Source organism: Carassius carassius, chromosome 27 (genome assembly GCF_963082965.1).
Source record: "Carassius carassius chromosome 27, fCarCar2.1, whole genome shotgun sequence".
In the NCBI taxonomy this organism is placed as follows: Eukaryota; Metazoa; Chordata; class Actinopteri; order Cypriniformes; family Cyprinidae; genus Carassius; species Carassius carassius.
In genome coordinates, this window is record NC_081781.1 from 8322045 (window position 1) to 8463673 (window position 141629).

General features: G+C 36.5%; 3 protein-coding genes across 8 annotated transcripts; 1 reads left to right on the forward strand and 2 right to left on the reverse strand.

The window, feature by feature from the left end:
* Positions 1 to 3409: 3409 nt before the first annotated feature.
* LOC132106609 (opsin-5-like) lies at positions 3410 to 17914 on the reverse strand. Of its 2 annotated transcripts, XM_059512442.1 has the most exons (8): positions 17547 to 17914; positions 15117 to 15188; positions 14843 to 14994; positions 12057 to 12176; positions 9655 to 9825; positions 8826 to 9160; positions 8502 to 8746; positions 3410 to 5867 (listed from the first exon to the last, which is right to left on the reverse strand). In XM_059512442.1, exons 3-8 carry the CDS (start codon positions 14961 to 14963, stop codon positions 5804 to 5806), a joined length of 1056 nt encoding a protein of 351 aa, XP_059368425.1. In that variant the 5' UTR covers positions 14964 to 14994; positions 15117 to 15188; positions 17547 to 17914; the 3' UTR covers positions 3410 to 5803. The 2 variants fall into 2 exon arrangements, with proteins under 2 accessions (XP_059368425.1, XP_059368426.1); XM_059512443.1 differs by lacking the exon at positions 15117 to 15188.
* Positions 17915 to 27099: 9185 nt separating this feature from the next.
* cd2ap (CD2-associated protein) lies at positions 27100 to 87480 on the reverse strand. 5 transcript variants are annotated; one of them, XM_059512458.1, is made up of 19 exons: positions 87209 to 87480; positions 66930 to 67090; positions 60809 to 61004; positions 54769 to 54869; positions 53830 to 53950; positions 51775 to 51944; positions 49521 to 49614; positions 49108 to 49202; positions 44566 to 44664; positions 44285 to 44338; positions 36724 to 36760; positions 35581 to 35643; positions 33397 to 33556; positions 32862 to 32965; positions 31519 to 31631; positions 31009 to 31095; positions 29874 to 30052; positions 29600 to 29663; positions 27100 to 28385 (listed from the first exon to the last, which is right to left on the reverse strand). In XM_059512458.1, exons 1-19 carry the CDS (start codon positions 87210 to 87212, stop codon positions 28344 to 28346), a joined length of 1944 nt encoding a protein of 647 aa, XP_059368441.1. In that variant the 5' UTR covers positions 87213 to 87480; the 3' UTR covers positions 27100 to 28343. The 5 variants fall into 5 exon arrangements, with proteins under 5 accessions (XP_059368441.1, XP_059368440.1, XP_059368437.1 ...); XM_059512457.1 differs by having other exon boundaries at positions 29874 to 30055; XM_059512454.1 differs by having other exon boundaries at positions 49096 to 49202.
* Positions 87481 to 91243: 3763 nt separating this feature from the next.
* LOC132106612 (tumor necrosis factor receptor superfamily member 21-like) lies at positions 91244 to 114384 on the forward strand. Its single transcript, XM_059512460.1, has 6 exons — positions 91244 to 91704; positions 96254 to 96896; positions 98081 to 98608; positions 106813 to 107078; positions 112371 to 112584; positions 113067 to 114384. Exons 1-6 carry the CDS (start codon positions 91621 to 91623, stop codon positions 113294 to 113296), a joined length of 1965 nt encoding a protein of 654 aa, XP_059368443.1. The 5' UTR covers positions 91244 to 91620; the 3' UTR covers positions 113297 to 114384.
* The last annotated feature ends 27245 nt before the right edge of the window (positions 114385 to 141629 follow it).

A 141629-nucleotide genomic window follows, 5' to 3' on the forward strand; every position in this document is an offset into this window, starting at 1 on the left:
TAACAAGATTTATAATAACAGAGAGTGACACCACGAGGTCCGTTTGCATGCTTGTCAGCTACAGTATTTTACCTAGGGAGGTCTATGAGACATTTCTCCAGGTCTCCAATTCTCCTATTCATCTCATTTGCTCACATGGTGAAGGATCCTTGAAAACTGAAAACATGTTTAGCTTAATTACTCTAAATTTCTATATATACTGACTGACTTGCGTATTAAGTCAGCATATTAGAATGATTTCCGAATGATCATGTGACACTGAAACCTGGGGTAAACTGCTGCTGAAAACTCAGCTTTACTTTATTTTTGAATAAATTACAATTTCAAATATATTTAAATAGAAAACTGAATTAATACTTCACATTATTACAGTTTTTACGTTTTTTTTATTTATTTTTTTTATTTTTTTTTATCAAATAAATATAGGCTTTGGTGACCATAAGAGACATCTCTGAAAAATCTTACCATCCACAAAATTTTCAACATTAGTATATACAGTATATATAAATAAATAAATAAATACAACAGTTAGGCAGTGGTAAAGCATCTATAATATAACTAAATATTTAAATTGGCTAATGCTAACCATCCAAACTTTAACCTCTTAATTTGAACCTAAATTCATCTTTCAATTCAATTTTGTCCCTTACTTAATATATTTCAATAAAATTTCACCCATGTGACCATTTGGACATTGTGTTATATTCAAATTGTGGTGAGTTTCTACATTTTGCCTAACTGTGTGACATTTGACAGATGCTGACGTACCAGTAGAGAACATTATTATCCTGGGATACCATCAGAGCTGCCTTGCCTGCAACTCCCTTTTATGATGTGGGTTTGATTGAGAGGGTAAGTCCAGAGATAAACTCAAACACGCGCTAAAAGACATGAAAGTGCAGACAGACAGGTAGATCTTCTCTCTCCGTCCCTGAGGGACTTGTCCACAGAGACATGTCTCCAAGCCTCTCTGCTATGTTCGCACATGCCTCACTTAAGGGAGGTATATTTCGTGTTTACTGTTTCTGTCTGAACTGGGATTTAGAAAGTTAAAAGTACACTTTTATGCTATTTTTATTTTCTAAAAAAATATGTATACAATGACTGATACAGTTAGTAACAAAAACAGAAAAAGCGAGGCGCAGTGCTTGAAATCACTTTAGCCGTGATTAAACAGTACTGTGGCCTCAAGGACCATATAGAAGTTTTCTCTCTCTCTCTCTCTCTCTCTCTCTCTCTCTCTCTCTCTCTCTCTCTCTCTCTCTCTCTCTCTAAATATGTAAATTCATGTCCCAGTCACATTGTCTTGGTTAAATAATAATTATCATTTTACTATCAGAAAAAGAAAGCAAAAACAATTCTTTTTTATATTTTTACATTAACAATATTATATTAATTAAAGCCTATTTATTCATCATGCTAGTGTTTTTAAGCATTTATATTTATTCCAAAATAATAACTCAAGGCAGTAACAATTTAAACAATATATAGGGTTAGAGTACCACGGCGCATGCTCGTGATTTCTTCTACTCATCAACAAGTCACAGCACATGCGTGTTCTGTGTCAGCAGCATCACACGCATGGGTCGTGATACTCTCATTAATGGTGCCTATCAAGCGCAAGGTTGGGTGTTTGATTCCCCGGGAACACATGATAGGTAAAAATTGAATGCACTGTAAGTCGCTTTGTATAAAAGCGTCTGCTAAATGCATAAATTAAATTTTTTATTTTTTACATTTAATTTAAAAGTTTTTACGCATTTGTTGAGTAAATTCCTCCATGCACATCATTAAAGTCAGGTAATGGCAAAACCTGACTAATCTTAAATGTTCTTCAGCATCTTAAATGTTATGGTCATTTTGAAATGCCCCGAGCAAAGTCTGTCATCAGAGTATTTCTGTATAATTGCCTCCCAGAACTGTTACACAACTGCGTTCCCAAACATCCACCTCCGAAAGCAATGAGGCACAAGTAATTTATTATATATGAAAATATATAATCACTTTTCTAAGTGATATATAGTGCCAGTTCTACCAGGAAGTGACGATTTTGTTCTCTTTGACTCGTTGGGTGGAAACGGTGCTTATTCGCAAATGTTTTATTCAATATTTCAGTTTTGCGCATAAGTTAAATTCGCAACTTTGGATGGGAACCCAGCTTCAGACACCACTTGTGTACTTGTAGTCTTTCTAATGCTTCCATGTAGGCTACTTAATAAAATAATTTCAACAGTGACATGATTTTTAAAATAGCAAAGCTTATGCTAAGAAATATACTTAGACTATAAACATGCTTCGCTACTTGTATCGAATCTATTGTATTATTGCATTGTACAAATGAACTGCCATGCAAAAAGTTTAATGTCTAAATGCTTTAGGAAGGGACATGCCATTGTACCAAGACCAAGAGTGAGTAAAAAATGACTGCAACTGTATAGGAGTTTTAGGCTAATTGTGTTTCCCATCAGGTCGTGAGAATGGTCCATTTGACTGTCACAGGGAGGTGAATATGTGCTCGTTCATGAGTAAGCAGCTGTGAGCACATCATCTCAGCGTGTTTGTTGTGTTGAGCTCATTCTCCCAGTTCTCAGCCCATTCTCTGCCTCCTCTAGAATCACAAATTCCACACATTCAAGGTGTGTGTGGAGTATCCCACACACATCATATTGCGGCCCCCGCTGAGGTCATGGTCCTATCAACGGAATTGACGAATGAAACAAAAAATTTAACCATAAATGCCCTAAAATGTATGTATTTGTTTTATTTAAACTGATTGATGTTATTTGCCATTCTAATATTGTGGAATCCTAACTAGCTAGAATACCAATGAGTTAATTTAAATATGTATATATATATATTCTAATTTCAGTTACTGGCGACTACTGTTTGCTTAAGAATAAGCTAATTTCTACTGATCAAGTAACATGCAATAATCAACTGATAAAAACATTTTCGGGTTTACAGTTAAATGTAAAATCAACACTGTAACAAAGAAATGTTCCAGCCTTTGGAATTTAAACATTAAAACCCTGTTTACCATATTTCTAATGACCTTAGAAGTAAAACTCTACCTTAGTGAGGTTAAAAAAATAATGGTAATGAGAACATGATGATAATGGATCAGCCAGTATGATTTCTGCACTTGCACAGAAGATAGCAAATACTGAATGTCTACTGTATATTGTCATATTCTGTAATATAGATTTAACTATTTCAGTCTACACTGAATGTTGTCATGTAATCAAGGTCCTGTATTAAATTTAACTTAATGTAACTATGATGAAGAAATTACTATTTATGCCAAGACATCTGCTGGAGACAAAAATGCTGATGTCCTCAGATCCGGATACAGTGTATATCAACTGACTAATGCAATGGCATTTTAAAGTTGAATGCACCAGAACAATGATTTGTTACTTGTGACAGGCTTTATTGCAGTAGCAGAATTCTAAAAATAGTATAGAAGATGCATTGTGCCTCTCGTTTGCAAAATATGCAAATCATTGGTATTCTTCAATCTGCCAGCTTTATTGGCCTCCCAGATCACCACTTAGCTTTAGAACACTTAAGATGTCCTATTTAACATCAATTCACATGGCAATGCATTTTTCTGGTTGGTTCTAAGTGCTTCCCTTGATCATTAGTCAAAACCTACAGGTTTGATAATAAAGCAAAATATTATTTATAGTAGAATAGTCTATTCTTTCATTTAATGACGATTTCTTCTTCAAAAGCTTTTTTGTAAGGTTTATCAGTCTTATTCATTGACAAGCCTGTCAGATCTGATTGAGGAGGAACGTTTATCCTATCTACTTAAAGGACACATCATAGGTTTACCTTTGGATTCATTATATTTTTCACTTCAGGTTCAATTTGCTAATCATTCTATATACTGTACATAATTCATCAGGCTGATTAAAGCACAAGATACATGAAAAGGCATTCATTTCAAGTCACAGTTAAAGACAATGAGAGAGATGGCTTTTATAGCTTTCAGTGGAAATTGAAAGGTCTTTTGGCGTATTGTCTGGTTGTTATTCTGGCTCCTGCGTGCTGTAAACTGCATTATGGCAAGGACAGCAGAAGGCAGTCAGTGAGGCATCCAGTGCATTTTCTGCGTCCTGCAACTGGGGCATTGATTTGCAGGGGAAGTCACCCTCTCAGTCACAACGGCATGAAAGCAGCAGAGAAAAGATGTGGGCATTATACTGAACTGCTGAAAAACGGGATAAACTGCTGAGGGAAATCCAACACCATAAGGCTCAGCTACCAACAGACTGTGAGGATTTGAAGAAGTACCTTTGGGTAATACAGCTGTCAGAGGCTCAGGAGATAAGAATGGGGAATCTCCGGCCATTCAAACCGGAACCCAACAGGCTCAAACCATGCATTTGCAAATTAAACTTTATTCAAGCATTTATTGATGAGAGCAGACAAACAAAGCTGCTCATTTAAAACCTTTGTAAACAATTGTCTAAGATACATTACACAAAAATGTCATTTCTCTCACTGAAAAATATTTGTCATGGTTAAAAGCTTTTCAAATTGTTGTTAACCTTTTCAAAGGGCTAAAAAATTACTCTGGACTAAATACTTTGCCTTCCAAGAATAGATATTTTTGCTTTTGTTTATTTAGTTTTTATCACTAAACAGGGTATTTTACAGTGTATTTGAGTGTTTTTTAAATACATAAACGTTAATGGAGTGCACTTTGCTAAATTTAAATAAAATAAATACAATTTAATTTTGATCATATGTCTACTGCATAACCAAACCTCCAGAAACAGAAATATTTCTGCTTGCCATTAAGGTAAAATAGTGATCTGCATAAAAATAAGTGTAAACTATTTCACATTTAATAACAATTAGCTATCATTGTGCTAACATTTTGTTTTGAGTATTTACAAGCTTCTATCTAATCCATCATCATTATACATTGAATGTTCATTTTAGGCTCTTTAAGTTTTTTGTAAACCAAGCTTGCTTCATTATTAACTGTTAGAACTTCTATTATTGTCCAACTTCCACAGAACGTTTATAATATTTGTGGAAAACATTTAACCACACTAGTACCTGTAAACAACTTATATTTACCAACTGTTCACTTTCTTTTAACCTTAGGGGCTTCCTGCAGCTTGATAACATGCAAAAGGTTACTATATAAAAAGAATGTTAAAATTAATTAAATGATTAAAAATAAAATGAAGAAAACACAGAAATTCTAAAGACCATGAACTGAATCTTTGGAGGACACCTTTCAATGTAAAATTTCTGATGTAATTATATAATCATTGCACATGCCCCAAAACTATCGTGCCACGTCTCTTATAATAATGTAAAAGAAATTCAGTGGTCTGAATCAGTGCATCAGTGTCCATTCAATCTGATAAAAATATATAATTATGCACAAATGTTGTCTGTATGGTATATATCTATATCTATATATTGTTGTTTATCTGTGACCATGCTCTTGTACAGACGTGAGTGTGACTGGTTTCAGTTAGCTTCAATAGACAGAACACAGACTTGTTGAAAAGCAAAGCCACTTTAGAGTTCAAGCAGATGATTTTAACATTGTGGTTCTGAGAAGGCTGGAATACAACACAAACAAATAAACATAAAAAACAAAACTGAATCCTATTTACCACTTAATTTTTTTATACACACAGATCAATTTAAGCGATGTGTTTGCAGATTATGTGACGTTGACGGCGGTAGGAAATGTACTGTTGATGTCTAAATTGCACAATAATAAATTGCCCAGTGTCCTATCACAGGCCCATTGTGAGTTCCTGTCATTTCCTCATATCTCAATTGGAACTTCATTGGCTGCTCTCTGTTTCAGGGAGGGAGAGATGGAGTAGAACCTGGGAAAAACAAGACAGCTACATTCAATAGTCTTCAGTCAATCGGTTGTTTTATGTTACGTTTATCCTAATCCAGTCATACTAGGTTTTATGTCAACAATCTTTCCAATAAGCATTAAAAAAAATAGACAATGCTACTTTACATTGTCCAGGCTTGTTAACGCAGAATGACAATGAAAATGTAAACGCATCACATTCTTGTTGCATACTAATAACTTTATAAGGACAGATGTTTATGCATTCAGAAAACAGAATTCCCATTGTTTAAAGAGCTCCGCAAACCAAATTTGTAAAACAACTTCTATAATATTAAAATATCAGCAATATGTTGCTTGAATGCAAAAAAACTGAATTTGCATTGAAAAAAAAAATCTCATAAGGCTAACGGGCCAAGCTAACCAGCTAAAACACAATGTATGCATCTCAACACAGGTATCTCTTTTTAAGTGAGTTAAAGGCAGTGTCTTATAACACTAATGGACAAGACAGAGAGCGAGATGCGGCATAGCTACAAAAAACATCCACCCACAGTAGTATACAGTCGTGGCCAAAAGTTTTGAGAATTACATAAATATTAGTTTTCAAAAAGTTTGCTGCTAACCTGCTTTTAGATCTTTGTTTCAGTTGTTTCTGTGATGTACTGAAATATAATTACAAGCACTTCATACGTTTCAAAGGCTTTTATCGACAATTACATGACATTTATGCAAAGAGTCAGTATTTGCAGTGTTGGCCCTTCTTTTTCAGGACCTCTGCAATTCGACTGGGCATGCTCTCAATCAACTTCTGGGCCAAATCCTGACTGATAGCAACCCATTCTTTCATAATCACTTCTTGTAGTTTGTCAGAATTTGTGGGTTTTTGTTTGTCCACCCACCTCTTGAGAATTGACCACAAGTTCTCAATGGGATTAAGATCTGGGGAGTTTCCAGGCCATGAACCCAAAATTTCAACATTCTGGTCCCCGAGCCACTTAGTTATCACTTTTGCCTTATGGCACGGTGCTCCATCATGCTGGAAAATGCATTGTTCTTCACCAAACTGTTGTTGGATTGTTGGAAGAAGTTGCTGTTTGAGGGTGTTTTGGTACCATTCTTTATTCATGGCTGTGTTTTTGGGCAGAATTGTGAGTGAGCCCACTCCCTTGGATGAGAAGCAACCCCACACATGAATGGTGTCAGGATGCTTTACTGTTGGCATGACACAGGACTGATGGTAGTGCTCACCTTTTCTTCTCCGGACAAGCCTTTTTCCAGATGCCCCAAACAATCGGAAAGGGGCTTCATCGGAGAATATGACTTTGCCCCAGTCCTCACCAGTCCATTCACTATACTTTCTGCAGAAGATCAATCTGTCCCTGAGGTTTTTTTGGAGAGAAGTGGCTTCTTTGCTGCCCTTCTTGACACCAGGCCATCTTCCAAAAGTCTTGTCCTCACTGTGCATGCAGATGCGCTCACACCTGCCTGCTGCCATTCCTGAGCAAGCTCTGCACTGGTGGCACTCCGATCCCGCAGCTGAATCCTCTTTAGGAGACGATCCTGGCGCTTGCTGGACTTTCTTGGACGCCCTGAAGCCTTCTTTACAAGAATTGAACCTCTTTCCTTGAAGTTCTTGATGATCCTATAAATTGTTGATTTAGGTGCAATCTTAGTAGCCACAATATCCTTGCCTGTAAAGCTATTTTTATGCAACGCAATGATGGCTGCACGTGTTTCTTTGCAGGTCACCATGGTTAACAATGGAAGAACAATGATTTCAAGCATCACCCTCCTTTTAACATGTCAAGTCTGCCATTCTAACCCAATCAGCCTGACATAATGATCTCCAGCCTTGTGCTCGTCAACATTCTCACCTGAGTTAACAAGACGATTACTGAAATGATCTCAGCAGGTCCTTTAATGACAGCAATGAAATGCAGTGGAAAGGTTTTTTTGGGATTAAGTTAATTTTCATGGCAAAGAAGGACTATGCAATTCATCTGATCACTTTTCATAACATTCTGGAGTATATGCAAATTGATATTATAAAAACTTAAGCAGCAACTTTTCCAATTTCCAATATTTATGTAATTCTCAAAACTTTTGGTCACGACTGTATACACTTGCATATTGCGCTTGATTCATAATATAATGACCTAGTACAGAGGAATAATTTATGAATATTACTATAGATTTACCAACCCAAATATATCATGTCCTAAATAAAAGTATTTTAAAGGAATATGATATAATACATGGTGAGCATGTGCTGTAATGTTACATTTCTCTCAATCTGTTCAGGTGAATAAACAAATCTTGGTTTTAGGATGTAGATATATAAAAATGTGATCAGAAGCCATTCATTCATCCCTCATTTCTCTAGAATTTGAGCAGTAAGTTAGGTTAAGTCGTGACATTTGGCAAGTATGTTAACCCATAATCGGAATTGGTGCTCTGCATTTAACCCATCCAAGTGCACAAACACAGCAGTGAGTAGGGAACACACACACTCACACACACCGTGAATACAAACCCGGAGCAGTGGGCAGCTATTTGCTCCAGCGCCCGGGGTGCAATTGGGGGTTTAGTGCCTTGCTCAAGGGCACTTCTTCAGCCATGGGTATTGAGCATGGAAGAGCGCTAACGTTGCACATACCTTGAAGTCCTGTAGTGTTTCTTTTTCCTCCAAGCTTGAAAGCAGGAAGCTTTTGCACAGTTCTTCTTACAGTCAATGACCTGATATATGATTGGATTGTACATAGCAGCGGACTTGGCCAGCAAAGTTGGCACAACAGAGACTGAGATAGGCACTGAATCAGGCTCTCCAAAAGCAGACACCACTGATACCACAGCATAAGGGATCCAAGCTATTAAAAACCCTGCGCAGATCAACATCGCCACCTGGAGGATGCAAAAGGAACCATGTAAAAAATGACATGGCATTTCCACATAGCATTTCTGCTTATTAAAATGCACAAACCTTAGTCAACTTCATCTCCAGGCTGTGGTTGTTCTTATTCCGTGTGTCGAAATGAGAGACTTCTTTGGCTGAGGATTTGACCTTGAAGATGATCATGACATAGGAAAAGACGATGATGCCAGTGGGGAAGATGAGACAGAAGAAGAGCATGCACATAACAAAGCTCTGGCCAGACACCGAGGCCTGGGCCAGCCACCAGTCCAGCGTGCAGGAGGTGCCAAACGGCTCAGGTGCGTAGTTGCCCCAACCCAATACTGGCATGGTGGCCCAGAAGGCAGCATAGATCCATGTAAAAACCAGACAGAGAAAGGCATGACGCCTTTTGAACCATGTACCTGATTGGCAGAGTGAACTGATGTTAGTAAAGCTAACTAGACAGCTATAACGATCGATAGAATGACAGACAGATAGAAATACAGAACAATAGATAGACAGAGATATAGATCAATAGACAGAAATACAGACGACAGAATAACAGAATAGATTTAACAAACAGAACAGATACAACAGAAAAGAACAAGAGGCAGATAGAATGATAAAAGGAACAACATACAGATTAACATACAGGAATATCAAACACTAGATATACAGATATTACAGAATAGAGAGAACAACAGACAGACAGATACAAAAACAGATATAACGACAGACAGACAAATAGAAACAGAATAAAAGACAGAAAAAATATAGATAGAATAAAAAACAGATAGAACGCCTGTAACATACAACAATAGATACAATGACAGATAGATGGATAGAATAACTGATAGAACGACAGAGAGATAGAAATGCAGAAACACAGAGAGACAGTTAGGCTCATTGTATTTACCATATTTTAAATGACAGATCTTCAAGTAGCGGTCAAAGCTGACAATGGTCATCGTAAATAGACTTCCGCATCCGAAGAAAAAGCCGGCCCAGCCGTAGTAGCAACAACCCTGCCAGCCAAACAGCCAGCGATGGGCAAAACTAGACACTATGAAGAATGGCTTTCCAGTGACTGACAAAACATACAAAAATAACTTGATGTTAAACAAGCCATGAAACCTTTCAGAAGCAGTTATTACTGACAAAAGGATACTTTTGACTGCAAAAGTATGAACTGCAAATTATGATGTTACGAATCAAAAAAATAAAAACAACATCTTTATCATTCCAAACGGCTCTTTTTCAGTAGATTTTATACCTTTTAATATAATGAATATCTTTGATTACTGTTTGTATCTAAAACTACCTAAATTTACATTTGTTTGAAATATGATGCAGATTCTCATTAATACTCTCTGTAAACATAGATTACATATATGTGGAAAAAACGAGGAAGAGTCCAGAGGCGGAAAGCACACCATGACCCCAAGTCTGTGGACTGTAAAAGTGACACACTAGAGTAGTCTTCCATGTGCATGACTCCTGGGAAACCTCATTATTTTTATATACGGTGATGCCACAGTTTAAAAAGTTTAAAAGTCTTCTTCAATGGCAATTGGGAAGTAACTATTGATTTGAATCCAAGCGCTTAAAATGATTTCTTGTCCCTCACACTCAAGCTAGCTGACAAGCACAACTTATCTTCTATGTAGCCTAATTTACTTTCTTCTCTCCCAAATAATATGCAATGGCAGCTAATAAGCTCTTTGTAAACTGATTCCCATGGAAAAAACATTATTACTCAGATTGTTTGATCAAATGCTGTGATTCTGGGGTAGGACTGTCGACTGACCAATTGCAGACAGAGAGAAACTTGTTTGGTAAACTTATTTGAAAACATTCATTATTTTTGTCAGATAATTACACTCCCCACCTTTAATTAACTGGAATGACTTTTATGAGCTACACGGTAGGTAGTTTGTTCTGCAAATCTCAGAAAGTGAGTGTTTAAAAATGATGGCAACTAAACAGATTATGCACTTTACAATAACAGTACATGATTAATCATGCACTAACACCTAAATGAAATATGATGTAATAATGAACTAATGATGAGTTAAGGCATATGCTAATCAAGAACTGACATTACCTACTACACCATGAGTCATATGAATCCATGTGTGTAATAAACATGTACTAACATGTATTCAAGGTGGTCATTAATCACACATGAATTCATGTAACTGTACTGTGATTAAAGTTAGTACATGCCATAATCATCATTAATTCATGTCTTGAATTTAGAAATTAGTACATGATTATACATGTAGTGTTATTGTAAAGTGTTACGAAAAATGAGCTATTTAAATGAAAACTGAAAACTTGTAATAAGCTTGCAATCCTTTAAGTTTAAGAAATGCTCGTTTATTATCAGGGATATGAGGATGAGGAAGCGACACTAAACATCCACTAGGTGGGGATAGAGTACAATTATGAATCAAAAAATTCACTTCATTCATTTTTACTGCGGTACAAGCCCCAGTGAAGTACCTCTATGCACCATTAAAATGTTCTTATAAATTTGTCTAATGATTGAGATTATATTTTATCAATTTGAAAATAATTTCCCCCGCCAATATTTCAGCAATCATGTCAAGTGTGTTTTTTATTAGCTGTTTAGAGCCATGTGAATAAAACATGCTATAATCAATAACCTTAACCACTTTAGGATTTTGTATTAAAACTAACACAGCCTTTACTTTATATTGTTACATGAAGGCAACAGTAAGCTCTTGGAAACTTTACATGCCCGCATCATCTTTCTTATGTTAAATATAGATATTATTGCTTTCATACTAATTGTATAATATTAAAAGCTATCATAAAATATGAACTGTTGCTTTAAAAATAAATTCAGATTCAATCAAAGAGTATTTAAAAATGATTTCCTGTTGGTATTTATGTGAAAATGTAATTACCAGAGTAAACTGAAGGAAAAGAGAGTCGTTATATTTTTCAGGTGTTAATCAAGGCATTAAATAGATCTTTTGTTAATTTGTGTAAACTTGTGTCTTAAAAATCTGTGCTTGATTTACAATAACAGGAAATAAATCAATAAGGACAGTGACAAGTATCATAAAAGAGGCAGCACTGAATAACCTTGGCAGATTTACTGTCACATTGTCCACTAGGAACATAATGCCCAAAGCCAAATACAAGCTTATGAAAGCTTTATTTATGTCAAACACACAAAGGCAGAAAATCCTATAAACAACAAAGAGATCCTTTCATTTATGTAATACGTTCAATTTTTGAAAAGCACTTCTGACGGATGAAAACAGTATTTCAGTCTTTCAATCTCACCCGATATGCCAAAGTCGAACACAGCAAGATTCAGTGTCATGAACTCTGGTGGCTTTAACTTGCCCTTCCGTTTGATGGTTGTGTATATGACATAACCATTTCCAGTGGATGACAAGATACCTGTAAAAACATAAGACAAACTGTAATACTGAGTGTTTGCTCACAAATATGTAACTGCACACACGATACATAACATCTGGGTGGAGGGGGAATCCAAAAAAATCATTACCTTTTTAAACAGTAAACACAGCTACAAATGATGTGCAGATTGATGGTATTATTAAAATGCCAGAAAAAAAGTAAGACTTGGACCTTAGAAAAGGCTTTTTTAAATTCTTTCTGTTATATTGAGTTCTTTGCATCAGTTTGAGAAGCAGGTGTTTAATGCTTGTGTATTTGTTGAAATACAATGACCAGTTTTTTTCAGAGAACTAATAAGAGTCAAAGCTTACTGGTTTTTCTGTTTCACAGTGAAAGGGCGAAAAAAGGTCACTATAATAAAAGAGAAGTGTGATAATTAGTCATTTCTGGTTACAGCCTCATACATTCAAATGAAACGATGCTCCCATTCATGTTAGTCGTCTTTTCTGAGTTTTTTTTTTAACTAGATGACCACATATGTGCCTGCAAAAATTTGTCCAAAAAAGAGCTTTCACAAAATTGTATTAAATAAAACATCTATCACTCAAAATCTTATGTTCAATCGATAATGTCCAAGGCCCCTTTTTTGAAAAAGACATTTCCAATGCAGAGGTCAGTGAGTGCCACATACAGTAATTTCACTTCTTGTCCTTTTGTGTCAGCTGACTGATGCAACATTGCAGAGAAGACAGTTTCCTTCATGTGACTATTCAATGAACTCTTTCAATGTCCTTTAGTCTGTCGTTCTCATATGATATTGAATCAATGTGCATGGATCACGCACATTAACATCCCTAAAAGATACATTGTTTCAACAGTTATTACTCTTAAAGGGACAGCCCATCCATAAATTAAAATACTATCATGTTGTCTAGAAAGTTACCTACCAAATGATCTGAACTGAAACCTGTTCATCACTGGCATTTGCCGAAGTGTATGCATTATTGAGAGTATATGTCTACTGCAACAGCTTCTGACCGATCTCATGTTTCAAATGGAGGAGAACAGACTGTGAAATACAACAAGGAAGAACTATTGATTCAGTCTTTCCCCTGAAATACACACATCTTTCAGGTCAAAGAATTACAATGAAATCTTGGCAAAGGAAAATACCTTAATTTAAAAAAAGGGATGCAACATCCTTCACAGAACAGCTTTAATACCATGGTTATTATGGATGACTGGGCTATAAATGATGTTGTACTGAACAAAAAAAAAAGGATTTTCAAATTACACTTTTCAAAAGCGTACTGCACAAAAGACAGACATGGCAAACATTATCAAATAAATATTTTCAATAGTGTATTTCGTAAAAGACATGCAGTGGCAAAACATCGGAATTATTTCGAATAACTATAAAGATTGGACATAGCAAGCATTCTCTTGGAGAGGTTATGTCAGTTTTAGAAATGTTTATTCTGGTTTAGAGAGAAATTCATGAAGAGAGAGAAAAAAAAAACAATACAAGGATTCCATAAAGCATTTTTTTAATTCACAAAGGATCAAAAAGTCCAAAAAGAATATGTCACCTTTTATCTTTTTTGCCATTTCATGAACTGTTAATTGCTTTATTATTACTACTATTTTATTTATTTATTTAAAATTATTATTTAAACATTTTTTTTTTCCTGAACAGCCAATAACAATACACCCCTACAATAATGTTCAATTATTTTTTTTTTGGCATAAAATACTTGTATATGTACCAACAGATTTAGAAGGAATCAAATACATGTTGGTTATTGTATCTGTAGGCATTCATTGTGTCAGTACAGTCACTGAAAAATCTCTGTAATGTGCTTATATAATTTATATGTACACAGGCTACTACTGTTGGTCAATACAAACATATTAAAATGCTAGACATGTGCTTTGATTTTTAATAACCTCAGAGCATGCTCACACTTGACAAACAAGACAAATAAGCTGAAAGAGGAATATATGGCATTTCCAAGATACATTTTTAAAATGCATAACAACATAAAACATACACTGTGAAATAAATATGTATGCTAGGTGTGCATTCTTCCGATAATGAATTCAGCAGACCAATATAATGGACTTCCTAGACAAAATTTGCCAATGATGAATATTTGAGAGTCAAAAAGATAACGTTTTCAATAAAATGACAAAAATAATTTGGTGTCTAACAGTCTAATGAAATCCATCAATTTATTAACAAAACATTGAGAATCTTGCAGAATCTTTTTTTCTTTTGCCAGTAGTACACGACATGCACATGATGGTGCACACATATTTATTCAAAACAAATGCATTTAATCCATATTCTGCTGTGTAACAGTTCTTGGTTGGGCTTTATTTACAATGACATTAAAAATAAGCCAAGGCTGTTATATGTTTAGGCAAGATTGAGTTTAGTCAAGAGAGTTTAGTTGAGATCTGATTTAGTCATTATTGGTGACTAAAATATAATAAAAATTTCAGTATGTTAAATTTACAAGACAAACTCCTTAAAATCAACAAGAAATAAGTACAATTCCTAAAATCCAGACATTCTGCTGTAACCTAAATTACATATTTGAATTCAAATTGTTATTAAATGATTATTTCTGATCTTATCCAAGACAGTTCACACGCTGCTTATAAAGATCTCTTTAACATGGACAACGACCTTGTGCGCTTACCGATGATAAGGATGTAGAACGCCGCCACTATGTCTGCCTCCTTGGACAGCTTGGAAGCAAAGGGATCTCCGTGAAGAAGGTAATGTGGGACATAGCCCGAAGAGATGGTCTCATTCTCCATTAGGGCCTTATTGAAGAGTGTGATTCCTTTCCTGCAGAATAAACAGGAAAAAAATTCAAAACAAAAACAAAAATAATATCGAATAATATTTGAACTCAGTTTGAGACATAAGCTGAAGGGGAGCCATATCCAACAGCTTTACAATTCAATAACCTTCTGCCAATCTTCTGAGGCTCCAGATTAAGCTCTTATCAGCTACTGTACATGAAGACACTCCCTTCATATCTGTAAACAATACATACTGAGTCATTAAGTGCATGCATTCCCATGAAAAATGTTCATATTAGCAGCATGAAGATACAAAATAAACATTTATCACTGCCCCTCATAAAACAGATGCATTTGAGACAGTGGTGAAAAATGGCATAGGAATAAGACATGAGTTAGAGCTGCTAGCCATGTAATTTCTCAGCAAATCCTCTCAGCAGAAGAGCAATTTCCAAGGTTTAATGATAGGTCTTCTATGTGCAATTTAGCACTATGTCAGGCAGATCTCTTGCTATCATCGATAAGATCTATATATATTTACGGAGATTTTACTGGCAATACTGTAACTGATGCTTGTCCGAAATGATTACCATTAGCGACTTAGCGAAATCTTCTCTTTCCATTTTGTCAGTCCTTTCAAGACATTAATTACACATAGTTCTGGAACAAATACGATGTGATTTTGTGTGATTTTTGCACCTACCGCTATCTGTCCTATTTATACCTTTCCAATGTCAATCACAGTAAATCACAAAAGGTTGCTAATTACTTTAACAGCAGGGGTTTTCTTTACACACACACACACACACATTCTTTCATTTGACAGTTCCAAATCAAATGATCAAAATGAAATAAATCACAAAACAGAAAGGTGATACTGCAGAAATCTGGGACCCTCAGGCAATATCAGATAAAACCACTTATCTATATGGACTTATCTATAAAGAGGATATTTAGATATCGGCATATCATTTGATTTGGTATCTTGAGGTTTGCAGGAAACTTGCAGTCTACTGTTAATCAGTACATTTATTTATTGATTTAATCATTTAGACTACGAATGTGCCTATAAACTGCTTATTGGCAGTCCTTGAGGATTATTGAATTTATGCATTTATTTATTTGACATTTAAAAAAATATTAAATCTGGGAATAAAGCAATTTAGTCAGTTTTAGTCTGAAGCACGTTCAGCAGAACAGATTACTAATAAAACAGACATACTTCACTATAATTGCTTCCCATTCAAGTAAAGTTACATTTGATTTCCTAGCCATGCCACAATGTTGTTTTGTAAGTACATTATTTGCCTCCACTATCACCCAAAAAAGTGAGGTCATGTCAAAAGGATGCTATTACTTGGCAGAATTATTACTTAGAACGTCCTGTCAAACACCTCAAAACAAACCTTTCTACAGCTGAAGACAATCATTTATCTAAAACCAATTGAAACTAGAGCTAAAATGGACACAGTATTGAGGTTCCTATCAGCACTGTTAGTCACTTAAAAGCTTATAGTGGATTTATGGAGAAAAAAAACAGTAAGCTTAACTTAATGAGCATTCACTACACTCTCTGGTGACATGCAGCTTTTGCAATCATCTTCCAGGAGATCAGAGATGATGTTGCATCCGTGCTTCAGTTAAAGCCCCTTGCCGCTGCAAACTCATGTTAGGAAATGTGTAAGGTTACTAAACAGTGAATCCCCTTCCTTCAAATACATTTCCTAAATACTGAAATCTCATCAAATAGACCCAAGTTCTAAGAGATGACCACTTGATGCATGCAATACTCATTTCAAAGCTGTCACATGAGAAGCCATTTTTTGAGTTAAATTATATATATTAAAAAATAATCTAATGTGCAATGGCCTCTTAGAGCTAACAAGAAAAATGTGACTTGCTATAAAAGCACTGAAGAATAATCATTCTTTTGTTGGAGGAATCAGAGTGGGTTGCTATAAAAGTGCACATCTGTCTGACGTATTTGTTGGATGTTCATTTATTCAATTCTGTTAAAACAAACATGCAGAATCACAAGTTGTTAAAAACCTAGAAGTCGATTACTGTACTGTATTAAATGTTATAACATTTCTGAATAATTATTAATATCCTCAGTAGATGATGGTAAATCCTGCCCTTACTTCTGGAATATTATGAAATAGAAACAATTTATTTCCCTATGGCAATGTTATTCTACTAAAACTTAAAAATAAACCAACAATTTTGCACTAACAAACGCAGACTAGCCCTGAAAAACTGTCAGTATCTGTCAGCTGCAATGATGTAGGTTACTGAGCATCTTGAAACAGAGTATAATTCATTTGAAAATGCAACGAACAAAAAACAATATTGAAGCAAGACATTGAACAGGACAGTATTCATTTGAATAAAAGAAAAATCATACAATCATTAAAGTTTAAACAACAATGCAATAAAGGCTTCATTTGAACACGGTTAATGTTAAGTATTCCGTTTATGATTGAGTTATCATAGACAAGGCTAACGTTTTATGATCGTAAAAAAAAGCACAAAAAAGGACGCAACAAGTGCACGCAACACAAAAATAACAATGTTTCCCGAAAATCAAACGCTTACCTTGCTATGAATCTTCAAACATCACGATGATTTGAGCACTTTTCTCTCGACTGGAAATTATCCTAAAATTGATTCGATAACTTATACTTCTCCATAATCCACCTTTGTAAATCACACGCTGTGTTGTTTTCTTCTGCTCCTGAACACCTCCGTTGAGGGGCTGACGGTCTGACTATTCTCTTTCTGAAGATAATGATAATGATAGTCGATGTTCAGCAAGGTCCTTCAGAGCTAAACTAGGAAAAGTAATAAGCGGTTATTTACAAGAAAGTAGAGCTCAGTTTATTACGAAAATGCCGCTGGTCACAGACAGTAAGCGGCGACAGAATTCCATTCAGTTCTCAGTTCAATCCACTATTGACAGTTCATATGTAGCACTGACAGCTCTATTTTGTAAAGCCCCGCCCCCCATTTGATAGACCTGTCAATCATGCAATCATGTGTTTACATAAGTATGTAATTCATACGGATGCACAGCAATGTCTTACACTTTTCATGTCAGGATAAATCATAATGTCACAATATGCAAACAATAGCTGCAAAAATAAAATAATTACATATTAAGTTGATTTTGAAAATAAAAAAATAGCACAAAATAATAATGTACATTGGATTTAAAGTTATTATGTATATATAATTACTTTAAATATATATGTACATTATTAATATATAATTACTTAAATTCAATGTACATTATTATTTTGTGCTATTTGTTCAACAAATTCATCATAATGCTAAAGCCTTAAACTATAAGCACAAGCCCCACTTTTCATAATGGTAATCTGTAAAACTCCAATGATGGGAACTCTTCTTATCCCCAAAGCAAAAAAAAAAAAGAAAAAAAAAAAGAAAAAAGCATAATACTAAACACAAAAATTTTCAAAACACATAGCAATTCTGACCTTTACTCTCCACATTCTTTCTAATGCAAAGCATGCTGGGAATCAAAAATCCCCTATATCAGGCCTGCGTTTAGAAACATGAAATTGGATTTTGATTTGAAGCAAGTGGATTAAAGGGATACTCCACCACAAAATGACAATTTTGTCATTAATCACTTACCTCCATATTGTTCCAAACCTGTAAAAGCTTTGTTCATCTTCGGAACTCATTTTAAGATATTTTGGATGAAAACCGGCTGGCTTGTGACTGTCCCATTGACTGCCAAGTAAAATAGATGAGTAATTGACAATGGCTGCATTTTCATTTTTAAAACATTAATTGTCATAAAGATTTCATGTCTGTCTAACTGCTGAAGAAATTGAACCTACAATTGGCTGCACACTATGATGCATTTTTCTACACTCAAGGGATGCAGGGCACAGATGCTGTCTCCCTGTTATTTACGCAAGCACTGGTCATTTGCCGTGTTTCCTATTTAGGTAAATTTAAAACAAATTCACACAACCTTTGCTCCTTGTCTTTGTTCAGCCAAAAATGATTTTAGAGCAAATCAAAACACTGTATTTTTCTTCCTTTTCCCTCAAGATTAACTGACATTTTCTATTTTTTATATTCCATGCACAATGCTTAGGGTACAAGTGTTAGGAAAGGACTGAATAGTTTCAAGGATAGCTTTTTTAAATAAGCAAGGAGAGTATTTTAAATAATGAAAAGCTAAAATCACAAATTTATGCTAATGCATGCACATGTATAATAAATTTAATAATATATAAATAAAAATGTAGTTCCATTTAGGTTTGTGGTAATAATGGCCTTACATCTGGTTATGTAAATTGATTCAGTAGCAGCAGGTTGAAACGATTTCTCTATGGCTTTGTTGGGCACGTGTGATTCATCAATAATAATCATATAGTGTTTGGTTTTGCAAGGGTGCCAGTATTAGATGACAAGAGCAATGAGAAGGAAAGGATAAAGAGGGCGAAGATTAGAAAGACAGGATGCATGCATTATCAGAGAAAGATGTTGATACTCCCCTCTGCAGAGGTCTAACAATCATATGACTGATGGTTTTGATGATATAGATGAAAATTCCTTGTCGCAGCTGGAATGCAAAAAACAGCTCAGTTCCTCTTATCAGTGTTCAAGTTCAACTTCAGAGAAATAACCTTCACTCTGTAGCAAAATGACACAATATTATGTCACGATATTTCCAGATGCTATAGGTGAAATCAAGTTTAGTTTAGATCAAATTTTACCATTTTGCATAATTTTCAAATGAGGGTTTTCCAAATGTTTTCAAAAGTCTGAACAATCAAAGTCTGAACACAAAGTTTCATTTGTATTTCTTATTGATTTAAGCATTTGTTTTAGCACATGTGTGCAAATTTGTCTAGAGTTTGCACAATACAGTACTAAATACTGTAATTAAATGGGCATGGCAGATGAGTTGATTCTCACTGAATTTGGCAAATTTCTGCTAAGTTGGTAAATGGCTTGCCATTATTGCAAAGAAAAAAAAAGTTTCTTATGGTCAAGAATTTTGGAAAAGTTTACAAAATTTGGTACATTTCTGAAAAATGTTGTATATTGGAAAGTTTTGGAAAGGTGTCAGAAATGGTCTGCCCCTAAGCAACCCTATTTGCCATTGTATTGAAATTGTTAATCAGTCAAGTTTGAAAGCATATAATGTATACTGTATGGAGTGTTTTTCCCAACACGATCGCTACAATTTTTGAACAAGAGGAATTTCACAACCATAAACAGTAGCAGCTACAACAGTAAACTGTATAAATACATTTATATTTGTACAGTACATTGCATGTTAACTGAACGATGGCTCACAAGATGACAAAAAGACTTTTTAATTTTGGTGAAACTGGCAAAATCACTGACACAATAAATTTTGCATGCATTTAAAGTTTTGTGTCAGTTACTACATTTTGCAGACACGCAATAGAGTTTTGATGTTCCAGCAAACAGCTGTGACATTTGAATTTACAGTTTAGAGATTGTAAAGGCTGTTTTGAAAAAAAAAATGTGATTAAGCATGTTTGGCTATCTTTTTGTAATCACTTCATAAATCTGAAAAAAAAAACTGAAAATAAACCCTAAAACAACAACAAAAACATAAGTTTGCGTTACACTTTATGTTCAACTATAAAAACACATTGTTTGAAAAAGTATGTTCGTAAAATGAAATTTTTAGTTTTGTGCAACTTGTGTGAAAATGTCACAGCCGGAGGACAAAGAGGACAGAGGACTGTATGAGGACCATTTGCACCTTTAATAGCAGCTTGAAGTGTTGGCAAAATATCAGAGAAATGCATTAGCAGGTTTACACATATAGTATTTGGATATATCTGTAGACAATGACAAATAAAAAGGCAGATTTAAGAGAGCCTAAATAGCATTTTCTGCTTCTACAAAAGGATGAAACTCACAATAATTTTTCTTTAAGACTATTCGCTCTTCAGTAAATATCTATATAAAAAAGGCAATATAAAAATAGGATTTACGTATATATGTACTGGAAATACCCACTGCTCCGGATATGTGTTCACAGTGTGTGTGTGTTCACTGCTGTGTGTGTGCACTTTTGATGGGTTAAATGCAAAGCACAAATTCTGAGTATGTGTCACCGTATTTGGCTGAATATCACGTCACTTCAAATTGTAAATGGTTAGAATGACACATTTAGATGCATGATTCCATTTACTAAGATAAACTGCTATTCAACAGTGTACCTTCTGTGACTATTATAAATGATTTATTAAGCTATGAATTTCCAAAATGACTCACATCTGGAGCTGAAGCACATTCATTGCAGTGGTATCCAAAAGTCTGAAATTAGCCTGAAATTCAAGAAGCTTTTTTTCCAAGTATCCTTGAAATAAACTGAAATGTTGGAATTATTTGCATATATCTATATTTCTATGGTATAAAAAAAAAAAAAAAAGATGGCTCACATGCTGAATTTTTTTTTTACATTTTGGTGACACTGGCAAAATCAGACACAAAAGATTCTGAAGCATGCATTTAAAGGTTTGGGTGTACCATATATTCTTCTTTCCTTTTTTTTTTTTTTGTGCTCCATCACGAGTTTACCAGAAACTGTTCCCATCTATGAGAAATTTTAAGTCTGCCTATTTAAATGGTGCATTACCACACACCCTAGATGTGAAAAAGGCCTCAAGAGAAACCGTCGCTATGATTATTGCCACAACCAAAGAAAGGGGTGCACATTACAGCACAAATTAATGGCCACCATTGATAGTCACAAGTTTGGTTCAAGAAAGGCTTTCTAGGAAACAGCACAAAGCAACTCTATGAGAGTGCCAAGACTCGAGTTAATGAGATGTCAGCTGACTTACTAAATGAAGCAATTCTTTCACCAAAGTTGTGGCTGCATCATTGCACTAAGATTTGACTCCTTAACACAAATTACTTTTTCTTAATTATGTGACATTTTCTAAAAACTAATAAATATATTTAGTAATTTGATGAAACTTTTTTTATTATCAGTAAGAAAGTGTCTGTAAGCAAGCAATAAGCACACACTTAAAATCAAATTCTGTTCGTTACTGAGTGTTATGACATTTACCAGATTTAACCTTAAGAATGTCTCAAATAATTCTGTTTTTTTTAAAGAGTAGACTAAATACAAATATTCTATTTCTGTTTTTATTCTCTACTTGTTTTCTTTTATTATATAAAAACTTGACCCTCTAACATTAACATAATATATTCTCTATAATCTACTTTTAATAATAAAAAAGAATAATTTGACCCTATCTACTTTATTTCTTTTCTATCCACTTTTGATTCCTTCTATATGTGATTTAAAAACAAAAACAAACCCTTGCTATGTGTACTAGGTTAGACTTGCCTGTTGCTTTTTGTCTGTGTTTAATGTCTGAGCTGTCAGAGTTTGTTTGCTTAATTGAATCACTGCTTTGAAACTATCTGTACTGTATAAAGCATTTTATAAATACTTGACTTGGTTGAATGGCTGCAGCTATTTCAGATAGGTCAACTATTGTTGACCTGACAAGACAATCCTGATAACTGTCTGGCTTTGTTACATAAGATCAGTGGTGGATTGGATTTATCTGTGGTAAAAACACAGCACTGAGTATAATCTGGAAGGGCATGCTCTCTCCTGGTGCTGCAGAGACTGACTGTTATGGAAATGTTAACTGGCTCTGATCAGCTCGACAGATGGAAATGTGTGTCTTTCACAGCATGACTCTCAGCATGTTGAGATCTGTTTGGAGAGTTACCAATAGTCTCCTGCCATTCGTGACCTGTGTAAATACATAATTATGAAATCTCTATAAATGTCCTTTCTGATCTAATTTAATATGTCAATCAGGGAGCTAAAAGGCTATTAAACATGACCTGCTAACATCAAGCTTAATGGATTTTGATTTGTACGTCTAGTCAAGGGAAACAATGAATTGGCACCGACTGAGAGGTGAATTCAGATATTTCAGGTTATTTTCAGTGTTTATTCAGTTAATTTAAGTTTAAAATAATAAAGTCATTTAAAAGTGAAACTCAGTTCAAGTCCCTATACCACTATTACAATTAATGAGGGCTACATCAAATATATTTTAACTAAATTGCACTTTGATTGATTGATTTCAAACATAAAATGTAATGCAGAAACCATCCTAAATTGATCTTACGATCATCTCTCAAATATAGGTATGGTATTTTATGTGATTCCTAAATGCAACACACATATACGCATCTTTCAGATGTTAAATCTATGTATACGAATAGCAAGTGATCTTGAACTTACAGTACATGCAAATGAATGGTTCCAGCTTTCTGCTGGTTAATGACATTATTAAGGTGTCGTTTACATGTAAAAGATCACCAGTCATCATCCAGATCCTTTAAATCTAGAACAGCGAGCTGCAAGAATAGCTTACATTCTCAAAAACCTGTAGTACTCAAACAAGAAAAAGTATGTACATTTGCTCAGACCCTGACAGGAGGCAAAGTACTTTTCCACGTCAAAGCCAGTTGAGCATTGGCATGGACTTAAGTGTATGCACACTCTAAAATCAAATCCATGCATGAATCCTTTTATAAATGATGCCCCAAGATTGGGGGAATTTTTACCATTCTTCTTTGCAAATCCTCTCAAGCTTGGTCAGGTTGAAAGGGGACCGTCAGTAGACAGCCATTTTTGGGTCTCTCTCGAGACGTTCGATAGGGTTCAAGTCAGGGCTCTGGCTGGGCCACTCTAGAACATTCACAGAGTTGTCCCTTAGCCACCCCTCTGTTGCCTTGGCTGTGTGCTTTGTGTCATTGTCATAAACTTTGGCCCAGTCTGATGTCCTGAGCCTTGTGGAACAGGTTTTCATTGAGGATATCTCTGTACTTTGCTCCATTCAGCTTCCCCTAACCATGACCAGTCTCCCAGTCCCTGCCACTGAATAAGGGTTCTACCAGCACACTTTACTTTTGGAATGGTACTCTACACGTGATGAGCAGAGCAATTCTGAGCGCTGCAGGCAGTTCCTTTGACCTCGTTTTGCTTTGATATGCATTGTCAGCTGTGAGGCCTTTTATAAAAAGGTGTGTGCCTTTCCAAATCATGTCCAATCAATTTAATTAACCACAAGTGGACTCCAATAGAAACATCTTCGCAACAGTCAAGAGAAATGGGAGGCACCGTATTGCTTGGCGGGAAAGTAACCTATCCTACAGAAAAGCATTAAAAACTGCTAGAGCCGATTACTTTTCTTCTCTTTTAGAAGAAAACAAACATAACCCCAGGTATTTATTCAATACAGTGGCTAAATTAACAAAAAATAAAGCATCAACAAGTGTTGACATTTCCCAACATCACAACAGTAATGACTTTTTCACTTCAAAAATCGATACTATTAGGGATAAAATTTTAACCATTCAGCCATCAGCTACAGTATTGCATCAGACAGTGCACTAAATATCCCCTGAGGAACAGTTCCACTCATTCTCTACTATAAGAGAGGAAGAGTTGTATAAACTTGTTAAATCATCTAAACCAACAACATGTATGTTAGACCCTATTCCATCTAAACTCCTAAAAGAAGTGCTTCCAGAAGACATAGATCCTCTTCTGACTATTATTAATTCCTCATTGTCATTAGGATATGTCCCCAAAACCTTCAAATTGGCTGTTATTAAGCCTCTCATAAAAAAAAAAACACAACTGGACCCCAAAGAACAAATTAATTATAGACCGATCTCGAAACTCCCTTTTCTGTCCAAGATACTAGAAAATGTAGTATCCTCACAATTATATTCCTTTTTAGAGAAAAATGGTATCTGTGAGGATTTCCAGTCAGGATTTAGGACATATCATAGTACTGAGACTGCTCTCCTTAGAGTTACAAATTACCTGCTCCTATCATTTGATCGTGGCTGTATCTCTCTATTAGTACACTATTGACCACAACATTCTTTTGCATAGACTAGAACACTTTGTTGGCATTAATGGAAAGTGCATTAGCATGGTTTTAAATTGTACTTATATGACCGCCATCAATTCGTAGCAGTGAATGAAGAGGTATCATATCGATCACAAGTGCAGTATGGAGTACCTCAAGGCTCAGTACTAGGGCAGTTACTCTTCACGCTTTACATGTTACCCTTGGGAGATATCATCATGAAAAATGGTGTTAGCTTTCACTATTATGCTGATGATATTCATAACTATATTTCTTCGCGGCCCGGGGAAACACACCAATTTGAAAAACTAATGGAATGGATAGTCGATATAAAAAACTGGATGACGAGTAATTTCTTGCTGATAAATGCAGAAAAAACAGAGGTGTTAATTATAGGACTTAAAAACTCTGTATGTAATAACCTAGAATACTGTCTAAGACTTGATGGCTGCTCTGTCAATTCTTCGTCATCAGTTAGGAGGTGTGCTATTTGATAGCAATCTTTCCTTAGAAAGCCACGGTTCTAGCATTTGTAAAACTGCATTTTTCCATCTCAAAAATATATCTAAATTATGGCCTATGCTCAAATGCAGAAATGTTAATCCATGCATTTATGACCTCAAGGTTAGATTATTGTAATGCTTTATTGGGTGGTTGTTCTGCACGCTTAGTAAATAAACTACAGTTAGTCCAAAATGCAGCAGCAAGAGTTCTTACTAGTACCAGGAAGTATGACCATATTAGCCCTGTCAACACTGCACTGGCTCCCTATCAAATATCGTATAGATTTTAAAATATTGCTTATTACTTATAAAGCCCTGAATGGTTTAGCACCTCAGTATTTGAACAAGCTCTTGTTACATTATAATCCTCCTCGTCTGCTGCATTCTTAAAACTCTGCATTCTTAAAACTCATTCTTAAAACTCAACTTTCGCAATTTGATAATACCTAGAATATCAAAATCAAATGCGGTTGGCAGATCCTTTTCCTATTTGGCGCCTAAACTATGGAATAACCTACCTAATATTGTTAGGGAGGCATACTCTTGCAGTTTAAATCTAGATTAAAGACCAATCTCTTTAACCTGGCTTGCACATAACACACTAATGTGCTTAAAGGATTTTTAGACTGCATTAATTAGGTAAACCAGAACCGGGAACACTTCCCATAACACCTGATGTACTTGCTACATCATTAGAAGAATGGCATCTACGCTAATATTAGTCTGTTTCTTTCTTATTCCGAGGTCACCGAAGTCACCAGATCCAGTCTGTATCCAGATCAGAGGGTCACTGCAGTCACCCGGATCCAGTACAGTTCCAGACCAGATGGTGGATCAGCACCTAGAGAGGACCTCTACAGCCCTAAAAGACAGCGGAGACCAGGACAACTAGAGCCCTAGATAAAGATCCCCTGTAAAGACCATGTCTCAGACGACCACCAGGACAAGACCACAGGAAACAGATGATTCTTCTGCACAATCTGACTTTGCTGCAGCCTGGAATTGAACTACTGGTTTCGTCTGGTCAGAGGAGAACTGGCCCCCAACTGAGCCTGGTTTCTCACAAGATTTTTTCTCCATTTTGTCACCGATGGAGTTTTGGTTCCTTGCCGCTGTCGCCTCTGGCTTGCTTAGTTGGGGTCACTTCATTTACAGGGATATCTTTGACAAATGATTGCACAGATACTATTTAAACTGAACTGACCTAACTGAATTTAATGATGAACTGCCTTTAACTGTCATTTTGCATTACTGACACACAGTTTTCCTAATTAATGTTGTTAATCTGCTTTGACGCAATTTATTTTGTTTAAAGCGCTATATAAATAAAAGTGTCTTTACTGGAGCTAAATTCCACGTGTTGTTGTAAAGGATCTGAATACTTATGTAAATGTGTTTTTGCTTTTTAGTAAATTTACAGACATTTCTAAAATTCTGTTTTCACTTTGTCATTATGAGGTATGGAGTGTAGATTAATGAGAAACAAAAATGAATTTTAATTTTGACGCCAACTATTTTACTGTAATTTTTAGCAAATAAATATAGCCTGGGTGAGCATGAGAGACCTCAAGAACATTAAAAAACATTGTGCCAACTCCAAAAAGTAAACTGTTTATGAATATCCAGGGAGGAAAAACATTATATACAAATTCTGAACAGCTAAACAAAAATATCACAAAAGACCAAAACACTATAAACATGTTTTAAATAAACATGATATTTATTTGATTTGGGGAAATAAATCTCAGCTCATGCAATTCACTTTGCAATCATGTAAACAAAATCATGATAAATGCTGAATGTGCATAACAGATCTTAAGACTATAAAATGGAATGCGTTCTACCAAATTTCAGACAACAGAGATGACTCATTTCCAATGTACTTTCACAGGAGATCCTTTAAAGTTGCTGCAAAGGAACATGAACATAATCATGTGACATTTGGAAACCAAACATGTCTTTTTATTGCTTTAGGGGTCAACCTGTCATACTACTGCATCAGCAACTCCACGTTCACACAGAGACAAACAAACAATACTTGGGCAGGAATGCTTTTAAAAATGGATTTCCAGCTTAAGGGTTAAGAGGCCTGAGGAATGGGCACACTACAATTTTGTATGTTCATGGGGCATAACTCCAGAACAAACCCACCAGCAATCAGAGCAGCTTAAATTGTGAAATGGATTTCTTGCCATTCATATGGTGAAATGGCACTGCTTGTTGAAGTGTGGATGTTTTAAATCAAACAAGGATACACAAATCCAATACATTTGTATGATGCCACAATCAATAGACCATAAAAATATATCACGCTGTAGATCTAAGTATTCACATATATATTTATATAACATGAGAGCTCCCAGTATTAACACTTGTAAAAAAAATCTTATCAGGCACAATAGTGTTACCCTGGATAGAAATAAGAAATGTTCTCCCTTTTCAACATCATCAGAATACATCACCAATATGGAAACAAGAGTATGTCATTCATTTGATAATCATCTAAAGAGGCTAATATAGACAGAATATTGCTGAGATCATAAGATCTTTTTTTTAAAAACTAACCCATGTCATAAAAAACAAGGAAACAACATAATCCCCCAACATTTATACAGACTCAGTAGTATTGAATGCATAATCCACTGCACTTCTCAAGTGCACAGACCACATATCCAGCACAGTAGTAAAGTAAGGCCTCAATCGTTTTTTGTAGGCAAAAAAAGAGGAGGAAGAGGAAGAGGAAAACAAACATATACATCTGTCATAATTACACTTTTCTAAACCCAGAAAAGACCTTATCATGTGCAAATATTTGAATCTTAAGATTTGTGGAGTGAGTTAGTGAGTGTGATGTGAATGATATCCATCCCTCCATCTGCAGGTCACTTTCCACTCGTGATGCGACAGCGGAGCCATTAGTCCAGTTCAGGACGCCAGATTTTATTTCATGTTGATTGTACAATCTTCTTTACTTTTTCTATCTCAATCTGAAAATAAGCAGACATAATTTTCTTTAACATGGTAAACTTTTGTTTGCACTATAAACCTGTTTTAAACTGATTAGTTCAGCCAAAATTGAATATTAGCTGAAAATGTATTTAAACTCATCTACATCTTGGATGGGCTGAAGGTATTTCTTCATCAGATCAGATTTGGAGAAACTTAATGTTACATAATTTGCATAACAAATGGATCCTCTGAATGGGCGATGTCAAAATGAGAGCGCTTCCTCAGTTGAAAAAGTCCATGCCCTATTGTTCTCTCACATCAAAATCCACAGACATATTTGTTTTGACTGTTTTTGCTTGTAAACAGTGCTTGATCTGTGCATAGATCTTGGGAACAACTTGCTCCACTGAAGAAAGCAATATTATAGATAGAGGAATCTGCTGTAAGCAATGGTTTTAAGTTAAAAATGTCTTTATGATGGATTTGTTTATTACAAACACAGCTTTTAGTTTTCCAAGACTGATTGTATTTTTCTGAATTACTTGTGGTTTATTGTGATATTTTTTATCAGCTGCTTGGTCTCGAATTCTGACGGCACCCATTCACTGCAGAGCATTGATCTCAAACTCAATTCTTGGAGGGCCACAGCTCTGCAGTTTAGCTCCAAATCATGCCAGTTTCAGTGCAGCTTCAAAGGGCTCTACACAATACCAGACGAGGAATAAGGGTCTTATCTTATCTTATGCTGTATAAACAAAAATGCATGCCTTGCACTACTCTGAGATGCACGTCTATGACTTCATGTAATACATATTTTTTTGGTAATTAAAAAAAAAAAAAAAAGGATACAAACGGTGTTGGTTAGGTGGTTTAGAAATGCCACTAATTAAAGTCAACATTTTTTTTTTTTTTGGTAAATAAATAATATGTTACGTGTTACATTTCAGATCACCTCAATCAACACAACTGATGCCTTGGCCTGGGTGACACCATATATCTTAGATGCTAGCAGGTGTGGACTTTAGGTAAAGTATTCTTAGTTTTTATGTTCAGTGAGTGTGAGAAACACGCAGCAGGAGACTCAGAGCTGAGTCAGACCCCTCGCGTTCACCCTGCTGAGTGTGGAAGCAAACCCAAGGTATCCCGCCTGCATTTCACTGTCCTCAGAAACAGCACTCTGACATCCGTTTACATCAAACTAACAGACTCTGACAAGCCGTAAAGACCAATTCTGATTTAAAGATCGATTTACCTGCAGGGTCACCCGTTTGAGTCGTTCATAATCCAGCTCTTTTCGGAGTTCATTGAGTTCTCTCCTACAAAGTTATGAAAGACGTTTCAGAATTACGGAAATCAACATGTTTTCAACCTATGTCACAAGTGATTTCTAAATACTTTATCTTCAATGAAATGAAATGTAAAATGTGGAAACATCTTTTGTGCATTATATTTGATATATTTTATACATAACTCGACCAGTACAGAATACCAAAAACCAAGCAGCATGCAACAAAACGGTCACTTACGACTGTTGTGTCTTCAGTAACTCTATAGAAAGCACTAGCTCCTTTATCTGAGCCTTCAGTTCCTCCAGTTCAGATGCTTTCTCCTCTTCCTTGTCAAGTTTTGGTTTGAGCTCAGGGGTGATATGGGTTGCTGAAATGGTTTTAGGCACCGTAGATGGTAAGGTTGATGAGACAGACGTCTGCTAGAAAAAACAAAATCCAGCATATCAATTAGTATGAAAAATACTCCATGCGATGAATTTAGCAAAGAATATAACTGTTAGGTTTTGGAAATCTCTTAAGTGTTTCCAGCTGAAAGACTGAGGTCATGTTTGTAATTGCTGAAAAAATTTAATAAAAAAAAAAAACAACAACTTCAAGAGTGATTCACTTATTATAGCATTTTGAAAGCATATTACTCTATAATATTTTTTTTTCATACATTTTGATTTGTATGACAATATTTAAAGTGAATAAAATAATTCATCAATATATTAATTATATACATAGTTTACTACATCTAAGAATAATATTAATATCAGTGTTACTATTAATATTTAGATATAATAGATGTACATTTAATCCAAAAACTACAAGACACCCAAACATAACTCCTATAATACTGTACAATCAATAGCATACAATCAATCCCTTTCTTCTCTTTATTTCTTAAAAGATTGACCTTGTGCTAGTCCAAATAGGAGTACCATCTGTTTGAAACCTGACTGTGTTTTCAGTCCATTTCACATAAACTTAATCTAAAAAAACACTACATAATAAAAGAAGTCCTCAGGACTGAAGCCTCATTTAAAAAGAAGAGCCAGACAGTCAGCCGTGATCATATCAGAGAGTCTGTTTTTCTCACAAACCCTTGAGAATATAATTTCATGGGATGTATTTTCAATGAGTCACAGTTAATCAGAGGGAACTGAACCTTTTACATATTCTTTCGGTTAGCCATTTAATTACTCATTTCAGATATTGCAGAAAGCCCACAAGATTCTTGCATTAGGGAATAGTTCACCCTAAAATTTTAATTCATCATTAAAAGTCATTCAAGTCATCATTTCTTTGCCCTTTTTTGTTTTTTATAAACTTGTATATAAAACAGTATCTTCTTTTTTGATGTGAATTGTGTGCTATATATTTGAGATACCTTAAAGGAATTTTGTGTGGAAGGTGCAACGTCAGCTTCATCCACTTTCTCGATTTTCTCAGCTTTCTCGCCAGTCTCCTTGCTCGGCTGCGAGACGTTACAGAGCATGTCATACAAAAACATGAGAAAAGCGCAAATAGCACTATACGTGACACACATCCCATCTGGGGTGTCAATGGTAAGGCCTTTTTTTATCCAGGCAAAAATACTACCTGATAGCCTTATTATGCACCCCTACACATAAAAAATATATATTTTCTGTCTTAATCAAAATGTATTTAATAGATTTATTAATTAATGAACATTTGTGCAATATGTTTTATCTTTAAGAAGAAGGATGGCACTTAATGAATGTGCAAAAGTAATGTTCTGATAAAATGTTATTTTGTTTACAAATAAATATCAATTTTTATGTTATGTTATTATCTCAGATATTTTCATTAGTCTTTCAGCATTAAACTGAGAGATCAGAGCCCAAGGCAACGGAGCATAAGTGCGTTTTATACTCACAGAATGGCCTCTGTGTCCAGGCGGTCTTTTGCCAGGCATCTTTGGTCGCTGTGCGGTAGGGTGGGATAACTTCTCCGAGGAAGAGGAGACATCGTCAAAACTTATGAGATTAACTACAGGAAGAAGACACGAAGAAGACTCAATCACAAGAACAGCCTTCAGTCAAACAGGACAAATCTCAGCTCAATTATAATTTAGTTCTAAGTTTTATATGAGCCAAAAAAATTAATTGGAGTTAAATAAGCCAATTTAATAGTCATATGTGGTAATAAAGTAAGTTTGTCTAGATAAAAACCCAACAGTTCAGGAAATTAGAAATCATTATTGAATAATGATGGTTATACAGAGATTGTGCCAAAGTTTGAAATATTTCCAATCAGTCATCCTGGTATGGTTGTCAGTTTGATACCTTAAAACTGTTACCTACCTAACAAGTTTAACCCATTAATCACCTTATGAATGATATCTTAGAGATTGGACACAAAACAAAACAAGAACCACATGCTCTTGTAAATACTATAAAAAGAAGTGACTATATACAAAAGATTTACATGAAGTGTAAAATGTCTCATGCTTTCCTGTATCCAGAAATGGCAAAACTGAACTTGTTTTTCTCCTTCTGATAGTGTCTAAAAGGAATCCAGATGCCTGCTGCAGTGACATGCTCATGACCTTTCGAGTCGATGTGATTGTAGCAGCTTTGGTGCCATTTTGTCAACCTTTGAGACTGAAGCAACATCCTGCTGTTTGTGTCCACAAACAGAGAATCTACTCAAACAACATACTTTTTTTTTTTTTTTTTATTCTGGTTTTCCGTTTTTCCTTTTCGTCACGTTAAGATTTTTTCCAAGCAAAATATGGTGCCTCCAAGGTGAACATCCTCCATTGTGCTTGTAAGTGCGTGTTTTTAACATGTAAACATGCTTTTAGCTGTCACAGTATTACCAAGTAATGCATAAGAACTAATTTAACATAATTTAAGCATCAAATGTCTAAAATATGTATAATAAAAAAACTGACATCCTATAACAGCCAAAAAAAAAAAAAAAGATTTCACACTTCCTTTAGCTTTCACAGGTAATTTTAACATAAAAAAAATATTGAGTTGTGAAAAACTGAGCATATAAGAACCAAAACCATTCCAAACACTAACATTATAGCCTCTGTGCCAGTGGTTCTCAACTCTCTGAGTTAAAATATTAATATAATTGCTAACATGTTTTGTTGTTGCATGTGTAAGAAGTGTGATCAGGGTCTAATTGTTTTCTGCTAAACAGTACTGAACTTTGTTATGGTTTGTTGCCATGTGATGGACAACACAAACCAAAATCAGAACAACTTACCTATATCTGAATTCTTCTCACTGCTCTCCACAATGGTTTTTGGCTTAATGGGTACAGGTTCGCTTTCTGGTTTTGTTCGTATGATGGGAACTTCTCCATTTTGTCTGTGGGATTTATGAGGAAAAGTTAGAACAATTGGCTGCAATGTCCACTGACACACTCTGAATGCAAATGCTGTTGCAGACAGCAGAAAGAATACTAATAAGAAAGCTATTTTTGATTAAAGCTGTAAGGTAACACATATACCCTGTCATTTGCAGAAACAAAAAATGTATTGAATGCATCTCATAATGCACTGCAACAAGCTCAGTGTAGCATTGCTATATTTTATCCATTATTGCAAAAAGAACAATCCACTGGGAAACACTTAACACTCAATACACATAAATATATTTCATTTAATTATTTAACAATATACACATATATGGTTTTAAATTAAATATTTCAATTTAATAAAATATTGTATTCAAAATTATAAATATGAAATAAACACCAAATATTTTAATTATGCTTCTAAAAACTAGAAATGTATTACGATAAAGCTTGCTTGGCAGCTGGTGATGGTGTGAGAGGCAAGTCAGGTCGTTTTGTGTGGATGGAAGGACGCAGCAGTCCCTTGTTTGGAGGCACGGGTTTTTTCGGGGGCACGATGGGACCGGCAGGTTTGGCGGGTTTCTCTGGCAAGGGCTTGACAACTTGAGAGAAACAAAGGACAAATATATGTATTTTTGAGGTATGAAACTTCTACCCAGACATAGCAAGAAACAAGATTTATGCAAAACATGCTCTCCTACAAAGTTATGGGAGTTAATTGTTTGGATGTAGGATATTGTAATAAGGTTAATGTAGAAATGGTATTAGTCCTGTTTATGGACATTCATACAACCATCAATTATTTGAAAATGATCTGTATTGACTGATGCCAGTATGTTTTAACTGATAGCCCACAATCTCATAAATCAGTGGAAAGTCAAGAGAATGGAAGCCAATGCATAGTGCATCTAAATGTACTGAACTGGTCCAAATGACATCAGAAACTTTCACAAGTGTTCACAATGACGTGACTCAAATTAGGTCGGGAGAGATTTTTGCAGGATGTTTGCACAGCATCGATCTGCTTCTATCTTCTCAATTCAATGTTGCAGTTTTTTTTTTGTCACATAAATCACTCTTTCTGATATTCACATCACAAGTCCTGTGCTCAATTTGTGACAGTTGCTCTAAATAAGAGAGACTTCGATCTGATAAACACAAAGTCCTGCTTTCAGACATTGCAAAGATTACCAGATATATGTTCCAGTAGAGTGACATTCATATGCGAAAATATTTGGCAGGAAGTCTTTGATGCACACATAAAAGCAGATACTCAGACAGACAGTTGGTCAGAGTGCATGACATTTTTCCTACAAAGTAGCTACAACATTATATGAAGTACATTATAAACAGTATTTAGAGTACACCCATCAGATGACCTTAATAGCCCCCACAAATGAACAACTTGCAATCAATACAGATTTCCTGCTTTCAATTTGATCCCATTTCATAAGCTCTTGATTTTATAAAATTCACTTTCAGTATATTGGTATATTTCAGTTATTATGTCTATTTTGTTTATATATGAAAGAATACAGTACGAAAAATATATTTTGAAAATTGACAACAGGGCCCAGACAATGCAGATCAAGTGCCATTTAACACAGGCAATACCATCTGAAGTAAATCACTATTTGTGTGTACAACGGTTATTACAACACTAATAACAGAAAAGCTTGTAACATTATTACACTGCTGTTCAAAAGTTTAGGGTTGGTACGATATTTTATAATTTTGAAAGAAGTCTCTTCTGCTCACCAAGACTGCATATATTTAATAAAAAATACAGTGAACACCGTAATACTGTGAAACAGTATTACAATTTAAATGAACTGATTTATATTTTAATGTTTTTTTAAATGTAATATTAATTCCTGTGAAAGTAAAACTGAATTTCCATCAGTCATTACTCCAGTCTTTAGTGTTACATCATACTTCAGAAATTATTGTAATAAGTCAATTTGATGCTTTAAGTAATTTGGGGGGGGGGGGGCGAATAGAAAGTTCAAAATAATTTGTTTTTATTTGAAACTTTTTGGAACATGAATTTGTCACTAAAGATGAATTTAATACATCCTTGCTGAAAATAAAAAATTAAATAACAATATAAAAATAAATATATAATTTTTTTTTATAAAAAAAAAAAAATCTACTTATAAAAATCAACAAAGCTGTCTACATTGTGAGGGTTATGAAGTCAAGCTGTTGCTGTGCACAAAGATTATGGTGTTAGCTATCTAGTTTCATTGTGACGCAGTGCCTATCTGTAGTGAAGATTGGGTATAAAAGTGAAATGACAGCATTGCAACAGTTCCTGATTGAAAGCATGGATAAATATACAAGAAAGGTTCTCTCTTATGAAGGCTCTTGAAAAGTGCTTAGAAAACTAATGAATGAATAAAAATAAATCCACAATAAATTAAACATTTTTAAAAGTGGACTCCATCCATAACTATTAACAGGTTGTTAACAGATACTATTTATTTCATATTATCCAATAAAGGACTACACTTGTACACATAAATGTATGCTTTTTCATTCTTTATGACATTCACTCTTTATGACTCCACAGCTGGCAAGAAGAATTTGTGGTATAGCAGGACCCGGGCAGCTGGCCCTTTCTTACCTTTATCTTCAGGCCGTGGCTGCGGTTGCTTCTTGTCCGCACTGGGGGCCTCTGGTTTCAGAACTGAGAAACGAAGCATATTGACTGAGTTGATGTTTTTTTTTTAGATACTAGACTGAAGATAGAGCAGCTTTAGACACACTAGAAAAAAGAACAATGTGACTCCTGAGACAGACGTATGAAGAGAATGAGACACATACAGTCAATGACTTGCATTTCCTGTGTGGGTTGGAGAGACATACCTAATCTTTGCACCACTCTATGCAAGCTTTATATAAAGCAATTGGGATGATGTGGTGCCCTTTGATGCATAACAACATCCGCCTTTTTTTTTGCATGTTTTGCAGACAAAGGCTGTGAGGGACTGACAACTTCAGCTGCATTGTCAGTCTTTACATCTGCACTGACAGACACTAAACTAACACTAGTTGTTGCATCAGTCTTAAAACCCATTTACAGTTAAACAAGTGATGTCTTGATCACCTGGGTTACTTTCCAATCAACTTTCTATTCATATCCCCTTAAATTATTTGATAATGTATGTTTGGATATCTTACTAACCTTAAAATTTTATTGATATATTTAGCGATTTATGAATGTAAATATGGCAAAATAAAAAAGCAATGTTACATAGCTGGTTAGCAAATTAACCAAAAAAAATAAAAATAATATTATATATATATATATATATATATAAAATATGCCAAATTAATGAATAAAACATTATCATTGCTGCAGTTTAAGCTAAAAATTGTTTAAGAACTATGAAAGAAGTGTCCAAATCCTTCAATATGCCACCACTGATGTGTGGGCAGACATGGGCTCTGTGTTCAGTGCATAATTGAATACGCCAGTTTAGCTGGCATCACCTCTAATGTTCTCAGCACACACCAGCAAGCTTCTCTGAAAACCACAGGGGAAGCAGCTCAAAACAATAGCACCAGCTATTATCAACTCACATACTGATACAGACATATTGGCATGTTCCCTTCAAATACTACTATAAAGGGCCATCAAATCATGTCAGTTGCCTGATAATAATAGCCTTTTTGCTGGTAGGCATAAACAAATGAAAGATATTTGATGACAATGAGTTTTAAAGCAATATTTCAGATGTGAAATGGTATGTTAAAGATATCATACCTGGGGTTTTGGATGGTGGTGGGGGCTTCTTTGGCTTCTGTGGAGAAACAACAAAAATAAATAAATAAATAAATAAACAAACCTGCCATTTAAAATAAAATGTAAACCTAGAAATAAATATTTTAGTTCTGTTAAAATTAGGGAAAAACTCTATATTGACATGAAAAAATATCTTTAACAATGTGCTGCATTATTTATAGGTTAAGCAAGCAAATTTGTGTCGGATCATTATCAAATCTTGCTGAAGAACACAATCGTCAGGTTTTACACAAACTTGTGTGCTACTGTCAGCATTAAATGAAAATTCACCCCATTTCTTAACAGAAAATTTTCTAAAATGATGATATAAACCTTAACAGACCTTATTTCAAATAATTCAATCGAAATCAACAACCGATTCATAGAACCCAAAATATTTTTATTGTTTCATAATCCGATACACTTAAAAAAATTTTTTTTTTTACTTGTTTTCAGATTGTTATTCTGAAAATAAATTGCAATTGTTAAAAAAAAAACACAACAACAACAACAACAAAAAAACACTTGTATGTGAAAAACAGCACATACAAGTTTATAAAGAGCTCAACATGAAAATGAACCAGAACTAAAACTGATGAAACGGCTGAGGTTGGAAATCCCCCAGCCTCCCCTTTGACGGCTCTAGAAGACTTGATGACTCTTGTAACATATCAATGAATCGCTGCACTGATTACCAGAATTAATCATTTGACATAGAATCACAGCAGGAGAGAGAGTTCAAACAATAATATAGGCCTAAATCAACATTTGCAGTCTTTCATGCACATAATTTCAGCATTCAATGAATTGCCCATTTTCCAAAAATATCCAGCCATAATGTTCCATCAGGTGTTTAAAATTAAACTAAAACAACCTTAAATTAAAACAAGCCCTACAATAAATATGACCACGGTTGTATTGGAATCCAAGAAAGCACACGTGCTTCTCAAGTTGTGAATAAATCACTCCATTAACTACTGGTTAGATTTTACAAAGGCTGCATTACCCACAACAGAAGCTAGATCAAGTTAACATACCTTGATGAAAGATTATGAATAAAAACTTTTATTTTTATGGGTTGCACAACATGTACTGAAGATTTGTTCACAACAAGACCAAGAACAAGTCTCAAATAAACAGAACTGAATTAGATTAAATGTTTTAGCTCACAAGTTCAGATTTTCCTTTCTAGTGTTGCTTATAACAGATGCTTAAGCCACCATGGACTTAAGTGTGAGTAAGTTTATGAATATCATCATGGGTGAAAAAGACCATCTTAATGGATATCTGTTTTATAAGTATATAGGAAGAGACTCCAGCAGCCACATTGTGGCTCATTTTCTTTTTAGTATAACTAAAAGTATTTCTTTCTAGTATAGTTGTTTGTGAAGGGCAAAAAGTGGCCATTCCAATTATTTTACATTTAGAGAGAAAATGAGCAAGAACTGTTAAACTTAACTACTGTTAACACAGTCCCTCTTATGCCTAATTTTAATAGTTTGAGAATAAATTGCATTTAAATTGAGTTGGAAAAAAACATTAAATGTGTTTTTAAACACACACACACACACACATACATACATACATACATACATACATACATACATACATATATACATATACAGTGGCATGAAAAAGTTTTTGCCCTCTTCCTGTTTTTTTTTCTTGCATATTAGTCACAGTTAAAAGATTCAGATCATCAAACTAATTCTAATATTACACAAAGATAATGCAAGTAAATACAAAATGCAGTTTTTAAATGATGAATTGCACCCTTCTATTAAATTATGAAAGAACTGTGATTAACCACATTATTTTAGAAAGCAGAGTTAAATTTAACTAGCCACACCCAGGCCTGATTACTGTCAGACCTGTTGAATCAAGAAATCACTTTACCTGTCTGACTAAGTGAAGCATGCTTAAAGAGCAACACATCATGCCACGATCTAAAGAAATTCCAAAACAGATGAGAAACAAAACAGTTGACGTATCAGTCTGGAAAGAGACATAAAGGCATTCCTAAGGCTTTGGACTCCAGCAAACTATGGTCAGAGCCATTATCCACTAGGACTGGGCCGATAGACGATGTCATCGGGATGTTAAGCTGACATCATAATATATATATATATATATATATTTATAATTTTTTTTTTATCTAGATTAATCTCACTGTGATCTTGAAATTAATCTAGATTAATATAGATTAAAATGGCTCATTCGAATTCTGCCAAAGGCATTCAGAATATGTGTGTTACCCAAATAAAATTGACAAACAGTAAGTCTTTGAGAAGGGGTTTATCAAGCTAGGTGGTGCATTAGAAAAGGGGCTCACCTCCTGTTTCCAAAATGCATCACCAACTGCTTGAAAAAGCTGTAAACTAATTCCACATTGCACGAGGTGCAAACAACCTTACGCCTGTTTCACACATACTCCGTCTGCAGTGCGTATGCGTTGCATATTTTTTTACGCACCCATGTTTTTTTTCAAGTTTGTAGGTGTCAAGGTACAGAAACCAAATAATTAACTGTAAAATAGCACTGGATAGTCTTCAATGTAAAAATTAAATATAAAATCAAACCTATATTTATTCAGACACCTTCAACATTTCTCACATTATTACAGTTTTGCTATATATATATATATATATCAAAAATTATATCTGGTGTCTGAATAATTTTTGGTTTGACTTAAAACTTCAAAGTAATTCAGTCAAGAGCAGTGAGTGATTTTCATTTTCATTTTCTTGGATTAACATTACAGCAGCTATAGCTAAATTAGGTGTGGTCACTTTAAGAGACGATGAATGCATCCAATATAATACACATCCCATTATTTTCCTCAACCGTTTACTTTCACTTAAGCAATAACTGACAGTTTTTTCGAGCATAATTTCCAAGGTGGATATTTTGACATATTTTGTATGTATTTGTCGGCACAAGAGCAAAAGGAAGCAGATTCGGTGTTAAAGTGTTTTGAGACGCCTTTCTCTGCGTGAGCCCTGAACACCAAAACACAGCGAGTACTGAATTGGGCTCTTTCACATCTTTTTGTTTGTTCAAACTGCGATTTGTATTTGTTCGTTCAGGTGCAGGAGGGACTTCGAGGAGAACTTCGCAGAAGGGAGCTCGGTTCAGTGTCTCTCTCTCTTGTGCGCACAGAACATAGCGTGCGAGTAACCAGCTACTCTGTTCAGCTTTTCCGCGTCTTGTGTTTGGATGCTTTAATGTTTAAATTGACAAGCGGTAAGGCTTAAAAACACGTGAAAAAGATAAGCTTGTGACGATGTGCAGCGGTGGCACATCAACTGTCCTGAGCATCTTTTTAGGCTGGCCTCAGCCAGTCGGTTATATAAAATATCAAGGGGAAAGTCATCATAGCTTGCTTAGTATAGACCCAGCTCCCAACCCAACTTTGAGAATAGATTAACGGCGATATTTTTTTTTAATCGCCCAATAAGAGTCTCACGTTAATGCAGCACGTTAAGGCCGATAACGGCCCATCACTAATATATATATATATATATATATATATATATATATGTATATGATCATGCACAACTATTACAAAAGGTAAAAACATGCACTGATGCTCAAGAAGGCTACTAAATGCATTAAGAGACAGTGGGTGTAAACTTTTTAAATTGGATAATCAGGGTAAATTGTACTTATTTTGTCTTCTGAGAAACATGTAAGTATTTATGTAGCTTCTGAAGTCAAGTACTAAATATAAAAATATAAAAATATGATCGTTAAACAAAATGAGAAGAATTTACACATCATCATCCTGTTCAAAAGTTTACATCCCCGGCTATTAATGCATTGTGTTTTCACCTTTTGTAATAGTTTTGTATGACTCCCTCAGTTGTCCTCAGTGTGAAAATATGGATCTCAAAATCATACAATGACTTTTGGAAAGGGGTCAAATATGCAGAAGATGCTGGAAAACCAAAGAATGTGCAGGAGCTGGAGGATTTTTCTGAAGAAGAACTGCTCAGAACAAACAAGGGACTCATGAACAACTATCAAAAAAATTGAAAAAACAGTCGTGGATCATCCAGGAAATTATCCAGTATTAAGATTCAAGGGTATGCAATCTTTTGAATGGGGTCATTTTTATAAATTTAGTTATTATTTTGTTTTGTGGAGTATGTAAACATCTCTTATGTGAAATAGCTTATTCAGGGCAGTGCTAAACAAAAAAATAACATGCAATTTTCATGATCACTCTTTTTTTCAACTATTAACATTTTGCACATTCTGCAATGGGTATGTAAACTTATGAGCACAACTGTATACACGCACACACGCACACGCACACACACGCACACACACACACATTTGTGAAGTGAGATCTTACAGTAATAACCATACATTTGGTTAAATTACTATTGCAGACAGCTCAAATAACTGCAATTTATAATTTAGAAGAAATCTGATTGAGACAGTCCATAACCAACCCTATCTATGAATAAATGTGTTTGGGGCCAAAGCGATGCAAAACTATTTTCCTCTCCAACATAAGAGACATACCTGGAAATCAAGGTCTGATGGGTTAATATTGGCACATTGACTCATGGCACACAGAGAAAGAAAAAAAAAATCAAACAGCAGACTGGATCTTTTTGATCAAATTTAAAATGTAAAAAATGTTAAGAAAAAAACAAGTTTTACAATGATTAAAAATAAACTTCCAGTTTAACACTGAGGCTGATGTGTGTTGTGCTATTTGATAATTTATATGTCATTTTGATCACCATATAATATATTAATAATATAAATAATAATAATGATAATAATGCATTCTGTAAATTCCCTCCATCCCCTTCACATACAGAGATCAATGCCTCATCATCTGACAGGACACTTCTTGGATAAAGGATTGATCATTGGCTCCTTGGATTCAGTTGGAGGAATGAACACTTAAAAATTTTCATGAACTGCTCGCTGACCTCCACAAGTCATCACATGAGCTTCAGCTCATCACATTCTCACTGCAGCAGCACAAAGACTAATTCACCAGTGAAGTTGAAAATGAACAGATTAAAGAAAAAAATATAAAAATAAAGAAAAAACACTTGTGCCCAAAGCATATCAACCCATGAACTGATTCAGTGTTGGGGTATGAGGCTTCACAGAATTTTCCTGGAAAAAAGATGTGCTGGGGCAACTTTTGCCTGCACAAGCCTTATGTTTGTTCTCTAGACATGCTAGCTGGTGCTTTGAACAAATAATCTGCTTCTCAAAATAAAAAGGGCCTGTTGTTTCAGAGTTTGCCAAAATGTGGTTAAACATGAACCCTCAGGGGAAACCTGAAGACCCCAAAGCTAGAATGAAGCCATGTTTGTTAAACATATGATGATAATAAGTGGCTTTTATTGATTTAAATGCTTCTTTCAAGCTCAAATTCCCAACAATGAACCACAAAAAAAATTGTTAACCTGATATTGTCTGTAGTGTTGTTGATTTTGGTCCTTAAAGTCTTTGATTAAAATGTTTAGTAAAGAGCTTTCGCTGAGAAGCAGGGCTGGGACACAGAGCTAAAACTAAACTAAACTTTTTTTGATGACACTCAATATACACTGAGACACAATTGACCATTTGTTTCTTATGATATTAAAATCCTTTTGATCTAGTTTTTGATGACTTTATTATAGAAAACACAAACAATGAGAAGGTATGCCCAACTTTTCAATGCTAGTGTATATGTTGTAATATATGCATTTATCTATAAAAAGCTCAAGTTCTCAAAATAATTAAAATGGAAAGAATTTAAAAATATATATATTTTTATGTGTGTGTGTACAGGGCTTGACATTAACTTTTTTGCTCACTAGCCAATGTGGCTAGTGGTTTTCCAAAGTTACTAGCCACACAACATTTTTACTAGCCACATTTTTGTTGTTGTGAAATTACCTGATAAAAGTTGACTATGGCGTGCTAATATTTACTTGAACTAGACTTACAACCCTTTTAAATGTAAAACCACTGTACACACCCAAATCAAGACTACATAAATGTATAACAATACAGGTCATTATCATTAACTCTGATAAGGTTGTGTGTAAAGCTCCTTTTTTAAATAAAACCATGTATTAAGATAAAGACATAAAAAAGTAGCTTCTAATTGCATAATAGTGGTGCATGGTTGTAGAAGTTATAATAAAAAATATATATAAAAAACTACAATGAAAAAAAAAACCTTTAGCATGCACTGTCTGTTTAAATATCAGAATCAGACTCAGAATTACTTTATTGAACCAAATTGGGAAATTCTTTGTTACAAGCTGCAATGGAAAGTAGGTCAGTCTTGAAACCTCACGAAAAATGCATGCCATGGTTCAGACAAAGTTGCTTTTATCTTCATTAAAATTTGATGGGAACGTTCCTATCATCATAAAGAACACATTTCAGTTTTTGTGCTCAGGCCCTAATAATGACTTACTGGTTAGGTTGCAACCTTCTACGGACATCTTGGCAATTGAATCGCCATTGGCTAGTAAATATTTTAGTTTACTCGCCAGACTGATATATATATATGTGTGTGTGTGTGTGTATGTTTAAAATGGCGCAGTTTTTTAAAATACACTTTTAACATCAGTCAGTCAAGCTTTATAATAATCAAGTATTATTTAATATTACTTAAGTAATTAGAAGTAAATTTGATAACCATGTTTGAATGCATATTAGTCATTTCAACTGAATATTTTAACTTGAGAGGTGGTTGTTTTTTCTGTCATTCAATGTTTCGGACCAAAAAAAAAAGTTGGGGAAAAAATAACTAAAATACTGATAGGATAATATTGATATGGATTCTAATAATAATAACTATAAAACACACTAAGGATTAATGAGTTGCTGGATTCATGAATATTAATCAGTTTTTGTGCGTTCGCTTGAACGGATTTGCTGAAATCAAAACAGGGACGTATCAATAGGTGAGCGCCAGCTAATGATACTGCCGTTTGCGCATTAACTCCACCCACTACCGGAAAACCCGGCTGTTCTTAAAAGCTGAAGACTTCCATAGGAACGCTGTTATTTTGACAGGAAAATACAACAAAGAATATTGTTTAAATGTAGCGAGTCAATTCACTCACTAACTTTCTCTCTTTCTTGGTCTCTGTGTGAGAGAGAAAGCGACGGCGATTTGTGTGCCTTCACACCAGAGTTTAATACAGGTGGCTGCGTATCCATTGAGATGAACTGAGAAATATCACAGATCGCTTGATGGAGAGAGAAACTCTGAAGCGCTCAGTCAGAGTCAGAGTGTTTGCGAATGAAAATATATCTGTGCTAAACTTATACTTAGCCTCCAACTCACACACTGGCAATTAACTGGCCAAAATGGCTAGTTGGAGTCACTGTGTTACCCACCACGAGCAAAATCCACCCGCATTTGGCGGGTTGGCGGTTGTTAATGTCAAGCCCTGTGTGTGTATATATAAACACACACACACACACACACACAGACACACACACACACACACACACACAACATATGAATTGGACCCACATTTTCTAATGAAAGGTTTAACATGCCTACCTCCTCTAATTCCTGTTTAGGAGACGCTTTAATGGAGCCTTTGGATATGAGTGTCTGTAAAGAGGGAAAAAAATAAGAACTTTTATTAAAGATTACCGTTTAGGAAGTTTTCTATTGTTGCAACTGAGAATTAGTTTTGAGAATAATAGCTCTCCAAAGTAGAGTAGATCATTCTGAATTTGTTTTCTTTTCACATTTGCACTGGTAGTTCAATTTCCTTTTCAGAAAAAGATGACTCCCAAGGTAGACATCAAAAGCAGCATTAATGAATGTAAATTGACCTCTTTGTCTGTCTCAGGAAGCAGTGCTACAAAGTTGTCTGGGAAAACTCCCTCCTTGCCGTTGATCTCTCCTCTCCACCAGCCTGGCTCTCCTGAGTCCTAAAACATCAAAACCATCAATCACTCAGAATAAAAATGGCTTATTTTAGAAAATCTACACCTTAAAAGGTTAAATACTCATTACTATGAATAAGAAATGCAGGCATATCCCTTGCCACTAGATGTTGAACAAGTAGAAAACATTTCCAAGGCCTTTGCCAAACATTAGCATTAGGTGGGAAAACAGTAGTCTCAGCCTCAGACATCATGCCCACGGATCTTTGACTAAACGTCTGATGCATATGGGACACAAAAGTGGAACACTTCAGGAGTGTCGCATTCTTTAACGTTCCACCTGGAAACAAAGATACCATGGCGCAAAATCCCCCTCACAAAAAAAGAAAGCCATTGTGTTTACAACTGTGACGACGAGTGCTTATCAGAATCAACTAAACGCTGGATATTCAAAAGTATGTAAAATATTTAAAGTTCGCGGCATAGAATATTTAAAATATGTCCGAGAGTTTTACACACCGGTCTGTTATTGTGGCGACATTTCCATGGCTCAAAACGTGATGATGAATGAAATGAACTGTGATTGGTTGTTTGACATGTTGGTCAAACGGCCTCATGGGTGGGCCTTGGCCAATGAAAGCAGCCATGAGTTCCAGACCTTCAGCTGTCATTCTGAAGGTCTGTCTACTCAAGACTAGGAAAACAGCGTCCATGTGTCTTAAATGAAGCAAACACATCCTCAGGTTGCTAACAGAACAGAATCCATTGGTAATAAGATTCAACAGCTACAGTATCATATATTCCAATGTGTCTGCAGATAGCATCAAACGCACACAGAAGAATAGCCCCCCCTCCCAACTCTCTTTAGCCGCGTTTCTACTATCGAGCTTAAACCGGGCGTGCTACTGCATGCCAGGGCCAGTCGCGTTTCTACTATCACTTCCGGGGCTTGATCGTGCCTCGCCGGGGTTTCCTCGAGGCCAACGGCCTGGGTTTTTTGGTCCGACGAAAACCTTGGGTCAAAGCGGGCCAGCTGGGGCTAGAGGAGGGGTTATGAACAAAGGAGGAGTTTCTCCGCGTCCAGAGAGCTCAGCGCTGCAGATCATTTCAGAGAGATAACAGCTTTAACACCGGTATTAAAAACTTTTTAAAATAAACTCACTCTTAGTTAGCAGCAAGTGTTTGAAATAACTTGATCCGATGTGGATTATAATCACTAAACAAGGCAGAAATATTTATAAGCGATGTAAAAGACTATGCACGCTAAACATTAACGTTACCATAGTAAACATGGTAAATATGACCGCTTGGATAAATCAGACGTCAGCTTCTTATTCTCTATCACACTTGTGTATTTATTAAGTAACATTTTATCTGTCGTCTCGTTTCAAGAGTTTAGCTCCACATTGCATATCATCAAAATATAATAATGATTTTTGTTCGGGAGCTTTTATTAAAATAGAGAGTCTGCGCTGTGGATCATTTCAGAAAGATAACAGCTTTCACAGCAGCATTAAACACTTTTTTTAAAATAAGTCAATCTCAAAACTCACTTTCAGTCAGCAGCGAGTGTTTGAAATAACTTGATCCGATGTGGATTATAATCACTAAACAAGGCAGAAATATTTATAAACGATGCAAAAGACTATGCACGCTGGGCATTAACATTACCATAGTAAACATGGTAAATATGACCACTTGAAGAAATCAGATGTCAGCTTCTTATTCTCTATCACAATCGTGTATTTATTTAGTAACTTATATTATCGGTCACAATCCTTGTCTCGAGAGTTTAGCTCACGTTGCCTATCATAAATAAATATAATAATTTTTGTTCGGGAGTTTTTATAAAAATAGAGATATTATCATTCATTCTAAATGTGACGTATTGGGTACTGTGGCTACAAATAAACAAAAACAGACTCGACTGAATAAGCAGGCTATTTTCATAAGCGTTAAAAATAAATAAGTGTATTTATGTGTGATTAATTTTGAGTCCTGATAAATTAATTCATTATGATCAATGTATCACTTATTCTATAGTAAAAAATTGATGCTTTTGAATGTAAATATTTAACAAAGCATGCAAACAAACGGCCGCATTTATCATGTTCGTTTTGTGATCGCGCATGTTCCAGTGACTTATTTCTTAGTTTTCTGATAACTTCTCTTTGTTGGTGAAATGATGAGGTTGCATGACGTTGTTCTGAGAGGCGTGTAAAGGGCGTGTTTTAGAGAAGCGCAGCAGAGCTTCAGGTTCCACTGTGGAAACCCTGCGCTATTCTGGCCTCGGTGCTACTGGCCCGAGGCTATGAGCCCCGCCCGGCCCGCTTTAAGCCCTGGGTCGCACTGGCCCGACAGTGGAAATGCGGCTTTTGTCCCTGAACACTTCAAACTAGTTTGACATCAGAATCACCTTCTGAGAGTTCTGTACTAGCAACAATTGCATTACAGGTTATACATGTTTTTGTAAATGAAGACAATGTTTTATCTTAGGGTGATTTTTCCCTTTAAACTTTGATTTAATCCATGCATCAAATGTTAATATTCTTCATGATTACAATCTAATATGAACCATATCTCTACCTCTTTGGCATAATTTAAAGAAATGTGGACTAACTGCCTAAGCTTGTTTGTATCATGTAGTATTTTCACACTCCAGACTAATCTACAGAGCAGGATATAGACTAACTAGTCTAAATGAAGAGAGTAAAAGTGATTGGTTCACAGGTTTTTAGATACCAAAATGATCTATACATCTCAAAGCTGAATAAATAAGAATAAATAAGCTTTCCATTGATGTAAGGTCTGTTAGTAAATATATATATTTGATCCCCTTCTGATTTCACTCACTCACTGAAATGCATATCAATTTCTAAACTTTATATAAAGTGCTTTTTTTATGGTTGGTATTCTGTCTCTAATTTTTATGGTAGGTTTATATTAATGTATACAGACCCTTCATTTCTTTGTAACTTACAAAATCAGCAGGGGATGAAATAAATATTTTCCCCACTGTATATTAAACATTGACAGTGACATGCAGTGACACATATTACAACTAATAAAAAAATAAAAATAAATAAGCAACATTTGTTTTATTTTTGTTAAACCACAAAGTTAACATAACGTTTCACTCCACTGTGTTGAGCGAGAGCAATTCTCTGCTTTCTTCACGTGCTATCGGAAACTTCCTATTTCCAACTTATAAAGTCATGATTACGAGCTCGTTGCATTTTTATCTGTTAAAAATAACAGTGGACGGTAGTTTGTATATGTTGATGCTTATAAATAATTAATTTGATCGGGAGCACCCCCTCCTGTGACCCATGATTTGTCTGTATGTGTATTCAAAGCCAATGAGCAACACTTTCATAATAGTAAAAAACTGTGCTAATGCGCGATTAAATATTTGTCGGCGTTAATCAATTAATGCATTTATGCGATAATAACGCGTTAACTTGCCCGGCCCTAATTTTTGTACAACTATTATATATGCAGTGTTATAACAATTTTCACAAATGAAAAAGACTTGCAAAAAAATCTAAAACTTGATTAAACACCCTCAAAAAAGTTGAATTAATCTGCTGACATTTGGCTATTTAGAAATGATCAACATTGTGATAACAGTGCCCACTTGGTTCATTAACAAAGATTGACATTTCACTTTTATTTTCAAAATCTATCCCAGAGACTTATAAATGAATAATACATGAATTTTAAATACTTTTAATTTTAATAATTCTAATTTTAACAAATACTTTGTTAAACAAACAAAAACAAAACATAACAGTGATTGGTGGTATGAGTTGTTATGAACGAACGAATGCAACGCATTTGTCCGTGTTTCACTTTGTCTCGAACCGTGGTTGCGGAAAGTGATTGAGAAACTAGTGTCTCTTCGCGGCATGATGCACTTTCAACTCGTTTTTTTACTTGCTCGTCTCGAGCAAGACTGTACCAAATTCACATAACATGATTTGATTGATTTTTAGGTAGAAAGGGAAACAGCGTACCGCATTAAAATAAATTATCATTCATTTTTTTAACACCACTGGGCAAACAAAAAAACTAAATTAAAATCAAATCATCTTTGAGAGCAAGGGGGCCCCCTGGTGTATCGGGGGCCCTAGACAGCTTGTGCATTTTGCGTAAAGGGACGATCAGCTCTGAACACAGCTCATTTCTCAGTCACTGTAAGTAACAGAAAACACATGAAAACACGTGACTGAAAACCATATTCTGCTGCTGTATGTGTGAGCGTGGCCTATGTCATTTACTCTTTTTGACAAATGACAAATTCATTGCTATATTTTAATAGACACAAACATGTTTTATTTGTTTTTTAGATGTTCAATGATTGTCATGGTAGATTATTATTTTTTCTCTTTTATAACTATACATTACATAATGTAACTTATTAAATAATAGATGTCTTATAAAATAATGTGTGTGGTTAGGAAGAAATCTGCTCACCCTTTTCCATACCTTGCTCAGTATGTGGATGATGTCACCCTCCTTTAAATCCAGCTCATCCTGGTTAGTTGCTTCAAAGGGGAATATGGCCTTGCAATATTCTTTTACTGTAGAGAGACAAGAAAAAAAGATGATATATGTACAGTATGCCACACTTTGATTTGTCTTATGTAGCTACTATTGACTCTGTACTAAAAACTTTAAGTTGTGGAGTGCAACTAGTAAAGCAAAAGGTGCAAGTACACTTTAAGTACTATAAGAAAGACATACTAATCTATAATTTGGGTTTAGCTAATAACCAAGTGGAAGAAAACCTATGTATAACCAGGGCAGTCCGTATCAGCTGTTCATGTCTGTTCTATAAATCTCCTGTCATTATTTTGGTTATCACGTACAAATTTATCTCAACCTCCCCATGAACTCACCTTTTCCTTTGCTCTCTGCCTCTTTCTCTCCTTTAGGGGGTTCAGGGGTGCTCAAAGGGGTGGGCTTTGTGGCTGATGGTAATGATGGAATTGGCTAAAATGAAGCAGAATCACAAATGGATTTACTGACACGGCAGCCAGACAAACACATGCAGTTGCACACTGGTAGGTAGAGACTTCGAGACAGGTCAGCCATGCCTGGATGAAAGGAATGCTGGGCAAACAATCACTACTCTTACATATGCACAGATTTAATAGGACTAGGAGCGCATGCCGCATTTAGACTTTTTTTTTATTTTATTTATCCAAAACAGAGTAAGAATCTAGTATTTAGTAAATGATCTGACATCACATGTTATATGATGACATGTTATAAATGACATCTGAGCTCTTGATAAGAGACATAGTGGGTGATTCAACTGAACTGAATGATATAACGGGATGCAAAATGTGACAAAAAGGGAGAAAGGAAGGTTAATGCATTGGTTAAATGTATTAATATTGTAAACGGAGCTAAATGGCTTAAAACATAACATGGAAGGTCATTTGTGGCAAATTGAACAACTATAACATGACGTACACCAACATTTAAAAGTTTGGGATCAGTTTTTACTTTTTATTTAACAAGGATGCATTCAAATAACCAAAACTGACAGTAAAGATTTATAACATCACAAAAGATTTCCATTTTAAATAGATGCTGCTCCTTTGACTGTTTTCGATATTGATCATAAAAAAGAATGCTTCTTGAACACCAAATCAGCATATAAGAATGCTTTCTAAAGGATCATGTGAGACTGCAGTATTGGCTGCTGAAATAAATGACATAAAAAAAAAAATAAAAAGAAACCTGCAATAACATTTCACAATTGTACTGTATTATATATATATATATATATATATATATATATATATATATATATATATATATATATATATATATATATATATATATATATATATACACACACACACACACATTTTTTATGAGTATGCAAATATGATATTATGAAGAAATCTTTGATATACACAAAAAAAAATGCATCCACAAAATTTAGCAATAAACATTAACAAATAATTGAACATATCAATAAAAATTATCTGGAAATACTTTGTTTTTTCTTTTTCTAAAAATAATAATAATAATAATAATAATAAAAATCTATAGCTCTTTTCACAATAAATAACATTGGAAAGCAGAAAAACCAGTGAGCAAGCTAACTATGACAGTAGCAATGAAACATGACCTAGAAATATACAAACTTTTCCTACGTACAATAAAAACTGTAATTCTAAGTGTTTCATTATGTAAAAGAAAAATGTTAAATCAAATTGAAACCCAGTTTGAATATCATTGTTGGTAAGGATATAATACTATATAAATCAGAGTATGGGTTATATCACCAAAAATGTCAAAGCAAACTATTATGTTCTGATGAGACATTTCTTTCACTAAAGTAATGCGCACTGAGGAATCAATCACACACAACCAGGGGAATTTATAGTGGTTGTAAAAGGGTTCATCTCGATTTGAAGCTGTCTTTAAGAAGGAAATTGTAGTTGCAAACAGCTGCCTATAAAACTAACAAAAAGTTGTAGCTTCTAGAAATGTTAACACAATGCACACATCATTGACATGACTAGTAACTAAAATGTGCACGTGTATATTTCTGCAGATATAACAAAAGCACAGACAGGGATATTCTGCCCTAAGTTTGAGCTGTGCGGAGGAAAAAACATTAACAAGAGAAGCAGTCCATACCAGAATGCTTTAAAAACAGCCATCCTAAATAATGAAGTCCCAAAATAGAAAGACATATTCCTAAAAAGGAAGGTCTCATCATGAGACTGTCTGTCTATGCGGTAAAGTCTTGAGCAATCGATGGTAAAACTTGTAGAGCAGTTAGACATGTAATTACCCTTCAATGCTCCATTGCTCTTGGCTATGGGTATAGGCGGCATGATTTCCATACATGCCATGGCAATGATATAATTTTATATGGATCTATTATGTGCTACACTGGTTGGCAGTGCAGTTCCGTCTTCATAAATAGAGAATTTCTTCAGAATAACTTGCATATACAACTACAGCCACACATTATTTTTGATTGTGACATCTACAATTCTGAAAGATTTCTGTTTAAAGTGAAGTGTATACTGCATTTTCTGGGACTGGTACTAGTCCTGCAGTATAGACATAGGAAAGACTTTGAGATTATAAATAAGACATTGTCATGTTCAGAACTACACTTACTTTTTCTTTCCTTTCCTCATTGTCAGACGGTAATCTCTGAGAGAGTCTGAGTTTTACAGAGCCCTCTCTGAATATGTCACCAAAGCCGATGCCCTTGATCTTCTTCGGTTGGGCCATGTCTCCATTGCCTTGGTGAGGGGATGTGGGGCTAGACGCTCCATCTTGGTTATCTGTTAACACACACTTTTGTATGAGTACCACCAAAACAGGCTGTACAAAATTTGGATAAAAAAAAATAAAAAAAGTAATGTGTCATGTGCAAAGTAGACTGTACAATAACTGATATTTTAATTTGAAGTTTAAATTCACCTAACAAACACAAAAGCATAATAAATGTTATCATAAAAGTGATCCATACAAGTTGTGCGCTACATGCTAGGTTTTCTAAAGTCATACAATACATCTGTGTGAGGAACAGAGAAAAATTTTAGTTGGAACTAAAAATCTTGACATCTGCGCTAGCTATATTGTATGAAAGTTCGATGTCCATTCATGAATGAATCGTTCTTATGAGCCTAATCTTATTAATCTGAATCATTTGTTTAATCAGACTGTTCAGTCTGTTCATAAGCTTTAATGAATTAGAAAAACTTGAAAAAAAACTTAGTTTTTTAATTAGTTTTAATTTTAATTAAAATTTTACTATGATGCTTATTTACACTTTAAATTGGAAAACCTTATGGTAAAAAGGTTATAGTGGACAGATTTTACTTAAATTACATAATTTTTGTATGCATGGGTCGCGGAAGCTGGGGGGCCGCCCGGGCCTGGTTCCAGGTTACTTTTAGGTCTGGTATATAACCTAGGCTACAAAAATACATAGGCTATAGGCTCATATGAATGCACGATTAATCTTTAAAATCTTTAAGACCTTGATTAAAACACATGCAATCATATTCCTAAATTACGATCCTGCTATGTCCATTTAACCTTTGAAATGAAAGTCACATCTGAATATTTAAACCTGTTGCGGTTCAAACACAGATTTTGTTACATCATTTCTGTAGGTGGCGACCAGTGACTGTTAAAATGTATGTGATGTCTGTATCATTCATTTAAGAGATTTGTTTAAAAAAAAAACTGGACCAAACAAGTCTTCATTCAATTTTGTCATAATGAATTCATTTAAAGTAGCCTAATAAATATTTTTAAACAGCCTCATTTATAACATTAAATATACTATATTGACGAAAACTTTTGTCAGTAAACTCGCCTACATATTATTTTGTTTGGTTGTCTAATGTTCGGTTTTCAGAATCAAGAGAACTGTGATCTATATTCTAAAAATCTATTATTCAGAATCATAACTTAAAAATACACAGGCCTCTGTGTTTAAAAATATATGTATTAAAATATGTATTAAAAATATATTTGGCCTCTAACTACTAGGCCTGTAGTTCTAATATTAAAATGTGCCCCCTTCTTTTGGTTCGTTCCGAAATGCATGTTTATATGTTCAGAAGTTCAGGGTTGGCAAGAATGTTTTTCAAAGTCTCTCATGCCCATCGAGATTGCTTTCATTTGATCAAATATACAGTGAAACCGTAATATTGTGAAATATTTTTACAATGTAAAATAACTGGTTTTAAATATATTTTTATTCCTGTGATAACAAAACTGAGTTTTTAGCCGATTTTTAGTTTTTAGTGACTTGGTGCTCGAGAATAATTTCTTCTTATTATCAATGCTGAAAACAGTTGTGATGCTTGATATTTTAATGGAAATCATGATAAAAAAAATTTCAGGCTACTTTGATCAAAAGAAAGTTCAGAAAAAAAAGTTTTTTTTTTTTTATTATCTTACTGACCCCAAACTTTTGAACAGAGGAGTACATTTGGTCTGCTTTTTAAGACTGCTTCAGTTGGCCTAATGCCTCAAATAAATAAATTAATTAATATTATGAACAAAACTGCAGATGATTATGAATTATGAACTGTCAACTGCAGATGCCCTGACTAGGCCTAACACCTCCAAAACACCACACACACACCCTTAAACATCTGTTGAGTGTTTCCGTGTAAGGACATGCCCTCACTGAGATAAGCTGAGCAGTACCTGTCTCATCTGTTATGACGCTGGTCTCGGTCTCTTCAGATGATTCTATTTCTTTGACGAAGTTGGAAGGAAAGAGCCCAGACTTCCCATTCATGCTTCCGCTCCACCAGCCCTCCTCAACCTAAAAAACACTTAGTCAGCACTGATACAGAAACTGTCCAGTGAAATGCTCATTTTCAAAGGCCATGGGTCTCAACTGGTTTCACTTCAGGATTCAGATATTACACTGGACATCAAGTGACAAACCAACACAATAGCAAAATGGTTTAAAGCATAAAGCAAAACCGCCCTAAAAATGCAAAGACTTAAATATATTAAATTCTGTAATATTTTAAAGGAGATGTCAAGCATGTTTGCCATATTGGTATGTGTCCATTTATCTGGTTAGCATCTACTAAACTAGAATAATCTGCACCACAATATTACAGTTTGATTAGAAACACTGTCTTTGACAAGCAACACATGATATATGAAAAATTCAGCCTACATATGACCACTTATTTTATTAATTAACTAACTATTCACAATTATATAATTACTTGAATTGTTTAATTAGTATTTTATATACGGTAGCTGTTTTCCTTACTGTCTGCAACTCTATATATAAACAGACTTGCGACTTTTTGGCCCACAAATCATCATTGGAGAATCACTGATCTCCATAAATAACATTATGGATGAATTCACAAAGAATGTTTGAGAGAGAGAGTATGTAAAATAAATAAATAAATAAACAACATTTTATTACTAGCCCATGAGAAACATGGGCAACTAAAATGACAAGGAAATTGCTGGTTTCGAAAAATGAAAATTAAAGAACAACTACTTCAACATCATATCTCACATTGCAGCATGCAAAAAGCCAAAAGAACATATGCTATATGTTCAGCACAATTTCAAAACATCGAGTAACATTAAATACAAAAGACAGAAGCTGACCTCCTCAGTGATGTCAATGATATCTCCAATCTTCAGTTCCAGCTCATCTTCATTATGAGGCAAATATTCAAACAGGACTTTGCACTGACGTTTCTTGGGCTCTGTAATGAAAACTCAACAAGTCACTCTGGATCTCTCCTGACACGTCACTCAGCCATCAACGTGTGTATGCAAGGGGAGCATTTCCTCCAGCTACCTAAAGAGGGCTCAATGAGTATACAGTTGTGACCAAAAGTTTTGAGAATTACATAAATATTGGAAATTGGAAAAGTTGCTGCTTAAGTTTTTATAATAGCAATTTGCATATACTCAAGAATGTTATGAAGAGTGATCAGATGAATTGCATAGTCCTTCTTTGCAATGAAAATTAACTTAATCCCAAAAAAACCTTTCCACTGCATTTCATTGCTGTCATTAAAGGACCTGCTGAGATCATTTCAGTAATCGTCTTGTTAACTCAGGTGAGAAGAGGTTCAATTCTTGTAAAGAAGGCTTCAGGGCGTCCAAGAAAGTCCAGCAAGTGCCAGGATCGTCTCCTTAAGAGGATTCAGCTGCAGGATCGGAGTGCCACCAGTGCAGAGCTTGCGCAGGAATGGCAGCAGGCAGGTGTGAGCGCATCTGCACGCACAGTGAGGCCAAGACTTTTGGAAGATGTCGAGAAGGGCAGCAAAGAAGCCACTTCTCTCCAAAAAAAAACATAAGGGACAGATCGATCTTCTGCAGAAAGTATAGTGAATGGACTGCTGAGGACTGGGGCAAAGTCATATTCTCCGATGAAGCCCCTTTCCGATTGTTTGGGGCATCTGGAAAAAGGCTTGTCCGGAGAAGAAAAGGTGAGCGCTACCATCAGGCCTGTGTCATGCCAACAGTAAAGCATCCTGACACCATTCATGTGTGGGGTTGCTTCTCATCCAAAGGAGGAATGGTACCAAAACACCCTCCAACAGCAACTTCTTCCAACAATCCAACAACAGTTTGGTGAAGAACAATGCATTTTCCAGCACAATGGAGCACCGTGCCATAAGGCAAAAGTGATAACTAAGTGGCTCGGGGAACAGAATGTTGAAATTTTGGGTCCATGGCCTGGAAACTCCCCAGATCTTAATCCCATTGAGAACTTGTGGTCAATCCTCAAGAGGCGGGTGGACAAACAAAAACCCACTAATTCTGACAAACTCCAAGAAGCGATTATGAAAGAATGGGTTGCTATCAGTCAGGATTTGGCCCAGAAGTTGATTGAGAGCATGCCCAGTCGAATTGCAGAGGTCCTGAAAAAGAAGGGCCAACACTGCAAATACTGACTCTTTGCATAAATGTCATGTAATTGTCGATAAAAGCTTTTGAAACGTATGAAGTGCTTGTAATTATTGGGGGTGCACCGAAATTTCGGCCGCCGAAAGTTTTCGGCCGAAATGGCATTATCGGTTTCGGGCCGAAATAAAAAAAAACAGCCAAAAACATAAACCGAAAATGAATGTCACCCGCCCCTCCCATCCGTGCACAAGCGCTTAGGTTTCACTCACGGTCGAGCTGTTATCACGCGTCTGCCTATCAAAGATTAAGCATGTCAAAGGGCTGTCACAATCAAAAAAAGCTTGTCACAAAAGCTGCACAATCGATCGGACCAACCAACACAAGTTTCGAAAACGAAAACAGGGAATCGATTTTAACGGCCTTCTCTCGGAGCGCGTCCAGCTCGTCACTATACGCTCGCAGCGAACGCGCGTCACACAGCAACTGCAGGTTCTGACACACACACACACACACACACACACACACACACAGAGCCTAATAGTGCATAATATCAATGTAGCCTTCAGTAATGTTTTTCATTGATGTTATGGCAGTCCACATTGCTGACTTGTGCGCGTCTCAAGCGCCCTCTTTACGTTCGCCCTAATGCCTGTTTAGTTGTCAGTGGATTTGCCTATATTTGTCGTTGAAAAACGGATCAACGCCAAATATAGGCAATTTACTAACGATTCAATGAACACTTTGCCTATGTCTCAAAAATCGAACAGGATTTTTTTTTTCACAAAAGTGACAGCCCTGAGAGGACACCAAAGTTGCAATATGTAACATTTGTTCTGCAAAAATCTCCAAAATTGTGGATTTTTTTGCACAATTTAAAAAAAAAAAACTACAACCCGAATTCCGGAAAAGTTGGGACGTTTTTTAAATTTTAATAAAATGAAAACTAAAGGAATTTCAAATCACATGAGCCAAAATTTTATTCACAATAGAACATAGATAACGTAGCAAATGTTTAAACTGAGAAATTTTACACTTTTATCCACTTAATTAGCTCATTTAAAATTTAATGCCTGCTACAGGTCTCAAAAAAGTTGGCACGGGGGCAACAAATGGCTAAAAAAGCAAGCAGTTTTGAAAAGATTCAGCTGGGAGAACATCTAGTGATTAAGTTAATTGATATCAGGTCTGTAACATGATTAGCTATAAAAGCTTTGTCTTAGAGAAGCAGAGTCTCTCAGAAGTAAAGATGGGCAGAGGCTCTCCAATCTGTGAAAGACTGCGTAAAAAAATTGTGGAAAACTTTAAAAACAATGTTCCTCAACGTCAAATTGCAAAGGCTTTGCAAATCTCATCATCTCAACATCATCAAAAGATTCAGAGAAACTGGAGAAATCTCTGTGCGTAAGAGACAAGGCCGGAGACCTTTATTGGATGCCCGTGGTCTTCGAGCTCTCAGACGACACTGCATCACTCATCGGCATGATTGTGTCAATGACATTACTAAATGGGCCCAGGAATACTTTCAGAAACCACTGTCGGTAAACACAATCCGCCGTGCCATCAGCAGATGCCAACTAAAGCTCTATCATGCAAAAAGGAAGCCATATGTGAACATGGTCCAGAAGCGCCGTCGTGTCCTGTGGGCCAAGGCTCATTTAAAATGGACTATTTCAAAGTGGAATAGTGTTTTATGGTCAGACGAGTCCAAATTTGACATTCTTGTTGGAAATCACGGACGCCGTGTCCTCCGGGCTAAAGAGGAGGGAGACCTTCCAGCATGTTATCAGCGTTCAGTTCAAAAGCCAGCATCTCTGATGGTATGGGGGTGCATAAGTGCATACGGTATGGGCAGCTTGCATGTTTTGGAAGGCTCTGTGAATGCTGAAAGGTATATAAAGGTTTTAGAGCAACATATGCTTCCCTCCAAACGTCGTCTATTTCAGTGAAGGCCTTGTTTATTTCAGCAGGACAATGCAAAACCACATACTGCAGCTATAACAACAGCATGGCTTCGTCGTAGAAGAGTCCAGGTGCTAACCTGGCCTGCCTGCAGTCCAGATCTTTCACCTATAGAGAACATTTGGCGCATCATTAAACGAAAAATACGTCAAAAGATGACCACGAACTCTTCAGCAGCTGGAAATCTTTATAAGGCAAGAATGGGACCAAATTCCAACAGCAAAACTCCAGTAACTCATAGCCTCAATGCCCAGACGTCTTCAAACTGTTTTGAAAAGAAAAGGAGATGCTACACCATGGTAAACATGCCCCGTCCCAACTATTTTGAGACCTGTAGCAGAAATCAAAATGAGCTCATTTTGTGCATAAAATTGTAAACTTTCTCAGTTTAAACATTTGCTATGTTATCTATGATCTATTGTGAATAAAATATTGGCTCATGTGATTTGAAAGTCTTTTAGTTTTCATTTTATTAAAATTTAAAAAACGTCCCAACTTTTCCGGAATTCGGGTTGTATTTTATTTGATGGAACATAAAACTTGAAGAATAATTATTATTTATATTTACTGTAAAAAATATTTTGTTTTGTTATGTAACTGTTAATAAAAGTTTGATTATTATATTGTGATTTTTCAATTCAGATCCATTAAATCCAAGCAATATATATATACGTTTTTAAAAGAAGCCATTTTCGGCTTCAGTTTCGGTTTTGGGCCAAGTGCATCCTAAATTTTCGGTTTCGGTTTCGGCGCAGAATTTTCATTTCGGTGCATCACTAGTAATTATATTTCAGTACATCACAGAAACAACAGAAACAAAGTTCTAAAAGCAGTTTAGCAGCAAACATTTTGAAAACTAATATTTATGTAATTCTCAAAACTTTTGGCCACGACTGTAGACTAGCACAATCAGGAAGGGTCTCAATTAAACTCTCAATTAAACCTGTATGCACATACACTCTCACACACAGATTCCACACCCTGTGCCCGAGATGATTTTGTTTGCTCCATATTACATTCCAACTTAAGACACGTTACCGGTCACCCAAAAACTAAACTGAAAAAAATCTTGTTCACTACTTAAGAAGCTTCTAATACTTGTGAACTGTGAGAAATTAGCAATTATTTAAAAATTACACTACAGTTGAAAAGTTTGGGATTTTTATTTTTATATATTACTTTTATTCCGTCATGATGCAATAAATTGATTCAAAGTGACAGTAAACATAAAATGTATTTAAAAAAGTTGTTTTTTCTTCACATTAAAATAATTCTGATAAAAACATACATCAATTATTTTAGCATACATAAACACTTTAATGCATCAATTATTTTGTTGCATGCTAATTAAGGCTGCATTCTTTGATCAAAAATAAAGTAAAAACATTAACAGTGTAAAACATTTTTTAAAGTAATTCTTTCCTGTACGGCATAGCTGAAATTTCTGATGCCATTTCTCCAGTTTTCAGTGTCACATGATCCTCCATAAATCATTCTATATGCTGATTTGGTGCTCAAGCAACTTTTCTTAACTAAAATGTTGTTGTGCTGCTTAATTTTTGTGTAAATCATTAGAGATTTTTCAGGATTCTTTGATGAACAGCAAGTAAAAAAAAAAAAATTATAAAAAAAAAATATATACATATTTTTTTACATTATAATTGTCTTTACTGCCCTTTGCGATTAATGTATTGCTTATCAATTTAAAGCTTTTGATCAGCTTAATAATTATTGCTGAATAAAAGTATTAATTTCTTAAAAAGAAAACTTTCTGACCCAAACTTTTTCTTTTTTTTGTGTGTGTACTACTACTTAGTATTACGTTAATGCCACAGTACATGAATATAATATTATTTCATTATCACTGTATATTGAAATACTACACTATTGGCATCAAATTCTACACAGTACTGTTTCGTTTAGTAGAAGGCTCTCTATGGCTGGCTTGAAATGTAAGCTGCATTGAGCAGAAACTAAGTATATATAATTTGCTCAAGGGTACAATGTGATAAACCTGCACAGTAGCACAGAGGAAGTGAATCAACACAACTACATTCCACTGTTATCACAGTTTTAGATGATCTGTTCAGCAGAAACCTTAAAGGTAAGACAGCACCACAATCGTTGTGTGTTCTGTGACAATGTTTCCATGCAGCTGGAGAGGATCATGTGCACTTCCTCTAAAATCTGAGACAGCCGTACACTCAAGACTTAAAAAGAGGAAATGAAAACAGGTTTTATGAGCAGATAAGAAAGCAACTGGTGCCCACTACTGGCCAAAGCGGTCATCGGCTCAAAAAATTATCTGCTAAACTCTAAGATTCCATCAAACAAACACACAAAACGTAAAAAAAAAAAAAAAAAAATTTTTTTTTTAGAATTTGTGAAAGATCTTACCATATGCTGTATTATGGCAAACTATATAAAAATCATCTCAGCCTGCTGTGACAAATCATTCTGACAAAAAAAACTCCCACAATGACACCAATAACCAATCGACAGTAAAGATGATGTAACCCATCATGCTTATATCATTGTCCACTAGACTGAAATTAGACCACCACAATCTATAGACCACATGGCCTTCATCCAAAGACATTTCAGTTAACTCAAAGTCAGACAGCAAACTCAAACATGCAAAATGATTTACAGGTAGAATGTGTTCCTGATTGGCTGCTTTTGCTCAATGGTTAAAACGCTTGTTGTTGAGTCCAGGGCTGTCACAGAGACAGATATGTGGTCTGTCAGGTAGAAGGGACATTTTATGTGTGGTATTCTAAAAAGAAGAGTGAAAAGCTGTTAGAATTTGAAATGACAAAAGACGCACTCTTTTTTGAGGCACGGGGCTGAGAATGGGGTTGTAAGCCAATTCCTCCTGCTGGGATGCCATAGGTACTGATCCTCTGCACCAGGCTTGCCACATTCCCTGATGCTCGCCTCTGTATCGGAGTCTCAATCATCTCCTTCACTTCTTTAACCTCCTTTGGCTCCTCTTTGGACTTTGGCTCCTCTTTTTTCAACTCCTTGATTCACACACAGACACACACACAAAATAATCAAATCACATATAGCATCACATATAACAGCAGTATGACAAAAAAAATAATAAAACATGTTAAAAGTTATTTTATACCACAGACATTACATGTATCATGGTATTTTCCCTGAAAAGTCATATGAAAATGCTTTATAGATTAAATAATCATATGACACTGCACAAAGAAAATGCTGCACAAATGAAAGGTAATTCAGCATTTTATTTTTAGCAAATTATTTTCTCAGTTTGTTTGGAACCTAACAGACGTTCCAATATCTTCATTATACAAGTAATTTCTCTCATATTAACTTCTGTATTTACACGTTACCATGTTTCTTTGTCACTCATAGCATTGCTAGTATATATACTACGGTAGAAATCAGTGGTTCCCAACCCTGGTCCTGGTGGCACCCCAACACTGCATATTTTGCATGTCTCCTTTCTGTGACACACCAATTTAAGGTCTTGGAGTCTCTACTAATGAGCTGATGGTCTGAATCAGGTGTGTCTGATTAAGGAGACATGCAAAACATGCCTAAATTATTTAAATATAAATGATTTAGCAAAACCTGTTTGATAAATAAATACAGATGTTTTTTCAGTAATACAATACATTTAAAAAATCTGAATTTAAAGCAGTATAAAATCAAGTGAAAATGTCAGAGAATTCAACAATCATACACCCAACAGCACCTATAAGTTTTGTTTATGAATGCATGAATTCTTTATTAGGTTTACATTCTACATTTACATTCTTCACACCCACATTATGTAAAACTCTACAGAAACCACTGACTAGCACCTTCATTCACGGTTTCCAAACATGTAAATTCAGCAACACCACACATTCACAAAAAGGTGGGAAGAGAGAGGCAGGAGAGAAACAAAGTAGTGATGAGATCTCCAGCGACATCAGACAGCCGAGTTCTCATAGGCCCCGAGAAGTTAGTTCTCAGCTCATCCAGATGAAACTTGCTTTGTGCTTCTCTCTCTCTCAATGATATTTGTATTTGATATGGATATTAAGAGGATCTGAAGTATAGCACTTCATAATATGAACAAGAATAAAAGAATCCTGAGCTGGCAGAGCAAGTGTATTACACCTATTTAACTTCCAATTCAGCACTGAATTAAGAAATTGGAAATCAGCCATATATTTTCCCCTCTTCAAAGGGGGCTCCAAATCTGACCCAAATTTTTACACCCAATTTCCATCCTACCATGCCTTGCCAAAGTTATGGAGAAGCTTGTCCAAAAACAGTTAAATGATTTCCTGGATAATAATCGTATATTATTTAATATGCAATCTAGTTTTTTGAAAGGGACATGGGTGCATAACAGCCACTACAAAGGTCCTTGATGATGTAATTACAGCATTAGACAGCAAGCAGGTATGTATTGCCACATTTATAGACCTTGCTAAGGCCTTTGACTCTGTCGACAATAGAATACTTTTATATAAGCTTTCCAGTATTGGTTTGTCCTCATCTAGTTGTGATTGGTTTGCCAATTATCTTACCAACCGTGTCCAGCAACTGAAGGTTGAAAACATCATGTCAGACCCACTTATTATCTCTTAAGGTGTGCCTCAAGGCTCCATCCTGGGCCCAACCCTTTTTTACTATCTACATCAATGATATAGCCAGAGCTGCTGGCACCTCCTGGATTCATCTTTATGCAGATGATACCATTTTGTACTAAGTTGGATCCTCTCCAAATTCTGCGGCTTCCAGTCTTAAACTCAGCTTCACCTCTACAGAGCAGTTTTTTGACAATCTCCATCTCCGTATTAACACCAGTAAAACAAAATATATCCTTTTCAGCCATAAACTGGTTACCCACACTCCACTTACAATCACCTGCATGAATGGTACGGCTCTGGAGTATGTAAAAAAAATATATATATATCTAGGCATTTGGTTGGATTCATCCCTGTCATTTATTCCACACATCAATAACCTTAAAAAAAAAAAAAGTCAAAGCTGGCTAGCCTTTCTTTTGCAGAATAAAGCTTCCTTTATTTATGCTACCAAATGCACCTTCGTTAAGATGACAGTACTGCCAATTTTGGATTATGGCGATATTATCTACAGCATGGCACCAAACACACACAGCCCTAAAAAAAAACTTGAAACAATTTATCATTCAGCCATCCGTTTTGCCACTAATGCACCCTTTCACACTCATCATTGTGACCTATATAAACTGGGCTGGCCCTCCCTTCATAACCGGCGACGACTCCTTTGGTTTTTCTTCATATACAAGACTATCCTGGGCAAGAAACCTCTCTATCTGTCATCTCTTCTTCATGCCGTTCATAACACCTATTACACAAGATCAAGTAATTTGATTAAATTAAGTACCCCTTCTACTTCTACTACTTTTGGACGTAATGCCTTCCGCTTTGCAGCAGTATATGACTGGAACATACTACAAAATACCCTGAAACTTACATCTCTGATACCAATCTTTACCTTTAAGCAGAACCTCCAAAACAACATAGTTGACTCTTGTTCCTGCTGACAATCATGAATCATATTTATACACACATACTTAAGCACTTTACGTTTTTCCTTTTTCTTTATTGTCTTTTTTAATTAAATTGCTTGTTCTATGTGTCATGTGTCTGACTATGTACAGGTGCACAGTATGTTCCCATTTATTCCTGTAGCCTCTTGGCCAGGTCATGTTTGTAAATGAGAAGTGGTTTTCAAACAGTTTACCTGGATAAATAAAGGAATAATAATAATAAAAAAACCTTTAAATTCTTGAATTTTAATTAAGGTAGCACTTAAACCATGCAATCATTTAATGTCAACAACTTTAAATCAATTAAATGGAAAAAGTGTTTCTTTCACTAGGTGAACCTAGTTGGCACAATATACATAAATGCAATTACATTAAAATGATAATACAAAAAAAAAAAAGTTAAATTCCTTAAACCTCATTTGCTATAGCAACCTCAGCACACTTTGCTTTTGCTTTATTTAGTCTACTACCCAAGGAACTACCATGGATTTTGGGGAATAATACTATGTTGATTTTGGGAAATTTACTATGGTTGATAACACAACATTCTTTTAAGTACCCTTTAATACTATGGTAAGCACTATGTAATACATCCAGTACTACATAATACATCAAAGTACCCTAGCATTATTCTAGCATTGCCATAGTATTACCACAGAAACGCTACAGAAGTCTTTTGAGCTGGGTTTAGACAGACTCAGCAAGAGAGTTTGGGTTTGAGAGAAAGGCATGTGGAGCATTGTTTCCTGGAGGCTCGGTGTAGAATGGAGAATGCCACAGACTGCATCCGCGCCAAACTTCCTGCCTGAGGTGCTGACAAAGAAATTCCTTTTTGTTACTCCCTGCTCAGTAACTAATTTGAGGTCAGCCTTCTCAACCTTTTTAAAAGCTCCTGGTTTTCTTATAATACCTAGAGTTGTGTTCAAAATTATTCAACCCCCTAGAGACTGCAGTACTTTACAAATACAAGCTTTTCTGAAGATCCAGGATCTAATAAAACTTGCATCTATAACAGTTCACTGGCATATTAAAAGTGATATTGTCAATATATAATGTAATATATTTGAGTTATAAGATTTTTTAATAATACTGCTATGTCATAATTATTCAACCCCTATTCAACATTGCTGTTTTTAAATCACTTATTTGCATGGTGGGGAATAAAACCGTCTCAAAACACAATTAAGCCTTTAGAAACTCTATTAAAAACAGAATTAGCTTGAGCTGTTACACATACAGATTGGCCCATGCATGTATTGAAGTTGAGTAGCAAAAATGTCAACAGAGATCTCACAAAAGCTAAAGAGAATAAATATCGTAGTACTTTAGAAAGGCTAAGGCTATATGAAGATTTCCAAGACATTGAAAGTTCCTAGAGACACAGCTCTCAGCCTTATTCCTTAGCTTAAAGTGTGTTTTACCAGAAAATCTTTGAGGTTGTGGAAGAAAAAGCACTATATCAAAAAATGTTTAATCAGAGCAACTGAGAAAAACCCTGCAATGTACAGCCAAAGACTTGCAAGATGACCCGATGAAAGGAGGAAAACAATTTCCATACAGTGTGTAAGAAAAACACTAGACAAGTATGGCCTTCATGTTGAGACATCTTGATAAATACCACTCTTCATCAAGAAGAACAAAAAGCCAACTTGAACTTGATAAAATTCATTTGTGTGGACCTGTGGAGCTCTGGGGGAATGTTTTATGGAGTGATGTGACCAAACTGGAACTTTTTGGACCCATGGATCAGCGGTATGTCTACTGCAAAAAAAAGGCAAAGCTCATAAGCAGAAGAACACCATCTCCATCCTCAAACTTGGAGGTGGAGCAGTCCTGTTATGGGGTTTCTTTACTGTAGAAGGAAGTGGAAATCATGACTGTATGAAGGACATCATGGATTCTTTAAAGTGTCAGGCCATTTTGACAAGAATTGTGATGCCTTTGGTGCAAAAACTGAAGCTGATGATCAATGGACTTTCCTGCAGGCCAGTCATACCAAAGTACACATCCAAATCTACTACTGCTTGTTTCAGGGATCAGTCAAAGAATGTACTTGAGTGACCCGTTTAGTCTCCAGGCTTAATTCTCATTTCAAATAGAAAGCAGTGGCAATGTGAAAACCAAAGATTATCAGTGATCTGAAAGCTTTTTCAGGTGTGGAATGGGCCAAAACTGTAGTAGAGAGGTGACAGAAGCTTCTAAACACTTACAGACAGCGTTTATAGGTAATTTAAAGAATAAAAGATTCTGCACAAAGGGGGTTGAATAATTTTGAACATGAATGTTTAGAGCCAATTCGAATTTTATCATGATTCATCAATGTTCCATTCTCAGAATCACTCAAAAGTCTATTAACAAACTTTCTCTAATACTTTACTGATGCCTTTGTTAAATTTATTTCATAAAATGTTATCCTCCACAGCAAATTGTCTTGCAAGTCAAGGGGGTTGAATAATTTTGAACACAACTGTAAATGATCAGAATTAATAAATACATAAATATACTAAATTATCTGTACTGAAAGCGGTACATCAAATAAGTTAAAAAGTATAAAATCACTTCAAAGACTATTCCTGTCTAAAAATAAATATATATATATAAAAAAGGAAATCTTTTTTTTTAAACAATGTTCTAGATGCACAATGAACTTTAAGAACACAATCAAATTGTGCTGTAAGTGTAAAAACACTAAATTATTATTTTCTGCTTATGCTTTTCCTGTAAGCGCCCTTTAAATCCTGTGCTATCTTGAATCTGTCTGGTGATCCAGCGAAACAGGACATCAAATCCAGTGCCATGCTATGAGAAACTAAATGAACAGAATACCAACTGAAGACAAAACATTACCAGTAACATGTTTTCCAGACACAACAAGCCCAAGATCTTATTTCGATATGAACTGAGAGACAGACAAACTAAAACAAGCTCCTTACCTGCTCGATTTCCATGATCTTCTCCAGAAACCAATTGAGTGCTGACTATCAAATCTTTCCGGGATCAAAGTTCAGTTAAGGGGGTGGAAGATTACCTCACACCCTACTAAAGGATCTCCACAAGGAAACGAAAGCAATAATTTCCTACCATTGACAAGATTTGCCATTACAACCGACTTTAATGTGGGTTCCATCACACTGCTTCAGTAACTACTTAAAACACTATTTAAGAGGTACACAAATTGAAGAAGAGACTGCAATACCTGAATGACACATGGCCAGCTTTCAAACGGAATTCAAAACTTGTAATGTCATACCTAAAGAAAACCACTTCCTTCCTGTTGCCACTCAGCTTTGGCCAACCACAAGGATTTTTATCTTTCTTTATTTCCTTGCATAAACCCAATATATTAAAACAACATTTAAAAAAAAGCATTTCTTGAAATTACCTTTACAAAGTTGTCTGGGAAAAGGCCTCGTTTCCCATTGAGGTCTCCTTCCATCCATCCCTCCTCTTCAATCCGTCGCACGTTTCTGATCACATCTCCAAGTCTGAGGGTCAACTCATCGTCGTGGGCGGCTTCATACTCAAACTCCACCACCACCTCAACTACCAAGGGGGAGAACAGACAGTCATTGAAAGTAGGTTGTTTCTGACATAATGGCACAGATATTACTTAAAGATGAACAGCAAAATACAACCAAGGCTTTTTCACACCAATTACAAACTGATAAAGCAAAACAAATGGAGAAGTAAATGGCTTCTCTCAACAACAAATGGTCTGTTTGGATTGACACACACTGAAACTGATATTGTATACAATTTCAAAATGTATTGATTATCCTTAAAGGAATAATTCACCCAATAATGAAACTTGTCATCATTTAACCCACATGACTTTCTTAGGCGAAACACATAACGTAGTTTAAAAGTCATTTGACCATCACATGGGTGAGAAAATTATGAGAATATTAACTTTGGGTTGAACTGTTCATTTGCTGTGGGTCAACTGGACCCATTTTGAATTTTATGTTGTCTGAAATACTGGTTACCTTACAAAGTTTTTCTTGAAATTTAGCGATTTTTCTTCACTTAGGATCATGAAAATACCTGCACTATTTTGACACTTTGATGTGACAGAATTTCTATTAAAGTTATGACGATTATGAGTCAATTTGACCTCATATTTCATTGTTAAAGGCAGCTACACAGACCCAAAATTAAATATTTTTGATGCATTTTATTATGTCAGTTTCTCAACAAAGAAGCCTAAGGGTATTTACATTTATATATTCGGCAACGAGCATTTTTTTTGTCATGTGTGATAGGTATTAATTGTACCAGTTTTTTTTGTTTTACATAGTGTGATTTCTGATTAACTGTAATAAATCCAATTAAAATTTCTTAATTATTGTACCTAGATTTTTCACTTAACACATGGGTTAAAGCCCTATGAGACCAACATGAACTTGACTAGTCCAATATTTCAAATATGTGTCCTAATATTTGGTTCTGCCCTTTAAAGAATGAATAAACATTCCACACCAAGACCACAGAAGAACCGTGTGGAAATCTAGACCTTGCCCTTTACAGCTACTATTGTTTGACCTCTTTGTTGAGCAATAACTTCAAAATCACTGGCCAAGGGCCAGCAGAGCACAGCCTATAAACAATGTTTTAATCAAATATAGGTTTGTTTTCGAGGACAAAGCCTAACAATGGTCATTTTAACAGCCAAAAGCACTTAAAGCACTTTTTCAAGGGCTTTGGAATGACCGTTTCCAAGCAAAGTGGTGTCAATCAAGTTTCAGGCAAACAAAAACAACAATGTCTGAGCAATGTGTGTTTCTCTGCTACCTAATCATTACCACGGACACCCAGACACAAACATCTCCCAGCCATTTGCAGAGTCTTTGGAAATTGTATTGTGTTAGACAATGCCTTAGGAAAAGCGCTAAATCTGGCTGAGAGAGCTGAATGAGTCTGAGGGGAATGTGATCAGCTGCATATGCACACAGTACTTCTGTTGACAAAGATTATTTACACAGCCACGTCAGAAATAGCGGGGACTTCTCATGGAAAACACAGGGAAGAGGTCAGTGTGTTTGACAGGATCTCATCCTTACCTTGTCTGGTTATGTCTGTACAAAGTATTTCTATAAAAAATATGTACCGGTAACTGTTGTAATCATCAAAAAAAGTCCCTGTATGGCCCAAATATTTAGGGATTTCTTTTGGGAGCATCTGTCGAGAGATGCAAAATAAAAAGGTTTAGGCCAACTTGATGATGAGGAATCTGTGTTTTAGTTTTGAAAAAGAAGATATTTTCTTGCTCCAAAAAAAGTGGAAGGTGTACACACTGCAGCAGTTAATAATAATAATACAATATATTAGGGTTGTCACAATATCAAATTTTCACTACACAGTAGTACAAAGTACAAAACATCCATCACACGACACATTTTAAGGCATTAAGGCATTCGTCCAGTTTTTGTCCTTAAATACTAGCCTTTGTAACTGTCTGTACTCTACATGTGCATCTTTAATGGAGAGAGAGTGGGAGAAATAGAGTATTTGCTTTCTGTATATAATAAAAAAAATTTTGGCTAAAATTTTTTATCTTATTGTTTACATATTTATTTCATTGGCCAATGTCATTGTGGGTTTGGTTATTTTTGCTGTTTTAGGCTGTTAAGGAACTTTGAAATAACTGAAATCATTTGGCAAAGTGATATGGACATAAATGAATGCGGTCAAGACCTGCCTTGAACTACGGTCACCGTACATTTCCTTGAAAGTAATTGCACTCCTTGGAACATTAGTTAGCCAATCAGACTAAAGTATTCAAAGGGTGCCGTAGTATGATAAATAAATAATGCTACCAATCACATTCTTCTTTAAATGTACTGTTTTATGACAGGTGGCAACTAGCTGCGTAGTGTGACACCCCTACATCACATTGGTTTTTGCACATCATGTTTAATGCGTTACATATTAATCACGTTATTAGTTTGTGCCGATAGACGATAGTATCGTGTATCGACGATAGTCAGAGATATCGGCATAAGCAGATTTCTCTGTCGGTAATCAATATGATATTAGGCTCATATTCCTATTGATGTATTAGATTATAATAATAATAATAACTATTATTTTTATTAGGCTGCTTATTATAATTCGGCTTACTCCAAATAAATGAACTTACCTGTTTTAAATACTTTATATTTAATGTGTTCGTTTATGTCCAATATTAGTGTTAAACTGCTGGACTTTAAATGAAATCTACTATTGATTTTCACTGTTGACTGATTTTGCAAAACATTTAGACTGATAACTTCCATGCGCAGATGCAGCAGATTTGTTACAGGACGTGCGATATGACAGTTGCGTCAGACTATATATGAACTAGCCGTTTTAAATACAAAATATGCATTTTTATATTTAACGTCAGTTTATCGTATGTTTTAAAGTATATTTTTTGAATATTGTTGATTCGATAGGCTCTCTCTCGCGCACATGCGCGGTTTAAAACACCAGAACAAAGAGTCTCTCTCTTGCTCCACCCAAGCACGAAAAGATCGTGTATCGTCAGGCTGACGATATGATGATTTGAAAAATGACCATATCTCCCAACACTAGTTTGTATGGCTGCTACCCTGACCAGAACTCTGACTAGGACAAACTTTACTTTTGGGAACAATTGTCATTTTATTTCAGAGTAACAATATATAATCACAATATAGTTATTTTTGCTTTAAATATAGTCTTTATGATATCAAAATTGTTGATACCCTAGAAATGTAATCGTTGTCAATATCAGAAAAAACAAATAATAGCCTAAAAAAAAACAAGCTCACTGAAGACAAATAAACAGTCAATTAAATAAGAATCTACACTCTAAACCCCGGATTTTGTTTAAAATAAACATTTTTAGTCGTTATCAATTATTCTTCCTTGTTTTTGTAAAAAACGTTGACATTACTAAATATAATTAGTTGTTTGAACTATTCTGACGAAATGTTGAATGAACTGATAATGTAAACTAGAGATAACTTAATGTGATGAGTTTTTGTAAGGGGAGGAGCCCCGTTTGAACACGTTTGAGCAGTGAACACGCAAAAGATTCCGGCTGATCATGCACACGATGGATTTGGAAAGCAGCATGTAATGGTGAGTGTGTTAACTTCTATATATTTATCTTTCTGGGAAAATTGATTATTCAAAAGACTGGTCCGATGACAGCTAGTGTTGCAACGACGCGTCACACTGTTTACATCTCGCGTAATGGCATACTGGGAATGGAGAAAGTTGCATTCTATCACAAAAACAGAGACCACTGTTATCAAAAGTATGGGAATACTTTAAACAGAAGCCAAATAAAATGGCCCTTTGCAAAACCAATATGGTGTACCACGGCAGCACAAATGCGATGCACGAGCACCTCAGAGGAAAACATCCTGGCGCTCTCCGATGTTACGGTTTAACCATCTTCCTGGTTCAGGTCTCTGCTGCAGATGTGATGCGGCTGAAGTTAGGATAAAATAAAAAATAAAGTCTGTGTTGGTGCAGGTTTCGAACACACGTTAGGGGCGTTCACAACCGTGTTTGCATGTTCATTTTAGCTGTAACATTAGCATATCATTACCCTTAGCCTCAGTATTTTATCATCAGCATGTGTGCATCAATTAGCTTTTGGTTAAAGCTAAGTTAGCTTGTCTTTTTGATATATTATCATGTCTAGTATTATTTATAATAACTGCAACTGAGCCTAAAGGGTTATGCAAACATGCTAAAAGTTTATGCTGAAAGTTTCAGTTAGTCCTGAAATGGAACACTTTTTTTCCTCTGTTTTAGGTGTTTATGGAGTTCTAATTAACGTTACAGGATTGTGGGCAAGAATCTCAATTATGAAATCATTGACCATCAACAAATCAAGGTTGGTCCATATCCATTGTAGACTTGCATTGCATAGTTTTTAACAGCTTAAGCACTGAAAATGCATCATAAAACGTTTACAATTGGTTGTGTAATGCAATTTGTGCTTTATTGGTTCTGCTTTCTTGTGATCATTTCTTTCATTTTATTCATCAGTGATTAATTTTACTCCCTAACAGACTAAAGAGCCAACTGATAGGTATCTGGTGTTCAGAGGACTCCCCATCGTCCTTGGCCACAAACTTACAGATTTCTACAAAGTATGCTTTGTAAGTAACCTCTGTTTTCTCTTAGAATATCTAAAAGAACATAAAAACATAACCATTTCACCATTAATTGACAGTTCCTGTGTTTTATAAAACCTCTGAGAATAAAGCCTAAACCATTAACTTATTACAATAGCTCTTTTAACCCTCTTTAGGTGATCTGTTTGCTTAATGGGTTATTTCATCCAACATTTACATTTACTCACCCTTATGTCGTTACAAACCCTTTGGACTTTTTAAAAGTACATTTTTAAAAAACAATATTAAGTATAGTTCACCCAAAAATGAAATTTAAGTAAAATTTTAACGTTTTAGCTTTAGATTTTTAGCTGAAACTGTGGTCCTTGGTGATTCATTCAATGCAAGTCAATGGCTACTATCACTTGGAGTAAAAAACAAACAAAAAAAGCAACAAAAAACAGGCAAAACATAATTAATACCTGTCTCCTGATGATACATTGAGGTATTATGAAGCAAAACAATCAGTCCGTGCAAGAAACTGAACATTATTTACAGCATTATTACCTTTAATCTACAGCCCTGGCACACAGTTTGGAGCGTGTTTACAAATGTCTGGAGAGTAAGCATTGTGTGTTGTATTGGTCAGGAGTATCCACAGGTATTAATTTTGTTTTGCCTGTGCATGTTTTTTTAACCATCAAAAATTGTTTCCATTAACCGTTTTATATCAATCACCAAAGACTACTGAAGAAAAACCCAGATTCACCTTGGATGGCCTGAGGATATGTAAATTAACAGCAGATTTTCAATTTTGTGTGAACTGTTTTTAATCAAACATCATCATTTTCTGTTCCTACATTAGAAGTCCATGTTACCAAATTTAAAGAATCATTGTGAAGACCGAACTCCAGCAGTCGTAACAAATTGCTTAACATTATTGATGGTTATTTAATGAGAAATTTCATGATTGTGCTCTTATGTTGTTAGGACTCTGATGACATTGGAATCCTCCTCATTGAGCAATAAGGCTCTCATCTTCTCTCCATCTCAATCCAGCCTCATTGAAGATCCTCATTGAAGGAGAAATTGTGATGGACAATATTGATGACTTGCCAAAAGCTATGTGCATTCTGTATGGACTTGCATACACACTGCATCTCAACTACCCTAAATCTATGAAGAACACATTCCAGTTCATTCAACAGATACTTCTCATGTTGGACCAAACCCATGTTGCAAACACTGGAAAAAAACAGCTAACAATGTAAGGAAATGCAAGAAGCTTCCATGAGAAGCCACTTGTGTTTTGCTGTATATGACATTAAAGTGTGTTCTGTCACTTCATATTTGTACTGTTAGTGCTCAGTTAATATGTGTTCACACAATTCTCCAGCCAAGTTTAAAGTTACAGACTGTTTTAATGCATGCCAAGTTTTTAATGCATATCCAGGCATTCACAAGGGATATAACATATATTGTTGAATACTGTGTGTTCATGTTTCTTCTACAAACTAGTTACAATTGTTAGTATGCGCTTTCAAAGCTTATTTTTACTCGTCCTGTGGCTGACAAATTTAATACATTGTTATGTTACCATTTATTTGGTAAACAATAAAAAAAACATTTGTGCATTGAAATCTGTTTTTCTTTTTTTCTTCAAATTGATTTATTTGAAAAAAAAATGTTTCATAGAATAAATCTCAATTTATGTCTAATTACATTAACATAAATATAACATTTATCATTACTTAAAAACATCTGTTAATGTTATTTACTAATATATATATATATATATTTTTTTTTTGTAACTTACAATAGTTAATTTATGCAACCTACAGTATACCTAAAGCTTTATTCAAGACCAGTGAGAGATTTTGCTCTTTTGTGCTCTGATTAACATGCATAATACACAGCAGGAAATTTAGACTGCTATCACTTTAAGAGCTGCCCAGATCCAATATTCTGTGACACATTGTGTTCCTTCTCAGCATTTTGCATTTAAATAAGACTTAAAATACTGTGTTTACGAGGATACTTGCAAAGATTGCCATTTTGACACACACCGTATTTTCAGGACTATAAGTCACACTTTTTTTCATAGTTTGGCTGGTCCTGCGACTTATAGTCAGGTGCGACTTATTTATCAAAATTTGTTTGACATGAACCGAGAGAAATGAACCAAGAGAAAACATTACCGTCTACAGCCGCGAGAGGGCGCTCTATGCTGCTAACTTCTCCTGTAGTCTACTACTGAGCAGCATAGAGCGCCCTCTCGCGGCTGTAGACAGTAATGTTTTCTCTTGGTTCTAAAGCCAGTGCGACTTATATATGTTTTTTCCTCATCATGACGTATTTTTGGACTGATGCGACTTATACTCAGGTGCGACTTATAGTCCGAAAAATACGGTACATGTGTATTTAACCATTCAAGGCCTACAAAACATCAAAATTAATGCTCTTCAATACTCTCACACTCTATTTGCACCGTCTTCAAATGCACGTGCCTCACTGACAGTGCTTAGAAACAGACAGCGCACACATATAGTGAAATGAGCTTGCTTTTACTGCTGATTGCATTTGACCGGCTTAAAATCACTTGTTTTTAAACTGCACGTATGCAAACGATCCACTTTCTTGACTACAGACTAGGGATATGCCAGTATCAAATTTTCCTGTTGCGATTAAGTGCTCATGCTTTTATCACGGTAAACGGTATTACCACGGTATTGAAATTGTTTTTAAAAAAGTGCTCATAATACAGTATAACAGGTTAAAAACAGTTTTTCTTATAACAAAAATAACTGAACATTTAAATACAATAAAGCAATACAGAAAAATATATAAAGTTAAAAGTTTTGCACAGATTAAAGTACAATAAGATAATTAAAATAAGATCTCTTTAGTTCACCATTAACATTCACAATGAGCAATAGCTACATTTGCTACAAAAGTTATTAATCTTTCTTAAAAATAAAAGTTTTAGTTCATGTTAGCTCATTAAATACAGTTGCAACTTTAGATTTTATCAACGTGTTATTAAAAATTGGAATACCTAAGATTAATGAATGTTCAGAAGAAATTTTTCATTGGCAGTTTGTTAACTAATGAATTAACTAATGTTAAAAATGAAGCCCTAATGTAAAATTTTTATTAACAATAAAAGATCTAAACGCTTTCAAACTATTTCTATGTCATGTTGTAGTCCAGATTAAAATAGCCTATTAAGACTCAATACTTAAGTATTTGGCACTGTGATGATCATCATAGCAAATACACAAATCTGATTGGTTATTTAAAATTATTAAATATGTTTTAGAAAGTAGGGCAGCTGGTTTATTTGTGGTGTTTCAAGGGTAAGGACTGCATTTTCTGCAGTTCAGCGCCATTGGCTGTCAGAGAGTGAATGTGCTTTCAATCAGCGCATCTCTCACGTGTTCCTCCATGTGCTTCACGAACACGTCTTTCAAGCTGCAAACAGCGGTGTTGTGCACTTTGAACAGTTGATGGAAATAGTGTTCTTAAAATGCATTCCAAATTATGAATAATTTGTAATATATAATTATTCACGGTATTTAGAAGTGCCCACGAAAACAATATTGTGCATATTCATTACCGTAATATCTCACATTACCGAATACCAGCACAAGTCTACTACAGACAACAATGTCACACGAGCATGTAACCTCGAGAGGCGATTAACTGGCAAAACCAGTTAACTGTGTCTGCCACCCCTAAATATATGCTTTGCAAATACTAATAAACAGCCAATATTCTAGTAATAGGCATGCCTATAAATTTGTTAAAACTAAGAATATGTCCTTAAAATAAAATATTGCTGATTTTTATGCTTTTTTCTGAAGTCAAATAATTCTAGTAAAATTTCTGTAACTACCCTATTTGGTCCAGATATTAGACCCTAGTAAATTAATGTTACCAGGATAGGGAAAGCCCTAGCATGGTGAATAATCAAAAAAACAAATCCCAATATGATTTTACCAAATCCCTTCAGAGAAAAGAAAAACAATACAGAAAAGTGAAATTTTCCCCAAGAATCTTCACATTGATTTTTCTTACATTTGTTGTGAGTTCCATGAAAATAAGAAAAATAGATGCATATGGGGTCTGAACAACATGAGCAAATAATATTATTTCATTATTAATTCTTTTTATTTCTTTTTTTTTTTTCAAATAATATTTCATTTTTGAGTGGACTATTCCTTTAAACTACAGTCAGACAATGCAAATTATGATGACTTTGATCATTAAATATTTAGGTCATTTAACACAACATCTACATACCAACAAGTGCTAGGGATGATATGTCTAGAGGTTTTTTTTTATTAAATTGTTACTTTTTTAACAAAGGATTTATTAAACTGATCAAGTGACAGAAAAGTGAAACCACTCAAATTTCATACTTCGCTTGCTTCTTACACTGATACAGTTGACTAAACTATCTAATAAGGGATGGGTCTCACAAGTCTTACAGCTCTCTGGGAAGTACATTTTAAACAACAGATAACCAGGTACACAATCCAAGCCTTTTTGAGCAAACGCCAAACCATCTCTCTTCTGTGGCCACTTTCTGTTTTTAACACAGTGTGAAGGCTGGTGGCCTCACACTCACTGTCTCTTCCTCTTCTTGTTGGTGAAGTTTGCAAAAGACAAAAGTTACGTATGATGTCAAACCACCATAAAATGTGGTTAGCTAGTTTTACTTCTAATTTAGCCTTGACCATATTTCCAACCATAAAAGGAGGGGGGAGGGGGAAGAAGAACTTCCAAATTTAGATGAGCTTCCAAATTAATTCACTCAAAAGGCTAGATCATGTCATTGAGTAAATAGAAAGTATATTTTTTATTTTTTATGATGTGCTCTTTTTGCACAGAAAACACTGGTCAGTACCAATATGACAGAAATGCAAATAACAACTGAGGTTAGGATTTTTGGAAACTGAAAGTGTCTAGTTAAACAACAATATGGCTTCTTCGTGTAGCTCATGTATCCAATGTTTCATGCTGACTTAGCCTCTCTGTTTAGGCCTGCCGAAGCATCCTGATCTAGAGCAGAGCTTTGCAGAAATTGTCATAATGACATAGTTGGACGACTTGGCATGAGTGTCAGGAGCAGATCCAGAGCCAGCAACTCTGCTCTTATTCCCTCTGCAGCCATTTAGAAAGCAAAACATATTAGGTAATTTACTTCTCTGCATTCTGACTGCCAAAATGTCTTAAAGCTTTACTTAAAACTCGATTCACAGTTGCCAGCTTGTGAATAACGACAGGAACATACCGGGTCAGTGAAATAACACAAAAGACTACACGGGGTAGGAAACAATTCAGCCTTGAGTCTAAGAAAAGAGGTTTTAATAAGGACTGTTTAAGTTTTATCCAACAAGCAAGCAATACAATCTTTGAAATTACCTCTCAGACTAATTTCCACAGGTGGAGCTGAAGTAAACGGCCCCTTGTTTATTCTAAATTTTAGAAATGGCTCATAGATTAATCAAAGAGCTGAGAGATGCACAAGCGCTAGTGTGCTTTCACTGCACATTTCTGTTACTCATTTTCCCCAAGAATCTTCACATTGATTTTTCTTACATTTGTTGTGAGTTCCATGAAAATAAGAAAAATAGATGCATATGGGGTCTGAACAACATGAGCAAATAATATTATTTCATTATTAATTCTTTTTATTTCTTTTTTTTCAAATAATATTTCATTTTTGAGTGGACTATTCCTTTAAACTACAGTCAGACAATGCAAATTATGATGACTTTGATCATTAAATATTTAGGTCATTTAACACAACATCTACATACCAACAAGTGCTAGGGATGATATGTCTAGAGGTTTTTTTTAAAGAAATTGTTACTTTTTTTAACAAAGGATGCATTAAACTGATCAAGTGACAGTAAAGATTTTAAATTCAATTTTCAAATAAATGCTATTCTTTTAAGCATTTTGTTAAAAAAAAAAAAAAAAAAATATATATATATATATATATATATATATATATATATATATATATATATATATATATATATATATATATATATATATATATATATATATATATATATATATATATATATATATATATATATATATATATATATATATATATATATATATATATATATATATATATATATATATACCGTAATTCCTCAAATAAAAAACGGTAGTCAAATAAACGCCGGGCCTCGTATAGTGGCCGGGGGCGTGGTCAACACGGACAAATAAAGGCCGGTCTTAAATAAAGGCCGGGGGAAAATTTGTGCAGCAGAGCCAGATAACGAACGTACACGCCCACTGCCGGAGCATTTCTCATTCTCGAGACAAGAACCGGTTGCATCGGTTTTCGGATCACCAGTACACTGAAACGAGAAACGTTTCTGTCGGACACGTCCGATTCGAGAACCGAGGAGCTGATGATACTGCGCATGTGTGATTCAGCGTGAAGCACACTGACACAAAGCACGTGATAACCAAACTTGTTCTTTTGGTGATTGATTCTGAACTGATTCTGTGCTAATGTAATGATCTCTGTCCTCTGGAACATTATCGCTTTTAATTTAAAACGGTTTATTTAAAACAATTACTTATCAAACAGATGGAATTAGAAATAAAGGCCTGCCTCTAATAAAAGCCTGCTTCAAATAAAAGCCGGTTACCTTTTGCAGTTCAGGTAAATAAAGGCCCCGGCTTTTATTTGAGGAATCGCTCATTGTCAGGTGACGTCACACTCGTGGAACACGAAATGCACTATGGGTATAGCCGCCATTTGTAAGGTATCAATGCTAGTGTGTTCAATTGGGAGGATTGCGTTGGTCTTAAATGTGGTAAAATGGTACATTCTTGTTGTGTGATAGGCTTAGGGCTGTGACGGTTGCCGTGACAACCGCGTCACCGCGGTGGTCGGTTGCTACCGCGGTTGTCTACTGCCACCGGCAGTAGTGCACGTGACGTCACAAACATAATACAACGTTTTGGATATAAGTGTAATAACTGTAATAGTTGCAAATTCTAAGTCTATGGTAATTAACAAATTACCTCAAACACAGCGTTTCCTTTAGATTAGCAGATTTGAGTGCGGGAAAATACAGTTTATACATTCAGCAAATTAATTTAGTGTTGGGCGATGGATCTTGTTGGGAAAGCAAATACCACATCGCCGATCTGGAGTCATCTGCATTCATGTCACCCATCAGCGTTTGCACAAGTTCTCGTGATCGCAAACACTGGCTGGTCAGGTTTGGTGAGGCTTTCTCCAAACTGGCCAAATACAAACGAGACAGCGATGAATAAAAGATGGTAACAAGAAATATGGCAACGATTCCTATTTCAAAGAGAGCGCGGACAGATGAGGAGTTACTGAGCTTGCTTGGTGGCGGAAAAGTTAACCGGACGCAACACAACCGCGTTGCGACAGGTTTAGTCTGTCTAGTGTCTATACAGGACATTTGAACTCGGTGTCAGTAGCCTACATCACAGACCGGACGGGGATTTATCATGTCATCCAGTGTAGCATTACTGATTATAATGAGTATTTTGTTGCGCTGCATTGCTCGCGTCCATTAGACAGGGTGTATTTAACTTTCTTATTTAGGCTACTTTCTTGTAGCCTAAATAAACATTATTTCTTTGATATTTATTTTAGTGTTTTGCAGGCGGCGTTCACTGACAGAAGTGCTCAAATAAACACGAACTGACGAGTTAAATAGGATGTGTTAGATGAGTGAGACAGTGCTGGGCTGATTTCTAGACGTGCATACATATAAATATATCCTGTATATAATATATATAAAATATATTACATGCATGCACAGTTTAAGTCAGCTTTAATCACCTTTTTTGGTAATTCCATGAATTAACTGACCACAACACTGCTTGCATATAGTTTATTTCGCAGTTTGATATGAAAGGATATGCACAAAGGAAGCACGCACCGCCTTTGAGCACAGGACCGTCCGCGCTCGCTTAACTTGCACCTGATAATAAAGTGAAGTGGAGCGCGTGTCTGAAACGTTTCCTGTTCAGTCATTCTGCGAGTCTGCGACTGAATAAATTCACTTCTTGTCATGAGAAAAAGTGACAGAAGCAGCAGTTGTGAGTGGGTGGCCATCCCCGCCCCTACGTAAAATAATTTAAATACGTTAAACTGGAAAAAAATGATCGCCTTGGTTGAGCAAATTTTGACACTAATATATATATATATATATATATATATATATATATATATATATATATATATATATATAAAATATTTTTTTATTTTTTTTCAAACACCGCACCACCGGCGGTTGTTGGTCCATGACTACCGCGGTGGTAAAAATCAGCCACCGTCACAGCCCTAGATAGGCTGCAATAGTAATAGGCTCACAAACTAAACAGCGGGGTAAGGTTTTTTAGTTTTCCCTGTTTGAAGAAAGGACATGGACAGCTTGTAGTCGACGTAACAAAGAGGCGTCGGATGGCCTGGGTTGGAGCTGTGCGACGATGAAGTTAAAACCTTTTTCATGTTATTGCAGGTCACCCTGCATATGAGATGATGGAGACTGACCCAGACTGGGCACCCTCCCTCCATCTGGGTCACACAGAAATCTCTCACACCAACACTACACGCTCTGCAAGACGAAGTAAGAGGGAGCAAAGAAAAAACACACTGCAGCCAGCTGAAGGAGGTGGTGAGCGACACACTGAGGAGACACACGAGGCTGATGAAGATGCTGTGCCACATGCTGAGGAGACACAAGCGACTGGAGATGGTGAGTGACACACTGAGGAGACACACGAGGCTGATGAAGATGTGCCATATGCTGAGGAGACACAAGCGACTGGAGATGGTGAGCGACACACTGAGGAAGAAACCCACAACACTCAGGGGATGGCAGTGACACAAACAGAATGCAACATATGTGTGCACAGAGGTGCAGAAGTAAACCGCCTGTAGGAAGAAAACAGACAGCTGCAACGTGAACTTGATGAGCACAGGATGTCTGAGTTTTTTTGGAGACAATGATGATAAAGTAAAGTACTACACAGGGCTGCCAAACATGGGAACCTTTATGGCCTTGCTAAGTTTTTTGGTGCCTCTCATGTCAGACCAAAAGATGAAAGTTCTTAGTCCATTTCAAATGCTTCTCTTAACCTTTCAAATGCTTCTCTTAACAACATCTAGCCCATCTCTTTCATGTTTCCCCAAAGACAGTATACAAAACATTTCAGGAAATTGTGTCATTTATGTATGCAAACCTGAGCCGTTCCATCATATGGCCAGATAGAGACACTTTACAAAAAATTATGCCTCACCAATTTATGGAGTCCTTTGGACGCAGAGTAAAAGTGATCATTGACTGTTTTGAGATTTTCACAGAGAAACCATCAAATCTAAAAGCACATGCTCAAATGTTTTCCAGCTACAAGCACAACCACACTATGAAGTATTTGATCGGTATTACACCCAAGGGATCTATTTGTTTTATATCCGAAGGGTGGGGTGGCCGTTCAAGTGACAAACACATTACAGAAAATAGTGGTTTTCTTGAAAAATTGTTGCCAGGGGACATTGTATTGGCTGATAGAGGTTTTGATATAAAGGAAAGTGTTGGCATGTTGTGTGCAGAGGTCAAACTCCCAGCCTTTACAAAGGGTTACTGTCAGCTAGCTGCAAGAGATGTAGAGGAGACACGAAAAGTAGCTCACCTAAGAATCCAAGTTGAAAGAGTGATTGGAAATATTTGTCAAAATATAACATTTTAACAGTAACCATTCCCATCAACATGATCCTCCCATGTGAAGGTGAGGAGATCACATTTTTAGATAAGATTGTCACTGTCTGTTGTGTGCTGACAAACCAATGTCCAACTGTAGTGTAGTACAGTGTTTTTCAACCCTTTTTGCAATCTATTGCAATGTGCTGATGCTTGATCCTGCTTGACCAGCCTTGCATTAACAATAAAACATGTATGACATGTATTTTTCATAAATTAGTTTTTAATGTTATTCACTTTGACAGCTAAATGAAGTATGAAAACAATACTTGCATATTTTGACAATTACAATATTGATAACTGCAAATCAGTGATGCACATGAACAGATTATTATATATTTATTATATAGTTTATATATTTGTGAATGCAAGTAATCATTACATGAATTAACATTAATTAACTTTTAAACTTTAAACATTAAAGTGCAGACACTCACTTTAGGTCATGCCTTTTTGTAGCATTTTATGTTCTACAACACACGTTTTTGATAACCTGTGTGTTTGTAAATGTGTTTTTGATAAAATGTGTTTGTAACCTGAACGGTGTCAACAAGAGGGGAACAGTTATTATTACTAGAAGTGTCTAGTAAAACTTTGACAAAAATCTGAGTGTGTTTGCTTGAAGGAAAACATCTAACATGCGAGACAGCAGCTTGGGCTTATGTGGAACAACGAGAACAGATCCAAATGTCTTCTTTGGCAGGTGCATGTTGTAGACCCACACAAGTGAGATGAAATTATATTATATATTTACTACTATCTAGATAGTTATCTAAGTAGTTATATTAGTTATTTATTCTATTATTTACTTCTATTCTTGTAATCGCGGTTGTTTCAGTCAATAGCGTTACCTCAAAAATGGCGCCGCGGTGACGTCACACACAACAAAACCACGTGCCTGACAAAGACCGATTACGGTATATAAATAAATAAAACAATTATAAGAATATTTAGCAGCAGAACTGTATTCAACATTGACAAGATTAAATGTTTCTTAAAGTGATACTCCACCCCAAAATGAAAATTTTGTTATTAATCACTTACCCCCATGTGGTTCCAAACCAGTAAAAGCTTTGTTCGTCTTCAGAACACAATTTAAGATATTTTGGATGAAAACCTGGATGCTTGTGACTGTCCCATAGACTGCCAAATAAGTTTCACTGCCAAGGTCCAGTAAAGTATGAAAGCCATCGTCAAAATATTCCATCTGCCAATGCCATCAGTGGTTCAAACAATGTTATGAAGCGACGAGAATACTTTTTGTAAGCGGAGAAAACTAAAATAATGATTTTATTCAACAATTCCTTTGCCAACAGTCTCTGTATCAAGTGTCTATCCATATTAACCGTGCCACAAGGATGCAGTGTTTTCTTTTAAATCAAAGCTAAATGCACATAGAAACAGCTTGTGGCAAGGCTGATACAGAAGAGCATACACGGCATATGGTAGTATGGAAAGACACAGAGGTTAAATTTAAAGTTAAAATTAAAAAGTATTACAATATTACTTTTTATTATTTAATAAAACAATAAATAATTACAAAGTATTTTCGTTTCCGGTCAAGCGATCCAGAATTTTCTGTTTCGGACCAGAATCTTAGTTTTCGGTTCATGTTACATTTAATTTGATTTAAAATGAATAATAATTTACTTTTAAATGCACCAATTGCAGAAGGGCCTGCACAACTTTAAAGTACAAGTTCAAGTAGTGTTGTTCAAAATACCTGAAGTAGCACAGCAGTGCATACCTGTTTACATTTAAGGTGGACTAGACTAGACTATAAAACAAATAGTTGAGTTTGCCAGGTGCATACAACATATCTGACAGGTTTTCATGAAAGTGTTGGCCAGTTTGCCTGCTAGACAATCACATTTTGCACTGCAGCAATAAAACTGAAGTGAGATAAACAAACTGAGAAATGTTTTTATTTTATATTGTAATAATATTTCATAATATCATTGTTTGTACTGTATCTTTATTAAAATACAAGCAGTCTTGGTGAGTACTTGGTGAGACTTCTTTTAAAAACATTGAAATCATACCAATCGAAACATTTGATTGCCAGCATAGGTCAGAGCTTTGTCAAATCTTCAGATGGCATGCCCACAAACCATCTGATACATATTGCACACAGAAATGGCAAGAGTCGGCAGGAGTTTGCAATATAATATTAATTTATTCTGTGTTGTCTGTCTCATAGACTTCTGACCAATGAACATTGCTACCTTACTGCGGTTTTATTGAATTATGTTACATTAAAAAAAATGTGAAAAAATGTTTACAGAAAAACAAAACAACTACATTTATCTGTACCTTACTACAGAAAAAATATATAATTTGTCTACAGTGCTAAAAGGTTGGGTTGGCATGTATCTGCTGTGTTTTTGAGTTTGACGTTTGCAAGATTATTTTTTTTTTATGTTTTCCATACAACATTTTTGTATCTGGCCTATGTGTAACAAAAAAAAATAAAAATAATAACAATAAAAAACACCACACATTAAAAAAAAAAAAAGAGTTGATTACTTAACATTCATGTCAGAACAAATGGTTGGCTCTTGGCCCAGATTATCTGCCTATAGTCAAAAGTCTGATCATGCAAGACTAATTAGTGACAGAATAATGACTCCAGAGTAAATTCTAGCTGAAAACGGCCTTGATTCAGAAAGTAAATGAAACTTGCATAAACTTCTATTTTTTTTAAAACCATGTGCTGACAACCTCAAAATTCCACAGACAAAATTATTCAGAGCATATATTCACTGTAGAAGTGCAATCCAGCCGAGTCGTGTGTGCCATGAATCAGAGAGGGAGGTCAGACATTAAATGGGTCAATGATTTAATAAAATAAAATTACTACACTAAACAAAAAAAACACACATACAATCAATATATGACTGGAGCTTGGAGGAAATAGAGCAACTAATATGGGAAACTTCAATTTAACCTCATAATGCCCTCAAGCAGTTTGGACTGAGCTAATCAAGACCCTGATTCTCTCTCTCACACACACACACACACACACACACACACACACACACACACACACCAACCAGAATGGAAGTTCCTGCAGCACTTCAAGAAAGAGGGTTATTTCCAGCATGCAAATATGAAATAAACACATTTGAAGACCTTTTGTTTTGACTAGTGTAAAATAGCGACAGCTTTCAAGATTTGAACAAAAAGTAATTTTTTTGAAAGGACCCATTTGTAAGCTAGCATGCTCTTTCTTAAAATCATACATGACGCTGCATCGTTTTTGATTTTTCCAAGCAAAGCATTTTGGTTTGGTTAAATATAGATATATATATATATATATATATATATATATATATAATGTGAGGTCAAAAGTTTGAGACCACAGAGAAAATCTGGGATTCTTAAGCACACCAGTCAAACAACAATCAAGCAAAAGATTATTACACATACTTCAGAGGTCAACCAGAGTCCTTTCTTCAAAACCACTTGGCAAAATAACTAGTAGTGCAGTAGTTAGCATGTTGGGAGAGGCTGCTGAGATTCCTCACATATTTTCAGCCCTTTACATGATGTCAAGAGACATGGTGAGGAGAAAGCTTATTCAGAACTGGTTCTATCTTTGTTTTCTAAAAAAATACAGAAACAACATTATTTTCAGGCATCGGTTATTATTATTAATAGGTCTTCACCGGGTCTTCATCTGCATACTTTCACTGATGTGGAAGGAACAACATAATGAAGCACTGTAATAATATTTCCTTTACCACATGAGTCCTTGAACCAAATGTGATGTTATCAGTTCAAATTAGATTCAGTCATTCACTTAATCAATCCAAACGGTTCTTCAGTGAACTCAAAGGGAAATTATGTTCTTAATTATGTACAATGCCATTTACAAGTTTGGGGTCTGTAAGAGTGAGGCTCCCTGCTGGCAAAAATAATGTAGTTGATGTCTATTTTAAATCCACTGCATTGAGAAACATGTAATTATGCAAATTAAGATGTGCACTACTAATAAACTGAAAGTTATTAGGCCACCCTTTAGTTGTTAAACAATACGGCAATGCCATCTGTAGAGCAGATTCCCACATGTGAGGAAAACAGTTCAGTGTTAAAGATCCCACTGAAACCTGAGAACAGTGAGAAATGTTCACCTATTGTCCCTTTGCCTGTACTGATTTTGTTTGCAGTCAAGACCCGACATGACCAAGCAATGTCCACTCACACCTGTGCAAAGTAAACGTATTACTCTAACACACTTCCATACTTCCTGATGGGTTAAATTTCCAATCCAGTGCTTTCCTAACTCTGTGACAACATGATGAATTACTAAAGGGGTTGGGGGTGGAGGGGGGTGGCACTCAAGGCCACGAAAGCAACCTTTCTGCCAGCCGGCCGGCAGCCCATGCCACACATTTACTCTAACCTACAGCTGGGAAAACAAATGACCATTATGGCCCATGCAACATGTATCTAAAACCCAAACCTTTTCCTTTGAGTTTCAGTGCTTATGTTCTCAACAAAAAGTTAATGTAAAAGGGACATGTTCGAACACATCTTCCACTCTAGTATGTATCTTAAGCAGGTTGTGTTTGAGATCAAAAACTCTGCCCTACGGTCTTGTACAATTAAGACCCATCATTCGGATAACCACATGGATGACAAAAAAGATTTAAGAGAAAAGATCCATAAAGAGTTTTGCTAAAAGCTATATTAACCAGTCATAAAAAAGTAGCTGCTGTTGGCTACTAACAACTGAAGAATGAGTCAATGGGTTGGTAACCTGACATTGAATGTTTCCCAATAAAAAACAACTCTGAGTCTGACTTACTTACTTATTCCAGTAGTGTAATAAAATTAACTAATAAAAATACAGTATGTTCTATAAGTGTCAACGACCTGAAATCGAGAGAAGTAAATATGGAAATGAAGCTAACCCAAAACAGGATTTGTAGACAACTTCTAACATTTGCACTTTATTCAAACCAGCAGAGTCATGCAGTAGAGCATGACAGTGCAAAACGGGTACCAACCTAACGTTTTCCACTTTAATATTTGCTTACCTTAATAACGGCCTAACTTCTTGCCAGGGAGGTGCTTCTTACTGAAGCTGGGGGAAAAGCACTAAAAGGTGCACTCAGTACGTTTTTGTGAGCCTTTAGTTTGGCTCTTATTCGTCTTACTAAAGTTTTGGAATTGACACTGACACTATTATTGGTGTTATTAATAAAAGTAGTAAATTGGGTAATTGCACAGCGAATCATGTGATGTAATCATGACGGCGCCCATAAAGGGGCAACCCGCTTCGTGTTCAATAAAACAGCTTTTTCTAGAAAACTGATATGGTTTGGAATGTCAATCTTATTTTAATGCATATTGCAATAAGACGTGCAAAAAGTGCGGTTTATTTCTTTAAATATACATTTCTATTCATCAGCAAAAATAGCTGAGTATACCTTTAAGGGGGCTTCCTTGGAAGTAAGCCACCGCAACATACTTAAAACTGTTTAAAAAAAAAAAAAACGTCAAAGCCAATTACATCCGAAAGGTAAACAACAATACTGTAGTGGCAGAACAGGGAGCCATTAATCTGGACGTAAACGCCTGGAATTTACTGGTTTGGAGGACAAGCCGAACCAGTTTCGACACTGGCTCATAGTCAAATATTCATCTGAACACAAGGTTTTTTTTCACATTGGTAACTGTTACGGTTTCTTCTTATGCTAAAGCGACTCGCTCGCGCCGTCTCATTGGAAACGGCAACGGAAAGTGACACTGTAACTGATCCATAAGAAGGGAGTTGAACTCACCCATACTGTCCTTCGATAAGAGACCGCCTTGATCTGGTGTGTACAATCTGCCGTCCTGGTAGCTGATGTTAGCTAGCAGGCTGGATGCTAGCGGTAAATCCTACTTGTGCGTGGAATCGTGTTGATGAAGTGCTTGTTAGCGAGTTTATTTGCGTTACTAATCCATTCGACTTGGTTTAGACGTTGGACTGTTGTTTTAAGTGTGAGGTATGATTCTTGAGAGTACTGTGCAGGAAGTTATCCCGAAGTCTCCACCTTTCTTAGATTTGCCTCCGCGATATTTCATCGGGAGAATCCCGCGAGAAGTCAGATGTCCTCTCTGGAATGCAAAATGCTGAGGTGTGACATTTTAGTATAAATTGGTTATTAAAGCACAAATGGCCATATCCACGCAAATATTGCAGTGATTTACCATATATATATATATATATATATATATATATATATATAGCGTATATTAGTTATACTTTGGTAGTTTGTACAGCAAATATTGTAATTTAACTGGAAAATACTCATATTTTTATTGTATATAAGAAGCCATTTTACTTGAAGTGTATTAGAAATGAAAAAGGCAATTTTTTGTTTATCATGTCTTAAATATTTTAATACAAAAAAAGGATTATGTTGCATTTACATTGCGGGTGGGGGATACCAGTCATTCTTCAGTCACTTTCTCAAGATGTTTTTGTCAACAGAGTATGTAGGCGGTGAAGTAGCTGTGAAATCTCGTCTTCTCTCAGTTGAATGTCTCTCTGTGGCTGAATTATTTGCATTCAATTTGGCTATTAAGCTGTTAACAGTGAAATTGCCTCAATCAAAGCCAATTTCCATAACTATGTACTTCCCTGAGTTTTATGGCAGGTTTGAAATGATATCTGCTCAGCCTATGTTCCTGATTACAGAGCAACCACAAAGAATTACATTTACTGATAAAGAATGGTAGCATTACACTATGGAAGAGGGCTTATAGCATCATCTGAAGGTAACATGAGATGCTTTTTATACTATAGGCCTACAAAATAGTGGATGAATATGCAACCAAATTTTAACACCTAAATGTATTATTGTTATAGTGAAAACCTATGCAGTAATAAAGAAAAAACATGAAAAATAATATGCAAAATGGTCATATTATTTTATATTTATGAGAAAGCAAGTAATCTAAAAAGTTAAGAGAAAAGCTTGGTGCTGTATTACAGGCTATTTTGACAATCTATTATTTACAACCTGTTTGAAACTTTATATTCTATTATATTACATAACAATTCAGAAAACATTCATTTGCTGTGAACTGTACTAAATAGTAAGACACACACACACACACACACACACACACACACACTCACACATCAACCCACAATTTACATCTACATAATGGGTATCAATTTAATGGGGTCGTGAGATCCAACGAAGATCCAGAATGAAGTCATGGTTTCTATGTCCTCCCTAATCCCCAGACATAAACAACATTGAAACTTTATGAGTTGTTCTGAAGCACAGATTTGAGTTGATTTATATGTGCTTAATCTACCCCCTCATAAACCATACTCATACTCCTTAATAGGTCCTTAATATATTGCTTGACGTTTAAGTTATTTTGTTTTGTTTACCCTCTTTATACAGACCTGTGAAGTGAGTGGCAGTTCTTTCAATATATTCCTGTGGTTTTTGTCTCTTTCTGCTGGGCACTCCAAGCAATTGCTTAGACCTGCTTTCTTTTAAAAAAGAAAAAAGTTTCCATTGAAACATTCACTTTAAATTGCCTTACTACTAATTGAGTAAACTTATATTGCCCTAACCTTTGGCCTCCCTTAATTAAACGTCATTATTTATTGTATAAATGCTTTTCGGAATCAAATCATTAAACAAGGTCAACGATATTGTAAAATTCTAAATATATGTTTTCGAAATTGCTTTTACAGCCAGCAGAGGGCAGAATATGAACAATATATAAAACTAAGACGGTGGAATGACGCTGTATATTCTTTTATATTAATAGTGTATTTTCTTACTTACTTTCAGTTCTCCATATGACTTGTAATGTCTTAGTTTGCACAAGAAGTTAAATATAATATAATAATAATAATTTACAAAATTTTAAGGCATTTTGAGTATTGCTGTTCTAATGATTGACATATTGACATAATGACTGACATATAATTATAAAATATAATTTGGTTTTGTAGCCTCGGACATCTGAACTCTAGGACTGCAGACACATCGCTTTATACCCTGTGGCAGATGCTAACAAAAATCTGGTGTCAGCACACCAGCATAATAAAAATGTAGTAAAATATTAAAGCTTTCCCTCCACAGTGCTGGTGAAATGTTGTTTGTTTATAGCACTAGGTGTTGTGTGACTGCACAACGGCACAAATAAGCATATTGTTGTAAACTTCAGCATGGATGCACTAATGTTAGTCAGAGCAAGGCATTTTGTTTAACTCACTAACCCACTTAGAGCGAGTTCCTGGGGCAGAAACAGTGAGGCACGTGAGAGCATTTCCCCATTTCATCCTTTTAGCTCTCAGATGCACGTGCAGGCCTGTGCCAGATGGTGTGCTCTTCATCTGCCACTGGCCTGTCTGAGACACACTGGAAATGATCTCCTGTCTTTGTGCCAGTGACACAAAAGAGCCGTATGCTGTTTGCATATGTCTGAGGCCTTAGAATGACTGTTTGGATGAGGTACTTTCTTTCAATAGGCATAGGCCTACATACATTTATGTGTGTATATACATGATTTATTTCTAATTTAGTTTCGGTATTTTGTTATGATTTTGGTATTATTACTATTACTACTAGTAGTAATAATAGAAATAATAATAGATATGTTTTTAAATCTTGTGTATATGTATGTGTAACTGTGTGTATAAATATAATAGTGAGTTGCAAAGCCATTGGTTTAACCAATGATAAGTTAGCTACAAAGGTGACATCACTAATATATGACCACCACCCTGAGGTGACAATAAAATTTCTAGATAGATAGCCCTGTAGTTTGTTATCATTCCATATCATAAATTATATGATTTAACATAAATGTATGTAAATGTAGGCCTATTATTTATTCAACATATTTAATATTCTTATATAAAAACCTTATATATTTATACAGTTATTATTGACATGTTTTTATATCTGTCTTTTGTATGTTTTGTTAAATTTGTGTGTGTGTTTGTGTGTGTGTGTGTGTGTGTACACACACACACACACACCCATATCAATAAGATTTTTAATGTTCTTCAAAAAAAGGTTTCTTGTGCTCATCAGGGCTGTATCTGTTTGATCAAAAATAGAGATGTTTTCAATATTATTCAAAATAACAGCTTTCTATTTTAATATACTTTGGAATATAATTTATTCCTGTGAAGCCAAGCTGAAATTTCAGCATCATTACTAGAGTCTTAAGTGTCACATGATCCTTGTTGGAACCTTATGAATATTGGAAACAATTTTGATGCTTAAAAGTTTTTTGGATCTGCAATACTTTTTTCGGGATTCTTCGATAAATAAAAAGTTTAAAATAACAGTGTTTAGTCAAAATAGACATTTTGTGTTACAATATACACTACCATTCAAAAGGTTGGGGTCATTTCTTTCTTTCTTTTTCTTTCTTTCTTTTTCCTTCTTTTAAAGAAAATAACACTTTAATACTAAACTTTTGAATGGCAGTGTATTTAGGCTATACCATTTTTACATGTTATTTTATATGTAAATTTTAAAATGTAAACTAATCTATATTTTTTATTCAGCATGTTATATAAGTTTTTGCACATTTTCTACAGGCTTTTTATATTTAACTTTATATAAGTTGTAATGTTAAATTGAGGCCACATTGTCCAATTTACTGTAATGATTTACACAATATGTGCCACAATGATAATAATTAACTTTATTACTTTGTGTGTGCGTACAGTACACCTGTGCAACACCTCTAGTCATACTATTTGTCAGTCTAACGCCCTGTTGGGTAGACTCCACTTAACGACTCCCCCAGTATCTTCCCGGAAACCGGCTCGTATCAGGCCCGTGATACGGCGCGCGGCGCAGACAAGCAGCCAGTGGCGAGTTTCGGTCGTGACGTGTGTCGCCAGTTCCCGCCCATCATCCGCAGCCCGTCTCTGCTGCACAGGGAATCCGTAACCTGGACAAACAGCAGCCAGACTTCAGTTCACATATTCATCCATCATCGCTATGGGAATTATAGCGTTCTTCTTCCAAAACGAAGCGCTTATCCCCTACTACTTGAAACCCGTGCACGGCGGGGCACAGACTATAAAAAGGCGTCAGTGGACGGAATTTGTACACTGAGGGAATAAGCCAGTGAAGGGACAATACCTCACAACAATGTGGGTGTCCTGTTGATGCAGAGATGCTGATGCTCCACCTATGAAGCCGAAAAGTAACAGATGTGGACCTGGGCATATTTAAACAAGAGTGATTACACTGGGACGATCACTGGGAAAATGTCTATGTCTTGGTCGCTGATAATGGTAAGTGGAGGATACATTTATTTACGCATTATGCTCCTCTGGTTCTCTCGAATATTCCGGCTTTTGTTGGATTTAAAGGGACAGTAGAGACACCTGGTGTATGCTACTGTAGTGAGGATGGAGCCTAAACAAAAGATTAGGACCGGATAATAAATCAATTGTTTTCCTTTTAAACGAATTAATAGTAAAGGTGGCACACCTAAGCTTATGACACAGCTTAAATGGATAAACACAATCTTAGGGAGTATTATTGTAGGCTATTGTTTGTGGTACTAATTTCACATATTATCCTACATTAGTCAGTGTTTATTATAAAATAAAAACGCTGAATAACAAGTCCATGAAACGTGGAATTGTTAAAGGTTAAATTAGGGACACTACTTGACCTATTTTAAGATGTATTATAACGGGAAGTATATATATTTTTTCCTCTTGAGTATACATTCTATTACATTGTTGTAGTTGTTATGGCTTAGTAATATAGCCTACCTACTTATTAGCTTACAGACATTCATTTTACTTAAAACTGCTGCCTTGTTCAAATTTAAACATTCACTTAATGTTCCTATGTGGTTTTTGTTTTGAAGATATTAACCATTGATATTTTGTTATTAAATCAAAGTGATTCGTATGACTTGTTACTATGCCATGGTTTTGATTTCACTGGCTTAATATTTTCTGTACACTTTTTAATTCTAAAGGCATATGCATGACATATGGTATTGTTTCATAGACAATGGCCTGTTGACATGACTTAATATGGCTATTGTGTTGTAAAGATTTACATTACTTAATATCCTCATGCAATAAGAAGCCAGCTGAGGTTAATTTGGTATCTCTATTCAGACTGGCTCATCCATTAGCAGGCCTTTATCAGTGGACCTTTAAGTCCCATAATGCACACAGCTTACTGTTACTGCTCAGTTTCAAAATTTGGATTCAGTTGTTTGGTACACATGCTGGCTAATATGCATTGTTAGTCTCACAACACCAGAAGGTTTAGCAGTTTGCTCTGCCGGTTTAAATCACCCATGCACCCTCGAAAAAACGTATTTATTGGCATTGACGCAAATGATGCAATGTGTTTGGCAGGTGGTCTGACATTTGCAGGAATATTCCTCGCTCATTCATGCCACCTGCAGACTTGTTGGCAGTTGTTGATTATTAAACAGGCATGGATGTCTCTAGACAGGGAGTGTTTGTTCTTGCTTTCTAGTCTTCGGTTATTATGTATCAGAGGTGTAACAGGTGATAGTCACGCAGAGTCTGGCACATGGAGTCCTGATCTTTCCCTGTGTCTGTTTTTGTAGATTTGCATACTACTGTATGTTTGTCTTGAGGAGAATCTATCCATAGGATAGAGAATCTGTTCATAGGAAAATTCCCTGAGACACACCCCAGATTAGGTGGTTGTTCTATGACACTTTTACATTTGGTCTCATCACATGTTCAATATTTAGTTACATTTAGTTACATCATTGATTACTCACTAAGTATAAATAAATGTGATGTTAGGTAATTCTGTATGCACAGATAGCAAGCTCACGTATCAGTGAAAAGCCAAGTCCATTAATTCAAAGGTTAGTCAGGAAACCCCATGATTCATTACAAAACATCCTGGCTCATCAGAGCAGCTCAGTCAACAATCAAGCCTTGCAAAATGTAAATTATGGTTTAAAATATCCTGCGAAATAAAATTAAATCTATTGTTAATTGAACATTTTAGTTTATTGAACTTTTAGGCCAAAATAAATAAAAATCCAAAATGATAAAAATTGTGTAGTAGTTGATATTTCCACGGCCAAAAGTATGATGAGGTCATGATAGTTTATAACAGTATAGCAGACTGCTTGAATAAAATGCAATGAAATATCAGTTGACTATATCTCCAAATAGATTTGATATTTAAATTCATAGTTTTATTATCAAAGCTCCATTTTTTTATGTATAGGGCAAAACAGTGCAATAAAGCCTGTTTGATCATGTTTGACACTTAAAGTTTAACATGACTTTCCAAACATCTGTTTTCTGATAAACAGAAGATCAAATCTTATTCTTAATTGAGTTTAAGAACCTTTTTTTCTTGTTTTTGTTTCTCATGGCCTTACTAGTAATATGTCTGCTTAATATTTAGAATAAATATTTATGAATTTGTTTTGTATAGCATGTGAGTTTCTATGAAAATGGCACTGCAATAAAAGGGTTCGTTTTGAATTGGTGCCAGAACTGCACATTTCACTTGAGACATTACACAGACACGGATGGCAAGAATGCAAACACACTCTCACATAAGAAATCATATTTATATAATCTTCGATAAAAATGTCCAAATTAGGTTTCGTACAAGTGCCCTTTTAACCCAGACGCTGTTTAGGGTGGGGTGAGAAGGTCTCAGTGTTTTGTACATCGTGTTCCTTCTTGTGGTTTTTGAATGCAAGAGTGCGTGAAAAAGTGTTCCTCTTATCTTGGGTTGCCAGTCCTTCTTTCCAGAACAGCTTGAAAGAAAAACCGACTTGGGAGACAACAGTGTACTCATTCTTCGCTTTAGAAGCGCACTAAGCATACAGACATTGTCCTGTCATCAGTGAAGTTGTCATCCCCCTCGCTGCCCCACTTCAAACCCTCATCTGTTAGTTCACCACTGGCCCTCTTCTCTCTAGAGTTAAGGCCGCTGGTTAAACACAGCTTTATCTAATCACTATTCATGTTCAGTCTGTCCTCCTGAAACAATCTCCATCACCTCACGAAGAGCAACACATGCATCCAAGCCCAAGCACTCTGGCATCATCCCACGGTTACCAGCGATGGCAGTATGTGTTTGCTGGAGAATATTAATGTCATGTTTGTTTTGATACCGCACCCCCCTGTATTAGCGAGGAAATTAGTCTCCTGCGCTTTTATACTAGTCTTCTGTGCGGTCTGTTGTTGAGGAAATGTAATAAAACTCCAGGGGATTCATGATCAGCAGTTAATAGAGCTTTGTGTTTAGAAACTGATGATGCAGCGAGGCCCTTGTGTGCCGCGCTTTAAAGCATCATGTTTTTTGGTGACGACTTTTGTACCGAGCCCAAGATGCCTGTCGTGTGCCGAATTAAAATGTGGGCTAGCATCATAAAGAATATTAGGTGCAGTTAACATGCTGTGCAGACGGCTTTGCTAGATGCGCCAGAGGAAAGAGGGGGACTGTTATGATCGGAATTTGGCTTTCAATGGGGCAAGCTTAAGCTGTAGTTACTTTAGACCGGCTGTGTTTACAGGCTTCTTGTCATTAAAAGTTATTCTGAAGGTCACCGGGCTGTGGGAGTGCTGTCAACGCATCCCAGGGTTCCCTGTTGTTGGTCTGTAAAGTGTTTTTGCATGGGTGATTTGTCATAGACTGTGTAAACGTTAAGCAAACTTATGTTTTAAAGAGGAGTTATGAGTTGCTTACATTTTCTCATTACCTAAACGTAATGCTAATTGTTTTTGTGATACTGTTTTTCTCGTTTTCAATATAATCAATTACATTTTTAAGCCCAATGGGTAATATTTTTGTGCAGCATACTGTTGTGGTATTAATAAATATTTATTGGTTAACAGTAAATAAACAAATTTAAACAATTGTAATAATAACAACATTCTTTTACAGACCCCCCCCCCCCCCAAAAGACTAATTCAACAAAAACAAGGCTTCCGACTTTAATTGCAGAGTGGTGAAACTTTGCTGTGTTTTAAATTTCTTTTTTAAAAAATGTTGTTGTCTGATGAAATTGAAAAAATGGAGACTTTGAAATTAGAAAATTTTTAAATTATTCCCATATAACTAATGATCCAAGAGGACCATTGTTCCAAAGATTAATACATTAGTTCAAATAAAAAATAACTAGCAACTTTTGAGAAAGGTGGGTCTTTACAAATGGTGCAGCCAAATATAGTCTTATTTATGTATTTCTTGATATAGTGCCTTATTTTATTAAGACCAAGGTACAGTCGAGATGATGAGCAATTTTAAACAGTGTTCTCTTTTTCTTTTTTCAAATAAAATATTTATTTATAAAAATGTCTTAATTCAGTGATAATGCTTAAAGTTGGGATGAAATAGAAATTAATCTATCCTCTAAACACATTTCTTCATCTGTTAATGTGTTTTCCTTTCCCTGTGAAATGACAGTCCTTTCTTATGACGTATGCTGGATTTCACCAATAATGTTGGTAATTTTTTCCACTTAAACCCGCCCTACCCTGCATTTTTTCCAATAATCCATTTTACTCTGATGTACGTTACACTATGGAAGAAATCATCTGATGCTTCTTCCTTTTCATCACACTTTAGATGACTCTTGGCTCCATTTTCTCGAATTAGTGACTCTTCCACTGGTTATTATGAAATGTCCAAAACTGAAAGAATTTTCTAGCACCAGTGGTCTTCTTTATTGTGATATTGTTGATACTTCTTACAATACAAACCGATGACGCAGTGGTCATTCATGCTAAATAGACTTTCATTATGCATTTTGATTGTTTGTATTGTCATTGCATAACAAACTTCTTGTTGTTCTTTCATTGTTAGCTGCTGTTCACTGCGGTCAGTGACGTCTTAACCCACACACTGACCCCCAGCCCGACTACAGAGAACCCCTTGTCTCCTCGACACTACCACCACATCGACCCCGCCACTGGAAACAGGCTGGTCTGCGACAAGTGTCCGGCAGGCACCTACGTGTCCTCCCACTGCACAGAGGCCAGCGTACGGGAATGCAGCCCCTGCCCTGATGGCACCTTCACCCGGGGCGAGAACGGTGTTCAGCAGTGCCACCGCTGCCAGAGACGCTGCCAAGCACCATTCGTCGAGAAAACTCCCTGTACGTCCACCAACGACCGGTTGTGCGTGTGCCCGCCAGGCAGCTTCTCCCAGGGTGGAAAGTGTCAGCGGTACTCATTATGTCCACCGGGGTGGGGCGTCCGAAAGCGAGGGAGTGAGACAGAAGATGTGCGCTGCCGGGAATGTCAGCGTGGCACCTTCTCCGATGTGGCATCAGACGCTCTGAGGTGCCGAACTCACACAGATTGCTCGTCTCTGGGCTTAACGCTGCTGATCAAAGGCACAGAAAAGACAGATAGTGTGTGTGGGCCAACTCCAGCCAGTTCGGTCTATGTCCTACTTGGAGAGGCCTCCGTTTCCACGGTTTCCAGCACTGAGTCAGCATATAGAGGTGAGAATGGAAAAAGCTCAGTGAAGAGCCATTCCTGAATGAATAGAGTGTTTTGATAGATAGATAGATAGATAGATAGATAGATAGATAGATAGATAGATAGATAGATAGATAGATAGATAGATAGATAGATAGATAGATAGATTGATTGATTGATTGATTGATTGATAGATTGATTTCTTTACTTGGTAGTGGTATATTCTCCTGGTTTATTTGTACAAGTGCATTCATCCACTGGTTCTGCTACTCACAGCTATTTCTTTTCAACTTGATTGCTCAACCCCTTCATCAACTTCTCTAATTTGGTGTTTAAATAAAGCAGTGGTTGTATGTGATGTTTTCGCGTATGTTCTGTAGAGGACTCTTTTTCTAAGCCTGTACGGATGAAGCTGTTTATGAGTCATTTAAAATTATTTAACGCCTTTTAATTTGCACAAATAAAACCTATCAACAGTTTTAATGGTTGGTAAGATTATTTAAATGTTTTTCAGATAAAACTCTTGTGCTCAACAAGACTTTGTTTCTTTTTCAACTATTTTAGTATATTTTATTTTATTTTTTAACTATTTTAGTACTCCAGTCTTCAGTGTAACATGACCCTTCAGAAATCCTTCTAAAATGCTGATTTGGTTCCTTCATTTGTTTGAAGTTGTGAAAAATATTATTATTAACTTTGTGCTTTTTCATATTTTTGTGGAAACTGATTCTGATTCTGATTTTTCAGAAGCTTTTGATGAATAGCGTTCTGAAAACTGAAAACATTATAAATGTTTTTATAGTCAGTTTTGATTCATTTAACAAATCTTTGCTATATAAAAGTGTTCATTTCTTCAAAACACTTTTTTTAAGTGTTTCACCGAAGCAGTCATAGTATTGCCAGTAGTAGTAGTTTTTATCTCTTATTTTCATAAGAAACCTATTTCTGATTGCTCAGTTTGCATTGACTTTAGTTTTTGGGTCAAATCTGAGCAGTTAAGATCAGAAATCCATGTGAGATTATGTTGGCTGAGCAGCACAGCTCCACTTTGCTATCTACACATGCCAGCTTGATTCTGGATTAAAGTTTTAGATACTCTCCCTTCTGTTTTGTTGTCTAGGTTAAGCTCATCTTTAGGACTGTACTTAATTCTCTCTCTCTCTGTCTCTGTTTTTGTCTGCAATTATATGGTCTACTCTGCACACAGCTAGTACTGCAGTTTTACCAGCTACAGAGGTTCAGGATGTAGCCGGGCCAGTCCTCAGTAGCACAGACACGGCCCTCGACGCTGAAGAAGACTTTCCCACAACCACAGCTTCCTCCAAGGCTAGTGATGAGGATGGCCGACCCTTAATCGCTGCAACTCAGGACCTCCCTATACTGCAAAACAAGATTTCCTTATCACAAGACTCCCAGTCTGCCAGTCAACAGGCAATGGAGACTCTGTCTGAGGCCAAGGCCCAAGGTTTGGGCTACCGGCCCATCCGCAGGGGTGCACCGAGGCCTAGCACGCACAAGCACTTTGACATCAACGAGCACCTCCCTTGGATGATAGTCCTGCTGCTACTGCTGGTGCTGGTAGTGATTGTGGTGTGCAGCATAAAGCGCAGTTCGCGAGTGCTGAAGAAGGGTCCCAGACAGGATCCCAGCAGCATCATGGAGAAAGCCATCCACAAGAAACCCAGCTCTCCAGCGCAGACCAAGGAGAGGTGGATCTACTACTCAAATGGACAGGGTGAGTAATGTTTTTGTATTTTTATAGATATATTTCAATGTTATGTGTTTGCTTACAAAACTTTTGTGATGGGAGGAAGACCTATATTTCATTGCTTATGTAAGAAAATTCAGAGTTTTTCAGGAAAACACAATAGTTTTGTAAGAAAACACTATAGCAATAAAATATAATTGTTCCTCCCATCACATATTTTTTACTTTCGGTGTTTATTGAATGTCTCATCAAAATACCTGATTAAGTTGACCAGTCCAAACAATTAAAAATCTACTTAAAATTATTTGTAAAGATACAAATTTGGACATAGTGTAAATAGCTTTTAAGTGCTAATATAAATTCGACTTTACATTAAAGTTATCCAACCAAATAAGTTCCTTAAAGGTGATTTATCTTAAAATATATTCTCCTATCCCAGCGTATCTGTAAATAAATCATTCGTAGGTTGATTTTCTCAGAAAATTATAAACACTATGGTGGTTTCAAAACATCTGTTTGTTTGTTTGAGAATCCCGACCAGCACTGCACAACAACCTCAATGCAACCAATGGTGTGATTTTTAAGGCGTGGCTACCTGTTTGGCTGACCAATAGCAGTAGATAGTGTCCATTGCTGAATGCCATTTATTTATTAATGAAAAAGTGTTGATGACTCTATGTTTTTGGGCAGCTGCACAGACTCTCAGGACTTTGCATTCTGAATTATAATGCACTAGAGCATCTGTGGATCTGTCTTCACACCAGTGCGTATCATATTGAGAACTTCTACAGTTACACAACCAAGACCAATGATAAGATCACCTCTCTCGTGTTCTGTCAGTCACATGATCATACAGAACCTGATCTCCTTTTGTTTCCCATTCTGCTCCTTGGGTAGCATTTGCTTTACGTCTCTGGTGTTTCTCTTTTATTAATTATTTCACAGTCTCTGTCCCCCTAAAACCTGGTTGTTAATATGCCACAGAGGCTGTTAGGTTAGCTGGGACAGTGGCAATGGGCACTGGCTTATATCAGCCTCAGATATCCACCTGTGTGTATGCTCGAGCAGTTGGAACCAGATTATTCCAGTTCTTTGTGGTTTGAGAGCTAGAGGAATGTATCATTGGACATGGCCTGGTGGGAGATGAGTGAGGGGGACTGACTAATGTGTCTGAATTCAGGGTGCTGCTGAGCAAACATCTAACCGTAAGTGTTTAGTATGTAACTCATCCCACTGAATTTGTTCTATAGATGTGACTGGTACATTAAATCATGTATAGGATAAAATGAGTAATCAAATGAGTAAAAAAATGGTCTCAGACTCATTGAAACATGGATTGTCAGGTCATAGAGACTTTCGGCTGAGCTATTTTGACTTTAGTTCTATTAAGAATCCACTTAACAACCACCCATACGGGTGTGGACAGATCAGCAAAATTTCATGGGTGAAAATCATCTGTTGTCAATAGTGTAGTGACGTATGAATCACAGTTGACACAGAGGTCACTTTTAAACCAAGCAGGTTTCTGTTCATCATCGCAAAGAATTTGCATGACCAACTGAACCCGATTGCAAAATCTGTGTGTCAAAACCATTTGCCCTCATGAAAAGTTCCCAATCCATCCCAATCTATTGAAATGAATGGATTATACCTATTAAACAAGAAATTTGGCCACACCGTAATAACCTAGCACCCAAAAAATACCTATATATAATTTGAACTGAAATTATGAAAGTGTAACATATATTTTTTTTCTTTGCAGCTTTGTGGACTTTCAAGAATTACTATTATGTAGATATTGCCATTATTTATGATTAATAATTATATGAACAAATTACAACACTAATTTAAGAGTAGTTTTATGATATTTCATTGTTAATTAAAGGTGGAACCAATGACCTGCTTACGATCATAAAATGTAAAACAAAACAAAAAAAGTTAAACTCTTCGACCAGGTGACGAAGAGTTCACAAAAAAAGAAAAGAAATCAAAAACACTTGTGCTATTTTTACTGCTGTGTTTTTCTCCCTTGCACTCCTAAACGTGAACAATTTCATTGTTTATTGACTTCGGCGAGCAAAGAATTTATTACATGCTGAACTTTTGAATTAAACTGAGAGAGTAGAGCCTCTTCGAATCATGTTAGAAAGCACAGGTAACCTTTACACAGCCGGTTGCCTCTGCGAACACAAAACAAAACATTTCACTAATGCATTCAAGGTGTGCAATTGGGCGGCCTGAAGTGCATGTGTGTCCGTTTACTACATTAGTGAAATAATGGCCATAAAGGGGCGCATGGGAAACATATATAAAGATGAAGGAGCGATCGTACAAATAATGAATTCTTTCATTGGAGGTATAACAAAGCACGCATGGCGGAGATCAAAGATGTAGAACCACCCGCATGTACGCCTCATATAACAACCTCTGCAATAGGTGTTATCTATAAAAGCCCACTGCCCAGAATCAGGGTGGGCTGGGGCTTTTATAAGAGACGATTAGGAACTTCATGGGTGAGCTCAACCTTGCCAGCATTTTGTTTAGGAGTCAGGGAAACTCGGGGGAAGCTTGTAGGATCCCCTTGCTAGTGAACCTCCCCTGGTCTTCATCAGGCGAACGGTTTCAATGTTTTGATGGGGAAGTGGTAATTACTGTGGCTGGTACGGTGTATGAGGTGTCAGGGATTTATGGAATGACTGCGTTGCCTTGAGACATTCCAGCAAAGCCACCACGGCGACTCACTAAAAGGGGGAAGTCCTGACTCCCTTTGAGGATTCCTTTGTTTCGCAGCCAACCTAGACCTGTTGCAGCTGGTTTGCCACCTCTTTGAATTTTCATATGAAGACGTTAATGCTTTGTCCTATTGTAAACGTCTGTAGCTGATAAGCTGTTGTCTTTGTACATGCAAATGAGCCATAAGTAGTTTCTCCACTTTTACATAACGCCTTTTGAATGTACCCTGTTTACAGGTGTTATTGAGATGGACATACGGTGGTCCGATCACAAGTGGTCAGCCATTTACACCTAGTATGTGTCTCGAATACATCTCAGGTGACAATTAAATAATGTCCTGCATAATGCAAAGCTTTACTTGAAACTAGAAATTGCCTGAGAAACAAAGTAGCATTTTAAATGAAATGTAAAGTTGTGAAACAGAAAGACTGAAATGGTATTTTCTTGTAAAATTCTCCTGTAATCTAAATATTTTAATACAAATCATTTGATTCAATGTACTTTTTGAGCATTTCCAGCACATTTAAACAATACCATGATTTTTTTCATGAATTTTGATTCCGATATAACCGTGATATGAAATTGTCATCAGTGTTGGGCAGTAACGCGTTACTGTAACGCAGTTACTTTTGACAGTAACTAATATTGTAACGCATTCCTTTTTATATAAATTCACTCCGTTACCGTTACCACATGATGCATTGTCCGTTACTTTTTTTAATAAATTTTGGCTGAAGTGTAGCCTACAGCCTAACCTGTTTGCAGCAGCAACGCATTGTAGGATTGGTGGATGCCAACCACTGTAAACACGAAGACTGTGGGGATGTTTCCTATTATTCAAGTATGTGCGGCAGTCATAGCGAGTCAAGGCAAATCCGTGCACTCATATTTTGTAAACCGTACCCTCGGTTTTAGAATCTGTACCCACAAATTCATTATCTGTGCGCACGCTTTGGCAATCCGTTTCCTTGGATTTGTAAACTGTACTCACGGATTCATGCAGCAAGCTCCTACATGTTAACATACAGTTTTAATGAATATTATTATGTGGAATAGGTTTACAGCAAAGTGTCTTAAGTGATTCTCTTTCAAGTGTAGTAAGAGTTGGAATACAACGATATAATAAGAAAGATGTGCATCAAAATCTTGTTTAATTTGTGATAATCTTAGCACTTGATTATTATTATAATATAAACCTGGCATTGTGACTGACTCTGGAGTAATTTGTTCCTCTTTTGTAAGTCGTTTTGGATAAAAGTTTCTTATGCATAAACTGTATAAATTGTATAATAATATATAATAATGATTATTATTTTAATTTATAGGCTTAATCAATGAGTGCACTTAAGACAGTAAAACTGTTTGTCATAAAATAATTCATGAATGCCTTATTCTTAAATAACCTTTTACAGTTTTGGAAATGTTTGTGTACTATTCTTTCTCAACATTAAGACTTTTTTTGTTGATTTTATTAGATGCATGCGTCACTGTTAATGTTATTATTTAATAATTAGGCCTATTATAAGAAATGACAACATAACCGGCACATTACCTATTTTTCTTCTCCTTTTTAGCTTTTATTTTAGGCTATAAAACACAGGCGGCGGTGTCTTATCCTATTGGTGATTAATGTAAAATAAATGCTAAAAAGCTGATCATGGTCTCATATGATACTATGAAAAAATAATGTTTAAGTTAACTGTCACCTGTCCCCCCTGTGGGATGCCTACATTTACTTCACTATATTACAATTAAATCTAATCTAATCTTGACAAACTATATATCGTTGGAAAGGTCTAAGACTCCCAAATATATATTTTACCAATGTTTTTTGTTAAAAATTATGTAGGAAAAGTAATCGATTGATTTATGACAAGAGTGCACCCTCAAAAATCTAAATTATAACTTTAGTTTTTACCTTTGTTTAAAAAAAAGACTTCTTTGTTGTCTTTTTCTCTATCACATTTTAGAAATCATCAGAAATTATATATTGACTGAAAACTTAAAATCTCAAAATTCATCCTTTAAAACCCATTTTAAAATCAGTCATTGCATTACCATGAAAATGGTACATCAATGTCATGTTACAAAATATTTTCATTCATGAATTATAAAAATGTAAGTTTGGATTGTGCACTACAAAGTCAAAGTTCAAAAATGTGAGTGACAGTTAAGGGGTTAATAAACAGAAATTAATCTGCCGGTAGGGGCGGAGCCACAAAACTATTTTGTGAGTTTACAAATCTGAGGGATGGGATTGCGAAAGCTGTGCACGGATAATGAATTCGTGGGTACGGATTCAATACTCTGAGCGCACCGATTGAAAATTTGTTTAACCGATGGAACAGTTTAAGAATTCATGAGCATGGTTTATAAACTGAGGGGACGGATTGCAATACCGTTGCCACGGATATGTTTTTCTCCTACAGGTAAAACATTGCTGAAAACATGCAGCCTGTCTCTACTGTGGAGTCGCCGGCTTTTCAGGCAGCTCGTTAGCATAATAACATAGATTTCATTTTTAAACAACATTTATATATATATATATATTTTTTTTTTATTATTTTCTTTTAATTGCATATCATTTATGGTTGTCAATAATATAATTTATTTGGTGCTGAGTTTCTCAAAATTGATTCTGAATAATTCAGATTGCTTTCAGTTATTTATTTCAAAATGTTTTGTGTTATATTGTACACTGTTGATAGTTTTCATACTTAAGCTGTGAAAGGAACATTGTTAAGGGCTCAACACAACAGCTTTTATGATGCAGAAGCCACTTTAGTTTTTGGTTCTGAATATATTATTCAGGTGTTTTGTTATTTATTTCAGAAATCCTTGTGATATACAATATTTAGTTTGTGCTGGTCTGACGTAATCAAAATAGTGTTTAAAAATAATTTTCTGTTTAAGTCAGTTTTGTGTTGTATAGACCATAACGCATAAAAGGGCATTAATGGGAACATTAAAGAACGTTCTTTAAAAAAGTAACTAAAAAGTTACTTTTAACAGTAATGCATTACTTTTTGGTTTAAGTAATCAACAAAGTAATTGAGTTACTTTTTGAATGAAGTAACTAGTAACTGTAACTAGTTACTATTTCTTAGTAACTAGCACAACACTGATTGTCATACAGTTTCATCGCTAGCATTTACCGTATTTTTATGCACTGTAATATAAAAAAAAAATGTAAAAAATGTTTAACATAAAATATATATTGTATTTATGCAATAATATAATGGTTGGTAAGTTTTTTTATGTTTTTGAATGAAGTCTATTAGCTCATCAAGGTTGCATTTATTTGATCAAAAATACAGTAAAGACTAAAGAAATATATTTTGTATTTGTTACACACATATACGTATACACACATACTGTCTATATTTAAAATAATTTTATTAAATAATAGTATAATAACAAACATATAATAAGTATATAAATATATAACAACAAATATATAATAAGTCACATTAGTTTAAGAGTGTCAGAATAACACTCAGTGTACTTGCTGACTAAAGCACAAGCCTGGAAACATTTGTAAGTGTGCTGTACATTTCCCAGCATTCCATAAAAGTTGTCTTCAGGACTAGGGTAACCAAGTCCATCATGCAGTACAGTCATAGACAGGGGAAGGCATCACTCAGCCCATAGACTTTCTTTTAACAGGCTGTCATGCCATAGTGATCTCTGGAAACAACAGGCGAGAGGATGGGCAGCCTGCAGGCCTTGGCATTTTTGGATCCGCAGTACAGTCTGTGGCACGCTATCCTCCTGAGAGCTCCAGTGAATTTGCTACAGATGGATCCCAAACAAGACAGATCTGGCTTACAGATAGATGCTCCAATACCTCCCAGCAGCAGTTGTCCCTCACAATCATCCTGTTACACTGAACTCAATCACGTTAATCTGCTGTAGAGACCAATTCAATATGGATTACATTGATCTATGCTGTTTTACATTGGCCTCTCTGCCTTCACTGCTTATAACTCATGTAATTTCATGACTTTGTATTCATGACATTGCTACGTGATTGCTGTGATGTTCTCTGTGTCTCTGTTCTATTCTGATCTAGTGTTATTTTAGTTTCATTGATTTCATTGTTTCATTCTATTTGTTTGTATTTTTATTTCATTAGATTTTATTTTCTGTTTTACTTAAATTTTTGTTAGTTTTAGTAATCTTGTTTGTTTTTTACACCATCTATCCATCCATCCATATATTTTATTTCATTTTAAACTAAAGGAATCTAAGAAATGTTGCCTTGGAAACTACCCGAAAAAAAAAAAATCTAACTAACATTAAAATATTTGTTTTCAGTTAGTTTTTTTTATTTCAGGTAACAATATGTTATTTATGATTTTAGTTTTAGTTCCTTCATTGTGAATCTATGGGATTTTCCACAAAGTCTGGGGGATTCTTAATTATTTATTTTGAAAATCTCTTAATAGTAATTCTATTCATCTACTTGTGATTCTTGATTTCTCATTTTTGACTATAGCACAAATGGTGTGAGATGATAAAATACTTTGGTTGGGGGCTACGCAGAGATCCCTAACCCTATGAGAAAAAACTTGTATCAAGTGGAAATATGCCATTGCCATATATATATATATATATATATATATATATATATATATATATATATATATATATATATATATATATATATATATATATATATATATATATATATATATATATATATATATATATATATATATATATACATAATATATATATGTGTATATATATATATATATATACATAATATATATATGTGTATATATATATATATATATATATATATATATATATATATATATATATATATATATATATATATATACACATATATATATTATGGCGTGAGTAAAAAAAACAAAAAAATTAAAATCTTATCATACCCTGGGTTTGCTTCTGGGGTTCACTCTTAAAGGGATTCCTTAGTAGTCATTTGTATGTCATTCTACACTAAAGTGTATAAACACAGGCATCAATCTAGGTCAATATTCATATGACCTTATCAATGGGACAGTATGTCCCACAGGAGCCGCTGGTGTGCTGTAACCCTAGAGCTCTGCCCTTCTGCACTGTATGATTCCATTCCTCGCTGTCTACTCTATACTGTGCCAACAGAACATCAGGCCAAGGTTGCATTTATTTGATCAAAAAAAAAGTAAAAATAGCACCTCTTTGAAATAATACTACAATTTCATATAATTGTTTTCTATTTTACTATATCTAACTGTGATATGCTGTGGTATCCTGTGATGTCAACCATTACTCCAGTCTTCATTGTAATACATCCTTGCTGAATAAACATAATAATAATAAACACATTCTGCCCCCAAACATTTGAATGGTTGTGTTTATCAACATACGGCTTGCTGCGCTGTTACAGTACAGCTTGTCCCTTGGGACTGTTGTGCTTGTCTTTGAGGTTCAGCTGCAGTTTATAGTCGATAAATATAGGATTGACCTTTCCTCTCATTCTCTAGGTGCTGACATCTTGAAGCTGGTGGCAGCACAGATTGGCAGTCAGTGGATTGACATATATCAGTCTCTGGCCAGTGCCACCGAGCGAGAGGTGGCCGCCTTTTCCAACGGCTACTCGGCTGATCACGAGAGGGCATATGCTGCTCTCCAGCACTGGACCATACGAGACAGCGAGGCCAACCTGGCAAAGCTGATCAATGCCCTTCACCGCCAACGCCGCATTGATGTGGTGGACAAGATACGAAGTGTCATGGAAGACAATCCTCAGGTAAGCAACTTTAGGTTTTAGGTTGACAGTGAAGTTTTGCAAAAAAAAATAAACAAATGTTTTTGGTTACAGATAACATTTTAAACGAGATATTTACTAGTCAGCCCTGATTACAGCATGAAGTGAGTCAATTTCAGGTGGTCATGTGACGTGAACATGGCAGCAAGCATCCATTAGGCCACGGGTTCTCAAGCAGGAGTCTGGGAACCACCAGGGGCAACAAAATGCTAGGGGTCTGGGGAAAATTTTGAGAACAGAATTTTTTTTTTTTTACAATAATAAAATACATAATAAAAAAGTTTTAATAATCTATAAACAAATACATTTTATTAAAATAAAAAAATATTAAATAAATAAATAAAGGAAAATAAATGAATAAAAACTGATGATATATTATCAAATAATATATTTGATTAAAATAATAAATAGCTAAAAAAACAAACTATTGCTCAGAATAAATAACATTTAAATAATTAAATAAAACAAATATAATTAAAATAAATATTTAGTCATTTACTTGTTTAAAAAAATGTTTTATCAGTAAATAAAAAACTAAATGAGCGAAAACAATTGAAAATAATATAACTGTTAAAATAAATAAATACATTTTGATTTAAATAAATAATACAACTGTCAGTATAGTACTACTATACATTTTATGCAGAATGTAATGTAACAATCAAAACTAAATATTTAGCAAATATGTTACATGTATTTATTTTCATTTTATTAAAATAAATTGTTTTTAAATAAAAAATGAATGATTTAAATCAATCATGGAAAATAAATGAACATAAAAGGAAAATAAATAATAAATTAATGTTTGATTAAAATAAATAGCGAATAGCTTAATTAATAATTTTTAAAAAAAATAAATAACATTTAAATAATTAATTCTAATAAATAAAAATTATTTAAATATTGAATTGTTTTATTTAATATTTAATACTTATTTATATAATAAATAATCAATCATTAAGCAAAAACAATTGAAAAACATATTTTGGAGGTCTGTGGATTTTCTAAATAAAATATAGTATTATAAAAATAGATTTTATTATAAAAAAATAATGTTTTTTATAAATGCTTCACATTATATAGTAATAAGTCTATGTATTTTTGTATATTAGCAAACATCAAACCTGTCCTGTCATGGTCAAGTCACAGGCGGCTGCATAAGTCAGGCCACAATAATGGATCAAGTAGTCATGTGTATATAGTCTTACATAACAAACACCCCCCAGGTCTAATAACACTCTACTTGGATAATACGTGCGCAGAAGAGTAAACAACCCAGATGAGTGCATCATGACTTCTGGCTGCATCCTATTGAACTGCATCACTAATGACATAAACCTGACAGGCTACCAGAGATGGAGGATCACTCATCAACAATCATTTTAGAGTTTATAGCCTTTCCTGTGTGCAGATTTCATAAAGGCCACTTTATTTACTTTGTCCTTGTCTCAAGGTCACAGCAGACGGTGAAGTTTTGACTGATTTCGATGCTACTGATACGACCAAGATAAAGTGAGATAAAACCCTCAGACTTATTTATATGTTTGCCTGTAAACAGCTCCTCATAGTCACCTAACTGCAAGTGCTGCTATTGACTTTCACTGTAAAAGTAGAGCAAAGTCATCTCTCTGTGGAGCACATCCTGCTCTGTGTTTTAAAGCAGTTCTCATACTTTCACTTCATTCATCCTCATGTTTTGTTTATAAATCAGTATGTTTAAATGAATAGTACACCTACAGATTAACATTAAAACATTATAAAAATATGATTATAAAACTATATATATTCACAGGATAAGTTATCAATAACCGCTTACTAACGTTGCCAGTGAAATGTAATTTAAATTATGCAAATTATTTGGAACCCTGCTATAAATTTTATTTTATTTTATTTTATTTCTTTGCTTTGATTTGCCTATTTATTTTGATGTTCATTGCAAGAAAAAAGAATACCCCCTGGTCACCAATCACTTTTATTGTATGGAATAAGAAGCATGACCATTTTGTCTGATTCCTTTGATTGATTTTTTAACAACATAAGGGTGAGTAAATAATCACAGGACTTATTTTTGTGGGGAACATGCCTTTAAAAGATGTGAACCCATGAAATGTGAAAATTAAATGGGCTTTGTCAGGACATTCTCTCTTTCTCTGAGCAAAAACACAATGGTGCTTACAAGATCTGATATTGAATTAGCAATGCTGAATGAAAATGATGCTGTAAAGAGGATGAAACATCATTCTCGTGACTGAGCGGCATTCATCAGAGCCACATGTTTGTAGATCAAATCACATGTTTCCCATGCTCCACAGTGCCACAACACGCATAACCTCCCATCAAGAGAATGAATTGCACATGGTAAGAAATGGAAAGACATTAGTATCAGATTAAATGAGTCTCAAAACCATTAGGACACTTGGATTTAGGTGTGTTCCATCTTGTTTACAAATTTCTGGGAAGTAAGGAAGTAGAATGTATAATTTATTCATTATTTATTTATGTTTGATCTCTTGTACTTTATAATTTCATATACACTCAGAATTCTCCCGGAATCATATGTTATTAGTTCTTTTACTGCTCATAAACAGAATCACATGCACTTTTATGAGTTACAAAGGATACAAAGTCATACCACTTAGACTCAGAATGCAAGTAAACCTCAGATAAGGCCCTCAGAGGATAAACACACCCAGTTCTTCACTTGTCATGGATTCCGGCCAAACAGCTCCAGAACTTTTAGACGCCGTCTGAAAGCCACCACCAGTCTGTCCCGTGCTATTATTTATATAACGCCTTTTGACAGGTATTCCAAACCATTGAGAAGAAACAAAGAACTTTTGTTTCTTTTGAAATCATTTTTTAATGTATAATGTTAAAGTTCCACTACCAGGCTTTGTACTGTATAGTCAGATGTGGACTATGCGCTGTAGGTGGTCTTTTTGAGTCCGGAGCGGTGTAAGCTGTGGATAATAAGATCAGTGTGGGAGGGACACACTTTCCACATCTGTGGCTTGTGTCCTGGTGGGTGATGGCACAGCGTTCATGGCGACTCCCATGTTGTGGTTCCAGACGTTTGCCAACAGCTTGTTTGCTGGATATTAATAGAGTAGATATTTGGGTATACACCCATCCTCCTTCCTGTGACATGCAACCTGTCTGAACAGTAGACTGTTTGCTTCGAATAATGCGCTTGTTGATTTCATTGAGGCTGGACCTTAGATGTGGAAGCCTCTAGTTTGTATAAGTCCATTCTAATACAAATGATATGGATTCAGCAATAATGTAATGTTGATGTGTGCATATAATGTATACTACTAGGTTAGGGCTACTAGGTTAGGGTTTTTTGAAAGAAATTGATACTTCTATTCAGCAAAGATGCATTAAACAGATGAAAAATGACATTGAAGACTTTAAAGTATCACAAACATTTCTCCTTGAAAGATGCTGTTTATGTGAACTTTCTATTAATTAAAGAATGTATTTTTAACTTGAAAAGTGGCATTTACATTTTTTTTTTACTTTAATCGCAATGAATGGGTTCTTACCATTGCCACCAAAGTGAAATTACCGAACATAAACATAGGAACATGAAAAAGATGATAATTTTAGAACTAGATTTTAAACACCACTTAGGCTTTTGCATCTGAACTCTTCATATATAATTTAATGTGTATATACCAAACATTTTTACATTTCAGTATATATTTTAAAGTACAGTTTAGTATAGTAGAATTATATATATATATATATATATATATATATATATATATATATATATATATATATATATATATATATATATATATATATATATATATATATATATATATATATATATATATATATCATGCCTAATTGGCATGAGAATAATGCCACATTGCCAAAAATCTAAATCATCCCTTTTTTGTTCGTTTTTGGGGGCATAAAGCTTTTGCATTTGAATATAGACGGATAAACATTTTGCCAGCAATGCATCTGTAATTGCTGCACTCATTCTGACTCCCCTTGTAAAAAAGTGGCTATTTTTGTAACTTGAATGTGCTGCGGCACACTTGCTTCCTTCCTTTCGGCACTAATGCATGACTTCATGGACAGGGTGGAGTGGTGTTATCTGTTAGCTTAGTTCCTACTGGTGTTGTGTGCCAAAATACTCTATATCACATCATTGCATAAATCTACCTTTTCAGTGAAAGTACCAACTTTTCTAAGAAAAAAACAAACATAATAGCACAAACAATGTACAATTTTGTGTTCTGTAATGCTTCATTATTCATACATTATCTTGCTTGCCCAGTTGGGTTGCCATTTTCCTGGTGGCGTCTTTGAGTTCAGAGCTGTTTTTCTCTGTGTGGGGTGGCTAATGAATGACTAAATGTGAGCTCTCGCCGTGCCACTTAGAGTAATGGTCTGCTTTTTATGTGGCATTGATTATTCAAGCTTTCCCGGAAATGGAGTGGTTTCCGTCCTTTCTATAATTTGGATGTTCCACTTCAGAAGTTTGAATACCTGCCCAGCCTATTATAAGCTTCCTTGAATAGCTTATGTTGGGGTTTTCCAATCTGGGAGTCACCAGAGCTTTTTTAAGAGTCACCAAGTCTATTTACTACATTACAATTAAATAACTTTCAGATAACCCACCCGATCAAACTATGCTCACAAGATGTACTATTTAAATCGGGCCTGCATATGGATTATGCTGAGCATGTTTAGTTGCTACGTTCACTTAATATGCATAGTTTGCGAAAATAGTGGCCATATTTTCCTTTAGTGTCCAGTACAGACTGTGCAAATAAAATTCGGACTGTATCGACTCGTTCTCGGAAATGCATCATTAATGTTCCAACAAACTGGCATAACAAGTATGCTTTGCGCACAGGGGTTTTGTTACTGTAACACAGGCCATGTGCTCTGTGGGCAGTACTGGATCTTTTTCATCTGTCCTCCCCTGATGCAAAGGCCAACAGGGACAGGACTCATGTGGGTGGTCCAGGGCTGCGAAGGCTGAACCCTTTGTGCTGACCCGGCCGTGAGCACATAGTGATACAATTGTAGAGCCCACACATTAATACAGCCATCGCAGTCTATCAGCAAAGACTCTCATTCTTTCAAATCCATTACTCACGTAATAGTTGTTCCAAGAAAACTCTGTTTTTTCTGGCAGGATACACTTGTGGGTTCAAAATGGCATGAAAAAGAATCTCTATAGAAATGTGTGCCAGAATGACGTTCTCATCGCTGTTGTTAACATGTACTGTGACACCTCTTTTGCCGTAGGTTGACCTCAACAAGCTAATGACGGCTGTGAATGTAAGCCATTGTCTGAGCCCCAGCCATAAGCCTTTCGAGTCGCCCGGTGTGGTGGTGGAGCAGTCCCCAATGGAACGCACCAGAGGATTCTTCACCGACGAATCAGAGCCGCTGCTGCGCTGTGACTCCACTTCCAGCAAGGACTCTGCCCTCAGCCGGACAGGCTCTTTCATAACCAAAGGTAAACACACATGGATAAGAAGAAATTAGGAAGAAAAACACAACAATAAAAACTATATATATATATATATATATATATATATATATATACATATATGAATAAGTACTTATATTTCAGATTATGAAAATGTCACACTTTAAAATATAAAATGTAAAAATAATGTATTATAGATAGATAGATAGATAGATAGATAGATAGATTTAATGAATTCAATTAAAAATGGTGAAAGCTATTGTAGTACAGTAGTATCAAACAATGTGGATGCTTTATGTTCCACTTTTAAAATATACAAACAATCATAAGAAATGCTAGGTTTTTTTCTTCTTAAGCTGGGATTTTTTTCATTACACCATCTTCAATTAAATAAGAAGCTTTTCTTTAAAATTTGCAGTGTTCTTTTAGTATGTGGTTATAAAGACTATAATGAATAATAAATCCTAAAATGTTTTATTCATGGCAACACTCAATCTTCTGTCCCGCAGAGAAAAAGGACACGGTGCTGCGGCAGGTGCGTCTGGACCCCTGCGACCTGCAGCCCATCTTTGATGATATGTTGCACATTCTCAACCCCGAGGAGCTGCATGTTATTGAGGAGATTCCGATGGCGGAGGACAAGCTGGACCGCTTGTTTGAGATAGCAGGGGTGAAGAGTCAAGAAGCAAGCCAGACGCTGCTCGACTCAGTCTACAGTCACTTGCCTGACCTTCTTTAGATCTTTACAACTTCTCACTATTGTCAGCTACAGAAACAAAGTGACGGACACACAGATGTGCACTCACTCCGTTCCATTGTGCCATTCGGTGACATGCGCGTAATATTAAAACCTCTTGAATGCTCAAACAGGAGTTTTTCTGCAATCGAAGCCACTCCTTGGGCTAGAATTCACAGAGCGTGGATGAAGCGTTCTCTTGTTTGTTTGCTCTTGACCGGATACAGCTGGTGTCAATGCTATAACCTCTCTAACATGCAGCATATTCTTGCATACACCTCAGCATGATGTCTTACTCAAAGCTATATGATGTAATTTATGAACCGATTTTGTAAATTGTTAAATCAAGCATTTAGTCCTTTGATGTTATGTTAAAATGTGTTTTTTTATTACTACTTACAGATTAACGCATCCTAATCAGCGAAGTATTTTTCTTCCCTTTGTTTGTCTTTTTTATGTTTTCAAGTATTACCACTGTAGCTTTTTTAGGCACTAATTTAGTGTTCTATGTGATTTCAAGGGCATTGAAAATCATTCCAACTAGTTATGATGCAAATCATGACTGTGGATTATGTGCATTCACTATACAAGCTCCATTCCCATGTGCTTTTCCGATAAAAGAGGACAAGAAGCAAGTATGATTGTGAAGTAATTTCACACAGGCTAGAGTACCACAAAAAAGGTCTATTTCACATTTAAATGTAGCATTTCAGTATTGATATTGCAGATGATGATATGTAGTACAGAGAGAATGTCTCTGTTAAATCAAGTCACTCTGGTGCTAGACGTGAAACTATGGGATAGTGGTCAATTTTATCCCAATGACAGGGTGTTTATGGTCATATGACCACTGAACTTAAACTGAAAAATAAAAAGTTGGTCAAGACGAAACAGCAGCTGCATTGACTCTTGGATCTGAGGAAGAATGTCAGATGAGCTGTTTGGAAACAAACAAGGACAGAATCATGGAGTGGAATGCTCATATGTATTCTAATGGCTGTTTTAAAATGTAACACATGTAACCAAGACATTTATTATTATTGGTAATTATGTAACCTGGGAAATCAACAGATTAAAGTTTTTTGTCATAACTTGTGGTTGTCTTCATGTTCTGTTTTTATAAACACATTGGTTATTGTGAATCTTCATTTTTGTTTTGTTCATACACTAATTTCTGAGTGACAAAAGTGCTTGAGATTCAAGTTTGTGCAGACGTGCACATTTTATTTGAACATGGTTTCCTTCAGAGTAACTCATTTCTATCCATCTATCAATCTCAGGTAAGCCTATCAGATGCATGGTAACTATCTGACATGAAATCCTTATTGCTGATATGAAACATATAACAGTGTCCTTCTTCATTCTTATTTTAATTTTTTGACAATATTTTGCACATTCTCAACTCTGGGGAGACTGGTCAGTGTGCTGGAAGGACTCCCCATATTTTGTGTTGGCTGATTAATAATCTTTTGAAACTTGGCAAAATAGCTCTTGACTTGTAGTGATGAAAATGAACGCTGAAAAATGTATAAATCTTAATTATACTGTTTATTAATAAGTAAAAAATTAATGTATACCTGTGCGATTTTACTGTACCCATACTGGACCAGCAGTTTAGATGCAGAAAATGGAAGGATGTATGATTTAGCTGCAGACGCCATCTTCTGGTGAGATGTGGTAATTCATTCCGCACGACACTCACAATGCACTATGAATATTCTCTAGCCCAGTGGTTCTCAAACCTGTCCTGGAGGAACACTAGCCCTGCACATTTTGTATGACAAGGGTCCTCCAGGACGGGTTTGAGAACCCCTGCTCTAGCCGTTGTTTGTACATTGTACATCAGTTGTACACAAAGACTTACTGTAATTAGCTGGATCAAGTGCGCTTAATTAGAGTTGAGTCTAAACTCTTCAGAGATTTCCACAAATCCCTGGTCTACAGCAGGGGTGTCAAAAAAAATCGAATTTCGAATATTCGTAAATAAAAAAAAACTAAAAAAAAAAAAAAAAGATGAATAAGAAGAAAATCCACATTCGAATGGAACGTTTTTGTTTTTTGGAATTTTAGGTCTGCGTCAGCCATCAGGCACCCTAGCCTATCAAGAGAAACCCACTAGACTAGAAGGAGGCCATTAGTGTGGAGAAGATGTTGTTTACGTCAAAACTAAAAAAAAGATAGTTGCGCTATTTTGTTGCTTTGAAGAAACTTGCATAATATTTTACTCTATGCGCCCTCTTGTGGTCTCAAGAGAGAAGCCAAAAGTTTTTTTCCCATAACTGAAATTATACACTTTAAATTCCAATATAATTCGAATTTGAATAATATTTAAGTAGAAAATTCTAATTTAGATTTTCAGTCATTTTGACAGCCCTAGTCTACAGCCACTTGCCTGTCCTTCTTTAGACAAATCTTATTACTATCATTAGCTACAGAAACCACGTGACGGACACAAAAATTGGCACTGACTCTGTTCCATTGTGTCATTCATAGACACGTACTGTAGGCTATGTAATTTTGGAACCTTTGGTATGCTGACACAGTAGTTTATCTGCACATCAAAAGCCGCTCCTTGTATTAGAATTCACATAGCGCGAATGAAGCGTTTTCCTGATTCCACAGGAACTTGGTCTGTTTCTATTTTGCGTTTTACTGCATTAATGTATTTATGTATGTCCAGTGTCAGCTATCATTTATTAATGTGTATTTAGTTAACAACTGTTGGGAGTTAATAAATAATATTTTAAAGAACCTAATAATAATGAAAAAAACGATTAAGGTCATATATAGCACTTCTAAAGTATGGTTCTTCATAGAACTGTATAAATAAGGTTCTAATTAGTGTAGCACCAAGAAGGGCTCTTCTGCTACACACCTGAACCAGCTAATCCAGTCTATGCTGTGTTTAATCGCCCCATATACCCTCATTCACTATTCCCTTCATTAATCCATTAATAAAGTCTACTACTTGAAGGAGTGAATGAAAACAAGTGAGCGAATCTGGAAACGGAAGAGCTGCTGTTTTTGCATAGTTTGTGCTTGCTGTTTAATGATCATTTGAAACTTAGCAAACTAGCTCTGGTAGTAATAAAGAAATTTAACTTGAACTCTGTCATGGAGACTAGCATAGATAAACGTTAATTAAACTTTAATAATCAAATATGATTATATTCTGTGCCCACAATGGGCAAGCTGTTTGGAAATTGATTCAGTTACAGGCGCCATCTTCTGGCAACATGCGGGAATTGATTCAGAATGAACCTAACAGTGCATTATAGGCATTTCCTTTCCTCGCGTCTTAGCTCCACCCCCTAGGATGAGAGGGAAGGCCCAGGAAACTTCCTCACCAGAGGAGTGAGGAAAGGAGGAAGCATGAGATGCATCCTGGTTGTACAATTGTTGTTGCAGTGCATTATGGGATTGATGAGTGATAACGTCCACTATAGTTTTAGACAACACTACAAATGGCTGTCTACAATAGTGCAGTATGATAGGCTATAGGGTGCGATTTCAGACACAGCCTCTAGAACTTCTAAGCAGTTGTGTTGGCACTGATTGGAGCTAGGATCTGATAGACTGTTTGGCCCTCCAGGGGCAGGACTGGACACCTTTCGTTTAGAACCATTTAGAACCATGCTTACTCCCTGCTGCATGCTCCAACTCATCAAAATACTAACCCACACGCCTGCACTTCATCAATCTTCTTATCAGGACTCTCAGAAGCACTGCACTCTCCCACAGTCAGGGTCTGGCCATGTTTAAGGATTCGAAGACTCTTGGTGTAATTTATCTGTTTTGTTAGACTAATGTCTCTAGTGTGTAGTCTGGTTTCTCCTGTGGAATTACTTTATTTTCCAGTATCACCAGTATAAGATCTGTGAAATCTGTTACTTACCTGCTACTCCTGCGATAGAACAAAACTTACCACTATCCTGTTACACATGTAACCAAGACATTTGTTATTGTTGATTACCACACGATTGTTTTTTGTCATAATTTGTGGTTTTCATGTGGTGTTCTTACTGAACAAATAATTCATTGTTTTTTTTTTGTGAAATATATTTATTAATCTTTAAACATTACAAAACGAAATTTGAATCAAACAAAAAAAAACGAGAGAAAAAAAAGGTTAAATCAATCAAACAAAATAAAATGAAAAATAATAATAATATGGCTTACCACAATAAATCAGTTTAAGAAATAAATGAAATAGAGAATGGTATAATCATACAAACAATATATCTTACATATTCTTTGCACCAATGTGCCACACATTTAAACCTCATTAAACAAACCCTCTAACAAGAATAGATGATATATCTAAGCCCATATATTTCAGAAATAGGTCCCACCTTCTATAAAAGAGGACATCTTTATTATAAGATGCACTGGTTAGATAATCTAATGAAACGTATTCCAATATAACCCTGTGCCATAATGACCTAGAAGGGGTTTTATCAACTAACCAGTTCAAGAGAATACATTTTCTTGCACAGAATGTAAGGAACTTGCAAAGTGTCTTTTTATGTTTGTCTATAACCATGTCATCATATATTCCAAGCAACATGTGTTTTGGACCGTAGCCAATATTAATAGATAAGATAGCATTAAGTTTTTGTTCAACCATAACCCAAAACTTCTGAATCTCCTTACAAGACCAGAAACAGTGAATAAGATCTCCTTCCTCTGTTTTACATTTCGGGCACATTGGTGAGCAGTCTTCTTTAAACTTGTGCCTCCGCGAAGGAGAAATGTGAGCTCTGTGCAAAATTTTCAACTGCATTGCTTTTACTCTGTTCCATTGATCGTCTGTGATTTGTATATCAAGTGTCCTTTCCCATGTCCTCTTCAATAAGTCCATATTTGAAGATCCACAATCCTTGAGAACCTGTCACGATCCCCACACAAGAACAGAAAACAGGAAGAACCAAATGCAGTAAGTCTTTATTGGGGTAATCCAAATCGTAATCCAGTCCATGCAGGGGTCAAAACCAAAGTAGCAAATCAAACTTAAACAAACACAAAACAAACGGGCAAGAACAGGGCTTAGAAGTGGCGTGATAACTACAAGGACTCTGTGACACATACTAAAACGGACAGGGTATAAATACACAGGGAAATGACAATGCTAATGTGGAATTGGCTGAGTGCAATGATTAATGACCAGTGACAGCTGAGTGCAATGAAGAGAAAGAGATTGTGGGGAATGAGGACATCTAGTGGTTACCCAGGGAACACAAACCAGACACTGTGACAATACCCCCTCTCTGCGGAGCGGCTACTAGACGCTCCAAGACGTGACAGACAAAACAAGAGACCAGGAGGGAGGTGGACAGGTGGAGGCTCAGGGGGAGGGACGGAGGGCCAGGGAAATTGGGGAAAACAGAGACAAGAGGAACATGTAAATTGGGGAAACAGAGACCAGAAGTGCAAACACAAAAACAGGGAGCCCAGGAGGGAGGCGGACCTGCGGAGGATCAGGAAGGATCAGGAACAGAGACAGGAAGTGAACAAAAAAACAACAACAACAACAATAACACAAGATCTTACTATCACTCTCTGTTTTTTAAAGTGGTAAAATATAACTTAATTCACACCATATTTCTGATATTATCGATCAATCTTATCAGATTAACTTTGATCGTTCACTTTTATTTTATATCCGTGAGTGCAGTACACCTGCAAAGCGTTAGCACTCGTTAGCTTGTCATTAGCGTTTTCATTCGAAACTATCGCTGTTTTCTTTTCTCCTCTCCCTCGCTCCAGTTTTTCACAAGTTCATCAAACAACCGCAGTAAGAATATTTCATCAAGCACGGTGAGTAATGGCTTCTCCCATCATTGTTACTTGCACCTCTTGCCACATGTACAGTTTATCTATCTCTGTCGCTGATGAGGGATTCACATGTGATAAATGCAGGGAAATAGTTAGGCTGACAGAGAAGATTTCAGAATTAGAGACACGCATCCAAACTTAAATTGAGGACAGTAAGAATGTTAGGGCTCTAGATACGGCTTTGGATGCGTCTAGCTCAGGGATTCCTGTACATTGTTCGGTTCCGGAAACAGAGCCCCTGCAGCAGGGCAACTGGGTGACGGTGAGGCAGCGTAGTCGTGGGTCAAAACACCGCTCTTCTGTTCCGATCAAAACATTAAACAGGTTCTCCCCACTCAGTGATGCACCCACTGAGAAACCTGATGAAAGTGCTCTAGTTATTGGTGATTCTATTGTACGGAATGTGAATATAGAGACACCCGCCACCATAGTCAAATGTTTACCGGGAGCCAGAGCGCCTGACATCTTGGCAAATTTAAAAGTGCTGGCTAATGCTAAACGTAAATACAGTAAGATTGTTATTCATGCCGGCGCTAATGATGTTCGACTTCGCCAGTCGGAGATCACTAAAAATAACATTAAAGAGGTGTGTGAACTTGCAAGCACGATGTCAGACACTGTAATATGCTCTGGTCCCCTCCCTGCTTACCGTGGTGACGAGATGCATAGCAGATTGTCATCACTCAATGGCTGGATGTCTAAGTGGTGCCCACAGAATAACATAGGTTTCATAGACAATTGGACGAGCTTTTGGGGCAGACCTGACCTGTTTAAAAGAGATGGTCTTCATCCCTCCTGGGGTGGCGCCACTCTTCTCTCTAGAAATATGGCAAATAGTCTTAGTGTTTATACTTGACTAACTGGGGCCCAGGTCAGGAAGCACCTAGATATCACACTATAGAGACTGTGTCTGTTCCCCGAACTAGAAAAAACAAAAAACATCCAAACCAAGTTAAGATTAACAATTTAATTGAGGTTCAACAAATAAAACCAGAAGCAATATGGATAAACAAATGATAAAGCTTGGCTTATTGAATACCAGATCCTTTTCTACGAAAACACTTTTTGTAAATAATATGATCACTGATCATAATATAGATGTACTCTGTTTGACAGAAACCTGGCTAAAACCTGATGATTACATTATTTTAAATGAGTCCACCCCCCAAGATTACTGTTATAAACATGAGCCACGTCTAAAAGGCAAAGGTGGAGGTGTTGCTTCAATTTATAACAACGTTTTCAGGATTTCTCAGAGGGCAGGCTACAAGTATAACTTGTTTGAAGTAATGGTGCTTCATATAACATTATCCAGAGAAACAAATGTTAATGATAAATCCCCTGTTATTTTTGTACTGGCTACTGTATACAGGCCACCAGGGCACCATACAGACTTTATTAAAGAGTTTGGTGATTTTACATCCGAGTTAGTTCTGGCTGCAGATAAAGTTTTAATAGTTGGTGATTTTAATATCCATGTTGATAATGAAAACGATGCATTGGGATCAGCATTTATAGACATTCTGAACTCTATTGGTGTTAGACAATACGTTTCAGGACCTACTCATTGTCGAAATCATACTCTAGATTTAATACTGTCACATGGAATTGATTTTGATGGTGTTGAAATTATTCAGTCAAGTGATGATATCTCAGATCATTATTTAGTTCTTTGCAAAATTCATATAGCAAGAATTGTAAATTCTACTTCTTGTTACAAATATGGAAGAACCATCACTTCTAACACAAAAGACTGCTTTTTAAGTTATCTTCCTGATGTATCCAAATTCCTTATCCAAAACCTCAGAACAACTTGATGATGTAACAGAAACTATGGACTCTCTCTTTTCTAGCACTTTAAATAAAGTTGCTCCTTTACGCTTAAGGAAGGTTAAGGAAAACAGTTTGACACCATGGTATAATGAGCATACTCGCACCCTAAAGAGAGCAGCCCGAAAAATGGAGCGCAGCTGGAGGAAAACAAAACTAGAGGTATTTCGTATTGCTTGGCGGGAAAGTAACATATCCTACAGAAAAGCATTAAAAACTGCTATTTCCGATTACTTTTCTTCTCTTTTAGAAGAAAACAAACATAACCCCAGGTATTTATTCAATACAGTGGCTAAATTAACGAAAAATAAAGCCTCAACAAGTGTTGACATTTCCCAACACCACAGCAGTAATGACTTTATGAACTACTTTACTTCTAAAATCGATACTATTAGAGATAAAATTGCAACCATTCAGCCGTCAGCTACAGTATCACATCAGACAGTGCACTATAGACCCCCTGAGGAACAGTTCCACTCATTCTCTACCATAGGAGAGGAAGAATTGTATAAACTTGTTAAATCATCTAAACCAACAACATGTATGTTAGACCCTATACCATCTCCTAAAAGAGGTGCTTCCAGAAGTCATAGATCCTCTTCTGACTATTATTAATTCCTCATTGTCATTAGGATATGTCCCCAAAACCTTCAAACTGGCTGTTATTAAGCCTCTCATCAAAAAACCACAACTTGACCCCAAAGAACTAGTTAATTATAGACCAATCTCGAATCTCCCTTTTCTGTCCAAGATACTAGAAAAGGTGGTATCCACACAATTATATTCCTTCTTAGAGAAAAATGGTATATGTGAGGATTTCCAGTCAGGATTTAGACCGTATCATAGTACTGAGACTGCTCTCCTTAGAGTTACAAATGATCTGCTCTTATCATCTGATCGTGGGTGTATCTCTCTATTAGTTTTATTGGATCTTAGTGCTGCGTTTGACACAATTGACCACAACATTCTTTTGCATAGACTTGAACACTTTGTTGGCATCAGTGGAAGTGCATTAGCATGGTTTAAATCGTACTTATATGACCGCCATCAGTTTGTAGCAGTGAATGAAGATGTATCCTATCGATCACAAGTGCAGTATGGAGTACCTCAAGGCTCAGTACTAGGGCCGCTACTCTTCACGCTTTATATGTTACCCTTGGGAGATATCATCAGGAAACATGGTGTTAGCTTTCACTGTTATGCTGATGATACTCAGCTCTATATTTCTTCGCAGCCCGGTGAAACACACCAATTTGAAAAACGAATGGATTGCATAGTCGATATAAAAAACTGGATGACGAGTAACTTCTTACTGCTAAATTCTGAAAAAACAGAGGAGTTAATTATAGGACCTAAAAACTCCGCTTGTAATAACCTAGAACACTGTCTAAGACTTGATGGTTGCTCTGTCAATTCTTCGTCATCAGTTAGGAACCTAGGAACCTATTTGATAGCAATCTTTCCTTAAAAAGCCACGTTTCTAGCATTTGTAAAACTGCATTTTTCCATCTCAAAAATATATCTAAATTACGGCCTATGCTCTCAATGTCAAATGCAGAAATGTTAATCCATGCATTTATGACCTCAAGGTTAGATTATTGTAATGCTTTATTGGGTGGTTGTTCTGCACGCTTAGTAAACAAACTACAGCTAGTCCAAAATGCAGCAGCAAGAGTTCTTACTAGAACCAGGAAGTATGACCATATTAGCCCGGTCCTGTCAACACTGCACTGGCTCCCTATGAAGCATCGCATAGATTTTAAAATATTGCTTATTACTTATAAAGCCCTGAATGGTTTAGCACCTCAGTATTTGAATGAGCTCCTTTTACATTATAATCCTGTACGTCCGCTACGTTCTCAAAACTCAGGCAATTTGATAATACCTAGAATATCAAAATCAACTGCAGGCGGCAGATCCTTTTCCTATTTGGCGCCTAAACTCTGGAATAACCTACCTAACATTGTTCGGGAGGCAGACACATTCTTGCAGTTTAAATCTAGATTAAAGACCCATCTCTTTAACCTGGCATACACATAACATACTAATATGCTTTTATTATCCAAATCCGTTAAAGGATTTTTAGGCTGCATTAATTAGGTAAACCGGAACCGGAAACACTTCCCATAACACCCTATGTACTTGCTACATCATTAGAAGAATGGCATCTACGCTAATATTTGTCTGTTTCTCTCCTGTTCCGAGGTCACCGTGGCCACCAGATCCAGTCTGTGTCCAGATCAGAGGGTCACTGCAGTCACCCGGATCCAGTACGTATCCAGACCAGATGCTGGATCAGCACCTAGAAAGGACCTCTACATCCCTGAAAGACATTGGAGACCAGGACAACTAGAGCCCCAGATACAGATCCCCTGTAAAGACCTTGTATCAGAGGAGCACCAGGACAAGACCACAGGAAACAGATGATTCTTCTGCACAATCGGACTTTGCTGCAGCCTGGAATTGAACTACTGGTTTCTTCTGGTCAGAGGAGAACTGGCCCCCCAACTGAGCCTGGTTTCTCCCAAGGTTTTTTTCTCCATTCTGTCACCGATGGAGTTTCGGTTCCATGCCGCTGTCGCCTCTGGCTTGCTTAGTTGGGGACACTTCATCTACAGCGATATCGTTGACTTGATTGCAAATAAATGCACAGACACTATTTAACTGAACAGAGATGACATAACTGAATCCAATGATGAACTGCCTTTAACTATCATTTTTGCATTATTGACACGGTTTTCCTAATGAATGTTGTTCAGTTGCTTTGACGCAATGTATTTTGTTTAAAGCGCTATATAAATAAAGGTGACTTTGACTTTGACTTTGACAACAGGAGACCAGGGTGGGTCAGGGCGTTCAGGGACCCAGGACAGTGCCGACCGGGCAGGATTCCAGGGTGGAGCAGAAGACCACCACATCTGTGCGGTCGAGACAGAAGCCCACCAGGGCGGCGCCGAAGACCACCACATCCGTGTGGTCGAGACAGAAATCCTAGAGATTCCCAGGAGTGTTCACGTCACGTCTGCTGATCCAGAGACGGTTCACGTCACGTCTGTTGAGCCAGCGCCACAGTACAAGATGGCCGCCAGCCCAGCACCACTGCACAAGGTGGCCGCCAACCCAGAGCCACTGCACAAGGTGGCCGCCAGCCCAGAGCCACTGCACAGGATGACAGCAACAGCTGACCCTCCAGAGTCGAGTCAGGTTCCCGTTTACCCTCCAGAGTCGAGTCAGGTTCCCGTGGACCCTCCAGAGTCAGGGCTAGTCACCGTTGACCCTCCAGAGTCAGGGCTAGTCACCGTTGACCCTCCAGAGTCAGGGCTAGTCACAGTGGTGCTGGGCTGGTGGCCATCCTGGGCAGCGGCGCTGGGCCGGTGGCCATTCTGCGCAGTGGCTCTGGGTTGGCGGCCATCTTTTGCTGTGGCGCTGGGCTGGCATCCATCTTCCCTTATGGCGCTTGCGAAGGACAGATGCAGAAAAGTCCTGAAAAAACATCACAGTGCTGTCTCCAAATTTCAGAATGAGCTTTATTGCCAGGTATGTTCACACATACGAGGAATTTGTTTTCGTGACAGAAGCTCCGCAGTGCAACATAATGACAGTGACAGAACAAAAACACAAAATGGAATAAAAAAAACATAAAAAATACAAATAGGCAGGTAAGGAACGAAAATATACCAATTGACAATGTATGGCAGGTATATTACAATGAGCATTATGTATGTACAGGTATATTATGTGCAAAAAAATTTAAGTGAACGCTAAGTATGGTGTTAGATAAATAAGTGTATGTATATATAAATATAAAGTGTAGTGTGTTCCACAGTTTTTATCAATTGTTCTTTAGATAGATTGCCTGAGGGAAGAAACTTTTCCTGTGTGTGGTCGTTCTGTTGCTCAGTGCTCTGTAGCGTCGACCAGATGGCAACAGTTCAAAGAGGGAGTGTGCTGGATGTGAGGGGTCCAGAGTGATTTTGCCAGCCCTTTTCAAGTTCAAGTCTGCTTTATTGTCAATTTCCACATGTACAGTACATACATACAGAGAATCAAAATTGCGTTACTCTCAGACCCCGGTGCATACAGATAAAATTAACATTAAAGCCTAAAAATCTAGATCAAATATAAAATTTGGATACAACTATACAATAAGGGAATGTAAAAAAAATAAAGGGCATATAAAAAAATTTAAAATAAAGTTAAATAAAGCAGCGCAAGGCAAATGACAGATATAGTGCAAATCAATGAAGTGAACAACAGTGCAGATAAAAGATTTTTAGTGCAAAAAAATCCCTTATTAAAAATCCCTTATTAAGTCTGATTAAAATGACAAGTGACAAAGGGCTCAAGAGCAGTTATTTTATTTAACTGACTGATGAGGTAGTGGAATGACATCAGTACCATGCTGAATGAGGTAGTGAGCAGACCAATGCTGCACAAAGTGACTAGTGCATGCCATCATATAATTAGTGTGTGTGTGTGTGTGTGTGGGGGGGGGGGTTCATAGTTCAGTGGTGCCTGGGGCAGAAGAGGGGAGGGGGGCAAGTTCGGGAGGGAGTTCAGCTTCCTGACAGCCTGGTGGATGAAGCTGTCCTCCAGTCTGCTGGTCCTGGCCTGGAGACTCCGCAGTCTCCTCCCTGATGGCAGCAGACTGAAGAAGCTGTGTGATGGGTGAGTGGGATCATCTGTGATGCAGAGGGCTTTGCGGGTGAGACGGGTTCCATAAATGTCCTGGAGGGAGGGGAGAGAGACACCAATGATCTTCTCAGCTGCTCTCACTATGCGTTGCAGAGTCTTTCGGCAGGACGCGTTGCAGGCGCCATACCACACAGTTATGCAGCTCGTCAGGATGCTCTCGATGGTGCCTCTGTAGAAGGTGTACATGATGGGGGCCGGGGCTCTGGCTCTCTTCAGTTTGTGGAGGAAGTAGAGACGCTGTTGTGATTTCTTGGCCAGTGCTGCGGTGTTTTCAGTCCAGGAGAGGTCCTCTGTGATGTGCAAACCCAGGAACTTGGTGCTGCTCACTCTCTCCACAGTCACACCGTTGATGGTCAGAGTAACGTGCTGAGCGTGTGCTCTCCTGAAGTCTACAACGATCTTCTTTGTCTTCTTCATGTTCAGAGAGAGATTGTTGTCACTGCACCACTTGGCCAGGCGGCTCACCTCACTCCTGTAGTTTGTCTCATCTTTGTTGCTAATGAGACCCACCACAGTCGTGTCATCTGTAAACTTAATAAAGAGGTTGGAGTTGTGTGAAGGTGTGCAGTCATGGGTCAACAGAGTGAAGAGGAGGGGGCTCAGCACACATCCTTGGGGGGCCCCAGTGTTCAGTGTGATGGTGCTGGATGTGTTGCTGCCGACCCATACTGCCTGAGGTCTTCCAGTAAAAAAGTTGCACAGCGAAGTGTTGAGCCCCAGCTGAATCAGTTTGTAAATGAGCTGTTGAGGGATGATTGTGTTGAATGCTGAACTGAAGTCTATGAACAGCATTCTGACATATGAGTCTTTTTTGTCCAGATGTGTGAGTGCTGAGTGGAGGGTAGTGGCCATGGCATCATCGGTCGACTGGTTGGACCGATATGCAAACTGGAAGGGGTCCAGGGAGGGGGGGGGGGAGGGCAGACTTGATGTGGTGCATGACTAGCCGTTCAAAGCACTTCATGAGGATGGGGGTAAGTGCAACAGGACGGTAGTCATTGAAGCAGGATGGAGATGGCTTCTTCGGAACTGGAATGATGGTTGTAGTTTTGAAGCATGTGGGAACAACAGCCTGACTCAGTGAGATGTTGAAAATGTCTGTGAAGACATCAGTGAGTTCTGCTGCACAGTCTTTCAGTACACACCCAGGGATGTTGTCAGGACCCGGAGCTTTGCGTGCATTGATCCTGCTGAAGGATCTCCTCACGCTGTCTGATGTCAGCGTCATCACCTGGTCGCTGGGAGGGGATGGAGTCTTCTGTGCAGTGGTGCTGTTTTGTTGCTCAAAGCAAGCGAAGAAGGTGTTCAGCTCGTTCAGTAGAGAGATGTTGCTGTCACAGGTCCGTGGTGGGGGCTTGTAGTCCGTAATGGTCTGTATCCCCTGCCACAGGTTCCTAGTGTCTCTGCTGTCGCTGAATTGATGAGCTATCCTCCTGGAGTGCTGTCTCTTAGCCTCTCTGATGCCACGGGACAGGTTGACCCTGGCTGTTCTCAGGCCCACCTCATCTCCAGCTCTGAAGGCAGCGTTCAGTGTCTTCAGGAGTCTGTAGACCTCCCCTGTCATCCATGGCATCCATTGAGACTGCACCAGACAGCCAGCTCTTTAACCTCCTGTCTGTAAGCAGACTCGTCACCGTCCTGAATGAGGCCAATGAGTGTGGTGTCGTCTGCAAACTTCAGGAGCTTGACAGAGGGGTCCTTAGATGTGCAATCGTTGGTGTACAGGGAGAAGAGCAGTGGGGAGAGAACACAGCCCTGGGGAGCTCCGGTGCTGATTGTACGGGTGCCGCATGTGTATTTTCCCAGCCTCACTAGCTGCTGCCTGTCTGTCAGGAAGCTGTTGATCCACTGACAGACGGAGGTGGGCATGGAGAGCTGAGTTAGTTTGGGCAGGAGGAGGTTTGGGATGATCGTGTTAAAGGCCGAGCTGAAGTCCACAAACAGGATCCTCACATAAGTCCCCGGCCTGTCTAGGTGTTGCAGAACATACTGCAGTCCAATGTTTACTGCATCGTCCACAGACCTGTTTGCTCTGTAGGCAAACTGAAGAGGATCCAGCATGGGTCCAGTGATGTCCTTCAGGTGGGCCAGCACCAGTTTTTCAAATGACTTCATGACCACAGACGTTAGAGCCACAGGCCTGTAGTCATTTAGTCCTGTAATTTTGGATTTCTTTGGGATGGGGATGATGGTGGAGCATTTGAAGCATGAAGGGACTTCGCACAGCTCCAGCGATCTGTTGAAGATCTTTGTGAAGATGGGGGCCAGCTGGTCAGCACAGGATTTCAGACAGGCTGGTGTAACACAATCTGGGCCTGGTGCTTTTTACCTTTTCTGCTTCCTGAAGACCTGGCGCACCGAATCCTCGCTGATCTGAATTGCAGGTGTGGCGGAGAGGGGGGATGCAGGAGGTCTGAATGGTGAGAGCTCTTGATTGGAGATGTATTCAGGGTGGGTTGCAGGAGTTGTTAATGGTGTGAACGGTTGTTTGGAGAGGTGTACAGGTTTCAAAGGAGAGCCTTTGATCCCCAGCTCCCGCGCAGCATTTAACACTCGCTGTTTGTCTTGAAAGTTGTGGAACCTCACTAAGATGGGTCACGGTCACTGAGCAGAAGAAGGTTTGGGGGCGAGTGATCGATGCGCTCTTTCTAGCTTTATTCGACCCGCTTTCGAAGCATTACAGAGAGTCTTAGGAAGCCATGAATCGAAAAACCGCATCGGGTTGTCACCCTCCATGCCCTCAGGTAATCCAACAATGCAGATATTTTTCCTCCTTCCTCTGTTTTCAAGGTCTTCAGCCCATTCGCCCATGTCATGTACGAGTTTCTCAAGGGACTGCAGCTTAGCCTTGATCGGGGTTACCACCTCTTCCATAGCAGATATCCTCGTTTCCGCTTCAGTAATCCGCTTATTATGCTCGTCTATTTCAGAACGATGTATTTGTAACAGCTGCGATATCGGGTCAATTTTTTCATCAATGAGCTTAGAGATATTGGCTGTAATCTCCGCAACCGCGCCAGAAAGCGGAGACCCGGGTGAGCTCGTATTAGCATTAGCAATGTCGGCTCGCTCATCGGCCTCGTCAGAGCTGTTGGTAATAGGCGTTTTCTTACGTGGCATGCTCTCTGTTTGCCTCAGAAAGTAAATATTTATGCTCATAATGGCAAACACAAGACATGAGCATGCTAAAATTATAATATTCGGGTTGTAAAGTAGGAACTTAACAAAGAGACACTACCTCTCAACTACACACAGCCTTCCTTCAAGCCGCCATCTTGAAAACCTCCATTGTACATCTTAATTTTTAGCTTTGTCCATGAGCTGCACTCATTTTTGAGTGACATAAAAACAGCAACATATCAGTTAATTTAGTAGCTAATTTTCAACATTAAGAGTAAGTCATTATTTCTACTCATCTCATCTCATGACATGTTTTTCTGTTTTTTTTAGGCACATTTGTCCCCTATCACATGGGAGGAGTAAGCCTATAATCATGATGATGACTGTCTGATATGTCTGTAAAACAAACTTTCCTGACCTGTCAACCATCTTACTGTGCTCACAGCACACACTCCTCAACTGTACTTGAGAATGTGGTGTGCTATCTGAGCACGTCATCATAAATAAGCGCACAAGAAACTATGAGCATACAACTTAGTTTTGTCATCAGTTGAGCCATGAAATTACCCAAAATGTGAAAAGCTGCAAACTACATGAATGTATGTATTACATTTCAGAACGTCTTTCAAATGTATGTACTAAAATATATTCTGCAATTCCAGATCACAATATAAGGCGCAAGCTGATATGTATTTTTTCATAAATGTGAAAAGTACAAATGAAAATGAAACCATTTAAATTCATAAAATAACTCATTTTACATTCTGGTATTTATGTGTTGTTGACTACCGGCCTTTTTCACATTCTTATCACTATCTGCATGTCTCATCCATGAGTATGCAATGTTGTAGAACAAGCTTTTGGGGGTTTTGAGAACCAGAACCAAGCTGACTGAGCAATAAAGCTAAAGTGAGCCCCTTTATTTAAATACCTGGAGGTGAGGAATAACACAAAAACTCACTCAGTATTACTTGATATAATAATTCACAAATATCTCAATTACAATTAAGTAGAAATTAATTGTATTCAGTTGTGTTTTAGTCACTAAAATAGTCTAGTATTTATAGTCAAAGACATTTTTATATTGAAATAATTAAGATATAATTAACTGGTTGCTGGCCCCTTGCTGACCATATGAAAACATCCTGGCTCCACCACTGGCTGGATACCCATCTTACCCTAAACTTAGCCAAGTGTGAATATGCTACCTTGGCAAATTAGTGACCTACCTTGGCAAATTAGTTGGCCAGGGCAAGTGAGCACTGTGCAAGCGAAGGTAGAGGCTATTGTAGAGTTTCAAAGGCCAAGTAACAAGCAGGAGTTATGCTGTTTTCTGGGGATGTTTGAATACTGTGGGTTTTATAAGAATTTTGCTACTGTTGTCACACCGCTGACTGATATTCTTAAAGCAGAAAAAAGTTTGTTTGGACTGTTGAGTGTGAAGCTGCATTTATTTATGCTAAAGATCTGTTATGTCATGCTCCTTTGTTGTCTGCTCCAAATTTTGATGTGCCTTTTAAGCTATAGGTGGATGTTAATGGGGTGGTGGGACAATAGTGCTAGAGGACAAGGTGGAATTGAACACCCAGTATGCTTCTTTCCAAAGAATTTCACCAGGTGCCAAATAAACTAAAATTTTGAGGTCTACTTGTGTAATGGTAATATGGCCCCTATTATTATATAAACTGACCACAACCCTCTCTTTCTGTCTCGCATGACAAACCAGAGATTAATGATATGGTCTCTGATTCTAAGAGTTTATTCTTGATATAAAGTTTTAAAAAGGAGTGGACAATGTAGTAGCAGATGCTTTGTTAAGAGATCATATTGATGACTAACCTGCTCATTTAAAATGTGTGGTAGGTTCTTTTTTCCCTTCTTTTATTTTTTCCAAACTAAGATTTTTTGCAAGTTCATAGTTTGTAACTATGGGTGGGGGTGTTAGATCTAGAGATGTAGTCTTTATTGTTATGATTTATCAGAAAAGCTGTGTTTTCTTTAATGTGTGTTTGTGCTATTTCTGTTTCTTTCTCGGTGTCACCTTTGGCTCCTCCTACTCATTCTGGTATCATATTATTTTACTTAGTTTGTCGTGAGTGTCTCTAATATTTACTTTTGCAGTTTAAGTGGGGAGCATCATACTACCCCTTCCCTTTATCAGTCTGGTGGTCTGTCTTTTTGGTTTATTGTTGCTTCTGTTAACATCAAGCTTATTATTGTTTGGTTTATTTGTTTTATTTGGAAGTTTTAGGGAGGTGGGTGCCATTTTTGTTGAATCTGGTTTTCTCCTGTTTTGAGGCCAGGAAGGGAGTTGGTATACAATTGTTTTTCTTTTCTTTGTTAAATTTAGAGGCTTAAATCTATCCAGTTAGATTTGTTTAGTTTGTTATTGGCCTTGTACTCTCCTGAAGCTATTGCTTTGTGTGTGTGTGTGTGTGTGTGTGTGTGTGTGTGTGTGTGTGTGTAACACTTTTCTATTTGTTTCATGAGCTGTCAAATAAAGAATCTTTATGGTAATTTGTTGCTTGTGGTGCTGTGGCAGGACTCGGACCAGCATTCTTTAAAACTTTTGTTGCGTCCGCTTCTACCCTGGATTCAGACTTACCCATTTATTTTAATTCCCTCACACCCAATTGTTTCATGTTGTTTCCTTTTTCACCAGACATTTTTCACTACAAAATAATCAGTTCACAATGTTGTTATAATTACAACATACCACACACACAAACTGGTGACATGAACTTTGTTTCACATTTGAGGGAGGGCTGTTAAGATCTATCAGCATACAACATACAGTTCTAATAGAATGGATAGTTATTAGATATTGAGCCCACACTTAAATAAATAGGGAGGCATGATACTGGACTGTGTGAGGGTTGTCAGGAAGAGAAGTCAGTAGAGCTTGTAGTTTTGAGATGCAATAGGTATGGAGCACAGAGAGAGATGATGAGGAATGATAAGGGAGAAAGGGGTTTAGGATATCACACTAAAAGTATTATTGAGCACAGAGCATAGGGCATAGACCAGAATTCTTTTAAGAGTTACTGTTTTTTATATAGGATATGAAGAGTAAGAGGAATAGTGAGGAAGGTTAAAGTACTATTATTATTATAATAAAGCAGGGCAGGTAGGTGTGCGTGCTGGTATGTGTGTGTCAGGATGAAGGTGGGAGAACAGGTGATTTAGTCTGTAAACCTATTTTCTGAACCACACTCCAGGGCAGAAGGTGGCGGTAATGCACCAATTCGCTGGATGCCAACTGCAGTAAACATATAAGAAGAAGAAGAAGTAGATGAGGAGCCCAGGACACTTCATGCACTGTTCAATTTCGAAAATTTGTCTATTTTGCTTCAATGTCTTCTTTTGCTCAACTGGAAAGGAAATTTCCAAAATACACATTAAGGTGTTTGTTTTAAGCCTACTACCCTCGTCTGTTTGCTTTTGTAGATTTCTTCTAAATTAACCATAACAAATAGCATATTACAACATAATATTTTTTAAGGGAAAAGACTCTTAATCTAAGTCATTAAATTCAATTTAAATCATTTTTGAGGACAATTTCAATTTCATTACAACTGGACTAAAATACAAAGATAACAGAACAGATTAAATTGTTATTTTGGCTTCTAAACTAGGAAATTCCTTTTTCAGAAATGTTGGTCACCTACAAAGCAAACTGCCAACTTAAAATACACTTACCCTTTTTTTTTTTTTTTTTTTGGCAAACCTTCTTGCTCATTTGGGTTGGGCACATACTTTCCTTGGGCATTTTTCATTTTGTTCTTGCATGTTATTACTGTAAAGTGTTTGATGTGTTGTTATGCCAGTCAGTGCAGGCATGCTTATTTTTGCTCGATGGATTTGGGAAATCCATTTCTTATAATTTTAGGTATTTAAGTTGATTTTAGGACCTTGTTATACCATTTCCCCTGTGTACAGAGTCTTTATTTAAACACCTCACTACTTGAATTAATGCTACTTATATTTTATATATTCACCTTTTTCCAGAAAAGCCTGTTGCGTTTTAAAACATAGATGCTACTTGGTGTCAGAAGAATATCTGTCAAGCTCTTTTCAGTCCACTGTTATAGAATGATTTTCTATTTTCTTGATATTTCACTGTATGAAAAAGACAACAAATGCTATGCTATTGTGGTCTGCTCTGCATCTGTTAAAATAACACAGAGCACTGAAATTTCTATCAATGATTCAGTTAATGATGGAACATAACTTTATTAAATAATGTAGACGTAAATTAGTTACATTAATAATTATTAACATGTGTAATATTGCTGCTCAAACAAACTTTATTGTTATTCATGGTCTGTTGATAGCAATTTATTAATGCCACATATGTAATTTGTAATACTTATTGCATTTATAGAGCGAATCTTTAAACTAGTTGGCAGTTGACAGACAACCCCTTAATTCAATATATAAAATTATATAATGTATGTGTATGTGTGTTAAATATAAATAGTTTTCACTGAGCTTACAGTAATCTGATGAATCATAGGAAACAAATCTTAAACACTCCCATTCCGATTTTGAACAAAAGCTTTTAGGTGTGTTCATACAGTTATTCAATGACAATAATAATTACATGTTGTTATTATTATTCTCTGCCCATGAAAGTAATGCATTTTATGTATATATATATATACAAATGTATAACAGCATTTTTATTATCTTAATTTTTAGCAATTTATATATAAAATTTAATAATATATGATTTGATAATGTAACCCACAGTGTTTCTGTTCAAATGCAGCCATTTTGTCTGTTCACACAAGAGAACATATTAGAGGGAATCAGACTTGTCTAGCAGGTGATCAAAACACAGTTGGTGACCTGGATAAAGACAAATCGATTCCAGTAAACTTTTAGAGGTGAATCATTTGACAAAGAAACTCAATCTCAGATCATAAAGCTCAGCATCTCTTAACAGTTGTTTCCAGAGGCAAGGTAAGAGTGTTTATTCTTTTAAATGTGTTACTGCTGTAAACTGCCTTTTTGAAGTATGTTCATAGACTTACATTCTTACCTTGACTTTGAAATGTGGCATTAAAAAAATATATAATAATAATTATATATATATATCCTTATTTTTTTAATAGATTTAATCATATCATTGTTCTCTGATTCTATATAAATTTCCAATTTTACAGAAGTACGATGTCTGGATGAATCATATAATTGCCTTTTGGTCTGAAGAAATAGATTGAAGTTATTTTGACTGACAGGCATGAGTGAGAAACATGGCCGATCAAGGTATAATAAGATACAAATAAACTTTTTTTTTTGTTTACTGTATCTTCTATCTGTCTTTCTTTACACCTGTAATCGTACCCTTGTCCTTCAAGTTAACTGTCAAAATATCTACTTACATGGGGGTGTTTGTCAGAATACTAGTGATAGAAAAGTAAAAATATAAGTACTCCTAAAAAGTACTGATTAGTGAACCATTTATTTATTATATCCATCTCTAATCAATAAAGAAAGTTAATGCAGATGTTTATGTAAACATACAATGTACAGATGTTACATGGGACAGAATGTTTTGACATTTTAATAAGAATGTTATGCCAACATACTTTTTTCTATCATTTTCAACAGCTATGGCAGTGGGGTAGATAAATGGGTATTAATTATGATTATTTTAATGTTAATTATAGCTTTTACCTAAATTACCTGCCGGTAACAGGCTAACGTGGAGATGTCCACATTGAAGCATTTCATGCAATGGACAAAGACTATGGACTAAAATTTTGCACCATTAGTCACACGCCAAAACGTTTTCCTGGTTGTTGTCTGTAGATTCAAGTTTAGATATTTGCATTGTAGAAGTCATGCAGCACTTATGTATACATATGTATTTTCTTTTCTGCGACCCTTAATTTCTGGACTAAATGTTAATGAATGATTTGTTTTCCTACTACTAGTATTTCCCCCTGATGTTTAATTTCTCAATTCCTAAGATACAGAACAAATATTAAAGTACTTGATGTTAATCATCATGGCTGTCCTGCTGACCCGTGAATGTGGAATGAGGAATGCATATGCGAATGCGCATTCTGAATTCCCAGAAGCAAGGATCGAGGTACAGGTAGGAGAACTACTATAGGAACAAATACAGGAATGAATGCAATTTATCCGATATGAAAAACAATAGATTTCTGTCATTATCAGAACTGTCAATAAGATATTCATTTATATTATGAATTAAATGTTTTGTACCCATTAAAAGCACATTTAAAATATTTAACCTTAAGATTATAGCAATAAAACATCATATTATGTATATATATACACATATATGTAAAATAAATGTGTATTTGTGTAAATTCATACCAGTTTAGCAACATAGATGGGCAACTGCATCATAGAAGACCAAGAAACACAGGTACTGAATGTGTCACAGTTTGTCCTCTACTCATACACATTATTCTATTAAAGGGGTCTTTATGATGCTTTTTTAAAGATAATTACTTTGTGTATTTGGTGTAACAGAATATGTTGACATGCTTCAATGTTCAAAAAACACATTCCTTTTCAAATACTGTACATTATTGTAAGTCCTCCATGCCCTGCCTCTTGCAAACGCGTTGTTTTCTACAAAGTCCCTCCTTCCAACAAGTGCTGTCTGCTCTGATTGGCCAACTGACCCAGAGCATCGTGACTGGCCGATCACTTGTTGGAAATGTACGCCCCTTTCCATAATCACGAGCGTCATCTTTCAAAATAAATGTAAAGACAGTTGATAATGTCCTTAGTTTTACCATCAGTTCCACCCAAAAGGTGAACAGAGTGAAGTAACAGACAGCGATGAACGTCTAAGGTTACGTATGTAACCCTGGTTCCTCGAAGGAATGAGACGCTGCGTCGAGAACGTTTGGGGAACGCGTCCAGCATGACGTCTCTGAATAATGTGTATAATCAGTCCAAAGAAAGGGCGAGACGTCATAGGCGGGTGACGTCAGAGACCAGGAAGCATAAAGCATGAGCGGCAAAGCCGGAAGTCAGCCTCAAAGGATGAAGCAAGCGCCAGCCAGAGATGCCGGAAGTGTGGCACTGCGACGCAGCGTCTCGTTCCTTCGAGGAACCAGGGTTACATACGTAACCTTAGACGTTACTCTTCAGGAACTCGAGCTGCGTCGAGAACGTTTGGGGAACGAGAATGCCCACGCCGCCAGACTTTCAAATCTCTGCCTAGTGTGGAAGAGCACAGCTAAAGCAAGAGAAGGAGCCTGACAGAATTCGGGGACAACCCGTCCAATGGCCAAACTACAGAAGGAGTGAGTCTTGACCCCCAGGAGAGGGGAGATCAGAGGACTCGAGGCTTAGGATAACATCCTGATCACCGCTTAGCATAAGCTTCTTCTGGCCGGAGGCCTCAGCCTCAGCGCACCATGGAGGAAACATGTAACCAGAGGGTTTCTGCCCACTAACTGGCCACCGAGAGGGGCTCGGTAGGCCACCATGGCCGCCACATGGACCTTCATGGTGGAGTGGGTCAACCCTGCGGAGAGCCTGCAGGAACTCCAGCACTGTACCATACGGGCAGTTAACTGGGTCGAGCTGGCTGTCTCCGCAGCAAGAAGTGAAAGGCCTCCACTTCAAGGCATACAGTTTCCTCAATGAGGGAGCTCTGGATTGGAGAACGGTCTTACAACCTCGGTTGAGAGACGGGAAGCAAAGAGTTGTGCCTCTTCAGAGACCACACCTACAGTCTCTAAGCTCCATGCGGGGGCGCACCCTCCGCCTGCGAGAGGAGATCTCTCCTGACGGGAATCTCCCATGGAGTGCCGTCAAAAAGAGAAATCAGGCCTAGGAACCATTCCCGGCCTGGCCAGAACGGGGCTACCAACAGCAGCCGGCTCCGTCCCGGCGCACTCTCTCCAGAACTTTAGAGAGCAGAGCAATCGGGGGAAAAAAGACTGGTACGCTATTTGTATAAAACGGCGTGAGTGCAGACCTCCTGTGTTGGTGCGCACCAACACATGGCGACCTCTTAGGTCTGGGAGAAAATAACGAAGTGCATGAAGCACGGCCAGCATCTCCAGGCAGTTGATCTGCCATGTCAGATGGCGACCACTCCACAGACCGCGGGCAGGGTGGCCACTCATGACCGCACCCCTGCCGGTGAGGGACGCGTCTGTCGCTAGCATCCCGCGGCGACAAGGAGCTCCCAGCACCGGGCCCTGAGACAAGAATCAAGGCTTCCTCCACATATCCAAGGCACGTAGGCAGCGCCGCGTGACCTTTAGCATGCAAAGTGGGTTTCCCTTCAGGTTTCCCATCCGTTCGCCAGATCATGTGCGATTCCCGCTATCGCGGTCGCCGCCGTGCATCAGCCCCAGCGCGACCGCAACCGCAAGATCGTATGCACGGATACACTCCTCATAGCGTGCCCGACGAGAGAGCATGCAGCAGCGAGCTGTCTCAGATGGCGAAAAACGGCAGCGCTGGTTTCCAAGCCTCGCTGGTTTCCAAGCCTCGAGAACGAGCTCTAGATCTAGTAAACACGGGTGGAGATAGGATGAGCCGTCTCCAACCCGTTCACCAGATCATGTGCGATTCCCACCATCGCGGTCGCCGCCGTGCATCAGCCCCAGCTCGACCGCAACTGCAAGATCGCATGCACGGACACACTCCTTGGAGCGTGCCCGGCGAGAGCGGAGCGCTTAACAGCGAGAAAGCACAATCAGCCCCCCGAGAGCCGACTGCGCGAGCTCCACTCCTCATTAATGCTGCTTATTATAATATTAGGCATAATATGCATGTGTAACTGGTGCTTGTGTGACTGGTGCTTGAACAACTGGCGAGCTCATCGACGCCTTTCCATATCAATCTCCTCTGAGAAAGACAGGCAGTGCGTCGCGCCCTCTCATCGGGGAGAAAGTACCGCGAACGCGGGCATCCGAACCCCCGAGAGTGGGCGCCGGATCTGGTGGCTAAGAAAGAAGATAGGGACTTGAAAAGACCGTCTTACATTCCTTCCAGCAGATCCGAAAGCGAATCCCGCGAGCACAACCACCGCTCCGTTTTTCCCTGACAAAAGCGGGGCTGGCACCACGAGAAATGCCAGTGAAAGCTCTCTCCTCAAAGAGAGCCTTCTGAGAGTGAAGCAAAGGCTCGCATCGCAGCTGTCAACTCCCTCGAGAGCTGACACTGCGCGCTTCACTCTCAAGCAGACAACACACGAGCTGCGTGTGTCCCTACCTTTTTTTTTTTTTTTGGCAGGGAAAACACACAGCCTCAACGCTGCCTGCTCTCGCCCAAAACTTCTCTTGATTGAAGCTTTGACAATGGAGTTTATCAGTGGACAAATGACACTAAATAAGACTCACAAACAGATAGTGACTGACACACACACACAGAGCGCTTGCTGAAGACACAAAGGCTGACTTCCGGCTTTGCCGCTCATGCTTTATGCTTCCTGGTCTCTGACGTCACCCGCCTATGACGTCTCGCCCTTCCTTTGGACTGATTATACACATTATTCAGAGACGTCATGCTGGACGCGTTCCCCAAACGTTCTCGACGCAGCTCGAGTTCCTGAAGAGGAAGCTCTTATGTGTTTGCTCTCTCTCTCTCTCTCTCTCACACACACGCGCAAAACTCCGCATTTGAAAATTCAATAGCAAATATTTAAACTAATAACAAAACATACTTACAGTAGTTGATTCAGAAGCACCAGATTGTGATAGCAAAATCCGAATGACCTAATCTCTAAGGTTCATGAAACGGTCGTCCATAAAATGCATTGCTGTTCTGCTGTAGGTAATCTTAAAAATTCCTAAATGCATCTACTTTCGGAAGGCCAAATAAAGTGCTTTTGCTTTCACATCGATACACACAGCATCTGCCTGGCATGGCTGCTTCAACACTAACTGAAACATTTAGGTGGCATTACGCACATATTTCCACATAGTGATGTAGACGTGTGGGGGCGTGTTTAAACCAGGCATTTTTAGGGGGGCGTGGCAGAGTCTAAACTTTGTTAAAGAATATCTCTTTGGATTTGAGACTTTAGTCTTTGCAACTTTACAGATCTTCTTGAAGCAACAAGAGCTTGTAACACTCCAAAATGAAAGGAAAACTTGAAATCGCATCATATGACCCCTTAAAAAGAGTGTTGTTATTCATATTAAGGAGATACATTGACATAATATATTTTTACATTTTTGGGGGAGGGATTTTGTCTGTCAAAGGTTTTGTTTTGTACTTTACTATCTGCCTGCATAATTATTAAAGTCACATTAATTTTCCTCTATGTATAGATCTATTTGAATACTTTACGGTTGTGGAAATGAATGTATCCCAAGCTGTGATGATTGAACAGATCAAAACATCATTGGCCTTTATTATGTTGCCTTTTCAAATGGACAACAGTACTGAAATTACTTCTGCAAACATTACAACAGGTAAACCTGTTAAACTGGTAGTTAAAAGCCATTTATGTCATTCTTTCAGCTTAGTTTTCATCTTTAATGTTGTGTAAACATTCTATTGTTAACCAGTGTTATATTTATGTCAGTGTGTCAACCAAATAAGTCTCAATACCAGTGCGTTTGTGAAGATGGATATGCATGGTCATACAACAACTGCCAGACATATGAGGCCTGTGGCAACATAAATTTTGGCTCATGTGGATGTATCAGTGGTGTTCCCAGTGATGGAGAGACGTGTGTGCTGGATAATGGTAAGAATGATGACCAAACAAACCAACACCAAATGCACTCAAAAACATGTAAAAGTGTTAAAAGAAATATAATGTTAAAATACTGCAGTAAAAAAAAAGTTAAATTGATAACTGTAAGTTACCATAACGTATACAGTAAAATATATTAAATTTAACAGGTAATTTTATAATCGCTTTTTATTGTTCCAAAAAATGGAACAATATAGGCTGCTATTTCTTGATATTTACTTGTTGTTGTTAATATAATTAATTATATAAACGTTTATATTGTCGTCGAAATACATTGTAATGAAAAAAATACAATGAAAACACTGCATTTACCGTGATTGTAAGCTTGTTGATTCTGTCAAAGAACTGCCCTTCACAGACATCTTGTCTGAAATTGAGTTGGAATCAGCAAGCATCTCTGTGATCGATGAGATGAGGCGGTATCTGCAGAACATCAACTTTCCATTTCAATTAGATGAGGTGGTTGAAGTTTTAGATGTGAACATCACAACAGGTGAAGAATATCACACTGCCTTCTGAACATAAATACAGCAGCGTTAATCTGATAAATATGAGCTTACATTTGTGCTGTATCCTTTCTTAGTGTGCAATTTCAATGACAGTGGATACAATTGTGTATGTGAGGACCAGTATTTCTGGCCATGTGATAAATGCAAAGAACATGGGAGCTGTGACGGTATCACTAACAACACATGCAGCTGCATCAATGATATTCCAAGTGACAGACAGTTCTGTCAAACAGTCAGCGAGATAACAAGTAAAATCATTTTAGAAATTTTTTTTGTTTGTAATCACATAAAAGACCTGTAGGTAAAATACGTTTGAACTGCATACAAATTATTTTTAATCTAAGCTCATCTTTTTTTTCCAGGTAATAACATAATATGTGCAGAACCAGCTACAGGTAAACACATCTAACTTAAATGGATAGTTCGCCCAAAAATGTTTAATCAGTTATCATTTACTCACCCTCAAGTCATTCCAATCCTGTATGACTTTCTGTCTTATGTGGGACATAAAGGAAGATATTATGAAGAATGTTGGAAACCAAACCTTCTTGGTTATTACTGACTTTCATTGCATGGACCAAAAATAAATAAATAAATAAATAAAATTTTATCTGAATATGTCTTATGATCCACAGAATGTCATACAAGTTTGGAAGGACATTTGCATAAGTAAATGATGATGGAAAAAAAAAAAACATCAGCAGCAATTTCATAAACTAGTTATTGTTTTGTAAAAATATTTTACTAAAGAAAACATTGTATAATTCTACCTGTTGCTTGTGTTTTAGATCGTTGTTTAATGAATGACAAACTGGGTTTGTTGGGTAACAAACTTTGCTAGTGTTATGAAAGAATGACTTGATTTGACATGTGTGAAGTGTTTGGTTGTATCTTTATAAAGATTTTATAGGATTTAAAGAGTTTACAGGCACAGAAAGACATGCTGCATTTCTAACATTGTCATGTAATTTTTTTCAACAGTACCACCACCAACAGCACCATTAACAGAATCTCCAACACTATCAGTATCAACAGAATCACTATCAACAGCAAAACAATCAATGTCTACACCATCAACAGAATCACCATCATCATCAACAGCAGCAGTGCCATCTCCATCATTGGTAACAGAATCACCATCATCATCAACAGCAGCAGCGCCATCGCCATCATTGGTAACAGAATCACCATCATCATCAACAGCAGCAGCGCCATCGCCATCATTGGTAACAGAATCACCATCATCAGCAATACCATCAACATCAACAGAATCACCATCATCATCAACAGCAGCACCATCACCATTAATGGCAAATGAATCACCATCATCAGCAATACCATCAACATCAACAGAATCACCATCATCATCAACAGCAGCACCATCACCATCATTGGTAACAGAATCACCATCATCAACAGCAGCAGCGCCATCACCATCATTGGTAACAGAATCACCATCATCAGCAATACCATCAACATCAACAGAATCACCATCATCATCAACAGCAGCACCATCACCATCAATGGTAACATCATCAACAGAATCACCATCATCAGCAATGCCATCACCATCAACAGAATCACCATCATCATCAACAGCAGCACCATCACCATCATTGGTAACATCATCAAC

Coding starts and splice junctions, on each gene's coding strand:
- LOC132106609 (XM_059512443.1), bottom strand. CDS start 14,963: ATGGAGAATGAGACCATCTCTTCGGGCTATGTCCCACATTACCTTCTT. Junction 9,826..12,056: donor GTTCGACTTTGGCATATCGG/GTGAGATTGAAA, acceptor ATGTTTTGTCAG/TCACTGGAAAGCCATTCTTC. Junction 8,747..8,825: donor TGGAGATGAAGTTGACTAAG/GTTTGTGCATTT, acceptor TGCATCCTCCAG/GTGGCGATGTTGATCTGCGC.
- cd2ap (XM_059512453.1), bottom strand. Junction 54,870..60,808: donor GCCCCGTGCCTCAAAAAAGA/GTGCGTCTTTTG, acceptor TTTTCATTACAG/AGCCCAAGAAACGTCAGTGC. Junction 29,664..29,873: donor TTACTGAAGACACAACAGTC/GTAAGTGACCGT, acceptor ATAACTTTGTAG/GAGAGAACTCAATGAACTCC.
- LOC132106612 (XM_059512460.1), top strand. CDS start 91,621: ATGTGGACCTGGGCATATTTAAACAAGAGTGATTACACTGGGACGATC. Junction 91,705..96,253: donor TGTCTTGGTCGCTGATAATG/GTAAGTGGAGGA, acceptor TTTCATTGTTAG/CTGCTGTTCACTGCGGTCAG. Junction 96,897..98,080: donor CACTGAGTCAGCATATAGAG/GTGAGAATGGAA, acceptor CTCTGCACACAG/CTAGTACTGCAGTTTTACCA.